General features: G+C 39.2%; 3 protein-coding genes across 7 annotated transcripts; all 3 read right to left on the reverse strand.

The window, feature by feature from the left end:
* Positions 1-1,900: 1,900 nt before the first annotated feature.
* Positions 1,901-24,476, reverse strand: LOC131240171 (flowering time control protein FPA-like). 3 transcript variants are annotated; one of them, XM_058238254.1, is made up of 6 exons: positions 24,005-24,476; positions 13,878-14,123; positions 13,558-13,692; positions 12,397-13,385; positions 10,889-12,301; positions 1,901-2,145 (listed from the first exon to the last, which is right to left on the reverse strand). In XM_058238254.1, the coding sequence occupies exons 1-5, from the start codon at positions 24,302-24,304 to the stop codon at positions 10,906-10,908; spliced, it is 3,066 nt and encodes a 1,021-aa protein (XP_058094237.1). In that variant the 5' UTR covers positions 24,305-24,476; the 3' UTR covers positions 1,901-2,145; positions 10,889-10,905. The 3 variants fall into 3 exon arrangements, with proteins under 3 accessions (XP_058094237.1, XP_058094235.1, XP_058094236.1); XM_058238252.1 differs by having other exon boundaries at positions 12,397-13,394; XM_058238253.1 differs by lacking the exon at positions 1,901-2,145 and adding an exon at positions 5,500-5,699 and having other exon boundaries at positions 12,397-13,394.
* A 19,487-nt stretch (positions 24,477-43,963) lies between these two features.
* On the reverse strand, positions 43,964-85,585 carry LOC131240172 (calreticulin-3-like). Of its 3 annotated transcripts, none has more exons than XM_058238256.1 (14): positions 85,428-85,585; positions 77,535-77,642; positions 75,195-75,387; positions 61,390-61,648; positions 61,203-61,259; positions 61,073-61,120; positions 60,265-60,351; positions 60,099-60,156; positions 50,088-50,155; positions 48,017-48,112; positions 47,870-47,926; positions 46,207-46,308; positions 44,391-44,417; positions 43,964-44,273 (listed from the first exon to the last, which is right to left on the reverse strand). In XM_058238256.1, the coding sequence occupies exons 1-14, from the start codon at positions 85,543-85,545 to the stop codon at positions 44,262-44,264; spliced, it is 1,290 nt and encodes a 429-aa protein (XP_058094239.1). In that variant the 5' UTR covers positions 85,546-85,585; the 3' UTR covers positions 43,964-44,261. The 3 variants fall into 3 exon arrangements, with proteins under 3 accessions (XP_058094239.1, XP_058094238.1, XP_058094240.1); XM_058238255.1 differs by having other exon boundaries at positions 75,195-75,414; XM_058238257.1 differs by lacking the exons at positions 43,964-44,273; positions 44,391-44,417 and having other exon boundaries at positions 46,251-46,308; positions 48,017-48,063; positions 75,195-75,414.
* An 11,441-nt stretch (positions 85,586-97,026) lies between these two features.
* On the reverse strand, positions 97,027-110,894 carry LOC131240174 (uncharacterized). Its single transcript, XM_058238258.1, has 4 exons — positions 108,947-110,894; positions 107,868-108,140; positions 107,470-107,561; positions 97,027-98,112 (listed from the first exon to the last, which is right to left on the reverse strand). The coding sequence occupies exons 1-4, from the start codon at positions 109,886-109,888 to the stop codon at positions 97,257-97,259; spliced, it is 2,163 nt and encodes a 720-aa protein (XP_058094241.1). The 5' UTR covers positions 109,889-110,894; the 3' UTR covers positions 97,027-97,256.
* Positions 110,895-144,179: the final 33,285 nt, after the last annotated feature.

The raw sequence follows: 144,179 nt of genomic DNA on the forward strand, positions 1-144,179 counted from the left end.
CCGGACTGGAACCGACCAAACGGTCCAGTTTGGTCCAATTCTAGAGTGCACCAGTTCCGATTCTGGTTTCAAAAATTAAAGAACCGTTTAGTTCGGTTCGGTTCTGGTTTGGGGGTATGTAGAACCGAACCGAACCGTGGATCCAAACTGTGGAACCGAACCGTGGAACCGAACTGTGGAATCGAACTTGGAACCAAACTTAGAACCTTGAGTTTACAATATATTTTAGTTATATATTTGACTCATGATTTATGGTTTACAATGCACCCTTTGATTATTTTCATAAATGTATTTTTTCACACCATATACAATATCTAAACCATTCATCAAATGGATCACAACATGAATGGACATGGGCTAAATTATAAAATAGAACATGCACTGGGGCTGGATTATAAAAAGCCCAGAACCGTGGAACTGATCTTGAACCAAACCGGTTTTCACGGTCTGATTCTGATTCGGTTCTAGGGTGTTAACGGTCCGGTTCCGGTTCCAAAAATCCTAAAATGGTAAAGAACGGTTCGGTTCCGATTTCACCTTAGAACTAGACCGAACTGAACTGTGTGCACCCCCAGGCAAAATCACATGGGGTACAAGTATGGATAAAGCTTCGAAATATAAGCTCCCAAATGGGACACAAGGGCATGTATGTCCCAGCCCATATATATATACATCTAAATTTCTATTTAGAGACATAAATTGGATTTATTATTATTATTATTATTTTTATATATTAATGTTCTGGACTCTACGCTAACCGCTACCCGGGCCATCATAAGAAGCATTTGTTGAACGAGTACTTGTGTATGAAGATAAATATCCATTAGCTCATATTCAAATCCAAGATTCAAAGGTGAGCATGACTATGAAACTATAGCTTTTATGAAAAGTTCAGATCATTCCAGGGATACAACCATCCAACGTTCAGATCATATGCTTGTCCGCCCATTTTCATAGAAACTATTTTCCCGTGGGGCAAATTTTCATATGCAAATGGCAATATTATTTTCACATATCCTCGCCTTGGAACTATTTGACAATGCAGAATGGTTCCCTCTGTTTTACTAGTAGAGGGATCCCTTACTTCATTTGGATTTGCATAACTTCCATCAAAGTGTTTTCAAAGGGATGTGCAATCAAAGGTGGGCCCCAAATGATGGACGAATCACATCGATGCTTGGATTTTTTCTGTTATGCTCAATGTGGAAAAAAATTAAATTGGCATTATTTTTTCCGATGTTTCCACTGAACAGAACGTTAGGCAACGCGTAACTCGACAAAAGATATGAAAATTCAGATAGCCTTAGATGCGTGCATGTATGCCTCAATGTCACGTTGTCCAGCCACCGAACCAATAGGACCATGGAAATTGAAAGGAGACCAATGGGTAGAGGCGCACACATGCATGCAAGCGCCAAAAAATAATAATTTCCCTTATCATGCAAGCCGTCCCTCGAGGTTACGGCCATGACTGTCAGCACATGAGCACAGCAACCATGGCCAACAATAGGACTGTCAACGGGCCAGGCCTGGGGTTGCCTTGAGTCCGGTTTTGAACTGTTCAGGCCAGGCCTATTCAAAAATTTTGATTTTTGCTTAGCCTAGCCCAGCCCATTGACAGACCTACCCAACAACATGCACCCCAAACACCCGCTGTGGTAGCCGGCGTCAAATGGCGACTCCTTTTTTTCCATGCCCTCATTAGTCGTCCATCGCAGACCAACAGAACCAACGGAATTAGCAATTATGGGCCAAGATTTCAACACTCTTTGCGGCAACATTTAACAGCCTGCCAATGACACCAAACTGGGTCCTAAGAAGCTGCTTCAGCATTCAACTTCCGCTATTAATATTTCATCAAGTGAACCTGATGAATGGTCCAAATCTCAAACGTCCAGCATGAGAAAATTGGATGGATAGGAACAAGGAACAAAAAATTCCATATCAAATGTGCACATGCGGCCCAACTAATAAATGGGCTTTCTGTTGTAAGAGGACATGTTCGCAGTGGGCCCCACCATGGCAAGAGTGAAAAACAAAGACACATATATATATATCTACACCAATTTAAAAAGGCTCCTCTCACTTGGCATTTCAACCTCGCAAGTTGACAAGGCTTCCATTGAAAAAGGGTCCCTCCACAACCTACATGAAGGACAATGCAATTAGCTTAGCACAACCGAGTACAAGTAGAGAACGCTCGTGGGACTTTTACCACACATGGGGCCACACGTGATCAGAACCATTCATCCTGTGGACTGGATGACCAACAGCACAATGGACAGCTGCTTATTTGATGTGGACCCTTGGGTATTTTTAGACCTGAAAACTGTTTGCAAGGCATGGGAAGGATCATGGCCCCTTTCCATGGAGAGGCCCACAAGATGAACAGTAATAATGAACAAAATGGGCCCCATCTTCCACAAGCAACAATTTGAGGTTAGTGTCCCCAGCACTTCTCCAATTACAACATGGTTTAGAATAACTTCCAAATGTAAGAGGGGATTTAGACGTCCACATTGCAATTTGCTTATAAAGGAAAGTTTTCTACATTGGAATTCAAATACAAAACAACATGTAGTCATTCACATGGCATGCACCTACGATGATCCGAACCATTCATTCACTGAGATGACCTCGGATGGGTCATAGAACAAAACATCACAATGACAACATGATCCTAACCATCTAAAAAATCGTATACAGAAATCAAATGCTAGTGGCAACTGATTCTTCTGTTTTTTTTTTTTTTTCCTTCAAATTTTTTGAAAAGTCTCAAAAGATTATCACATTCTGACCTAAACGTCGGGCTAGTTTTTGCAGCTAGGTCGGGTCACGAGTTTACTTCACTCAACTCGCAACTTAATAATTAAACTCAAAATATTAAATATTAAAATAGTTATGAATATGACTAGATAAAATAAATGGAATAAATAAGATAAACAAGGGCTGCATGCATGGTGCGTGGGTTACATCCATGGCCAAAGCCTATGGCAGACTCTTGACTGACCTGGCCCTGGTCACGAGGGGTCGAGTTGTTTCGAGTCAATCAAATCAATCGGCACACTCAAAGTGTCACGTTGACGTGCAAGTTTCCTAGAGACTCAGCTCCCTCACTCAGCCGAGTTTTCAAATTGAGTCACAGTTTTAGAACCATGATGTCGACTGATAGTTAGGCAGGTGGTCTAGAGAGTAATTTAGTAATGGGGAGCGACATTACAGTGCGATGGTTGGTACACGTAGCACAACTAAAACCGTCCAAACTGTGGGACCTACTTTGGACAAGTCATTACTGGATGTTGACTTTGTACCAATGGTTAGTACTCACTACAACCGTCCATTATATCCCCACCAATCGCCCAGTCAAAAAACCGCAAGAATTCAGTACTTTCTGGCTTACATTCCGTCTAAACCAGGGCCGACATTTTGGACGGTTTCGTACTGTCCATCGCACTCGGCAAGGGTATAAAGTTTCCTAATTGAGCATTGACGTGCAGCCGCAGGGATAGGATGCTAACCACAAACGACAAAACTGCCGCTCGAATGCTTTCCATGCCTTGATAGTACATGGCAATCCACGCACATGCACACCTATGTTGAGGCTGCCCGCACCATTGACTTGAAATCACCTTGATTTTGGATTAAAGTGAACGGCTAAAATAAAATTTCTACCACGGTCCGAATTAGACAAAAACAAGCAATTGACAAAACACGAGATTGGGAATACCCAACCCACTATGTTTCTGTATACATCCCCGTCTGCGTATGGGTCCATGCCTTTAAACCTCCCAACGATTCTAATCATCGATTTGGTGCGGTCCATCATGGATCTTACTGCAAAGTGGATGATCATCGATGCAGACCATCCATTAAGTGCGTCCCACCACCGATGGACCATCACTATAAAAAGCACTTGATGATCCTAAACACCCGTTAATTGATTAGGGGCATGGCCTATACATATTAATCATACCACAAATGATCCGATCATCAATCTAGATCAGACAACACGTGGGCCTCACCCTTGATTTGATTATCCCTCTCCCCAAATCACTTTGATCGAATGATCGCAATCTTCAATGAATAGGGAAATGGACAGTCCGTATCGGTCACACTATAAACAGCGAGATCATTGATCTAGATTGACCATCATGTGGGCCCCACCCCCGATAACCCATTCCTCCCCAGAAATCACATTGGTTGAACTATCCTAAATGTCAAATCAACACAAGAGGGAAATGGATCGTCCATATCAATCATACTAGTAAGGGTCCTATTATTATGTTAGACCATCCATCAGGTGAGTCCCACCTTACATTGTGCATCACCCGAAACTATTCTGATCGAGTGATAAAACCGTCCAATCTATGGCAAAAGAAATCAGTGGTCCCTATTGACCATACTACAAATGGAGCCACTATTGAATTAGATACTAACCATGTGTACACCAATTTTGGTTGCCCGTCCCTCCCAAAAAAATCAATTTGGTCAGATCATCCATGGCATCACGTGATTTTTACGCCTTGTGTGCATGTGGGGGGTGTGGTGTTAAGACAGCCATCCAGCATCCGAATATCTGAGCATCAGAGTATTCTAGTCCAGGTTGGGCAGCTCCAAATGGCACTCCCAAGTGGAGATTGGGATTCCCCTCCCCCAATGCATACTAGAAAATACTAGAGGGCGTTTGTTGAATGCAACTCCCTCTTCGCAGAACCATATGGCACACATGTAAGGTGATAGGAACTGATATCTGATGGGCCAGCATATTCCTCAAAATGAGGGAACTTATTTTTCATAGATGTCCGAATTTAGTGGCCCACGAAGGTACAGTTAGAGCAGGGGTCCACATTCAACCATAAAAATCTTATAACTGATTGATGGCCAGGGTTCTCCAACCGATCAAAAATCTGCCCTGTAACCTAGCCATTGTGGCCCACCAGATGATCCTGCGTCGAAATCACCAGACAAGTTGATCTGGTGATCTATCATTAAGCCTATGGGAAATTTGAGAAGGCTCGCAGCACTGAACAGCTGTCACTCTCCTCACCACCCACGGGACAGATAGACAATTCCCCTTTTCACCCATCATTTTCTGCAGGATACCGGGGGTTTTAATTTCCTGCAAGCATCCCCACCTTTCTTGTCTAATTCCAAAATGATAACTTACAGTGTTTGGATACAGCTTGGCAATGATTGATTGCATTGGAGCACTGAAGTGGTGTAAGATTTCTCACCTTGTTCCCGAAGGCAGAGCGACGGATCAAAAAATCGGTTGAAGGAGATAACCATTTTGACAGTGAAGCGAACAGACAACCTATTCTTTAGGCATCCAGTCAAACAACGTTATTCATTTGGGTGCAGAACATGAACACAGTATTTAGTCCTCAATTTGAATCCTTCCATAGCATGTGTAGAGCCATCCCCGACCAAATAGGGCAAGGGAAAAATACAAAAAAGAAGGTTTTTTTTTTTTTTTTCAAAAACAAATCTTTTATGATTTTTTTGAAAAAATTCTTTTATTATTATTATTATTATTCATGTCGATTCTGATAGCGGCTCGGATGCTATCCATGCATGACAACAGAAGAAATGCCATGGGAAGTTACAAGTTGACTAGAACTTCATCCATTTCATTGCCCTTCAATCAGAAGGATATAGCCGACTTTTAAACCATTAAGATGATGCAAACCCCTACATCTCTGCACATAGCATATCAAGTCAAACTGCAAATCGGTGTCCAAGGCGTCTGAATGGGATTTTATGGTTAGTAACACAGCTGGATTTTAACAATAATAAGTAATACTTTAATCATGTCCTTATTATAAGTGCATTGATTACTTTTCATCATCTAACCTAGTGAGCCCATTGGATGGGTTGACTGGTCCAAAAAAAGCTCATAGTTGAACTTTAGGATGTGTCAACCAGTACGCCTCTTGGTTTACATTGCTCATATTAACCTTTCTACAGGCCATGGGCTTTAGTTTGAAGAAATTCGCTGAAAGCCAGCCCAAGCTCTAAATACAATAGCCTGGGATCACATCACATAGTTTGGCCTTCAGGATAGGAGTGATGATTAAGAGAGGATGGCTGGACGCATTCGTATTTCATAGTCAGGTGCCAAATTCTTGGATGTATTGGAGAGGTTCCTGCTATTCCCTACAGTCAACTTGAGCATGCCTTTTCTGATTAGTCCAATGGTGGAGCATCTGTGAGCAGCATGGGACATGACAGTGTTGGCATGGAAGTGGTGCTGGTGATCATGCATTTGGTGGGTTCCCAGTAATGCAACCATCCCACCGTGACCCCTACTCCAGATGCTTGACCTCTAGGGCGTGCGTGTAGTTGGGCCGGGGTTAATAACGGGAGGGACCATGTTGGCATGATTGATGTTCATGTGAGTAGTGAGCCTCTGCCATGGCTAATTCCATGAGCCCGAGCAAAAGAGGTGGGTTGATGCCAGGTTGTAGGGGTGCAACTTGGGTGGTTTGGGTTGGGTTGAGGGTCAACCTACCAACCCCACCTGAATTCCAACCCGAGGTGCTCAACCAAATCCAACTCAAAGTACTCTTTACTTGACCCAACCCAACTGGAACCAACCCAAATACATGTGATTGTTCCCAACCCGACCCAGCCCGAATTCAAATCAGGTTGGCATTTTCCCACCTGAACATAACCCAAGGACCTTGACCAACTCACCCGAACTCGCATTGGGTCAACCAGGTTCGGTTTAAGCAGAACCCAAGTTGCAGCCCTACCTGGTGGGCAGCCCAAAAAAAAGAGAAAACGATCCATGAGTCGAAAGCCATATCCCAAACTCCCGGGAGAAAGACTAAGATGATGGTAATGATCTAGCCAAATTGACGAAGAGATTTGGCAATGATGACCATGTGTTTGCCAAAGTGTATCATGCAAGTACTGATAACCAGAAGAGTGTATCCCAACGAAACATAGACGAAGGTCACTAGATGGACAGTGGGACATGGATGTTGCTCAAATGATACCAACAAGGATATAGAGCGCCATATTTAGTCCCGAATGTGTTGGACAGGCATGAGTTGTGCAGGTCCCATTGAATTAGAGATATCTTTATGCTGTCCTCGCATGTTGCTAGTAAGACGTCTCATGGGATGATTTCATTGAAGTCTTTATGGTTTCACTGATGTGTACTTTTCACTATAGACTGCAAAGTTCAGTGAATATTGCATGTCCATACTTTCGGGTTGCAATTTCTTAGAGAATTGCCAAAGGTCAAAATCCAACATAATTTTATTTTTTTGAAGGGCAACCCGTGAATATAATCATTTCAATCCTTTTTTTCTTTTCAGCGTATGGTGAAACCTACAACTTCTCCAATATTTACTCCAAAGAATTTCCAGAAAAGACAATAAATTATTGGTGACCAGCCATAAAATTACATCAGGTTGGTGATGCCTCAATAGAAGGACTGTTTCATCATTTAGGCAGCATATAACAGGAGATACATGATAAAAAAAGAATCCTCTATAAAGCCAAGATAAGCTATATAATGCAAAAGTATTGAGAAATGCAAAGTTCCAATCAATCTACACTGTAAATTGCTAATATGAAGCAAGGATTAGAAGCAACAGAAACCAGTAACAGTGACGGAAAACAAGGTAAATGAACAAAATGATCCACAATCAACTAGTATGACATGCAATGATATCAACCAATATCCACCTAGTTGTATAGATTTGAAAATTTAAGTGGCTTCTTGAAAAAAAAGAAGAAAAAAGAGACAAGTCCCCATACTATGATACAAACTGCACATACCAGTAACTTATGTTTGGCTGATTTGAATAGTTCATACCAACTTGCAGTATTTCAACGCAAAAAGTTACTGGCCTGTTGGTCCAGTTTTGGCTACTTGGCCTAGTCAGAGCTTCAGACATGCCAGGTAAATCATATAAACAGAAAGGGAAATTTTATAGGATAGCTATAAGACCAGCCATGCTTTATGGGACAGAATGCCGGGCACTTAAAGAAGAACATGTTCATTGTATGAGTGTAGCGGAAATGAGGACATTGAGATGGATGAGTGGTAATACAAGGAATGATAAAATTAGAAATGAATGCATTCGAGGGAGCTTAGGAATAGTACCAAAGTTAATAAGATGAGGGAAAGTAGACTTAAATCGTTTGGCCATGTACAATGGAGAACAAAAACTAAGCTGTTTAGGAGTTGGTACAAGTTAAGGCTCTAAAAGGGCAAGCAAAACACCCAAAAGGAAGTGGATAGAGGTATAAGAAAAAACTTGATCAGCAATGGTCTAACTGAAGGTCTATCCCTTGAGAGTGGAACGGCAGAATAGGATTCATGTACCCAAGCCCCAATTAATTGGGATAAGTCAGAGATGATGATGATGATGCTCAGCTCAGCTTTATAAACACTAATTAGATTATTCTGATAACGCATGATTTTATAAATAAAATAAAACTATTTGCAGGTCAATCTCCCTGGTAAATAATGAATTCAAGATACCCTTCTCTACTAGAGCTGCCAGCCCCCTCATTGGCTCCATTGACAACACGAGGGGGCACCACTCAAGGGAGTTATATATCTCCAGGATTTCATTGACAACAGAAGCTATTTCCTCCATGGTCAAGATGACATTTGATTGAACTCTCTCTGTCATGAGATGATCCAACAAAGATCTAAAAAGTCTAAACCTAGAAGAGGAGCAGATGGAGGAAATGCCCAAGCTACCATACTTATCTCACTCTGTCCCTCATTGGGACAACCCCCATCCAATTTACTTCTATGTCTTGCAAGGTCGTGCCTGAGAATTCTTTCACCAAAGATTGGATTTTATCAATCAATTCCTCTGACAATAGGATTTCATCATTGAAAATTCACTATATGATATCAGCAACTAAGATGGCAAGCATCTAAGATGACTTAGGCAGCCATAAAATTCAATGCCTCCAATAATTTCCTTGGGAAGTGACCACTCTTGACCTAAAAATTCCCAAATCCCCATCTACTCTATGTGGCTCATGAATTATTCAAATCTATTGGTTTTTTTTTTTTTTTTTCATGAATGATGAGGAGTACTCACCTCTTTTTAAGGGTTGGTTTCCCTCTTGTGCTGCTAAACAGTGCTTTACCGTACCATTCTCCAAACACAGTAAAGCAGGAGCCACCCCATGTATGATGGCATTTGTTGAAACAGCATAACATGACTTCCATGTGTAGCTATGCTTCCCCCTGTCTGAGCATGTTGAAGGGTGAATGTCACTCCAGTCCTGGTAACCTACACCAGAGAATGAATTGCAATGCTGCTTTCACTAATGTTGTTATTGTTTGTTCTCTATGGCTCGGCATTTGGTTTAACCATTCTGCTCTTCTACATATACATCTCCGGACATGACTAATATAGTGCTGAGAATTTAAACCACTCAGAGAGAATAGAGGGAGCTCGACACCATAACATCATGGTTTAACATGCAGATTAAAATTAAGTTCCTCCAATCCAGTTGTTCTCTAGTTTATACAAAGAACCATAGAAATTTCAAGTCCCAAGTCTATAAAGTTTCACGTCCCATCCAAGATACTATGAAACATGAAGAAATCACCAGATATCATTTACCAATCATGATTGTTCCCAGAAATTCTCGCCTCATTTTCTCTTGTTCCCTACGAGAAATCCAACAAGTCAGAGTAGATGCTGCAACTAAATGCAGCAATTCACCATCCAAATTGTCAGTGCAAGCAGGACCTCAGTAGCAAGAACATCGCACTCAATGAATCTCAATTCTTGCTCCTACGCCAACTCCAAAAGCTCCACTTGCTTCCACCAACATTTCTTGATTCAGAACCATGTTTGCAAAACTAGAGCTGAACCCAAAACAAGCTAGCTCGGTTTGGCGCGATTTAGCTCGGCTTGGTTTGGCTCGAACAGCCTGTTCGGGCAGGGCCAAGCTAAAAATCCCAGCTCGTTTCAAAATCGGGCTGAGCCAAAGCTGCATGCCAGCCCGGTTTGGTTCGTCTCGAACCTTGGCTCGGTTCGGCTCAGCTGAGTACAAATGTAGTATAAATACACACACAGAAAAAAAAAAAAAAAAAAAAAAACCCTAACTAGCCTCAGAAAGCTAAGACAACTTTAACAATATTTTTATCTGATTCTATGATGAACCTTTACTCAAGCTGACAAATAGAGTTGATGCTTATTTGGGAATCAGTGAAGTTAATAGTTTCACACTAAACATTCTAAGGCATAAAAGCTAGATTTCCTGTCTATGGGTGGGTGCACATATCAAATACCGAAAGCATCAAGTCTGGAAGATCTTCTAACCACACAATTTCAACATATAAGAATGGTAAAGATTGGTCACTACTCCTAGCATAATCACGTTTAAATACTTCCCCAAGAATTACATTCACAGTTCATCTCATTACGCAGCCAGAACAATTCACTCTAAATTCTAAGCAACTAGTGGGAATAGCGTTAAAATCCAAGTAGATCTAGAGCTCAGGTCCTGAGGTAGATCCCTTGTTCTTATTCAAGTATCCTACAATGGCAGTCAGGTATTCCAGTATTTTGATTGCTAAGCATCATAAAGTTCTATCCTTCAATGAACTCTGTTACAACTTACTGGTGCATAGGGCGACTTTGGCAGCATAAACTTAAAGAAATTGAATCAGAAGCATGGTTTGAAACCTATCAGGCATGGGAGGTAAAGCAACAGAAAAACAGAGCCAAGTAACACATCACCATATCTACAATCATCTAAACCAAACAGAAACCTCCTACATCACAAGTCATGCTAGAAAGTATAACAATTTTAAGCAGGCACGCGTAGTTCTGAATAAAAAGAATTTGCTTCATCAATTAATGAAATGAAAAAGAAATTGCGTGAAGATGAATACCTGATAACTAATGCATCTCATGGATGACTGCCAGAGCCTTGCAAAGCTTGTGCATTTCCTTGCTGCTGTTGCTGCTGTAACTGGAGTAGAAGATTGGCAGCAAATTGCAAGGTTGATTGGTACCGCTGGCTTTTGTCTGTATCGGCCTCTGATGAGCCCTGGATAGGTGCTGCAATAGTAGGTAGCTGTGGAACCTGATTTGGGAACTCGGGATTTACCTTCTCAGCTACTAATGTCATGCTTGTTTGTGGTTGAGAAATGCTCTCAACCTGAGTAGATACTGTGGTTTTGGGTTGCTGAAGGACTGGTGGATGAAATATTCCTGCAGCAACTGCTGTATGCACCATACCATAGTTCTGAGAATTTTGAGAAGCATCAAACTGATGCTGTTGATTAGCATGGGAGACTGAATGCGGCCCTGCTTGGGATGGGATCACGAAGTTATTCATTGGTCTGGTAGGAATAACAATTTGTTGTGAGTCCAGAGCAGCAGTTTCCTGAGCTTGTGTGCCACCTGGAATTATTTGCGTTGAGTGCTCTGGCCCATTTGCAACATTCACAAATGTTGAATATTGAGATAAAGCCAGATCCTGACTGTTAAGTTGATTCTGTACATGGCTTGTCTTCTCTTGTCCTAAATTGTAGAGGCTACCAGATGCTATTGCTTGATGTTCTTGTTTCCACCCTTGTGATGACATCTCTTCATATGTTGTTACAGAAGATGGAAACAAAGACGGGCGTGTAGAAGAGCTAACAGGTAATTGAGAACTGGCTAATGCAGCAGATTGCGTTCTGGCAGGGATTAGAGCAGCTAAAGTAGCAATAAGCTCTGGTGTCAATGAAACTGCAGCCTGAGGAGGTGCTGCAGGATTACCAACGTGATCCAAGGAACCAGGCTGTATTGAATGTGATTCTTCTGGATGGGCTAGCAGTGGTTTTGGACCTCCTGCTTTAGGCATCGAATCCTCATGTACAATCCTCCTATAGTCCACTTGCAAGACCTGATCGTCCTTTTGAGGAGGTAAAATATAATTGGTTTGTGGAGGAGGCAACTGTTGTCCATCAACATATTGTGATGGCAGGGCATGAGGCTGTTGTGGTTGTTGTATGGTTATGCTTGTTGATTTATGGGGCAACTTAAGAACCAGCCCATAAAGACGTTCAGAACAAGATGTATTCAAAACCTGGGTTAGAAAATCTGATGGTGGCACCAAAAATAATGTAGTCCCATCATCCAATTTCACAACACCAGCACGATTCTTAGTCCCCAGGTAATGCAGAAATTCTGTGTAGGAAGCAAAATCCTCTTCACTGTCTGGTAAGAAGTAAACAATGTCAAAACCACTGGCCTCTGCATAGTGTTTTGTGAGCATATCCAATCCTGTTCTTGCTGAGCAGTTCACAACTTCAGGGCTGAAAAACAGCAAATTTAAAAACCACATTAAAATAAGAGAATGCTGATAAAAAGAACCATGAATGGACTAGAGTGAAGGTAAAATTGATCTTACAGTTGAGAGTCTATCCCCTTTCCAATGGGTACACATCGTGCATGACAAACAGGAGTTCCACCTTTAGCAATAATACCATGCCAACAGTTATCATTATTGGGAAGGCCCTGATGCACAGCATGGCTGGGATGGTCTACACTCGGACCCCTTACACCTACAGGGCAGTGATTAATTTCAACTTGCCCGTTTGTGAGAATGCTTGAAGCATCTCTATTGAGTTGTGGTCTGAACCCAAATTGGACTCCACCTCCCTCACTATCCATATTTCTTGCATGAAATGGAGTATCATCAATGAATGACGGGTCACCCATCCTTGGCCTCTTTGGCCCGTATTGTGAAGGATCTGTTTCCAATCTATCCCACGTACCAGGCATGAGCCTGGAGGGAGGCCACATGCCTTGTGGAGGGGGAGAATGCCTTCTCCAATTTGCAGCCATCGGGATATTAGGATTCAAGTCTGGAAAATTATGAAATATGTGAGCCGTATCACTAAATGGGCCTTGTAGGTGTGGATCAAAACCTTGTGGCCCAAAAGGTCTCCTGGGGATATTTGGTCCAGGCATACCATTAGGCATTGTAGGTCCATGAAAATTGCTTGGATGCATTGGACGAGCAGGACCACTTAACTCCACCGGCCAAGGTCCGTATGGAGGTTCATTAAAGAACATATCTGGTCCAGGTTCTCCAACTCCTGGGGGAAATGCTGAATTATCCTTGCTAGGTGCAAGTTCACTGCTCGAAAACAATATCTTTATCCTGGGATCATTAAAAAGACGACCTTGCAGACCTTCTTTAGCACGCCGAGCTTCATCAATGCTTCTGAATTCTACAAATGAATAATGCCTCGACGGAAAACTTTTGATCCTTTCAATTTCACCAAATAGAATCATAGAATTATAAAGCATCTGTTCATCGATTTGAACCGATGGAGGATATCCTATCCACAAGATTTTGGTTGGTTGGCCTTTTCCTCTTCGCCCTTCCACCATCTGAGATGGCTTCATGAAACATGACAGAACAGAAAGACAGTTGGAAGCACAGTTAAACACAGACTCTAGACGGAACTGAATCGGTTCCAAATATGTTTACAGTACAAAGGCAAAGACAAGTAGATGAAAACATTAATATTCGGAAAGAACCAGGATGGCACTTCGGAAATACCGGATGCCTTTTTGGTCCAAACTGGGAAGATGCGTGAAAATTTCTTGTCACATCTGGCGGCATCCGCTCAGCACGTCCTGTCCTTTTTCTTTTGTTGAAGTGTCCATTCCTCGGATCGTGAGAATCAGGCTTTTCCTATTGACACAAGGAGAGTATGATGAACGTTCAATTTAAATATTGAAGTGTCTATACAGTTCTAATATATGCTTTGGAAGTAAAACTAGGATGGCCTGTACAAATAGGATCAGCATAATACCTGAAAACCAAAATGATAAAAATAATAATGATAATAACAATAAAATAAAAATAAGGATACATACTCTTCTTGAATGTTGCGACCTCAGAAAATCAACTCGTATTTGCTCCCCACCTAAATGCTTTCCATTCATATTTTTCAAGGCTGCAACAGCATCTTCCAAATTATAATAATCAACAAGCGCAGAGTTTCGATCCCTGAAGAATTTGAATTCCTCAAATTTTCCAAACTTCGAAAACTCATCTTCTAGCTGTTCCTTTGTAACAGAGGAACTAATTGCTCCTACCCAAAGAAGTCTGCCAGGTTTGTCCTGTAAAACAGCAGCAAATAAGGACTCCCAATGCATATTCATCCTTGATATATATATATATATATATATATATATATATATATAGTGTGCCCAGAGAGCATTAGCCTATGTTGTCACATTGGAGTAAGGAAACATGCTTATTATACAGTACTAAACGAAGTAGTAACTTGTGACGACAAAATTTCATAGTAACAACTCTCCTGCAAATTTAAGTACATGAATGTGAAAGATTTTTCCTTAGAAATTTTTTGTGCAAGAATAATAGTAGATTGGTTTCAAGTAAAACAAAATAAAATATAAAAGGAACAATTTGATATGTATACATCAACATCTCTATCCACCTTGATGCATCTCCCCTCTATTCCTCTTTATCTATCTCATGTTTAAGTTGTGAACATAAACAATTTTGTTTTTTTAATAACTGATGAACATAAACATCTTAAACCTTCTAACACATAATTTGGTGCTCAAAATTGAAAAATTAGAAAACATACAAATTTGGTACTCACATTACCTGTAGGAATGTGTATGGGACATGACTATGGCGATGACTCACCACTCTTTTCCAAATGACAGTGACTCCACTGTCTACATGGCATACACCAATCCTAGCTGTCCAAATTGTGAAGTCCATTGTGGATGGAGCATAGTGCAATTAGGTTTTTGAATGATACTAAACATACAATGAGTGCTACTACCAAAGGAACTATATTAGAGGAGTGACACAAGGAAAACATTAGGTTTTGGGATGAGGGGATTCTTCCCCGACTTGGCAACAATGCGCCAAGAAAAACTGTCTTTATTAAGGGGATGGTTATGAAATGATTGGTGCCAATATATTTTGCAACATCATCTTTCAAAGAAACTTCTGGAATATCAAATCCAAATCTTTGAGGAGCTCATCCAAGTTTTAGAGGACATCTAGAATCTTGCATATGCAATTGATGAAAGATATGCATTCATTATATGCACAAGGACCTCTTTTCCAGATTGCCTTAAAAAAATGCTTTTCTTGAAGAAAAGAATGTAGAAACTAAAAACAAGAGAGATGATGAGAGATCATCCCACCAAAAGACAGAGCACAATCTCCCTTGCTAAAACCAGGAAAAACCAATCCCAATCCACATGGGCAGGCCCAAACAGAACACGTCCAGGCCTAAGACCCTCCTCAAATGACAGTCCTAGTAACTAATGATGTCGAAGATGAAAGGCCCCCTGAAATCAGCATAAACTGCATAGCCCCGGCCAAAGCTTCTCTATTTTCAAAATCCTATCTATTCCTCCTTCCATATTCCCCACAGGATAGCAATGCATAGTGCACCATCTTCTAGATGATATTCCAACAAGGAATAAACAGCCCTTTCGCCCATCCTGGGATCAGGTCCAAAACAGATTCATTGATTGTTCAGGATAATCCAAAAAGATTGAAACAGATTCCCTCCATCCCTCTTCGAACTCTGTCTTCGATATTTGTTCTACTGGTTGGGTAACGATCCCTAAAGCTTTCATGCTCAAGCACCTCTAATCTCCTATGGTCAAGGTATTTTGTTGGACAGCAATTGCCAAACTTTTAACTTTAGATCATCTACAAATGAATAGTAATTCGCACGACTAGCGCATCAAGACACCATAAGTTCATTGTGACAGGAACTGGAAGAATAGATTACGAGTTAGTGCAGTGATATCTTCTCCACAGGCATTCTAGAGGGTAAAGAATAGCAGATTCCTTCACAAAATTCATGGAAAAGTTTAAGTTGGCTATCTACTTCACCTGTCAAGTTATCATAGTGTTTATGGAACTTTGGTTCCCAAATTCAGTCCACCAATATGATTCCTAGAATGTTATTCATTATAATTTCATCACCACCTGATATGGAAACATGCCAAAAGGCAGCTACAAATGTTCCAAACCTAACTGATATACTGGATCAATTTGAAATGTTATAATTGAGTCTGAATTCACTTGGGGTTGATCATTATATGGGTTCAAAACCTACAACACCATTCTACAGACTGTGACCTTTATGCGTTGCTCGATTAGAAAGAGTCAAACCATAGGGATATGCTTCTTACTTATGCAACAGTTAATCACTTGTTCAAAAGATTCATTAGTCCCATTCGTGTACATGACAATGAATGTGCATATGCTACCTATGCGAGTTGTGAAGGTTATAGATCATTTTTGGTTTTAGAAGATTCTTATAGAAACCATTGTCAACTAGACATGTCCAAATAGGGTAAACCATGTTCTGTTCTCAACCATATAGATGCAGTAGCTAATCCTCTCTTTTGCAATAGCCAGTAGCTTTCATTTTACATACCTTGGGTTTTTTCTTCGCCCCCCCCCCCCCCCCCCCCCTTAATTCTTTCATTATCCCTAGAAATGAAAACCGACAGTTACACTATTCAAAAGACATGTTTACATGGATCTAGCTCTAACTGAATCAGATTCGATATTTAGATTAGCCCAATCCATTCTGTTTTGAGCAGGAGAGAGTACAGAAACAGATTGGAAGGGTGCCCGTTTTAAGGTATTTCTGCACAGGTGCTTTGAGTAAACTAAACATTTGATTTTTCTTAATTCTTGTATTTCTTGGTAGAAATCCAGAAGTCAGGAACTCCCTCCCTTCCAAACACGCCCTTAATGTTTAAAGTTCAGAGAGTTCTAATAACTCAATCTTATATTTGGCTTCTATGGGTACAGGAAATGATCTCTAACTCTAAGCCTATCGTCGATGCTGTTAGAATCTCTCACATTCACACATGCTAATGTTTAAAGTTTACAAACGGATGGATTATTTAAACTCAGAATCAGAATGTATCAGCACACAAGATTCTCTTTTTGCACAAGATGGACAACAAGCTACGCCTCTCCATGTGCGCCATCCACATGGGCAAAGTGCAGGTATCCAGACCAGCTAAGCACCGCCATGATACCCAAACAATTCAAGGATACAGCCAGGATGAACATGAGTACAGATTTTCTGCAAAAACTTGCAAGTACTCGGCACGATTTGAATATGATTTTTTTTTTTTCCTTTTGATGACGATAGGGTGTCCCCGCCCCCTTTTGAGGCGAGACTAATCCCTGCAGATGTATGCAATCACCTACAAACCATGTGCATCACGTAAAGCACGGGGAGGGGAATCAAACTCGTGTTTGTGGGGAGCAAACCCACGACGGTAGTGACACAGGGATGAACGTGATGAGGTCGAGCACCGTCTTCCTCGGGGGGGATAACTACTCCAAATCCATGGAGCTTCTCTGGACTCCTCACAGAGATGCCTCGAATCCATGAGGAAAATAAGAAAATATAAATAATTTCTAAAAATTCGTAAATTGATTGATTGATAATAAAAACGAATTTACAACCCTTTAAATAGTTATACCAAGCCTTGGTAGAAGTTTCAGCATCAAACTCCCTAAAATTCGTAACTTATTATAAAGAGTAAATTTACTATTTATAATAAGTGACCTATTTAGCTTAACCACGTTATTCTCTTAATTTTTCTAAGCACTTTTCATGTTGGACACAACTCCTAAAGCTCAAAGGATGAAGAGTTATAATCAAACTAAAACTTACTATAAATAGTCAAAACGGAAATAAAATGGATTTTCGACTGTCGATCTGATGGAATCTCGGAAATTCGGAGTGGGCAACCTGACATAGCTGGGTTGGTTGGCTAAAGTAGATTCTTCTACCCCAAAATCATATATGGTACATTGAGTAACTCATTCAGGTTTGTGAGATATGCCTGTTGTAAGGTTCTGACAGTCCGGATCACCTCCACTTCTGATCAGGCCTTCTTTGGTCCATTCTGGTCATGAAAGTGTCCACAACCTGCTCTACATCAGCTAGCCATTCGCCAAAACCTGGGGCAGGTACAATTTGAATATGATACAACTGCTTAGTTTATATTTTAACATGTGGGTATCATAGCTAAGCAGTAGGCCCCACGGTCAATGGCTATGACTGACAAATTGCGCAAATGGGCAAAAAACCAATCAAACCTGTCAGCAGATAATTTAGAGAAAATCCACATTCAATAGGCAAGAGGCTATTGACCAAATAGTTTAGGACAACTCGTCAATGCAACTTTTGGGATGCAGGTGTGGGTCATCTGCAATTGTGGCTACTGGTTGTATGACCTAGATTACTGTATAAATGGATATTATCTATGATGAATATGGGAATGGCACAGTCAACAAAAAAATATTCAAAATGAGGGAGAAAAACCTTTGATGGCTTCTCCACATGTTATTAAGGTTGTATGTTATCACACAAACACATCCACTAATTCACCAATAGCTGCATTTCACATTAGTAGTGATCTCCTTTATTCACTTCAGACCAATCTACCTTGTCTCATAATAGCTTGATAATGAATCATTAATTAACCATGGTCCCAAGGTTACTCTTTGATGCAGGACAATTAACCACTTGCTTTAAAAGCTCGAACTAATAGAGCATGGTGAATCAATCCCTTTATCTCATAGCCCAGGCCTTAAATCCATAGGTTAGGTCTTCGGCCCTACACGAGCCACCCGCCTCACACAGGCCCCAAATCCATGGGTTCCGCCCTACACTAGTCACCCGCCTCACACGGGCCCCAAATCCATGAGTTATGCGGGCCACCCACCCCAAGTGTGCCCCCGCATCCCACAGGCCACTCCACTCGAGCGGCCAAGCCCGGTGTGAAAATGCCCCCACATTACTCTTGATAATAACTTTAGGCAAGCACAAGAACAATTTTATCAAGCATGTTTGCTTGTAAAACAACCAGCCTCAAGTTTCACACATCTAAACATATCAAATATTTAGAAAAATCAAACACACGTCCTGCTTCATATGCAACATATATAGAACTACATAATTGTTCCGAAGAAGCATAGTTCTATCGTCTTCTTCCTATATGATTAAAAAAAAATTATTAAAAAGAACTAAAGAGGGGAACCAAAGTCCCAATTCAAAGAAATCATGCATAACACATCCCTTGCAAGAGTGTCCTCATTGGAATTAGTGTCTGCCAACATGGGTAAATGAAATGTTTAGCATAGAGGCAAGATGAAGAATTCATTGTAGACAAAATAAAATTCTCAGCCTCTGAAAACAATGAGGCAGCCCATGAAATAACATTCCTAGAATCAGTTTCAAAGCAAACAGGGCAAGAAATTTTCAGGAGACGATTCTTGGCTTCTCATAGGACACAAGACCAGTGAAAGACATCCATTATTCCCACACATCATCCTTAAGGACCCACCAATACTGTTACCCAGTGTTTTAAATATCTACACTATGTAGTGAGTAGCTTACGCTACAAAGTCTAGCTCAGCCTTAATATTCTGTTGCTCATGAAAATAGCTTAAGTTGTATGTCACCTACGCTACATGATAATTTGCATACGCTGCATGCTACATAGACTATGCTACATGCTATGTAGCTCATATTACAAGTTATTTTCACTACAACATAAAAACCAATTAATGTTTTCAATGATTTGTTACACTTTTCAATTTTCGATTTTCAATAAAACTTTGTTAATGTTTTCAATGATTTTAGTAAAAATAATATAAGTAACAACATTAAATCAGTTTTTGTTCTTTCTTTACTTTTATACTCTTGGAAAGGTAATCTTCTTTCACTGGGAGGCAGATTTACCATGATCAAAACCTCTGTCCAACCTGCCAGTTTATTTCATGTCTTTATTTCGTTGCCCTAACTTTGTGTTGCTGCAGATTGATAAACTCAGGAGGTATTTCTTGTGGCAAGGTGGTTCCCTCTCTACGAAATCCCCCCTTCTTAGGTGGGATGAAGTTTGCAAACCAATCATTGAGGGAGGGGCAGGTATTAAGCGATTAGATACAGTTAATTCAGCTCTGTTAGGTAAGTGGATCTGACGTTTTGTTTATGAGGACAATTTTCTGTGGAAAAAGGTGATTGTGGCCAAGTATTGTGCAGGGTTGGGTGGGTGGTGGACTAAGAAATCTTCTCTGTATAGAACTTCTTCCCTTTGAAAGGAAGTGGATAAGTTAGCTGCCTTGATTTCTAGTAATCTCTCCTCTGTTGTAGGGAATGAAAAAAGGGTCAGATTTTGGTCTTACCCTTGGTGCAGATCTTCTCTCCTCAAAGATTCCTTCCCAACTCGAGCTAGACTTTGCCCTAATCTTAAAATTTTTGTCTAAGACTGTTTCTCCTTTTTTAGAGTTGGTGTGAACTCCCCCCTTTCGGAGAGATCTTAGAGATGACAAATTTGCATATTTACATTCACTTCTTTCTCGCTTGTCCTTGATTCCCCTGATTCGGCTTCAAGGAAGCTGGGAAGAGGTAGTGTTTTCTATGTGAAGTCTTTCTACGAATTCATCTCATCCCCTTTAGAGCCTTCCCCCCCTACACACACACACACACACACACACACACACACACACACACACACACAAGGTTTGTCGCTTGGTCTTCATCATAAAAAATGATCTCCTCATAAGAGAACCCACAAGAAATCGACTCTCCAAAATGCCTTAGCTGGCTTGCAATTATAGAGGATATACGTTGCTCGATTGATTTAACCGAATTTGATTCACTTTTGAATATTCTCATCTTCCTCTCCTACCACAAGCCTCACAACATGCCATGGGTAAGCATTCCACAAAATTCAGCTCTGCTGAAAAGGACCAGCATTCCAGCCACTTAGATGGTTTTAAGTTTCCCTGATATTGGCTGATACATCAGGAATCACACAGTAGCTAAACAGAACCCCACTGCATTACAAGGTTTCAATGAAAAAATCATTGACATTTGCTGATATATAGTGATATTCTCAATATCACGAAATATCAACATGCGTCTGGTTATAAAAATGCAGTCTTGATCAAAACTTGCAAAATTTTGCAAGCTCCAATGGAAACCTATGTATAATTCATAGAAAATGTTTTTACCCAATTTTTTTTGTGCAATCCCTTTGTAGTTTTCTTTATTTTTTTTTTTTAAAAAGAAAAAAAGAAAAGAAAAAGAAGAAGAAGCTCCAATTGAGTTGTTGCATCAAACCATGAAGTTGTTGGAGAAATTACGATCAGACACAGCAAATAAGGTGAAATCCATGTCCATGCATGGGCATGATTTCGATACATTGAAATGGATTTCAACCAAGGAATTTGGATTTTTCCAAGTTAAAGAACTTAAGAAATTGGAGAAATCTCAATTTCTTTTGTTTTTATCCTTTAAACTTTTAAATAAGAGGATAATCCAGGAAGTCCTAAGGTTTTGCTGAAGTTTACCTTACATTGCAAAACTTTATGACACATTGAAACATTTTTTCAAATTTTCCACAATTTCTCATCCTCAAAGGTGCAAAACCGATATTTAGAAGTTGGCCACTAATTAGATCAGAAGCTGAGCAATTGAGCACCCATTCCACACCAATCAGGAGAAAAAATAACCCACAGATCCCTGGCCACATCACAGTCGAGAAACAAGTGACTCACGCTTTCTTCTTTTTCCCAGCACATGAGAAAGCCTTAATTTTCTCTTACGCAGCAAATGAAATCAGAGGCCGCTCTTAACTTCCCCATTAATAAGCACAATAGTAATTGCAGTATCTACTGGATTTGCTCAATTTCTTTTTGCAAGAAAAAGATGTTCTTGGTTTCTCACAGACTTAATGACACGTATGAAGGGCATGCACACATGCATCATGGTGCTGCTAGCCCATACGCAAGGCACAGTGACTCCCACTTAATTATGATAATGTGTCATTTTTTCAAGGATTTTTTTGGCACGTAGGTTCCCCTGCTCTCTAAAAACTCCTAATTATTATGCCAGTCTCAAATGATACTGTGTTCCTTGGGCAACTTCGGATTTTTTTTTTAACAGCCAACTTCAGATAATAATAGCTAATAGTTTAAATCTCATCTAGCTCGCATTTCATGCACTCTTCCTCGCTCATTTAATCATAACGCAGTCCATACTTCCGGTCCCGTAGGAACAAGTTGAGGGCATAAAGAGGAAATGAAAGATAGTGCTGACATGGCTGTATGGGTCCTAAGGATATGCGACTAGGAGGGAGTATGTCATGGTATCTATTTCACCATCCAATATTATGAACCTGGTTCTAGGGCTGGCAAACAATGCTGTAGCGAACATGAAAATGGCCCCCCTTTCAAAGCTTGTTGAGTTACCCTTCCAACAAGAGCATGATCATGCTACCCCTTCACATGTCTTTTATGGGAAACTGAGGTCTGGTTGTACCAGATCACCTCTTAATGGTACTCAGTGAAATTCAGCAGAATTAGCCACAATTTACTAATAGGCTCCCTTATACTGCTTTTTTTTTTTTTTAATTACCGGTGTAACATCTCAAAACGGGTACACACATTTAATCTATGGAAGCCTTATCTTTTTTCTTTTTTATCTTTCATCATTTTTTTAACAGGAAAGCCTCCTAAAAATCATTAGAAGTTTGCAATAAAATATTTTCAAAAATTCAAAACCGAGGCTGAAAACATCCAGTTTAACACTGCATTAATGAGCTTCGCCAGGAATACATCCCTGCTGAATTGCTCACCATCTGATTTCAGAAGATAGAACACAACAATGAGCGCATCAGGTGAAGTTAAAACCTAAGTGGCCTGGTTACTAACAATTTTAATGTTGCCATTGACCGAGTCCCACTATGCAAAAAATATTTGATAGTACAACATCATTAGTGATTGGAATTTGGCCAACTCTTTTCCCATCTTTATTCCTGCTACGGATAAAAAAAAGAGGCAAAAGTGGTGGAATGTTATGACATAATGGGTGGCTCCATTGTCTAGCATGTGATCCTTCAAAGAAAATTGGGCGACGATGAATTGAAGGATTTTGCCATTCTCATGTCTACCCATTTTGAGACGCATTGCTATTTTGAGTGATGACAGGAAGATTTGGAAGTGGTCAGCAAATTGTGGGATTTCATCCAAGCCTCTGTTTCCAAGGGAAATGTGATGCCAGTCATTTGCATCACCCATGTGCACAAATGTGGAAAGTTCCACTCCCTCCCAGGTTCAAGCATTTAGTTGGATTGCCTGAACGCTTCACAGTCAACAATTTGAAGAAAAGAAAAACGGTAATGCAGAATATTTGTTTTATGTATAGAAGTGAACAGTCCGTTGACCACTCGTTTCTTCACTGCAAGGCGGTGTGAGAGATTTGGATCAATTCTTCAATATGTTTGCAATTAAGCAGGTGATTGGGAGATCGCTACGCTTTATGATATTATTGCTGGGTGATCGGCTGGCCCTTTCTCTTTGCGTGGAAAGTTATTATGGAAGACATTCCCCTTTGCTATTTTGTGGGGATTTAGTACTGAGAGGAATGCTGGAATTTTGAAGATAGAGCGGCTCCTCTCTGCCCTCAAGCAGAGCATCATTTTGTTGGTCATTCAATGGGTTCTTTCCTACCAAGATTTCAGAGGCTTGCAAATGCATTCAATGAGGGGATAATGGGTTTCAATTATATTTGGCTAGCTAATTGCGTTTTGGCCTGACTAGCCTCATTTGGTTTCCTTTTAGTTGCAGTTGATTTTTTTTTTTTACTTTGGCTGTAGGGAGCATAGCAGGGTGATGAGTGGTTCACCCGTGCATCTAACGCCTTCCTTTTCTGGAGGAGCAATAGCACGAATCCAAAGAAAGGATCAGATTTTGCATTTGACTGGATATGGTTGTAAATGGAAAAACGGATGATTGTATCGGAACCCTAACCCTAAAAAAAAAGGAAAAAAGAAAACATACAATTCCATGATGAGGCAAACAGTGATCTTGAGACGCTCATTACAGAGACAACGTTCCATAACAGATTACATCCATCAAGAAAACCTAACGAAACACGTGAGAGTGGTAGAGAACGAACCGGCCGAGCGAACTTGATCCTCATTGGGCTGCCGCATACCAAGACACCCTGGAGAGCATCCTTGGCAGCGCGGGCGTCATCGACGTTCTTGAAGAAGACGATTGCATGGCTCCTTGCGGCGTAGGTGGTGACAGCATCAAGAGCACCGTGCTTAGCAAAGACCTCCATGAGATCAGTGTCGGTGGCGATGGCTGAAATGTTTCCGACAAAGAGATTGTCGTAGGGGCCGTTGCCAGCAGCACCGTCGTCTTCGATTTCCTTTGATTCTCCGGCGGGCATGTTCTGCTTCTTTGGAGACATTGAAGTAGGAGAAACCCTAGAAATCTATGGAACGAAAGGGGATTTGAGGAGTAAGAGAAGGGGATTTCGAGGTTTGGATGAATGAAATTGGGGAAAAAGATTTCGACTTTCAGCGAAAGAAAGCCCTAGAAAACGTACGCGAAGAAACGGTGAATAGACGGTTCCGGGTTGGAAAAGGAATCGAGGTATTTATAGTCTTCGTTAGAAGTGGGTCCCTCAGCGACGGAGTGCGGGGATGCGGCTTCGGGGGACCCTTTATTGTGGGAAACGGATTGGCCACTCCGCTGGCCGGTGGTCGGTGCTATATGGAACCCACCATGATGTATGTGTTTCATCCGTTGCGTTCATCCATTTTTACATATCATTATATCATTTTAGGGCTTGATCCAAAAAATTAGAGAGATATAATCTTAAGTGGACCACACCACAGGAAACAATAGTGATTGGATATCCACCATTAAAATCCTTCTAAGGTCCAGTGTACTTTTTATTTGACATCCAATCTGTTGATCAGGTCATACAGACGCATATAAAAGTAAAAAATCAAAGATAAACTTAATTCAAAACTTTTATAGCCCTCGCGAAGTTTTTAATAGTTTACATTCATTTAAAATTGTTTCCTACAACGTGGTTCACTCAAATTTAAATATACCTTATTTTTTATCTCGAACCATAAATTTGAGCTATAAAAATTGATAGACCACTTAATGAAACACATAAATCATGAGCCACGGAGGACCGACCACGCCATTGGCAGGTGGAGTGGGAGTAGCCATTCGGTTTCCCTAATTGTGGGTCTCACCGTGATGTACGTGGCTTACATCCACCCCGCCCATCCATTTTGAAAGCCCAATCTGAATCTCAGGTGGACCGCACCACAAGAAACAGTCGTGATTGAATAGCCACCGTTCAAAATTTCATAGAGGCCACCGGTATGTTTATTTTCCCTCGAACCTGTTGGTAAGGTTACAAGAAACTGGAGGAAGGGACCACACAAATATCATATCAATCCAAAACTTTTGAGGTCCACATGAAGTTTTTAATAGTCAATCACTGCTATTTCTTAAGATATGAACCACATGAGATTTGGATATGCTTCATTTATGGGATCATGCCTTAAATTTAGTTGTCGAACGAATGTAAAGTGTGGATGTAAGTCACGTCCACCACAATAGGCCTCGCAGGGATTTACCGAGGCCTCGTTCGCAGTGCGAGCGTGCGCCTGAAAAATTCATGGAAATTGGAAAGTTGTGATGGTGGATTCGGCGAGGTCGGGGTAACACCGTGGGCAGTCAGGCCGTTATGCCGGGCCCCCTTGGATGTATGTCCTGTATATCCACACCGTCCATCCATTTTTCTAGCTTATTTTAGGACACGAGCACAAAAATGAAGCATATCAAAATCTTAGTTCGACCACACAATAGAAAATAGTAGTGATTAAATGCCCACCATTAAAAACTTCCTAGGACCCACCATAATATTTATTTGCCATCAAACATTGTGATAAAGTCACACAGATGTGGATGAAGGGAAAACGATGAATATCATATTAATCCAAAACTTTGGTTGCCCGCAATGCTTTATTTTTGAGTCCGTGCCTAAAATCAGCTCTTAAATAAGATGGACGGCTTGGATATACAACATAAACATCCAGATGGCCCCACGATCACCGAACTCCTTGTGTGGGGGCACAACACGTGTCAAAGATCTAGCCGCACACGCGTCCGTGGCCAGGCAAATATCAGGTACTACTAGAGCTAGGCATTTCATACCCGAACCAGTGGATCCGGCCCGATCAAACCCGATCCAACCTGATTCGAACATAACCGATGGTCAGGATCGAGTAGCGTAATCCAGATCCGAATTATTTTCGGGTCGAATTCGGATAGTCCCTATTCCGAACCGACCCGATCCGATTGGATCCGATTCGGATCGACCCGATCCGGACCGCATATATTAGTGTGTGTGTGTGTGTGTGTTTCGTTTTTACTTTTATCGCCTAAGCTTTCGCCTTGGCGCCAAAAAATCCCGCCCATTGTACACTTGAGCTCGTCCCTATCACTCTATCTCTCTCCATCTTTCTATATCATAGATTCTCTCTCTATATTTGCTTCTTTATTTCGGTTGAAGAAGAAGGCAAGAAGGAGGTTTCGGAGCTTGGACTTTGCTGCTGGAGAGAGATATACTGAGAACGTTAGCAAGAAGAAGGCGAGAAGCGGACGGACTCAGGTAACGTTAGCAAGTTTTGTGGATTTGATTACGAGGTATGTGTTATATCCAAACCGTCCATCCAGTTGGCGAGCTCATTTTAATGCTTGAGACAAAAAATAAGGTAGATCTAACCATCAACTAGACCACCCTGCAAAAACTAGAGGGAGATTGAACGTCTACCATTGAAACCCTTTTTAGGGTCATAGGATATATGAAATTTGTTTTTTCTCTTCAATCATGTACTTGTGGCCTTATGAAATATGTTTTTTCAGGTACTTGCGACCTTGTGAACAGATTGGATGTAAAATAAACGTTATGGCGGGCCTTAAAAAAATTTTAACGGTGAAAATCATGATATTTACTGCTATATTTATAGTGTGGTCCAGGTGATCTTTGGATATAATTCATTTTTTGGATAATGCTCCGAAATGATCTCTAAAAATAGATGAACGGTGTAGATATAGTAAACACGTCACTGTGGGGCCATGTAACGTGGATCTCCTTTGAACCATTCGTACAACTCGGAGCTCGAGGCACGTCAGTGCTCGTCTTTGCACGACACGTGCCTAGATCAATTAGGTAGGCTAGCTGGTGCTAGCTACAGAGCAAGTACATGGTACACCCGCCTGTGGCTGATTGTTGGTGCTCTGTGGGCCCCACCATGATGTATGTGTTTCATCCATTTTGTTCATCCATTTTTACAGATCATTTCAGGGCTTGATAAAAAAAGTATAGGGATATAAATCTTATGTGGGCCACACCATAGCAAAACAATAATGAATGGATATTCACCATTAAAATCCTCCGAAGGCCCACTGTACTGTTTATTTGCTGTACTGTTTTTTTGAAATCCAATCGGTTGATTTGGTCATAAAGACCCAGATGAAGGGAAACAATAAATATAAGCTTGATCCAAAACTTTTATTGCCCCTAAAAAGTTTTTAATGGTCAAAATTCATTCAACACTGTTTTCGTGTAATGTGATCCGCTTAAGATTGAGATATAGTTCATTTTTTTTTTCTCATATCATAAAATGATATATAAAAATAGATAGACGGCATGGATGACACACATACATCATGTTGGGCCCCACAGAACACCGAACACTAGGGAATTACGAAACTTCTCCAAGAAGCCTCTGTGGCGTAAAGCTTCTTCAAGAAGCTATCTAGTGTAAAGCTTCTTCAAGAAGCTAAGCGTCTATTTTTTCCTACTGAGTTAATTATGTGGGGCCCATTTTGAGCTTTTTTTGGTTTATCCACACCATCCATCATTTTTTTATCCAAACGTTACTCAGTCCGATCCGACTCGGTTTTCCTGACTAAGTCGGAGTCGGATCGATTCAGGCCAGCAATAATTAGGATCTATTCGAGTTAAATGACTCGGATCCGGTCCCGAATCTGATCGGGTTGGGGTCAAGAGCTACAAATTTCGAACCTGATCGGGTTGGACCAAATCCGATCTGACTCGGTTCGATGCCCAGCTCTAGGTACTACGCGCTGCCGTCTGCCAAAAAATAGGACACTCATCAGATAGCCGCACATTTGCGTTGAATATGGACCGTTGAAACTTTTCTTCTACCGCCATTTTTTCTCATGCAAGTTTGCCCTGCTTATCACTAGATCAATGCTACTTTTTTTTTTTTTTTGTCTCATGGCATGTTCACGGTCCGGATTTCTGACACGTGCCATCCCACCGTTGAAACCTTTCCGAGGTCCACTGTAATATTCATATGCCATCCAAACCGTTCGTAAGGTCATTCCTACTGGGATGAACTGAAAACCAAAAAAAAATAAAAAAATCATGTTCTAAAAACCTTCCTGGTCCACAAATATTTCAACGATGGGCGTTCAATCCTACTATTTCTTGTTGTGTGGCCCACTAAAGTTTTGTATCAGTCATTTTTGGGCTCATGTATTAACATGAGCTTGCAAAAAGGATGGACGACGTGGATTTCTCACAAACATCTCAGTGAGCCCCACGTAGCTTCTGACCTTCCTACCGTCAGGTTGCAGCCTGCAGGCAATCCATGTCCCCGGAATTGGCAACAACAACCGCTTTCCGTAGCGCATAAAACAACCAAGATCTTTGGCCCCACCATATTGTATATGTGAAATCCAATCCGTCCATCAGGTGTTAACGCTTATGTTCATTGCAAATGTTACAGATCAGCCAGAAATATACTTAGATGGGGCACACCATGCGAAAAATATAAAATTTCGCCTAAAAGCTAAGGTTCCCGCATTTTGGACCGCCTTAGTTTTGAAACCGCCAATTCCATCTAAACCTTTATTCTTTTGATTTATAATTGATTAACAGTTTTGATGAAAGATACACACCAGGTAGCCCCACACAAAAACCTACAGACTGTAGGTATTCCATTTATACTGTGTTGTAGAGCGGGTTGCAGACAGTTTCATGGCCAAGATGAATCAGAAAAGGCCCAATTGACGACAGAAGTGATTTAGGCCATTGGACCTTAGATCGGGCATATCTCGTAATCCGGAATGAGTTACCTAACATAAAATATATAATTTTAGGGTAGAATGAGCTACTTTAGCCAACCAACCCTGTTATGCCGGATTGCGCAGCCCGGAATTGCGAAAAACCCCTATATCGACGGTTGTTTCCTGTTTTAATTTCGTTTTTATTATAAATAGTAAGTTTATGTTTGATTATAACTCTTAGAATAATTAGGAGAACAGTTTGGTGGAGCCAAATAGGACACTTAGTATTTTTGGCTGAAAACCTTGTGCACTAGTAGACATCACGACCGTCTATAAATAGTAAGCTTACTATATATAGTAAGTCGCGGATTCTAAGAGTTTGAGTTGTAGTTTGATTCTGATTTCTTTCTCATTGCTTGGTACCCTTATTTAAAGGGGTGTGAACTCGTTTTTATTCATCAATCAATCAATTTCAAATTTATTAAAATTTATTTCTATTTTTTACTTTCTTTCCTTATAGATTTGAGAAGTCTTTGCGAGGAATTCAGAGAAGCTCCGTAGATTCAGAGTAGTGATCCTCATCACATTCATCCCTGCATCACACTGTTCCCTACGGTGGGGTCCACTTGAGTCATGGATCTGGCTGACTTTTGCCCAGAAGGCTATCATTGGGGATTGGAGGAGTGGATTTCACATATACGCATTGTGGGCCCAGATAGTCCGCGCTGGTTGGGTATCCATACAAGAGGTTGTAGTTACAATTCCTTTGGGTTTTTCAAATGTACAAGTGGGCCCTGCCCTTCAGGTATCTGAACCGTTCATACAACAGGCCTCGTGGTGCATGGTATCTGTACAATATTTGGCCTCTTGTATTTTCTTTTTTAACCGTATATTTCTTGGCTACCCATTGAAGGGTTAGGATTCTTCCAATCTGTACAACCTTGACTCGAGCATGATACTTACGGCCAAGTGTACAATACTCGGGAGTGCAGTACCACTTGGACTTCATAAAATGGGACCCATGATTTGAAAAGCTGAAAAGTCTGATATTATGGGCCCACAATGGATGGCCCAAGCTCCTAAATCCTGATAAAGCAAGATAAAATAAACGGTTGTGAAAGAAAATGCAGCAAAAGTTCACATTCAACCAAAAAAGGCCACATGTAATAGGAGAGGATTTTCTGATATGGGGAATTTCGTTGCATGGACCATACCCGGTGGGGGCCCTTGTACGAACAGAAAAACCTATGTTGCAAATTCGCAACATAGGTCAATTATCGTGTTCCGACCATTGATCTTGGACCACCATATGGATAGGCCATAACAAAATAATAATAATAATAATAAAATCATGGACAATGGTCAGATCAACGGCTCACATTCAACCAACAACACAATGAATGGGTGGTAAGAATCATCCCATGATTGTGACTTCTTAGCTCGCCCACACCACTGGCCATATGATATGACCAACTATTCACGTGTTTCCCTATTGTACCATCCAAACACGTGAACCGTGTGAAGATAGAGCTGCATAAATATTGTATGATCAGGGATGCAATTCTGCACCACTTTTGGGGACAACATGATGCACGGTTCATCTCAATGGGCACTTGCAAAGTGGACAGCTATACTGTCGTTGTGGGAGGCAGTCCAAAAGAGGTGCATATTTGAGACCTGAGTGGCCCACCTATGAGAGAAGTGCCCTTATTTTAGGGCCAAATCAAGGAGGTCGGGCCCACCTAATGAATGACAAACTGCAAGCATCGATGGACCAATCTGGTCCTCTCATCAAGCAGAGTCGGCTTGTATAACTAAAAAAGATTCAATCATCATCTAAGCCGTATCCCAACCAATAGGTGTCAGCAACAGGGAACATGGCGTGTTTGGGCAGTGGGATTTAAAAGGGATTAGGTGGGATGGAATTGCATATGGTCCGTGCCAATTCCGCTCCATGTTTGGGAAGAATGGAAAAGCTTGGAATTAGATTAGATGGAATTGCATTGGTCCTGCGCCAATTTTACTCAATGTTAGCAAGTTGTGTAGGTCCCACCATTATGTGTGGGCTATATCCACACCATCCACCCAATTTTGAGATTATTTTAGAGCATGGCCCAAAAAGTCAGGTAATTCTAAAGCTCAAGTGGACCCCACCATAGAAAGCAATGGGGATTGAATACTTACCGTTGAAAACTTCTTTGGGGCCACATAAGTTTTGGATCTGCCTCATTTTTAGGCCCATGCCATAAAATGAGGTTTGAAATGGCCAAGCTATATGTCATAGAAGGGGGGTGAATAGGACTATGCCAAATTTAAAACTTAATACTGTGGAATATGAAACAAATAATAAATAGCACCACACACCAATCACAGTATTGGAATGAAAAGCAATCTAAAATACAGAAATTGAAACAAAATTGTTCTAAGGATAACCTTACACCAAAAACCAAAGTTTATGGTAGGACAACTTTATTTCCAGAACAAATAGAGAAACAGAAGCTCAACGTAATAAAGATATAGCAAAAATATAATGTTGAAATGTAAATCTAAATTATTACAGCATTTCCCATTGTGCTTGAAATGAAATGATTACAACATTCACGTTTACACGTACATTCCACAATTCTGAATGATAAAAGATAGGAAATATAAATCACACATCTACAACACAAAGAATTATAGTGGTTTGCTTGTGTGTTCACCAACTGTTAAACAACAGCCATACAGAATGCTACTTCACTCCTAATATCCTTACACGGGGATATTAACGTTCACTATCAAATAGGTTTTCACAAGTTCACCTAAAACCTTCACAATTGTGTCTTTTTCAAATGACTTATAGAATTCAAAAACCCTCACTTCTGAGTTTTCTGACTCTCCTCAGATAACCAACAATTTTGAGATTTTTCTAGCTTAATCTCAAATAAAACCAAACGATGTAAATTACACAAATTGTAAAATACCTGATTTTCTCCTTCGTTGTAGCGGCCCAGAAGAACCAAGTTGGAGTAGAGATTTGAATGTCAAAGTTCAATGTCCAATACTCACTTTATAATGTTTTTAGGTTCTAATAGATTTTAAATTAAAACAAAAGGGCTAGCTCTAATTGATTTTGATTTAAGAAAAAGGAAAACAACAATTCCTCTTTTCAGGTTAAATTGGAATACAAGAAACAAAATCAATTAACAAAGCTAAAGAAAGAGAATATTAAATATGCACACTTAGCTTAAATGGAGCACCGACTTATCTCTCAGAAGACCTAATTAAATTAACTTTTTTTGATAATTCTGAGATTCATGCTCTATTTATAGGTTAGCAAATCACGCCTTCGACTGGTCTAAGGACCTCTACGACTGGTCGTAGAACCAACAGATATTTGAAAACTTCGGGCGCGATAAGATTTGACAGTTTTACGACTGGTTGTAGGTGGTGTACGACTGGTCGTGGGTCTCCTACGACTGGTCGTAGGTTTCACACGACTGGTCGAAGCTAGTTGAATTTCAACGCTGTACATTGAGTCGTAGCTCTACGATAAGTTGAAGATACAGTCGACACTGTACCTACGACTGGTCGAACAGTCCCCAGGATTAGTCGAAGCCTAACAGAAAATTTTTGATTTTTGTAACAAACTTACGACTGATCCAGGAAATATTTAGACAGGTCGAAGCAGTGCTAGGACTAGTCGAACAAAGTCCAGGACTAGTGTTAGAACAAAGCAAACTCACTTATAGAAAACATATGAATTATGTATCCAGAATGACTTACTTTAAAGGTCAACCTAAGGTCAATCATACCTCAGGAGTGAAGTAAGGACATTGAACATAGGAGACAAGTGACCTTTGAAAATAGTGAAGCTTGAAGTCTTGCTGGAGCTCAAACTTGAAAGCTTCTTGAGATCTTGAGGTAGAACTTGAAAGCTTCTTGAGATTTTTGACTTGTGAACAGTGCTTGTCAACCTAAGTTGATCTTGAGTAGAGCATTGTTTTTCACAGATGCAAGCTTCATAACAGTGTCTTTGGCACCACAAATTTGACAACACAAAGGGCTATAAACTATGACACTTACAATCTCCCCCTTTGTCAAATTAGTGACAAAACATACTTTCAAAATATGTTTCATAACATAGAATATCTGATTAAAGAATCATGCACCAGTTGTTATCAACCAGAATCCTGCAGACTTGTAAATCAATATTCAGTCCACCTCTGCACACTTCTGCTCACACCTCTGCACATACTCTCCCTGAGTAACATACTCATAAAACTCATAAAACACCATACAATACAATGCTACTCCCTCCTCATGACAACATCCATATCCATATATATATATATATCCATAATATCCATAACATATAACATATCCATAACATATCCATACTCCCCCTTTTTGTCACAATAGGACAAAGGAAGCACAAAACAAATGGTTGAGGAGAAATAATTAATAAGAAATATGAGAGGAAACCAGTCAAGATATGAGAACACACATAGTTAATTGACTAAGCTAAGTTAAAGAGAGTGACAAACTCAAAAACAAGTTAGGAGTAATAAAGTTAATACAAACCAGTAATTTTAAAAAAAAATATTAATCTGACTCATATGAAGGAGCAGGAATGGAAGGATCAAGTTGATGCATGCCTTTGTTCAAGCACCTAATATATTTGCGCATATATTTGAACTATAAATCATGGGCAACAGACATGTTTTCCATTTTAGCATTTAGACCCTCAACTTTATCTTCTAATACACTCGGACGTGCATCAAATGAAGAAGGCTCATAATCTGGATCATTTGTCGAATCGGACTCAAGTTCTTCAAAAATATCATTCATGTTAATATCATCAGGAGGAAGATCACCAGCTTATTCCTCATGTTTAGCTTCAGCACTGCTAACACCATCACCTTGGCCAGGAAGGAAATCCAGCTTCATCTTATTGATATTGGAATTGTTAAATATCAGATGATGGATAGAGGCCTCTCCAACTGGCATGTCGACTGACATATGTGTAGCCAACATAGTCATCAAATATTCAAAAGGAATATCACTATGACCAAGATGGAGATGAAACTGAATGATGAAGTGACAAATCAAGGATGGTAAACAAATGTTAACACTTCTAACAACAGAAAAAAGAATACGAACCATGAAGGACGTCAATTCAGATTTGTTACCCGACTGAGGATACAAATTAGACACAAAGATTTTGTGAAGAATTCTGTATTTGGGTAACAAATACCTTGAGGGAAACGCATTCCCTTTATGCATCCATTGTACATCCAAATTGCATAAGTCAGTAGTCAGCATATGTTTTTCAGCGACAGAGGGTTTATCATATAAAGTATGGATAGGAATACCCTCATCATTCACTGGAATATCCATAAGGGCTGAAATCAAATGTCGATCAACTTCAAATGACCCTTCTCTTATGGAGATAAAAAAAGTTAAATTTTTCAGTGAGAAAGCACATATGCATGCAAACATGGATTGGGCAATGGACCGGTATGCTGGCCCACCCCAAAGCAATAAATTATTCCAACCTACAGATTGAAGCATGGAAAAAATAACAAAAGGAGCAACATGATTAATATCAACTGGATGCTCAACAATAACATTACGCAATCAGATGTCCCGAACATAAGATGAATCGTCCTCAGGAGCCCTAAGATGACGCTTAGTGATAGGGGCTGATCTAGAAGAAGAAGACGGACCACGGGACGTTGATTTTCTTCCTCTGGAAGCCATATGCAACAATGATTTCAAGTATATAAAGACTTGCAATGGATTGAGAAATGGGTTTTCTCAAATCAGATTTTTCAAAAGAAAATCCTCAAATCTCAACTAAATTCAAAATAGACAATTCCAAGAGAGAAATAGAAGCAATCTATACACAAATCTACAAGCAAAATGTAAATGAAACACTAACCTTGAAGATTTTGGAAGATGGGTTCGACAAGTCGTGTGTCGGCTCGTTGGAAAGTGAAGTTGAAATGAAGAAGAAGATGATTTCTCCCAAATTTTAAGTGAATCCACGCGATTCACGACTGGTCGTGGATACTCACGATTGGTTGAGTACAGGCCAAAAAAAATCTGATTTTTGCATATTTTTCAAAATTTGAAGACTAAACTAGCAAATATATACAATATAATACAAATAGGCATAATTAATCATTTTAAAATGCACATGCTGAGATCAAATTTCATTTTGTTAAACCTGCTTTTGTCGAGCGGTTTAGTGAAAATATTAACACGTTGATTCTCGGTAGGAATATATTCCAGAGATATAACCTTTTCTTCAACTAATTTTCGAATTTAATGAAATATAATATCAATGTGCTTAGTACAAGAATGCTGAATTGGATTTTTTGAAATATTTATGGTACTAAAATTATCACAATATAATAACATAGAATCCTGTTTAATTCCATAATTACTTAGCATACACTTTATTCAAATAAGCTGTGTACACGCATTACCAGCTGCAATATATTCAGCTTCAGTTGTTGAAAGTGATATAGAACTTTGTTTCTTGCCAAACCAAGAAACTAAACAGTTTCCGATATAAAAATAACCACCACTGGTTGATTTTCGATCATCAAGATTACCAGCTCAGTCAACATCCAAGTACCCAGCTAACTGAACACTAGTCTCATGTGGATACCAGAGACCGAGATTAACAGTACTTGCGACATATCTTATAATCTGCTTGACAGCAGTCAAGTGTGACTCTTTAGGATCAGACTGATATTTAGTGCAAATACCAACACTTAGAGCGATATCAGGTCTACTAGCAGTTAAATATAATAGACTACCAATCATACTCCGATATAATTTCGGATCTACATTTTTACCTACAGAATCTTTTGAGAGTTTCAAGGTTATACTCATAAGAGTATCAAAGTTTTTACAATTCTCAAATCCAAATCTCTTAATCAAGTTCATTGCATATTTAGATTGAGAAATGAACATTCCATCAGGTTTTTGTTTTACTTGTAACCCGAGAAAATAATTCAATTCCCTAACCAAGTTCATTTCAAACTGAGATTTCATCAAATCTGCAAACTCAATAGTCATGCCAGTACAGGTAGATCCATAAATGATATCATCAACATAGATTTATACTAATAAGATGTGATTATTATGTTTTTTAATAAATAGAGTTTTATCAACATATCTCATTTGAAAATTATGGCTTAATAAAAACTTTGTTAGTTTCTCGTACCATGTCCTAGGAGCTTGTTTTAAACCGTAAAGTGTCTTTTTAAGACGATACACATGATTAGCATTTTTGGGGTCTTCAAAACCCATTGGTTGTTCAACATAAACTTCCTCATGCAGATCGTCATTTAAAAATGCACTTTTCACATCCATTTAGTAAATTTTAAACTTTCTAAAACACGCAATGGATATAAAAAGTCTGATTGATTCAAGACGTGCTACTGGTGCAAAGGTTTCATCATAGTCAATACCTTCAATTTGAGTGTAACCTTGTACCACTAGTCTGGCCTTATTTCTAATTATATTGCCAAGTTCGTCAGACTTATTTTTGAAAATCCATTTGGTTCCAATGATGTGTTTATCTTTAGGTCTAGGTATGAGATACCAAACATCATTTCTCACAAATTGGTTAAGTTCTTCTTGCATCGCAACAATCCAATTTTCATCAGTAAGAGCTTCTTTTACGTTTGATGGTTCTATCTGGGATGTAAAACATACATAATTGCATATATCCTCGAGTTGTCTATGGGTACGAACACCAATGAGAGGGTTTCCAAGAATCTGTGTGGTTGGATGATCTTTAACAGTCCTTAGTTCAGAATCAATCTGATTAGATGAAGTATTAGATTTATCAATTACAAGAACTTCATCATTATCTGAACTTGAGACAGGTGTGTTTAAGTGATCATCAATGACCACATTGATGGACTCTTGAATCACATCGGTCCTTTTGTTCAGAATCTTGTAAGCTCGACTGTTTAAAGAGTATCCTAAAAAGATCTCTCCATCACTCTTCGTATCAAACTTTCCCATATGTTCACGATCTCGTAAAATATAGCATTTGCTGCCAAAAACTCGAAAGTATTTGACAGTAGGCTTTTTATTGAACCACATTTCGTAAGCCATTTTATTATTACCTTTACTAGTGTAAACTCGGTTAATAATATAGCAAGCTGTATTGACTGCTTCAGCCCAAAGATTCTTAGAGAGCTTCATACTATTCAACATGACATTAGCCATTTCTTGAAGCACTCTATTTTTCCTTTCAACTATACCATTTTGTTGTGGAGTTTTGGGCACTGAGAATTCATGTAATATTCCCTGGTCGCTATACAACTTCTCAAAACCGCTATTCGCAAATTCAGATCCATGATCACTACGAATCTTACTGACTTAAGAACCTTTTTCAGTTTGAATCCTTTTGAGAACATTTTTTACTTCTTCAAGGGTTTCTGATTTGTCTCTTAAGAAGACAACCCATGTATATCTCGTAAATTCATCTACTATTACCAAGATATATCTTTTGCTACCTCGACTCTCCGTCCTGGTAGGTCCTACTAGATCCATATGGAGAAGCTCGAGTGGTCTTAATGTGATATTGGAATTCACCTTTTTGTATGAGTTCCTTGTTTGTTTGCCAATCTAGCATTCACCACATATTTTATCTATTTTTTGTAATTTGGGTAGACCTCTTATAAGTTCTCATTTACTCAATCTATATAGATTTCGGTAGTGTACATGTCCAAGACGTTTGTGCCACAAATCAATCTCGTCTATTTGGACAATGTAACATGATTGATTAGATGAGCTGAATTCACTAACAATATAGCAGTTTTCAGACGTTCTACGTCCAGTTAGTATTACTAAACCCTTGTTGTTTAGAATCTCATAACTTTGATTAGAAAACCGTACACTATGGTTATTATCACAAATCTGAGATATGCTTAAAAGATTATGTTTCAGTCCTTCAACATACAATACATTTTTAATCAAAGGAAGATTATAAAGTTAAACCGTACCTTGGCCCATAATCTTGCAATTGCTGCCATCTCCAAATGTGACTGAACCGTCAGTCATGTCTTTGAGATCGGTGAATAAAGCATTGTCGCCTGTCATATGCCTGGAGCATCCACTATCTAGGCACCACTTAGAATGGCTTGTTGCTTTGAAAGCGGTGTGGGCAACCAAGCAAGTGACCTTTGGAACCCATTTCATAACCATTTTGGGTTTAAGAGGATGGTAGGTCTTCTTTCGATTGTAAGAGTTATAAGTATGACCTAGTGAGTTAGACTTTAGAAGCTCCTTAAGTAGATCAACTATTTTTTCTGCCAAAGGACTTTGGTTTTGCTTTTTATAGTTGATATGTCTTTTAGGTTTTTGAAAAGATTTAAAGTTTTTTAAAAATATTTGATCTTTCCCTTTTAAGTTTAAGATCTCTCCCTTTACAAACGTGGGAGAAGTATTTTTCGGTTTAGGAGGAACACTCTTGTCATAGCTCAGACTGGATCGATCGCCACATTTTCTTGATCCAGATAAGAGTTTTTCAAATTTAGGATCACCTTGGGCATATTTCCAGGTTTCCTTTTAACTCAAGAGAGAAGAGACTTCATATTTTAGTTGTTCGTTTTCAGATTTAAGATTTTCAACCTGGGAGGTTTTAAAATCTAAATCGCATTTTGTCTTTTCAAAACAGTCTGAAATATGAGACTTTTCTAAAACAAGAGATTCATAAATTTCTTTGAGTTTAGAAAATTTCTCTTTTTGAAGTTTTAATTTCACAGCAATTTTACAACTTTCCTTGTATAGGGCATTGTAAGCATCTTGAAGATCATCTTCATTTTCATATTCACTATTCAGATTTTCTTCATTAGTCGAGTCATCATTATCTGAAAAAGTGAATTTGGCTAGAGTCATAAGACCTTAACATCAAACCCTGACTCAGTTTCAGAATCTTCTGATTCAGAAGAGATTTCAGAATCAGAGGACTCATCCCAAGTAGCTATCATACTTTTCTTTTTTCGCTTGCCCTTATTAGGACATTTGTTAGCCAGATGCCCATACTCATGGCAGTTGTAACATTGACTGTCTTTTAAAGATTTTCTAATTTTAGATTTAGGTTTCTTTTTATCAAATGCTTTTTGAAAATCAACCCTCTTTTTACTTTTAAAATTTTTATAAAATCTCTTTGCCAAAAGAGCCATATCATCCTCAGAGTTTTTTAAATCTGAGTTTAAATCATTTTCAGAAGTTTTTAAAGCAATAGATTTACCTTTTGGAGCTTTAAATGTTAACTCATAAGTTTGTAATGAGCCAACTAATTCCTCAACCTTCATATTGTCCGTATCACGAAGTTCTTGGATTGCGGTTACTTTAGAATTGAACCGTTCAGGAAGTGAGCGGAATATTTTAGCACATATCTTGCTTTCAGGAATTTTATCGCCCAAATCCCACATAGAGTTTACAATGTCATTTAATCTGGTATAGAAGTCCATGAATATTTCATTTTCTTCCATACGTATTTCCTCAAATTTAGTTGTAAGGATTTGTATCTTAGATTTCTTGACAATTGAAGTACCTTCGTGTGTCATTTCCAATACATCTCAAGCATGTTTTGCAGAATTACAGGATATAATTCTTTTGAATTCATCCGGTGATAGTGCACAAGTAATTGCATTTAGTGCTTTAGCAGTGCACAAGTAATTGCATTTAGTGCTTTAGCATTTGCACTACTCTCAGTTTTCTGAAGTGTGGTCCAAGAGAAATACGGTGTAATTTTCATAGATTTTGGACCATCAATCCCGATTACTTCAGTGGTAGGAGGGGTCCATTCATTCACTGTGGATAGCCACACACTTTCATCCATGGATTTAAGGAAGATCCTCATCCTGGCTTTCCAATAGGCATAGTTGGAGCCATCAAAGGGTGGAGGCCTAGTGACTGATAGGCTATCAAAATTTGACATCTTATATATAGCTTAGATCGTTAGCTCAGGAATTAAATCCAAATAAAAAGCAATAAGAGCGAGCTATTAGGCTCTGATACCACTTGAAATGGCCAAGCTATATGTCCTAGAGGGGGGGTGAATAAGACTATGCCAAATTTAAAACTTAATACTGCGGAATATGAAACAAAGAATAGATAGGAATGAAAAGCAACCTAAAATAGAGAAATTGAAACAAAAATTGTTCTAAGGACAACCTTACACCAAAAATCAAAGTTTATGGTAGGACAACCTTATTTCTAGAACAAATAGAGAAACAGAAGCTCAACGTAATAAAGAGATAGCAAAAATATAATGCTGAAATGTAAATCTAAATTATTACAACATTCTCCACTGTGCTTGAAATGAAATGATTACAACATTCACATTCACACGTACATTCCGCAATTCTGAATGATAAAAGATAGGAAATATAAATCACACATCCACAATACAAAGAATTATAGTGGTTTGTCTGTGTGTTCACCAACTGTTAAACAACAGCCACACAGAATGCTACTCCACTCCTAGTATCCTCACACAGGGGATATTAACGTTCACTATCAAATAGGTTTTCATAGGTTTACTCAAAACCTTCACAATTGTATCTTTTTCAAAGGGCTTACACAATTCAAAAACCCTCACTTCTGAGTTTTCTGGCTCTCCTCAGATAACCAACAACTTTGAGATTTTTCTGGCTTAACCTCAAACAAAACCAAACAATGTAAATTACACAAATTGTAAAATACCTGATTTTCTCCTTTGTTGTAGCAGCCCAGAAGAACCAAGTCGGAGTAGAGATTTGAATGTTAAAGTTCAATGTCCAATACTCACTTTATAATGGTTCTAGATTCTAATAGATTTTAAATTAAAATAAAAGGGCTAACTCTAATGATTTTGATTCCAGAAAAAGGAAAACAACAATTCCTCTTTTCAGATTAGATTGGAATACAAAAAACAAAATAAATTAACAAAGCTAAAGAAAGAGAATATTAAATATGCACACTTAGCTTAAATGGAACACTGACTTATCTCTCAGAAGACCTAATTAAATTAACTTTTTTTGATAATTCTGAGATTCATGCTCTATTTATAGGTGAGCAAATCACGCCTTCGACTGGTCTAAGGACCTCTACGACTGGTCATAAAACCAACAGATATTTGAAAAATTCGAGCGCGATAAGATTTGATAGTTTTACGACTGGTCGTAAGTGGTCTACGACTGGTCATGGGTCTCCTACGACTGGTCGTAGGTTTCACACGACTAGTCGAAGCTAGTCGAATTTCAACGCTGTATATTGAGTCATAGCTCTACGACAGGTTGAAGATGCAGTCGACACTGTACCTACGGCTGGTCGAACAGTCCCCAGGACTAGTCGAAGCCTAACATAAAATTTTCGATTTTTGTAACAAACTTACGACTGATCCAGAAAATGTTTAGACAGGTTGAAGCAGTGCTAGCACTAGTCGAACAAAGTCCAGGACTAGTCTTAGAACAGACCGAACTCACTTATAGAAAACATATGAATTATGTATCCAGAATGACCTACTCTAAAGGTTAACCTAAGGTCAGTCATACTTCAGGAGTGAAGTAAGGACATTGAACATAGGAGACAAGTGACCTTTGAAAGTAGTGAAGCTTGAAGTCTTACTGGAGCTCAAACTTGAAAGCTTCTTGAGATCTTGAGGTAGAACTTAAAAGCTTCTTGAGATTATGGACTTGTGAACAGTGCTTGTCAACCTAAGTTGATCTTGGGTAGAGCATTGTTCTTCACAGATGCAAGCTTCATAACAGTGTCTTTGGCACCACAAATTTGACAACACAAAGGGCTATAAAATAGGGCACTTACAATGTTACAAAACAAATGAACAGTTTAGATATAACACGTGTGTTATTCTCGGTAATTTCAAATGATGGTGGGTATATCCATTCAATGTACCACCATATTATCAACAAAGCATGGAATTAATCTTATCCTATGGCCACAAGGGGACAATCCCTGCCTCGGGTAATAGTTATGTTTTTTGAATCCCATCCCACCTAATCCCTTCTAATCCCACCGCCCCACACGTTTGGGCAACCGTATCAGGTGGGATTAAGGTGGATGGAATTGTAAAAGTTGGAATAAATGCAAGAATATGGTATTGTATGCGGATTGGGTTTATCCTGTATTTTCTAATAACATGTTTGGAAAGAAAAAAAGAAAAAAGAAAAAAAGAGAGGGAGTAAAAGCTAGGATTTACTATCAAATTGCGTTTGGATTAAATGTGAATGCAGCCAAATCCAGCATCGATGTAAACATGTTTGGAAATATCACAACCTATCGACCTGACCTTCCTCTGCACCGCCCATCCTTTTTGTGAGATCGTTTTATGGCAAGGGCCAAAAATGAGGAAGATCCAGAGATTAAGTGGACCACACCAGTGTGAACAGTGACACTCACCATTGAAACCTTCATAGGTTCTACCGTGATGTTTATTTGCCATCCAACCTATTCATGAGGTCACACATAACTGGATGAAGGGGAAACATTAATATCAGATTGATCCAAAACTTCTGTGGTCCCCAGGAAGTTTTAATGGTATGCGTTCAATCCCCATTGCTTTCTACGGTGTGGTTCATTTCAGCTTTGGAACTACCTGATTTTTAGGCCCATGCCCTAAAATGACCTCGAAAAATGGATGGATGGTCTGGATATATCCCATACATCATGGTGGGACCCATAAAACTTGCTGATGTGGATCCCACACGGATTCGTACGTGCAGAGCCGAATGGACTTGGTATGTTTTGAATTTCAGATGAATTTGGAAAGCAGCCTTCAGTTTTGAGAGGCATTCCCCCACGCCTTTCAAATACAAGGCTCATTTTCCAAAGCCTATAAAACTAATTTTGATCATTTCACACCCCTTCTAAACATTTCATCCCGAATTTCAAAGTGGGATTGGTAATACAATCTCATCTAATAAGGCTGAATACCTTTGCCCAAACAGGCCCTTAACATAGGGCCCACCTTAATGTATTATATATCCATGCCATCCATCCATTTTGCCAGTCATTTTACGATATGAAACCAAAAATGAAGCAGACCCAAATCGCAGGTGGACCACACTACATGAAATATCAGTGATTGACCATTAAAAACTTCTTGTGGGCCACAAAAGTTTTGGATGAAGCTGATATTTGTTTTTCCCTTCATCCAGATCTGTGTGACCTTATCAACAGGTTGGATGGCAAATTAACATTACGATTGGGCATTAATTTGGGCCCTAGGAAGTTTTAATGGCAGGTGTTCAATCAGCACTGTTTCCTGTGTAGTCCACCTCAGAGTTGGACCTTTTTAATGTTTGGGCTCGTGCCCTAAAAAATGAGCTGTCAAAACTGATCAACGGCATGGATGTACAGTATATACATCTCCACTTTCAACAATAAGATAGTAAGTTGTACCATCGTCTTACCTAGAGTTGGGAGCAAAGCCTGTTTTATCCATCAGGCTATAGACCTGAAACTAGGGGCGTGTTTGGATACCACCAAATAAGTTACTTTTTTCTACTCACAGCAGTAGATAAGTGACTTATTTCAGATAAGTTAGGTTTATGATTAGTTATAAGTAAATTTTTTACTTAAAATTACTTAATCACTTCAGTTAAATTTTTTAAAAGCTTTTCTACTTTTCATAAGTTGCTGAAGAGAAGCATAATCAGAGACGAAGGAGAGGAAAAGCTGATAAGTATGTTGTTTACGCAACACACTTATCTTCTTAATAAGTAAAAACTAAGATAAGCTACTTGTGGCATGAGTAGCTTATCTTAAGCAACTTACAATCCAATTTTTATTTTATCTTAGATAAATACATGAAAACTTGTAAAAATCATAACATTGATTATTAGATTTCGAGTCAAGTCGTCCAAGCTTTCAACTCAACCTGACCCAGTTGAACATCAAGCTGAGTCAAAATTTGAGTTTTTGAACCATGTATCTGGGTGGGTGCCAAAATCAATTCACAATGGATTTTGGAAAAAAGTAATGAAAATGTCAAGAAAAGGGACTTCTCCATCACTAATCCCCAACACGAGGCTTACTCAACATTGTTATGGGTTAGGTGAGTCAAATCCAGACAGGCATGGAATGGGTCTTAAAGGTCTATTATGTGGCAGCTCATTCATTCGAGTCCTCTGACTATGATAGGATACAACAACATCATGGAACAGTCTAATAGTGGCAGAGTTCTATTTCATCAGAGCAAAATGCTGATTATTCATTGGAGCTAGAAAATTCTGCAAATCAAACAAAACAGAATACAACTACTGTAGCTGCACAGCTCCTCAGAGTTCATCCTGAAAGACCCAAAAATGAAAGGTGGAAAACAGTTTATTATATAAACCAAGAAACTACTCTGAAGGAGTATGTTAATACTCAATTTTAATTAGTAAGAGTAAGTTTGATGGGCTTACATGGTAATCGTCAAGGTAGCGATCGTGCTGCAAAAACAAGCCTTTTGAGTTAGCAAAGCATTTCAATGTGCCGAACAATCAATCATGAAAGCATTTCATTCTGCTTTTTTTTTTTAAAATTTTCCAAGCAAAACCAATACAAGGAATTTTTGGCGGGCTTGGGGAAAAGAAACCACATTGGCAAGTTCCCGTCCTGTCCTTTGAGATAACAAAAGCAGAAACTGCCAAAAGCATCTGATGTAATTCCTGAAAATACAGACCATACAATTGGCAAAACGCCAATAGCCTGGCCAATGCTGCATTTAAATGCTCAAATGAATTAAATTGCAATAATTAAATCAATAAAGTAGATATGACCAAAATGGGGCTCGTCCAACGACATCCATGACAAAAGGAATACATGACAACTTGAAACATGAGGAATTAAATTACAGTTCGATTGTCATTTTAATTAAACTGATCCCGCCTCCATTTTGGTCATTTCCCTTCGCTCTGTTTGGATGTGGCCAAGCCACAATAGAGGAATATTTTGGTGGAACAGACGATTATTCATTCCACTACATTTGGGGCAGCAAGAAAGTTGGAAATCACATATGCATGGATTCTTTTCCGTCACAAGTGGCTTCTCAATAAAATAGTTACCTTTCAACCAAAAAAGAAAAAAATAAATAAATAAATAAATAAATTCTACGCTGAGTCAATACCACCCATAGATGCTGATATCAATTTGGGGTTGGAAAGTTGAAGAAGGAAAAGTAGCCCACACATGGAGTTTCTAATTTCCATAATGCACAAATGCATAGCAAAAAGGATAACCATCAATTCTGCCAAAACAGGTTCTGGTTTGAATTACAATCAAACACAATTTGCTTGAGTTGTTGAAATTCAGTTTAACTGAGCATCCAAATGCACCCTACATACTTTTCTATACTGCCGAACGCTTCCAGGTGATATAGTTTTTGGGCACTGTGCATTTGAGGAAGAATCTTGTGGATGCAGTATACACTGAGTTGGTGTATAGCCTCTGCAGTGTAATTGGCCATTTGCCTATCGGTCCAAAAAGTCCAACCAATGGGCCACCTCTTCGATGGGCCATTGCCAAAAACAGTAGCACTAATGTGATTTTATCAATCTTGTCACCACAAATCAAGCTGCAACAGTGAAAATGCATGTGGCCCAAATGTGAACATTTAGGAGCGATCATAATTCGTAACAAGTGGATCCCACTTATCATGTCACATCATGTTGTACCAAAAGAAAATTTCCACTAGTGGTGCCACGGCCCATGATGGTTATGTTACATGTAACTGGATGAGTAGAATCGAAACTTAACCAAGTCAGCTTGAGACAGTCAAAACTAGAGTCAAACTTTCCTAAGTCAATATTCAGAAACTTTAATAACTCAGTCAAAAACTTGTTTTGAAAATTAGACCCTGGAAGTCTTGCCGGAGACTAGTGATTCATGATTCAACGAAGTCAAATATAGTTCAACACAAACAGAGAGAGTTTGGATCCAGATCAAATCTCAATTTAAAATCTAAGGGCCTGCTTGAGTGTGAATTAAAAATGAGTTAATCTCATCTTAGTTGATCATGATTATATATCAGAGAGCATGATCGTGGGTTATCAAGAATGTGTTTAACCATTACCAAAAAGAAATATGATCTCTGATACATAATTATGATCAACTAAAATGAGATGAACTCATTTTAGTGGCACCCAAACAGGTCCTATATATGTTTAGAAGGGGCTCCATAAATTAGCAAGGGCCCCTGTAGCCTAAGCAATCAACGAGAGTTGAGACTAGGAGACACACCCTTTGGTATTTCTTCTTGTAGCGTTCCCTATCTTGGTACCGCCGGTCATGGCCCCTCTCCTTTCTCCTTTGTTCCCCTTCTTCTCTTGCCTGACGAGCTTCCTGCACAAATAGCAGCTCGATATATAAATAAAAAGTTTCTTCAGGCGACACTCAAGAGCTTCCTGAGCCCAACCAATGAATTCGAAACATTGAGAAAACGAATGGAAACACAAACACAAATACGAAGAAGAACAAATATGTAGAAGGGTACTATAGAAAACAGTGAAAAATATCTGATAAGTCAATGGCTGCTCTCAGGCATAAACGGATCAAGCAAATTACCCAGTCTGCCAAAATTTACAAAGACCTGAGCCTATTGCCCCAAAATATACTGAAGCCAGGATTAAGCCCACCTTTTATTCTATTGCCAAAGTTACAGAAATAAAAAGGAGGTTATTTTATCGAAAATAATGCCCCTTGTTGCCAATATTATGAAACTATCAGCACATAAATACCATTCTCCTGTAAGTCTGCCGTAAAAACTGCATCCAGATTTTGGCAGAGAAGTATGTTTCTTACGATATGGATTTGTCATACATCAATATAATACAGCCCTCAGCAGGTTCATAAAACCAAATCATTTGGCTTGTGTCTATCAAGTCACAGACCTAAGACAGGCCCAACCACTGTTCAAAGTATCGGTGTCATCACATGTATCAATGACCGGGGATATAGAAACATGTATGGGCATCGCCAATACTAAGAAAAATATCGCTGTTTGAGGGAAACATTGGGAAAAAGGTGGAATTTTTCAGTGAAACTTCAAGAGATGTTAAAAGACGCATGCCTACACATGTAGGAATCAAAATATTGCTAAAAACAACCATGCATAATAAGTCTCCATTCTATAGAGGCCTAACTATGTGTGTCAAAAAAATTAGCATAAAATTTGTAGCCAATTAACAGATTGGCCAATGCTCAATAATTACTGAACAGCAAAAATACATATTTTACTATATATATATTAAAAAGGATTTCTCCAATTTCCCCACTTTTCATACAAATGATTTTTGTTTTTATTTTTATATTTTTATTTTTATTTTTATTACACAAATTCATGTCAATGCATGAGAATCATGCATAGACATGGATTTCCACTGCAATCCATGCTAGCATTTGAAAATAATAATAATGAATGAAGTTTCTATAGATTTTTCGTCATCTTTGTGTTTTGTCCTGTGACTCTGTCTTCACTTTGAGCCAAGATTTCTTTCCAAATATGAACTTTGATTTAATAAAAACCAAGAGTGATTGAAAGGAAGTTCCAAATAAATAAATAAATAAATAAAATAGAGATTTTTTGGGTTTCTATTTTTTTTTTCTTCCAATTTTCTGTTTTTGCCTATTTACGGATGTTTCCCTGGTATCGGGAATATTATTGATGGTATGGCCGATAATTGATGTCAATATTATCGCCAAATATCACCAAAATTATTGAAAGCATCAGTGATATTTGGAAATTTTTAGACTGCAAGCAGTTTGGGTATCGCTGACTTGGCGACAGCGATAGTATTGGTAATATCGCCGATGTTTGTAACTCTACGAGGGTGGTCCTTAGAAAACCCAGTGAGCTGCCAAGATACAACCCATCGACAACCCTAACAAGTAGACATTCTGTTACCTCGTCTTCTTTAGCTCGCCTTACTTTCTCTGCTTCCTCAAAGGCTTCTTTCTCAGCCTGAAATTCCAGTTAGGAAAGAGACAATGCACAATTTAGAAGTCAGCACAGCATTTTTAAAGCAATAAAGACCAAAGGCATAAGGCCCACCTCTTTATTTTTGGCCCATGTATCCTCCACAACCTGTTTTGCATACTCTGGATCATCACAAATCAGAATGTTGTCAAAAACTGACCCAGCCTTCACCTGCATTACTTCAATTATTAGATTTCCCATTCCATGGACTGCCAAATACATCACCTACACCAGTATCTAACAAATTGCATCAGATTACCTGGCATGACTGGGCTTAACCCCAACCAGTAGCGGTGGCTTGCCCTGTCCAGCTTTGGACCAGGTTTATATTAGCTATACTAGTGGGTCGAGATTAAGCCCATTATGTATGGGCCAATCAATTTACATTTCAGGCTTTGGCTTCAGTCATTTTAGCCCAACCCTACCTGGCCCAGCCCAATTTCATGTGCACATATGTTCCTTCTATGTGTGTGTGTGTGCGTGTGTGTGTGTGTGTGTGTCATTCCAATCATTGGTAGGCAACACATACATCTTACATGTAGACTTAGGTCTTGACTTTTCTATTTTTTCATGCATGTGCAGCCCAGATAATCAAGGGATGGATTAAGAATTTTCCCCGTAGGAAATAGGGATTTAATAAATTTTCAGGTGGGGCAGAGCCCAACCAAATCTTTTTAGGCTCAGGCTTGGGCCTGTTGTGCTAGGCCCATGCTAGGCTTGGGCTTTGGGTTAGGTCATTTTAGCCCAACCCCGCCTGGCCAATTTCATGTTGTACATATGTTCCATTCTATATATACATGTCGTTCCAGTCATTGGTAAGGCAACACATGCATCTGACATGTAGACCTCAGTTTTGAGTTTTCTATGTCCATTTCTTCGCACATGTGCAGCCCACCTAATAAGGGGATGAGTTCGGAATTTTCACCGTAGGAGATACAGGATTTGATCAATTTTCGGGTGTCTGAATTATGGAAGCTACCATCTTGCTCCAGGAAAGAAATTAACTTCTCTTTAATAGACTCTGCAATAATTCCTCTAAAGCAGGGGGTAGAACCCAACCAATTCTTTCTGGGCTCAGGCCTTGGGCCTTTTAGTGTCAAGCAGTGGGTCTAGCTTGGCCCAGCTCAAACCCTGCCTATTGAGACCCCTACTGACTAGCAGTTGGTTTTTTCCTGAGAATCAGTTCAATGGAGCAATTCTGACCTGAATCGCCCATTTCATCCATCTTAAAGAGACTGAAAGTAAAAAATCTTACATGTCTCTTGGTGTTTGAAGCCAGCCTAGTTTACTATATAGAACTTCTCATAAACTGAACACTGGAAAAACCAAAATGAAATTGGGAGGATGCTAATCATCTTAAGGTAAGCTAGTTTTTACTGGGATTCTTTTCTATTTCACATTTTCACTTCCTGTCTTTTTCCCCCATGGTGAGTATTCCTAATCCACTATGGTTTCAACAGTACGCGTCCCCATCCTGACTTTTCCCTGTAGTGTGGCCCACTTGAATGTTGGATCGACCTTATTTTTGGGCTCATATCCTAAATATGAGCTGGTGCAAACAAGGGACAGAGTGGATGTCACATGGACATCATGGTGGGCCCCAGAGAGTGCTTTTTGTTGCACGGACCTCCTACAACAGAAATTGAAACCTGCTTCATTCAGGCAAGTCGAACTAGACCAGGGTCACCTCACCATTGTTTGTTGCTGTTCGGTTCTTAGAACATTGCATTATTCTGACAAACCTCTATAAGAAAAGAGAAGTCTGCTAGTCCTACACACACCTGTATATGCAGAATATGTGCTACCTTAGCAACTGAATGGAGCATCTGAGAGGAGCAAAGGTGGTTCCCACTGCCATGATTACCTCATGAAAAGTCAAGCCAGTGCAGTTGACAGGTAGACCGCACGTGTATGTAGAAAGTGGAGCATAGGAAAACTTTCTAAACCATCCATTCTTTTTCTATAGGATAGGCCCACTTGATGAATTGACCAGCTTGATCTTTTAGTATGGTCAAACTGGGGCCAACTTATGTTCCGCTTGGATGCCTAAGCACTTGCCAGGTTGCCACTTCTGCACACATATGGTGAGAGGGTGCATGTGGGGCTTACAAACCTCAGAAAGGGATACAGGAATCCATCTTCTTACCTGCCAAACTTCAATGCCTACATATTTCAGTGGCTTCAGCACGTAAAGGTCAGGGTCATCTTCAAACTCTGCAAAGAAACATATCAACCCGTTAAGACTAAGTACGGAAACCGGTAACCCTATTCTGTTTGGGCAGAAAACAAAATACACTGCAAAGAAATCCAAGATCTACAATTACGAAAATTTACAGATTAGTTTTTAAGAACAATCAATCGCTCAAGAAAAAAAATCATCCAGTAAACTCAGTCAAAAACAAAAGACTTGAAGGGGAAGCTCATTTATTTAAACTTACAAATTTTTTTACTATTTTTTAATTTTATTTTATTTTTATAAATGAAATGAACTTTATTAAGGCCAAAGCCATAAGAAAACAAAACAGAAAAGAAAAGGAACTATACAGACCACCCAGGCCAACCCAAAAGAAACAAAAAGGAAAGAAAGGCATACAACCCACCCACACCAAAGCACCAAAGGGTACAGAGGATCTCCACATAGAAACCTCAACCACCCTCTCAGAATCAGACCTGAACTGGATTCAGAGAAATCCAATCAGAAATACTCGAAAGGGCACACCTAATAACAGACCCACAGCTCCTTAACCTTTGTTCTTAAAAGTCTGATTGTTTCCTTCAAGCCAAATTGACCAAAGAACTACCAAGAGAGACATCCTCTCACTGTGACCCCTGCCTCGATCATTCCCGGCATAACCCAAGAGATCTCTGCCTTCTTAAAAATACCCGACCAGATGATCTTAGCGAACACACAGTGCATAATCGAATAGAATACTCACAAACTCAATGGGTTTTAGACTACAGAACAGAAATTTTAAATTTGAAAAACTCAATTGAGTTTCTAGTAAACTAAGATTGGGATCTCACACACATCAAGTTTTTAAGCCTCAGTGCAAGCATATAGTGAATTCAATTGAGAGAATTTCATCTCATGTGTGGGCACTCCAACTAGAGAGCTACTTGCAGCTAGCTGGTTTTTTCTTCCTACAGGAAAAAAAGCTAAGTATACAGTACTTCTTAACAGTTCAAAACAAACTGTGAAGAATAATGTATCATGTCCAAGGTGTTCCAAAACAGTAACGGTGGCCGTAACAGCCACCACTATTACCGTTATGATACGGGCTGTAACGGCCATTATGGCCCCCATATCGGCCATTATGTCCTTTTTTATTTTTTGAAAAAACTGTTACACGGCCATTACGGGCCGTTACAGCTGTTTCAACCCTGTAACGTGTAACAGTTATGACCATCATTTTGATTTTGGGAAAGCAACTGTTTGGACAACCTGGTTCAATTGGTCCAAGCATCCGGGCCAGGTATTGGATCAGGTGGGTCAACTGGTTGACTGCTTTCTTTTAAAAATTACAAAGATAAATTTTGTTCAGAGATAGGAATCAAACCAATGGCCTGCTCAAGAAACCAGGATCCTAACTACTGTGTAGAGGTGTACACGAACTGAGCTAGCTCAGTTAGCTCGCTTGACTCGACTCGAAAAAGCTCGATTCCACTCGGTTCGAAGCCGAGTTCGAGCCGAGTCGAGCTGATTTTTTTAGCTCGAAAATGAGTTCAAGCTGGCCCCAGCCTGACTCGACTCAGATCAAACCCAGCTCAAATCGAACTCGGATCGAACCAGTTCGGTGACTCGGTTACTTTGATATTGATGTTGCTCACCAAGTGTTTGATGAAATGACTCAAAGGAGTGTGGCTGGTGGCAAGGAAGGTATGTATATGAAACCAACATCCTTTTTTTTCTTGATTGTTATGTTGTTTAGAAGGTGTTTGATAAAACCATTGCTGCTGTCTCAAATACAGTGAGATTTTGAAGGTGTAGTCCAGGTGTTTGTGAAAATGCTGCAATGGCGAACTTGGCTCGAACTCAGCTCGAACTGGCCCAAGCTGCTGACCGAACTGAGCCGAGCTGGCCAGTCAGGCTCGAGGACCGAGCCGAGCCGAGTTGAGCTGAGGCCAGCTCGACTCAGTTCAACTCGATGTACACCCCTAACTATGTGGCAGCTGATTTGGTTATATGATAATTACCACTTTCTTTCTTAACTAGAAGTCCCCCATCAGAGTAGTCGGACCAATGGTTGGACTGTTTTGGACTGGACCACTGACAGAAATAGGTCTGGGCCAGTTTTAAAACATTGCTTTTTAACATTGTGAAAACCTCAATGCAGGAGTTCACCAAAAAAAACAGTAGATACATTGAAGAGAATAAGTTGTGTAGCCCTCATAAGACTACCTTGTTCTCAAGTACGGCCTATTAATGGAGTTTCGAAGCAGGAGCCTGCTCATGAAACTCTGATTCTGAAGCAGGAGCCGATCAACTGGAATTGAAAACCTTCCCCATCTCATTTTGTTTCAAGATAAACTATTCACTGTTGCATTTAATGTTGGTAGCTCTGAGAATATATGCACCCTGATCTTATTTGGAGGAATCACCTACAACTGGCTGTAGGTTAGCCTACAATCGATTTTTCAACCATTCCGATGTCTTGTCGAGGGCAAAATAGGAAAGAGAGATTCTGAAGGAATAAGTAGACCACAACCTCGAACAGTGTAGATTGGACTCATCTTGTTCCAGGGTATAGTTAAAGCGAAGCTGGAGGTCAATATGGCGTTTGGAGTTGCTTCCATCTCAGCACCTCACATGGCTCCTAAAGTGGCGAGTGATATTGTTGAACTGGTGGTTGCAGATCTGGTTCCTGTCGATGATTCTTCTGGTGGAGAAGAGCCACGGACCGAAGTCAGGAGGAAGAGCATGGCTGGCACAAGCACCAATCAACGGCGGAGAGTCTGGAACACATTATTTGTTTCCAAATTTGCCTCGAAACCCATCCAAATAGAGTTTGGAAGACGTCTTCAAGATCATTCGTTCGGCGGGGGAGATGATCTTACCTTGAGACAGCCTCTGGAAAGTGTTGTGGTTATGCATTTGTCCAGATGGCTTCAGAAGAGGATGCAATCAGAGCGACTGAGGAAGACAATGATGCTGAGTGGGGAGCTAATAATAGGCTTCGAGTTCAGCAAGCAGTGAACATGCTACGGAGGCACTCTTCAAGCGCACGAGTATCAAGGCTAGTTCATGGAGGGTTTCCTTCTCCTCCATAATGACACAACCCCAAAGCAGAGAAGCAAATTGTTTCCCATAGGAGTGTTGAGTCTTCAACCCTGTTGGCTAGGATTTCTTGCCAGAATTTGGATTCAGAACCCTTTTCCAATGCAGTAAATCTCAGGTGCTGCTAAGCAGGAGACGGTGTGAATTGTGAAGGCAGGTGGTGCTATGGTTAGTAGAATTGAACCGAGTATCGTCAAGGAGGGCAAAAGACGGTTGGTATCTAGCACGGTTGGTTTGCTCATGCACAATGACATCTCAGTGCAATATGTGGAAAGCTGGATTGGCAAAATGTGGGGATGAAGAAACCCTAAAGCTAGAAGACTGGGTAATTGGAAGGTTTGGATCCAACTTGCAAGCACCATAGAGGTGGATCTAATGGCTGGAGGAGGAAGGCTTATAGTGAATCATCCTCTAAGCCATGTCCATAGGTGACTGGAGATGGAGGAATGGGGAGAGGATCAATCAAGGTGGTTTCAATTATTACAATATCCTCCCCATCGTTTGGACAACAGAAGCAATTGTAGCTCTCGTTGGGTGTTTTGGGAGGGTTGAGGAGTTCAAGGAATCGATGGAAGAGGTGAAATTCATAGATTGAAGGTTTCAAATATCTTGCCCATGGGAAGCAGAAAGAAGTTGAAGCATTGGATCGACAATAGATGCCTCTTTGTTGAAGTGGTAGTAGAAGAAGGGCCTGATCAAGATTGATCTCCTTTGCGGCTAATTCAATTGCTGAGATTCCTGATGATGGAATGGAAGATGAAGGGGGTTTTGCGAGTAAAAGTTCCTAATGAAGTCCTGACCAAGGTATTTCATAACGATAATGGTAGCCGTAACTGACATCATTGTTACCTTTATGATATGGGCCATAACGACTATTACGGCCCCCATAATAGCCGTCACAGTCTCTTTTTTATTTTAAAAAATAAAACTGAAAACCTATATCTACCCCATAACAGACCGTTACAGAGGCCGTTACAACCTTTATGGAGGGCATAATGGGCCGTTACGAAGGCCGTAACAGCGGTTACAGGTCATTTTTTCACAACGTCGTTACTGGTATTACTACCCCGGCACATGTAACGGTTGCCACCATTACCCTTACGCAGTGTTCGAAATATCAGTATCGCGTTATGTATCGCACCTTTGGGATATAGATATGTATCGGTCATTGCATGGGATATATCGGTTGTATCGCGTAATGTATTGTTGTTGTTGGAAACATGAGGAAATTGGTCGATTTTTTCAATTAAACTTTAGTGATTGTTAAAAAAACACATCAACACACACTTATAAATCAAAACATTACAAAAAATATGTGCACATAATAGGTTTTCTTTGTATGGGGTACTAATCTATGCGTTGTCTAACTGAATTGATACAAGTATATTCAAAGTTCATTCATATAATTTATAAATATAAGAAGACGTGTGGAAATGTAACCAATACATTCAAAAGCAAAAGAAGAATAACTAGATTAGGTTACATACATGTTTGATTTTATGTTTGGACACAAGGATTGTAAACGATTTGCGACCAAGTAGGAAATTTTGATTTTTCAACTTTCCAGAACTCAGCCCATCTCCTCCAAATCTCAAAATTGAAGCTTCTAATCCATGTATTTGTAACAATTTGATACTAATTTAACATGATTTACTTGGGGGGGGGGGGGGGAAAGATTGAAAATTTAAAATGCTCAACGACTCGAACATGTGAGATGTATTGCACTACTTGTGAGTTTCGTATCGCACATGTGGGATACAAGATATATCGTGGGATATCGTCGATATTTAAAACATTGCCCTTACGTAACGGCTGTTACGGCACACCATCGTCCCAACATTTTGGGAAAACTGACAATCGTAGTTTCATCATCTTCCTTAGGTTCCATGGATTCTCCAGCGAGGTTGTTCCTATTGGAGGAAGATGGACCACAGAAAACCGTCGTCTGCAATGCACCAGAAAGTGATGCTACTGCCTAGTGCACCCCCGTCAAATTCTACAAAAAATTGTAGTCTCCCAATGATGTCAAACACATCAAATTTCAAATTTTAAATGCATGATAGCAGGTCAAAGCAAGGAGTTCCTCGAAGTTGCCAATTTAAGCATGAAGCAAACAAAGAAGTCACTTGATGGGGTTGATAATGGAGTACTTTTCCACTCCAGTCGATTCAATCTAAGTTTTGGACGTTGATGGCTATCTCAATTGTCTTCCCCTCATCCTGTCTATGCAAGGATTTTTTATTTTTCTTTTGGAAAGACGATACAACTTTATTAGAGCTAGAGGCCAAAGAAAGAAAAACTACACAAACAGAAAGAAAGGAAAAGAAAAACAACAACACGGAAAAGGAAATACACACACACACACACACACACACACACACACAAAACCCAAAAACCCCAGCTTAGAACATCTCAGGGCAACCACTCAAATAACAACAAGAACGCCCAATTCATCACCCCATTCAAAGAGCTATTAAAGATCCAAAAGACGCGATTGCTTCTTTCTAGCCAAATCGACCATAATGTGGCTAGAAGGGCAAGCTTCCATCTACAAATACTCAAGTGACCCAAGCCGCCATGCCAATATCGAAATAGAGCATCTATTGAAACAAGCATAACCCAAGAAATGCTTAAAGATCAAAAGATGCTAGACCACACAACCCTGGAAAAGGAACAGTGAACGAAGAGGTAATCCACAAACTCCTCTGTACTGAAGCAAAGCAAGCATTAGGAAGCACCATGTCTCTTTTTTGAAGGTTATCGATTGTTAGGATCCTTTTTCACCTAGCGAACCAAGTGAACGCAACAATTTTTAGACGAGCCCCATAAGTTGTGCAGTGGCAATCACCCCTAGATTTAGATTGAGATAATTTCAGCTAAAGAGAATGAATTGAGAACCTCCCAGATTTCCCCAACCGCCACACTAGAGAATCCTTCACTTATGACGAGATTAAAAAACCTAGTAAATGAGACAAAAGATGGAGCAAGTCATCGAATTCAAAGTCATGAAGATCCCTATGACAAGGGGTGCCTAGTCACCCTGCCGTCCAACGAAGAGACACAATTGGTGACAAAAATATTTGCCACTGGGTAGGGGATAGCCAACTTCAAGAAAGACAATTAGAGCGAGGAATCCTCGCAACAAATATCCTCCCAAAACTTAACCCCGGACTCCTCCCCTATGGCAAAGCTGAACCTTTCTATCACCCTAGGGACCACCCGAGTAATAAATTTCCAAAGAAAGGAAGCTCTATAAAAAGAGAAATCTTTAATCCACCAGCCCATGGAGGTAGAGCCATACTTGGCAGTAACAATTTTTCACGGCAGACTAAACTCTTTAACACCAAAATGCCAAACTACTTACCCAAAAGAGCGGAGTTAACAAGATCAAGCCGCCTAATCCTAGCTCCCCCTTCATTGTAGGGGCAACAAGCCTCTTTCCAATTCAAGAAGTGAAATTGGCCTTTGGACTTGCCAAAGAAAATTCTATCTGAGCTTATCAATATGCTCGAGCACTGCCATAGGGCACCTACTTAAGGTCATAAAGTAAAGAGGAAATCTATGCCAGGGATTTAAGTGGGGCTATGCTGATATTAGTCATTGCTCAGCTTCAAGTGTTCAGTGATGTGCAAGAGGTTGGTGATCAGTTCTAGGGTGTTTGGTATCGGTTACGTATCGGCCGATACATAACGGTAATGGCCGACACCATTACACCATCCAGGGTCGAAACGAGCACCCCCCCCCCCCGGCCGATTCTGTGACCGTAATGGCCATTATTGGCCTAAAGAAAAAATGAAAAAAAAAAGAAAAAAAAAGAGTACATTTCTTACCTCCTCCTTCTTCTTCTCGGGCTGCGGCCCCTCTCATTTTCTCCTTCTTCTTCTTCTTCTTCTTCTCGGGCTGCGGCTGTGGCCCTGCTGCAACTGCAGCTCTCGTTTTCTCCTTCTCTCTCGTTTTCTCTTTCTTTCCCTCTCGTTTTCTTCTTCTCTCTCATTTTCCCTTTCTTTCCCTCTCATTTTTTTTCTTTTTCCCTCTCATTTCTCTCTCCCTCTCTCTCGGTCTAGAAAAAAAATGAATGGGCGCGTGGCTGTCACCTTATTTGTTTAAGTGGTCTGCGGCGCACACCGCTTAGTGCACTTGCATTGTTTTAATGCATGCAGCCCACCTTGATTTATGTATTGTATTATATACCCATGCCACCCATCAGTTTTTCCTGATCATTTCGAGGTATGGTCCCTAAAATGAAGCAGATCCAGATCTCCAGTGGACCGCATGGTAGGATTGAATGCCCACTGTGCACATGCATTGTTTTAGTGCATGTGGCCCACCTTGATTTATGTGTTGTATTATATATCCATGCCATCCATTAGTTTTTCCTGATCATTTCAAGGCATGGTCCCTAAAATGAAGCAGATCCAGATCTCAAGTGGACCGCACAATAGGATTGAATGCCCACTGTGCACTTGCATTGTTTTAGTGCATGCGGACCACCTTGATTTATTTGTTGCATTATGTATCCATGCTACCCATCAGTTTCTCCTGATCATTTCAAGGCATGGTCCCCACAATGATGCAGATCCAGATCTCAAGTGGACCGCACAATAGGATTGAATGTCCACTGTTAAAAACTTATTACGGCCCACTGTAATGTTTATTTACCATCGAAACTACTGATAAGGTTGCATGGACCTGGATCAAGGAAAACAAAAGTCGCAGCTTAAAAATAATAAAATAAAATAATAATAATAATAAAAGTTTTAATTGTGGGAATTCAATCCCTACTGTGTGGTCCACCAAAGATTTGGATTTGCCTCATTTTTTCGACCATGCCCTAAAATGAGTTGGCAAAAAGGATGGACAGCATGGATATACAACAAATGCACCAAGAATTCAAGGTGGGTCCTATGTTCAGGGCGTCATTCACTAACGGTCCACCTAAGGTTTAAATTTGCCTGTTTTTTAGGATCATGCTTTAAAGTGAGCTGGCAAAATAGATTGACGACACGGATATACAAATACATGAAGGGGGACCCCAATTTCAAGGCCTCACCCACTAGTGGTCCACCTTAGATATGGATCTACCTCATTTTTGGACCATGCCTTAAAATGATTTGATAAAATGGATGGATGTCATTGATATACAATACATACATCGTGGTGGGCCCTATGTACGTGGCCATAAAAATTGTCCATGAGTCATACATTAACTCAAAATTAAAAAATTAAATTATGGCACTATTGTTGCCATGTCACAATTCCAAAATTAAATTATTTAAATGATTTTCACTGTTAATTTGCAAACACTTGTTTTTCTGAAATAGGATTATTTGATATTTTTCATTCATCATTGTTCAATAAATATCCACCAATCCATTACTGAGATAAGTGCCAATAGATTGCATGAATTTAACGTTGATTTGGGGCATCAAATGGTCCACCAAATTAGCTCTAAATCGACAACACTATTTACTTGAATATAATTTCAAATTTTTTCTTAAGATTTATTGGGAAAAATTATATTAATTTGTTAGATATATGAATTATATAATTGGACATAAAAGTCCCTAGATTGTATGTTGAAATAAAATGTACACAAGTCACAAGGTATGCAATACACCAATACTAACAAATATGAGATATTTTGGTATTAGATTCATTCTAATTAATTCGTATTGATATTATATAGTTAGATAATTAAATATAAAATATCTATAGCTAATACCAGGTTGTCTGGTTCATAAATTCATCAGATAGTCCGATACAGCTTCTCACCAAAGAGTGGACCGTTACACCACCATAAACATGTTCCAATTTATAAATGAATGCATATTTGGAATGCTTAGAATATTTCAGATTTAATCCATATTTTTTCATATTTTTTTGGCAAAATAAAAAATAAAAAATTGCACCGTTACGGGCTGTTACATCCCCGTATCGCCAATACACCCCCATATCCGTATCAGTATCAGTGGGCACCGTTATGCCAACCGATATCGATACGGAATACCCACTACTGCCTATTTGGGTTGGGTCAATTCTTGGAATCTGTCACAATGGAGGAAATGATGATCTGAGGCTGCAAAATCCTCATTCAGGTTAGGAAAGCTGTAGGGGCTCCTTCTAGGGAGAAAGAGAACATCCATGCAATTATGCAGTCCTTGGAAGAGAGCCACAAAAATCAGCAGTGCTCAAGGCAGGTTCCCAGTAAAAGGGAATAAAAAGGTATGCCGGGATTGCCAAACCTATCTTCTTCAATTAACTATGTCAAAGGAGGAGGGGGGCATCAGGATTTTGATGACAACAGAAATAGGAAGATTGAGAGCATCAAGGGCAGGGCCTTAGCATCTCCTATAAATGAACATGATTCTAAGGCTTGGGCACCCAGAGAAGAGGGCTCAGTTTAAGGAGCTTTGCCCATCTCAGAAGGCTCACCCAGTTGCCTTCCAGGAGGCTAACATTTAGAAACACGAAAAATTGTTTAAATCTATCTGGGGTGGAAGATCTTCATATTGGGCTGTGTTGGAACTTGGAATGAAAGCGAGGTACTGATGGAATTGCAGTTAGATGGACCACAAACTTTCTCCAGAAATTGGATCTTCTATTAGGTTAGTTGTTTATTTCAGCTCTATTTCTGGATCCAGCAGATAGATTTAAGTGGGTTTTTATTGCAGCTCATGGCCCCTGAAACAAACTGAGAAGGGTCTACATTTTGGGAAGAACTTAATTCTTTAAGATTGAGCAACCTCAAAATGGTTTTATTAAAACATTAATAAAGTTTTCCAGTTTCAGAGAAGCTCATCCTCTTTAGAGTCAATGCATATTTCATTTTATACATAATCCTTCACTATTTAGACACTCAAATTTGCTTAACGTGTAACATACCTGGGTTATCAATCCATGGAATCTTCCATTTACCCTTATAGTTTGGATTCTTGATCCTCTGTGATGCCACAAAATATTTAAAAAACGAGAAACAAATTATCAAACTACAGCACCTTCTCAAGTTCCAAATTACTGAAATTAGTTGGAACAGCTCAAGAAATCAAACCTTGGGCTTCCATGGTCCCTTGTACTTTGGATTTGGTATCTTTGGCGGTTTCCATATTCCGTCTTCATCTTCATCCCATGAGTCAGGCTGATTAAGAGGAGTGAGACTTTATTTTGTCATATCATTAGAGAATACAGACTTTTCTATAGAACATACCATTTTGATAGCAAGAACAGTGATTCCAAAAGTGTTACATTGTGTGTGCGCGCTTCATTTTGTGTGTGTGTGTGTGTGTGTGTGTGTTTATCTATTTATTATTTGTGTAATGTGTGTCTGAGAGAGAGAGAGAGAGAGAGAGAGAGAGAGAGAGAGAGAGAGAGAGAGAGAGAGGAAATCAATCTATTATACTCTGGTTCAACCACAGAGATGTACAGATTGAAAAATAAAAAGATGAAACCAGTTCGGGCTTCTTAGATAATGGCTTTTTAAGAGGATCACAAATTTAACTGTAATTGTCAATAGTCCGAAATTTTTAAGTCAGCACTAAGCAGGGGCCTATTATGCTTATGATTTTATTTTTTATTTTTTATTTAATGACATCAGGGTGTCCCCACCCCAATTTGAGGCGAGACTATACTATTCCCTGCGGATGCATGCAATCACCCACAAACCTCGTACATCGGGTAACCCCAGGGATGGGAATCGAACTCGCATCTCTGGGGAGCACACCCACGACACTTGCCATTCGCCCAAACCCCGTGCAGGTCTAATATGCATATGATCAACTACTGGAACATCATATTCATTCGACTGCCCAAGGTTATTGACCAATTTTTTTTAGAAAAAGCTTTTGGTAGCAATAACAGACCTCTTTAGCCTTTGGATCAGGAATTTCAGCTGGAATTGAGTCATGTCCCTGCAGTGACCAAAAAGTTGTAAGACAAAATTCGAAAGTATTTAGTTGGAATGAAACCCAAACAGTGAGTGCAATTGAATACCTCTGGCTTGACATCATTAGGGTCATCAATATACTCCCTATCATCCCAGTCTTTGGGCTGTCAATAGAAAAGGGTACATGCATTGGAAAACAAGCTACAATAAAAACACCGAACTGCAGAAAATCCATAAATCATAAAACATTAAAAAAAAAAGGTAGAACAGCAGGATGTTAGATCCAAGCAAAACCTTTTTCGCATGGATATCTTTGATTTTACGAGGAGGAAGAATATCCCAATCGGTGTACATGCTTCCTGATTCTCTCTCTCGATTGTCAACCAAAACACTATAACTAGCATCAGGCCTAAGAACAAATGTGTATACGTGTGTTAGCTTGTCTGTTTCGCATTGCAAATCCTTCTTGATAGGATAGTTCTGCCCCTGGTAGGAAAGTATGACATGGAGCTTCTTTGTCTGTGTTCCGCATATATCCGGACCGAACATTAAACTGCATAAAGGAAATTGCAGATCATGAGAGGCAGAATATATCAGAACTAAATATAAGGAAACCAATCAAGGAGATACTCCATTTCCTTTCATAAGTGCTGGGATACGGGTTCAATGCATGGCTCATATATAAGGAAAAGAACCTTAGGGTGTGTTTGGGTGCTAATACTCCGTTTCCTTTTTTTAGTGTTGGGATATGGGTTCAACGCACGGCCCATATACAAGGAAAAGAACCTTAGGGTGGGTGCTAATAATTTTCCATTTCCTTTTATAAGTGTTGGGATACATGTTCAACACATGGCTCATATATAAGGAAAAGAACCTTAGGGTGTGTTTGGCTGCTACTGCTTTTAGCAATGAATAGTAAGTGCACCACAGAATTGGCAGTGAGAGGAGAACAGATTGCAGCTGTTCTCTTGCTAGATTCGGAGCTATAAAAAAAAAAAAAGAAGCAGCAGAAAGATGGAATCTTGCTTAACACAGTTTTCCATTTTCCGCACTGCTCCAAGCACACAAAAGAATAATTCTACCAAGAAACTAAAATAATGTCGATGTGGAGTACATCCAAACAGGTTAGAGTACAAATTTACCATCCAGCCCGCGGAAAATGTCCATACTATCATGTGTGTACGACATAGAACTCATCCAAAAGCTTGCCCCACTATGAGGATCTCCTAATGTGAAAATCAGCCCAATCCCAAGCTAGTGGATGGGTTGGACCTTGCATGTCTCTCCCACCCTTTGTAATCACAGAGGCGACGCTACCATAACTTAAAGAGGTGCCAACCTGTATGGGGCCCACCATGATGTGTGACATCCTTTCAGTCCATCAAGCAAGATGATTTCATTGCCTCAAGTTCGCCTTGAAGCACAAAAATCAAGCCAACCAGACTCCTGGGTGGGCCACACCGACGGGAAAACATAAAATCGTGACTAGAACCTTTAAATTCGCTTGGTGTCGCCCACCTGAGTTTTGGAATGGACTGATTTTCAATGTTCCTGCATACTAGTCGGGTGCATCTGATGAATGGATTGGATGGCATATATGCAACTCAATGGGCCTAAAAAAAGGGACTGGGAAGGTTTATTGGTTGGGCATCATCTCGCAACTACCCCTTGTGGTGTGGCCCACCTGAGTTTCAATGAAGTTGAAGTGCACACCTTATGGACAAGGTGTGTTAGAGTTTTTGGAAACACAACAAAAAATTAAAGCTTTTGAAAATACAAATTAGTTGACTAAGAGGATCACCATTTAAACATCATCGAGTTTTCTATTGGAAACAAAAAAACAGAGATTCTAGGTTCAAAGTTGCCTCTCAATCGTCGATGTTGAAATCCATTCAAATGTCGATGTCATACCACAAAAGTACAAGGTTCTCTCCCAGATGAGATGAGAAGGAAAGCCAACACACAAACCTTGGAATGGGGCTAGGGCAGCTCAAAAGAGATGCTCACTCAATAGACCCACACATGTGGACGTGTGGATGCATGAGGAAAGAGAAGCAATTTCTCCTCTTCTCTATCTCAATTATCTCTCTCTACGCTGTGACGCCCTAGGGTGTATGGGTGTCCAAGGCTCTCTCTCTCTTTCTCTGTACTCTCCCTTTGGGATGAGATCTAATTTATAAGGAGTAAGGATTTTAGGGAGAAGTGCTCCACAACCCAATAGACTTTGGCATACCCCACTACATCTAATGTTTGTAATCCCGGCTAACCATGTAAGGAAATGGACTCTATCCCTCCACTAAACATGACCATCCATCCTTGATCCAATTCCCATGCAAATCAAGTGGACTACAACATTTCAACCGTTAGAATTATCATCAAGCACGATGAAAATATTTTAACAATTAAAACAAAAGATCAACAATGGAAAACATTTTTAAAACCATTTGAAACCTTTGGGGTCTGGTACCAATAAAAAACCACTTGATGGATGGTCCGATCTTCCAAATCTTAGTCATATGAGTGCCTTTACGAGACCAATGGATCCCTTGTTGGATCATATAAACCTCAACCATATCCTAATGCATGAACCCAACAACACTCACATATGAGCCACGCCAATTGACTTTTATGAGGCAAGCCAAAGCGCATTACATCAGGAACTTGAACCCTCCTTTCATCCTTAGGTCTAGGGATTAGTAAAAGCTAGTACATAAACAAATCGATTATCGTCCAGGCATGATGGGTCTCCCGGTTAAGAGACTTGAATTGATCATCCCATGTAAGTATTCAACGAGTCTAATACCAAGATCTCATTTACATCTGATTTAGCCCTCCCAAAAAACTTTGAAACCGACCCACTGTGGTTTTGGAAGCATCGGTTATTTCTCTCCCAATAAAGTCCAAATCATTGTAAAAAAAAGGACATCTTCCAAAGCAACCGCCCCTTCTTCCCGATCCCTCCCCCAGGCCAGGCTAGGAACATGCCCCAATGGATCCCAACATCACTCACAACTTGCCAAACTCCGCCAAGAACCACTCAGAAAGCACAATAGCAAAAAGGGCAATGCATAAAGAGATGATCAACCAATTCCTCGTTTTGCATATACATCACGAAAATATTGATGATCAACATCTTCCTCTTATGAAGATTGTCGACCGTAAGCACATTATTCTTGCCCACCATTCATTTGACAAAGCCGCTTGGGGGGCCTCTTACGATAAATTCCGCCTACAAGGAGTAGACCACACCACCACATTACTTGAAAGTAAATAGCACTAAGCAATGGGTTTTGTTCAATTTCAGGGCTAATCTTGTTGACCTTGAAAACACACCGCACATTGACCTCTCACCCATCCAAGTGTCCTCCCAAAACTGAATCCTCTCACCCATCCACACATAGGACCCATGGTCATCAAGATCTATGGATAAGATCATCAATCAACGGTTAAGAATAACAAATCAGCTTTGCAAGGCACAAAACACTAACGAGGTGAATCTGATGGACACATAACAATGGGCCCCATATAGGACAACACCAACGGTAAGTTACGTAATGTTTACATTGTGATCATTCTTCTATAAGCATACATACGTCTACAGGAAATGCTAATGTCCCAGCTTTATGAGATGCTTGCAAAGTTCCAAAGCTTTTTGAGTGACACGTAAAGCGAGTCATAGATGCAGATGGTCCACTCATACAACCATATTGGTATATCCAAAGATCATGAGTTTGTTAGAGTCACTGCCTAAGACATTTGTAGTAGCATAAATGCGGTAAATCCAGCAGTCCATTCAATCGTACCAATCGGGGCAAGACATTGTGCAAAAATTAAGCTGAGAAGATTATCCTAACCCTTTGAACCCGGGCCATTTTGTTATAACCGTTCATTTTTTATGAGCCTTAGATATGATGGTTAGCATCATCAAATCAAAGTGCTTGTTGGGAATCATAAGCAATCAATGGTAGGACCAGTGTTTTGAATAGTGCCCCTAGTGCAGCAGTAGTGTCTGTAGCATAGCGTAGCTACAACGCTACATGGCGTAAATCCCCTATAACGTACTACAGGGGTTGAAGTGTATGTAGTGTACACGTGGCATACGTAGCGCACACTATGTTTTTCATATAAATGATAACAATATTTTGTTTGTACTTGATACTCTTAACTTGTGGGATTTTAATTTCTTTTCATACTTGTGACTTGTGGTTTCAATTAGACATTATCAATTAAAGTGATTTGCTTCGAAAGTTGTTGATGTGCTAATGATTTCATTTGGTTTATAACTTATATATGTGAATTGGTTTTTGATAAATGATAATTAATAACTTGTTTGAATTAAATTGGTTTATAACTTTATATATGTGAATTGGTTTTTGATAAATGATAATCAATAACTTGTTTGCATTGAAAAGATGAATCATCTTTTAGGCATTTAAATTTATTTTTTTTTACCATTTACCATAGTTTTCCGATTTTAAAATTTAAAAATATAAGTATCTTGTAGGTGTAGCTTGCGTTACTTACGCTACACGCTACAGAGGGCTAAACACTAAGCAACACGCTCCACTATTTAAAACATTGGGTAGGACCTACTGAATAAATGTTTCAAGATGATAATTGGAACTATTTTCTTCCTCTGCTAGATCTTAACTGCCTATTTTCATGCAATTGATCAAATGGTTAGGTTCTTCCAACCAACGTGATTTTTGCACCATGGCTTGCCCCATTGGTATGATTGAATGAGCTAACAATAAGAATAAATGCTTGCTAGGATGACTTCATTACTTCTATCATTCACATCCACAACTTTAGTCATTTATATCTTGTGTCTAAATCGATATAGTTTGTAGTTAATTTGCATAAAAACCTATCGTTTTCATTGAGCAAAACAAATCTCAATTAAATGATAAGGGTAATTTTGAAGGTCACTCTATTTAAATTGAGCAATATGATTACCTGCCAAAATGGTTATTTTTCTCAATTCAATGTAGGAAATTGTCATTGAAGGAAACGAATGAATAAATATATCAGTTCTCAGAAAAGAGGAATGATGCACATGAATCACCTATTTGGAAGAGTGTACCCAAGAATACAGTGACAACATGAGTTCCTGCCAAGCTGAGGAGCAAACTAAGTTGCTTTTGAGATAATTTGCGCCCCTCGGTAGATTTTACGGGTGCAGTAAGTTCTCAGCATACTAACATCAAGATACAGTTTCCTAGCATAAAAACATCAACAACATGCACAAATTGCATAGTGCACAACACCAATTCCCACGAGACACTTCTCTAGATGCCCGAAGCATTAAAAAGCATAAAGGGAGGTAAAGCATTTTTCAAGAAGACGGAATGAGAAAGAGGATTTTTCTAAGTAGAGAACCTAAAAAGAGCCCTCTCTAAATAAGTGTTATCCCACTTTCCTTTACTGAACAGTCACATACCCAATTGGGATGCATCCTTGTACTAAAAAAATGCGTCTCACACATGGAACCAGTCTTAAAATGAGAAATGGACCACATCCAATGGATAAATAATGTTCCAAAATATTTAATTAGTAATGATTAATTAAAAATAATTAAGCAAAATAAATTTTGCAAAAATGAAGCTTCATACATGCAAAGTACCCAATTAAGCCTACCGGGCCAGGATTTGCACCCCCTTACATGCAAGTATTTTGTAAATGTGCCTAGTTAATAGATTTTCCCACTAGCATGGGCATCGAGATCTCCCAAAAGCAAATATATGCAAAATAATTTACAAGCATTCTCCACTTTTCATAAAATTTCCATGAGGGACTAAACTTCCCCATAAGGAAAAGCATAAATAAGGCTTTTATAGTTGTTTGTTCAAATCACATGAAAATTCACAACTACTTGTATTATTTTGAAATACAACAACAATCCCTCACCTTCAAAATAATACCAAAAGGAATATTATGGGAATATCGAAGAGCTGATCATAGAGATGAATTATCTTTAGCATCATGTTATGAAACTTTCTTGATGTAGAAGAAAGTGAACTAAGTCTTCAACTAATTTTTATTTTATTTTTATTTTTTTTGAAGACACAGGGTGTCCCCACCTCTTTTTTGAAGTGAGACTAATCCCTACGGATACACGCAATCACCCACAACCAAGTCTTCAACTAATTTTATTTAGCATAAACCACAAACGAGACAGTAGAAAGTCTTCAAGGTGTCCAGTGCTGCACATGTTGACCATGTTCAATATTATGGTTCATGAGCACACTAGGGAATTAGTCCAATTCTCATACAAATCAACCCATTCAACACTCATATAAGTGAGTTCAAGGGCGCCTCTATAATATTACTGCCTCAGATTAAATATTAAAAACTCAGTAAGGGATTACACAACCTTGATCAGTTATAAAGAGTTGCATTATACACCATAAAGAGGGACTCATACAATAATTTCTCCTATATATCAGTTATAAAGAGTTACATTATACACTATAAAGAGAGACTCGGACAATAATTTCTCCTAGATACAAGTGCGTTTCAACCAGGAATTACATAAAAACATATTTTACCCATCGAACCTGGTTATTGAGATCTCCAATTCCTATGGCTTAATTTTTCTACCTTTTCCCTAGCTAGTCCTTTGGTTAAAAGGTCCATTGTGTTCTCATTGGACCTTATAAAGGATAGAGGCATTACACCACTTTTCAGAAGTTATCTCACACAACCATGCTTCAAACAGATTTATCTGGATTTTTCGTGATCACCATCACCACCTAAGCCTTATCCCAAGTAGTTGAGGGTTGGCTGCATGAATCCTTTTCCGCCATTCCACTCTAACCATAACTTCAGTTAGACCATAGGTCATCAAGCATTTACTTACTACCTCCACTCACGTCCTTTTCGGCCTTCCCCTTGCCCTTTTAGAGCCTTTAACTTGTATAAACTCACTCCTTCTGACTAGCACAGTTCTTGATCTCCGTTGCACATGACTAAACAATCTAAGTCTACTTCCCCTCATCTTGTTACATATCTAGTGTTTTCATAATAATATTTGTTATTAGCTCTTCCTATGGCAACCAAACCATTATAGTGAATGGATATATATAGGTGTTATTGGTTGCACCCAAAAGGGTATGTCCATTAATAGAGTTTTTTAATCCACTCGACATCCTCATCTATTGTTCTTAAAGTAATCAATTCTAAATCCATAGTGGAATGAGATATACAAGTTTTTTGAACATGTTTCACTAATAGCTCATTTGTATTGGGGGTATATGGATGACCTCAATATCTCAATAAAAACATCATAGAATACTAGAATATTGTACTCATATAGCCAAATATTGGTATCGTATTGGCCGATACGGATGTATCATATCTGTATTCGCTTGATACGATACGCGATACGGGCCTGTATCGGCCATATCGGTATCGGTTGGCCTGTACCGTATCCCCTTTTTCCCCCTTTTCGATCTCTCCCTCATTTCTCCTCCAAGCTTTCAAATACATCAACCTATAGGAATTTTCAGCGCCATAAACAGCTACTTGGAGGATCAAAACATTGAATTTAAGCCAATTTGAAGGATCGAAACAGTATGGGGCCGGTTTTGAAAAAATTGGAAAAAACGTATTTTTGAAAAAAAAAATCTATTTTTTCTATTGATCCTTGTTGAAATCCATATTAATGTTTATTATATGCCTAGATCTACCAAAATACCAAAAACTACCAGATTTGAAGATCTTTTGATCATTTATTGGGTTTTTTTTTAGCATTTACACCCGATTTTTTTGAAAATTTCGAAAATCGCATTTAAAAAAAAAAAAAAAATCCAATCTCAGATTTGGAGAGGGGAAACATTTCCGATCAGATCTACAGAAGATCTAATCAGAATATATATATATATATATATATATATATATATATATATATATATAAGTTATAAAATCCGTTGAAATTTCTGGAAATTCCAGTTTTTTTTTTTTAATCTGATCTCAGATCTGGAGAGGGGAACCATTTTCGATCAGATCTGCAACTGATTGGAAAAAAAATAAAATTTATTAAATATAATGAAAATTACGAAAATTCCATATATATATTTTTTAATCTGATCACAAATCTATATACAGGCCGATATAGGCTGATACGGCCCCGATTCCAATACACGACGCCATATCGTATCATTTTTCCATGGGGCCGATACGGCAGCCGATACCATCATTCAGAACTATGACTGTACTTAAAGGGAATTATCATCCTTGTGTTTGGATAGACTTGACTGTCTGCAATTGTGATTCCCATAACTTTAAATACTTGCATTTAGAGCAATTATAAGTCACAAAATTGCAGGTGGTTTTAATTACACTACAAAATCGTCCAATCCTTGATCTTGACCATCCATCATGTGAGTCCCACCCTCAATCGCCCATCACTATATGAATCACTTTCATTGATGCTCCTAGTTGTCCAACAGTTAAAGGGACAATCCATATTGATCATACTATAAATGGTATGATCATTGATCTAGACCATCTACCATGTGGACCCCACCCTTGATTGCACATCACTATAGAAAATTCACTGGTTGGATGATCCTAACCATCTGTCCTATGGTATGGAAATGGACGGTCCATATTGATCATCCTAAAAACGATCCAATCATTGATCTAGAACATCCATTATGTGGATCCCACCCTTGATTGCCCATCCCTCTAAAAACTCACACATGTCGAGTAATCATAATCGTCCATTCAATGCTTAGGGAAATGTAGGGTCCATATTAATCATACAACAAATGGTTCAATCATTGAACTAGACCACCCATCATGTGTTCCATTCTTGATTGCCCATCACTATAAAATAATCACTTTCTCATATGACAGTAACGGTCCATTCATGGTTAGGCAAATGGACAACTTTTAGGGTGTGTTTGATTTCCCAAACCTTTGGTAAATACACTACAAATGGGTAATAATTATTTCACTGGGTAATCACAGCATTTTTATCGATGCTTGATTTGATACTAACCTTTTTAATATCTAAAACCGAGGACACTACCAAATATATGTGGGGCCCACCGTGATGTCTGTGTCTTATCCACACCTTCCATCTGTTGTGCCAGCCGAATTTAGAGCTTGACCAAAAAAATGAGGCTGATAGAAAGCTCAAGTGGACCACACCACAAGATTTAGGGAATCGAACATCTACCATTAAAAATGTATTGGTGCCACAGTTTCCTTTAGTGTGGGCCACTTGAGTGTTGGATCAGCCTAATTTTTTGGCTCATGCCTCAAAATGTTACGATAAAACAGATGGACGGCGCAGATATATCATATATATCATGGTGGGGCCCAAAAATTTTAACCAGACTTTTTTACTCGGTTTTCGAAACAGAAATGCAAGTGCATTTTCAAACAGGTGGAGTAATAATTACTAATTCCCAAGGCATTTACATGCGATTTGGAAAATCAAACAGGCCCTTATTAATCATAATATAAACAGTTGACCATTGATCTAGACCATCTAGCATGGTCCCCCCCCCCCCCCCCCATCTTGAGAGGTAACTGAAAATTTATTTAAAAAGCCCGAAGAAGTTGGGAAAAGAATAGCTTGAAGGCTAGAACAAGAAAAAAAGATCAACAAACTGAGCTGTCTTTACATAAGGAGCCCACACCAAAACAGCGCATTTGACAGAGTTAATGACCCTCTCAACTGAAGAGTTCCTGCTTTGGAAATGCAGACTGCTGCAGTCATTCCATATGAATGAGAAAATCCCCATAATAACAAGCCGCCAAACTGTTTTCCAAGACTTGCCAACAACCCCTCCACGGGTAGCAGTTCGGCATTACCCAAAAAAAAAAAAAAAAAAAAAAAGGAAGCAGAGAAGGAAATAATCCCAAACTTTGCCGGTGAAGGAATATGGATGGAAGGATGGTCAATAGATTCTGCGTCCACCATACACATTAAGCATATGGTCAAGTGAAAATCCTTTTTCTTTTTGCATTGTGATTCCCTAATTTTGGAGTATAAAGATGCCCATTAGGCATTTGAATATCCTGGTATTCTAATGTCCAGCAAACCCAAATGCAAAAAAAAAAAAAATCACACATCCAAATGCCCCCAATCCAAACATGCCCCTAAGTGAGGTTTAAGATGATTCATCACCGCCATCAATGCTAGTTTGCTCAAAATATAAATTAGTCACAGATTGTTGGTGTATTTCAAAACAATACAAGCGTTGGTAAGTTTTCACATGGTTTGGAAAAAAAAAAACTTAAAAAGCCTTATTTGTTGTTTGTGCCTTGTGGGAAAATTGTCTCACATGGGAAGTTTACAAGAAAACTATTATACACCATTCCACCTCCTTTTGTTTTTGAGAAGTACCAAAACTAGCATCTTATTTGTGGTTTGAACCTTGGGGAAAATTGTCTCACATGGAAAGTTTACAAAAAGTAAAGAAATCTAATACACCATTCCACCTCCTTTTGTTTTTGAAAAGTACCAAAACTAGTATCTTAACCCTACATGCACATGAGCCCAGTTTGGGAGCCGAGCCAATGGAAAAATCAGTTAACCAAGCGCATGTGCACAATGCTACAATGTAGATGGGTGCAAATCCTAGCCCGATAGGCTTGGAAGGTCCACTCCTTCACATGTGCAATGCTTGGTTTTGCCAAAAGTAATTTCACTTAATCATTGATTTATTAGGTATTTTGGAATGTTATATATATGTTGGACATGGCTAACCTCTCGAGATCATTTCCATTGAGCAAGAAGTCTCTTGGTTTATGGGTGCTCCCAATGGATGACTATTCAGTAACAAACAGAAAGTGGGAGAACACTTATACGAGGCTTCATGTTGGGGTTTTCTCCATCGAAAGAAAAAAAAAAACCCTCTCCTTTTGTCTTCTTAAACTGGTTTTTTACATTCTGGGCATACAAAAAGTATGTTTGTTGGAGATTGGTGTTGGCCAATCTGCAGATTATGCATGCTTTACACGAATGTATCGTAGGGATAACACATTGGGAATTTCTGCATTGGAAGAATCTACACAAGTGCACGAACTATATCAAAGCAAGCAACCTGCTTCTCACCTCAATCTAACAAAAAATCATATCATCTTGAACTGGTTTTTTGTATTTTGGCATATAGAAAATAGTGTTTGATGGAGATTAGTGTTGGGCGGATGTAGATTATGCATGCTCTACGCAACTATATCCTCGGGATAACACACTAAAAACCTACTGCACTGGAAGAATCTACCCAGAAGCATGAGCTATATCAAAGAAAAAAATCAAGTTCGCACCTCAACACAACAAAAAATCTATCATCACTTAGTTCTCAGATACACTCTTCCAAATAGGTGATTCAGGTGCAGCGTTCCTCCTTTCCGAGAATTGATTCATTAAGTTCATTTGTTTTTCAAAATTACAAATTCTAACATTCAGCCACTTGTACATTTGAATCCTCTTGCCACTTCATGTCGTGTGACAGACTTCTTCTTCTTCTTCTTCTTTTGATAAGACCCCACCAAAATGCAGGTCAATGTGACGGACTTTCTCCACTCCACTCAATGCATAATGGGGTTTCCACACTTTTTAAACAAAATGCTGCTTCAAAACCTAAGGGGTCATTAGGATACTTCTAAATTTTCAAGTTGTAATGATGCAGGATGGATGGCCTAAACTAGGATGATGCAGGATGGATGGCCTAAACTAGGATGATGCAAATAAATTAATTAACAGATTACTAGAGTAAATCAAAGCATAAAATAAAACCAATCTACATCAAATTTAGATAAATCAAATATTCAATTAAGCTAAAGCTCGATACCACATCACAATCACGCAAAATAGATCCTTAAGGCTATTGATCGGACATGGCCCAATAGAAGGTAGAACTTCCATCTAGCATAGTATTCATTATAGATTCAAGGATTCACTTGCGCTTTGCTAGGGTTTGAATGGATTTGGTTTTGGGTTTGAAAATCAAGAAATTAGAAATTTTGGGTTTTATAAAAGGCTAGGATTTTATAAAATAGAGAAGAAGAGAAATGATCACTAAGGGAGAGGCCGTTCGGCTATACGAACAGGTCCGTGCAGTGTACAGGCATGTCCGCATAGTCGGACGGGCAGTGTGGTTGGGTTGGGTCGGTTTGGTCAGTGATGAGTTGGGTTGACAATGGAGTTAGGGTTCGAAAGAGAAGAAGAAAAATATTCAATGGAAAAAAAGAGGGTTTGAGAGAGAGAATAAAGAAATACATTAATAGGAATAAGAAAGATAACTTGGAATCACTCCAATGGCTTCATACCAAATTCCATTCACAGAAAGTTTTCTTGCTCAAAAGATGCAATGTAGAGAAATTTCATTCAATATGTCCATCATCTCTAGTCTCAAGTCTCGAACAAGTATATATAAGAAAACTTAAGCAAACTCTAAGTCTAGAACTATTCTTCACCATCCGAATCTATTAACGGTCAATATCAGAACATAAATCTCTAATAACCTAAAATAAAACTGAAAAATAAAGCAGAAATAAAGACGTGCCACATGGCACAAGGATGATCTCCAACGTGCAACAAGTACGTCCACACGTGATCACCAAACTGATGTGTCCAAGATATCCAACAGCATGGTCTAACATTTGTAATGTCCAGATGTGGTCCAAGTCAGGCTGAGAGGCGTCCAAACAGTCCAAAGATGTATTAATCGGTTCCAAATAAGCAGCCCACATGCATCTTCCCAGTGTAGGGTCTTCAAAGATGCACAAACATGCATATGGGGTCTTTAACATGGCTAGGAACTTGAATTGGGTCCACTAGGCCCCATGTAATGATCATCTAACCATAATGAAATTGGGTTAGGGCCTCAGCTCACCTCCTCCGATAAACTTGTGTAGGTGCTCGGATGCCTTCGTCATGTAAAAACTTTATACTTACAAAGAGTTTCAAGTAAACTTTTTTACATTCTGTCATGTTTAAATGGTAAAGTGTTTATAGGTAAACAATTTTCTATATTTGGCTAACTTGGAGAGTGTTTACGAAGTAAAAGGTGGATATTCACACTAGGAATAGCATAGAGAGGTAAATCCCTCCAAAATCTTCAAATTACATAAAAGGGCTTGCTATTCGATGTGCCATTGGGTTGAGCTAGATTCAACGCACATGATGGACATATTGGATGTATTGCATTGCGCCCACCACAACAGGCCCCACAAAACATTTGGAAAGTTTTTATTATCGGGCATCCTAATCCAAATTGTTCCCCACGATGGGGGTCACCTGATTTTCAAACAGCCTGATTTTTTTGGGGAAAGAGGCTTACATCAGGGGACAGACACTGATGAAGGACGAATTGGATGTCATGCGCCCATCATAATGGGAACCACACGCAAGGGTGCATGTGTATTAAACATCATGCCCCGCCTAAGTATGTAAACTCTTTATTTGTAATCTGAATCTCTCCTTTTTCTATAGGAGCAAAAGCTTTAAACGCTTCACAAGTTGTAAACACTTTACAGCCTTTTTACCCCATCCAAACACTAATAAATGTAAAGAGTTTACCACTTAACAGTTTTACAGGCATCCAAACGACCCCTTAGTAAGCGCCATTTAGATAGTGTCAAATGTGAATTTCTGCTATATCTGGAACGAACTTGTTTATAACCAAAATTATGTTCTAAGCTAAAGCCAAAACAAGCTGGTCAAATGTTCTAACCTAACTAAAAGAAGTTGTTTCAATAGCTCATGCAACACAAGAAGAATACAAGGGGGTGTTTGGTTTTCCAATTTCTTGTGTACTGCGAAGTAAATGAGCCATCATTAACATTTCAAGGTGTTTGCTTAAACAAGAATTGTAGCTCATAAATTGAGATTCAAATACAATTGTGAAGGAAACAGATGAAGGAAATTGTAATCATTACTCTCTTTTTTTTGAGGTATAAAACTACCATTTTTACAGTGATTTCTGGACGAAACAAACAATGGTAGCAAACTCATCATTGCAATCAAATGTAGGTGATTTCACCATACAATTACAGAAGTATTACCCATTTTCAGCCATTTACCGTTGTAATTGGAAAACCAAACACGCCCTGACAAATTTGAAAATGACCTAACGAACCTGTAGGGAGTATCGCCGCCAAATTTCTTCTGATTAACATAACCAGACAGAAGCTTTATGTAACCACCTCCACATTCAATGTCCTGCTCGAATTTTATAGAATACTGGACTACCAGAGTTCTGTTCTTGTTACTGAACTCTGGTATCTTTGCAGTTATGGCAAAATGCCTGGCATCAGGATATGTTTGGATACCTGCACTCCCCCAGCAAGAAGCATGTTCTACAATCAGCTTAGTGACCAAATTCATTTTCGAGACAACCAATGGACCAACCAATCATTCATGAAACCAGTGTCTCATTCCTTAACACTAACACCAGCAAAAAAAAAACACAGCATTTACAAAACATATAAAATACTGAAACAGGTGTACTTCCCATGATGTGAACTATTAAACCAGTGCACCCTTTTTATTTATACGTATCAGGCGAAAAACAAGCTGTACTGAACAAACAACTTAGAGCTGTTGAATCAACAGCATTACGATTAATCACATAAAGTAAGCCACTATGTCCAGATACATATACTAATATCATAAGGAATGTGAAATGAGGATTCAACTTCCCGTTTTCAAAAGTTCAGGTCAAATAAAAGAAAAGGGTATCCAGTTCCAATGTGTAACATGCGAGTTTGATTTGCTTTCATGATTCTCGAAACATGTCACCATTTCCATTAGTTTAGTCTTATTAAAAGGATGGTGTTAGCAATTACCAAATGTCACCATTTGATGTTTCATTCATTCTAGCATGCAAAATTTAACAGAATAGATTTTGGGGGTTAGGGATTGCATAGCGATTAGCAAGACCATTTACAGTGTACCTTATGAAAGTATTTGTGTTTATATAACTCGATTGGGAACCTGTAAATGGAGGTAAATAGGAAATGGAATTGGAGGTGAAGGAATTGAGTGTAAATGGCTTACTCAGTTTTGTTTGGATCCAGTAAATGAAATGCATTTGAAATATGCGAGGAATTGGAATGCATTACAAATTTTCAATATATTCACAGGAATATATATCATACCCCAAATCAGCTTTAATATCTCAAATTAGTGTACATATATGATAGTTAACAAAATGATTGTATTATGCCCATTAAAATATATACTTCGCCAAAAATGAAAAAAAAATTAAAAAAAATTGAGCCTCAGGTGGGCCACAAACATAAGGATCACAAACAAGCAACTTGCCAAAACTTTTAACTAGCCATTTAGATGGTTAACATTTGGACGGTTTGGATCATTCTATTAGTGTGATTTTAGTGATGTGGGCAGTAATTGAATTGTTTCAAAGTATCATTAGCATGCCATGCGTATGGTGGACATGTGCATAACGCCACCTTTTTTTACTCGTGCAACTCTCCAAGGGAGCTCAAAAAGGCATATCACACCATTTACTTCCAAATCCTCTCTCGGAGAGAGGATTTCATTTACATGCCCATTTACTCCTATTCCATTTCATTTCCATGCATTTACTTCCATCCAAACACACCTTAAATACCATTTACGTCCATTTTTCTCCTAATTCCCCCTATTTACCTCCATTTACTCCCATCCAAACATCCCTTAAAGGAAAATGATCACATGGAGTCAACTCCACCAAAGTCTTTGTGGAGTCAAGCTCTATGGTGCCCAACCGATGTGAGCATGACCTACAATCTGCTAAAAGTTGTGGTCTACCACGTTGGCCCCTGAGACTGATAAATCAAGCCCATCCATGACTTGGGTGGCCGGCACACACCACAGGGAACAGTTGAGAGGGAAACCCACTTTCGACCATGTGGACTCCACCTTGTTGTTTATATGCCAGCCATTTCCCACACTCATGTGGGCGCCAGCCCAATCAAAGGCCTCCCTTGGAATCAGGGGCACATCTGATGAACGGGTTGGATGTCATAAAAACATCACATGGGCCACACATAGCTCCAATCCACCAGACACTCAAGTGAAGTCGACCCCATGTGATACATTTCATGTGTGTGCGCGCATTTGTATTGAGGCAATGGGCTCCAAATTGCAGTTATGCCACAATCAAGTTGGACTTGAAAGGAATAGAACTGGAATCTGAGGGGTATTTGCCTCATTATGAATAATAGGTAACATCAAATTTTGTAATTTCCTCTTGATTAAACTGATGGTTTGCAACACGAATAGACTTGTGCATGAGAAGACAACCCTAAGGTGGAGATTCTACTGTTGTCCAACTTTGAAGAGGGTATCCAGCCTCCTTGGCTTTGTATTTTGGAAATGGCGACATGCCTGTTTTAGGCTCCAATTCTGGCACAGAATAATTTATTTCTCAGCTTAATGTAAAAAGAAAACAAAACTTTCGTCATCTGATCACCTTTATCATCTGGAGCACCAGCCCATTTTCCTGCAGTGTGCTTAAATGATCCGGCTTTCCCTTCGCTCCTTTTCCAGTCTGACTTAACCCAACGGCTCTCCCAACCATCTTTAGCACAGGTACATTAAAACAAAAAAGAAAAATCAGATCTGTTCAAAGATAAAGTTTAACGGTGATTGAAAATCAGCATGGCAGAAAAAATAAAGGTAACAGATGCACCAGATTATTAGAGAGAAACAGCTACGAGATTAAGAAAGACAATGATTATGCACCGGATTATTACAGAGAAACAGCTATGAGATTAAGAAAGACGATTATTGAATAATATTGACAATCATTGATACAAGTGGCAGTTTTCAAAAAAAATCATGGTTACAAGTGGCAATGCAATGGAATGGAGTACAACCATCACTCATATATTCACTTGGGATCTATTTGGCATTGGAAGATCAAAATAACTTAGTATGTGAAATCTGTTTTTCAGGCTGTAACAATTACAGCAATAATAGACGATTGTTTGCCATCCCACATGTTAAAACAACAGTGCTAAAAATTCAGGAAAAAAGTTTTTTTTTTTCAAGTCACTGAAAGAAATGCAGTGTTTTAGAGCAAGACAACAGAGTTGCAACTAAAGTGGCTGTAAATCATTACAGCCCATTAGACAGTTATTGAATACTAAGATATATTTATCTTTGATTACCCAATAGACCCTTAGACCTTAGGTATTTATCTTGTTCTTAAATTTCCACATTCTTATTCATAGAATGGTAATCGAAGCTATTGTAACACAGAGAAATGCTAAAAGCCTATCTAGAATGTCCACCAAACGCGGTGGGAGCATTTGTACTCCACCCACACTGAGAACGGAAAGATAAAGAGTGAGACTCATTATCATTCCAGTCTTGTTTTGAGTTGCATCTTGCAGAGAGGAGAGATTACTGATCCTCCATGCACATTTTCTGGGACACGCCAACCCGCATCACTAAGATGTTGGAGCACATTTGACCCCTAACGATGACACATTTGATTCCATTCCCATTCCAGGTGAAAGCAAATGGACCTTATTCCCACAAGCATATAAGTACATGCAAGCAAATATCAACCTGGAGTGTGTGCGAGATCCAAGACATTCATCTGATGAGCACTCACTGGGAATGTGCCCTGGCACAAAATCAGGTCAGTCTGTCATCAGGTAGGCCACATGTTTATGGAAAAGAAATGAATGGTTAAAAATTTGGCCAATAGTCTAGAATCAATGCAATCTTTCAAAAAAAAACAAAAAAGAGAGTCTAGAATCAATGCACGCATTTGGCCCACCTAATGAGTTGGTTGTCTTAATTTTTGGGGCCTCGGCACATAAACAATTGGGGCTTGCAAGATAGATGGCTAGGATTGCGCATTCATGTTTGAAATTAGTATGTGTCACAGTAGAGGTGTGCACGTAGACGTGTGCTTAGGATAGCATTTCTTGTCTAGCATGTAAAGCATCTTCAGAAATTTGTTTTAGATAGACATGAGCTATGGTAATGCATTTAGAATAATAATAAAAAGTAGAGCTAATTGTCATGGACTTGCTAACTCCCCAGAACTCCCACTCGTGTGGCACTCATACAACAACCTAACACTACTAAAGTCAACCTATTGCACCACCAAATACTAGAACGCAAGTCCCAAGAACTTAGAATGCAAGAGAACACAAATGAGAATAGGAAAGCTTATATTGCATTAAGTAGAGACGATTACAACTCTGAGGAGTGGGTACCAGATGAAAGAGGCAGACTCCCCTTTATAAACTAGGAACTCTCTGCTAGACTCTTTAGTCTTTAAAGTTTATTTATTTATTTATTTATTGGTTGATGAATCCTTTAGTCTTCACATTAATGGCTTGGATGGGACCACATGGCATTCATCCAAATGCCAATAACACTAGACACTTTCTAGACTCTTCAACACAAGACTGGCTACCAAAACTGACCAGAGAACTTTGGTACCCTTCCAGAGATCTCTACCAAACTCTGCTATTGTAAAGTACTCTAGAATTCTCTACAACACTACATGACTTAGTATATTCTAGATTTCACTACACTCTTCTACCATGTACAAGCTTCTCATTAGTAAAATTAGAGCAAAAATGGTGTTGTTCCTCCATTAGCCCCTACACATGTGACATAATGCAAGGATTGCCAGGCTGGGAAAGGGTATTCTATTCATAGATGGAGACAAACTAGATGTGAGGGACAATGCCCAGCATGAGAGGGGACATGGAGGGAATGGGTTTCAAGAAAGAAAATAAGTCACCAGAGCAGCCAATGGCATATAACTTGGCAATAAAGAATGTTTTTTTTAAAAAAAAAGGAGAGATGGGCTCTTAGGAGTGGACCATATATTACAAATGGATTTTTTGTTGAATAGACGGACAATGTTGTCACAATGCGGACTGTTAAGTTATACGAGGTGAACCCTAGAGGCCTAGACTATGCAACATTGGTTGGTGATCTTAGATGTGTACATTAAGAGATGGAAAGGACGAGGCAAGTGTAAAAGTTGCCCAAGAATAAGGTGGTGAAATAATGTGGGGGAACTCAAAAGGGGAAAATGATGCAGGATATGAAAATTTAAACATGATATGCGAGATTCCAGGCTTTAGATCATACTAGTTCAGAAACAATCGCACAAAATTCCACATCCCACATAAGGTCAAGCACTCAACAAGGGGAATCTACGCGGGTCCAAGCCTACACATGCCAGGGCTGGATCAATTAAAATTATAGACCAACCATACTAGGGGATTTGCGTTTGTCGGAATGGAGCAGAATGAGGAAGTGGACAGGGTAGTGAAGATATTGAATGGAAAATTGTTCTCGAGATGGAAGATTGTAGTGCAGAGGGCTAAGTATGGCACAAAGGTTATGAATAACCTTAAGAAAATCAGGACAGCGGAGGAAGCAAGAAATAACAACATTGAGGGAATCAATGAGGAAACAATTCTTGAGACCCTCCAAACAACAAGAGGGAATTAAGTAAAAGGCTAAATTATATTTTCATGATGTAGTGGTGCAAAACAAAAAGGATCCCTCACCACCAACTATAGCAGTTCCCGGTGCTGAGTTTAGACACCATGAAAAATCAGGAGTAGGGTGGGCAAAGGCGATTAAGTCACATTTAGGGGATTCAATTAAGGGCGCATTCAAGCATGATATAAAACTCTTGGTTGGTGTTACAATGGAGCCTGGTGGGAATCACTAAGGAAGGGGTGATGATTACAGAGGTAGATGTTGGGCTTTTCCAAAGGTGTGGTCTCAAGTAAGAAGCAATTTTAAAAGCACTTGGAGTTAATGCCATCTAGATTTCTATGTGGCCTAATGAAGATCTGGACAGGATTGTCTTTGTGATTTGTCTCTGTCGATGGTCCGATCAAATTTTAAAAGCATAATTTTTTCCTCCCTTTATTTTTAATGTGGTGGGTGGGTCCCACTGAGATGTTGTTATAAATCCACGCCGTCCATCAGCTTGGCCTAGACATATAAGGACATGGGCCCAAAAATGAGGCCGATCAAAAACTTAGGTAGGCCACCCGAAAGAGAACGATGGGATTGGTTCCCACCGTAGAAAAAAAAAAAAAATTTGTTACATTCCAAGCACGTGAGCTAAAATTAATATATTATTATTAATGCACAAATAGATACTCAATTCCACAAGGCTATGTGACTTTTGGAAGAATAGAGTAAAGTTTTTGGGGAAAAATGAGTGCCGGTAGACCCATCGAGAATCGAGGCAGTGTCAAATTGGGAGCAGCCCACCAATGTGATAGAAGTGCGTAGTTTTCTCGAATTAGTTGGTTATTACAGAACATTCATTGAGAGATTATCTAAGATAGCAAGACCATTGACTAACTTGACCATGAAGGGCACCTCTCTTAAATGAAATGAATATTTTGAGCAAGCTTTCTCCAAATTGAAGAAGCGATTAATGGAAGCCCCAGTACTTTCATTACCGACCGAAGGGGAACGATTTCTGGTATATATTGATGCATCTTATCAAGGGTTAGAATGTGTGCTGATGCAAAGGGGTAAAGCAATAGCATTTGCATCAAGGCAGTTGAAACCTCATGAGCATAATTATCCCACTCACGATTTAGAGCTTACAGCTATAGTGTTTGCCTTAAAATTTTGGAGGCACTATCTTTATGGTGAGTTTAAAGTATCTTTTTTATCAAATGGACCTAAATATGAAACATGTAACATTCAATGAAACAACGGTCCAAATTCAGCAAATATATATATATATATATATATATATATATATATATATATATATATATATATATATATATATATATATATATATATATATATTCTGAAATATAATAAAACATTATCTAATAGTTGAATTCTTGCTAGAAATTCTAATAGAGCATCAACATTGGGCTAAGGGCCAAGGTTTTGTACATCAGTATCAGGGGACAAATCGACAAGGCCATAAACGAGACAATATACCAGACCCAGATTGAAAAATACACCACCCCCCCAATAAAAATAATAATAATAAAAAATAAAATAAAATAATAAATAATAAATAATAAATAATAAATTGAAAGTTACCAAGAAAATAGAACAAAAAAAATTTGTAAAACATCAAATCTATCATTTTTTGTAACATGTATTAAACAGTGTGTCAGTCGATGCATCTAGAAACGATAACATTAATAGTAATAGTGGCCACCATTGTGCCATTCTCAAAAAAAGAAGAAGAAGAAGAAGAGGAAGTGACCACCGTTACGCATCATGGGGCTGTTACAGAGCCAATCCGGTTTCTTTTTTCAAAAAAGAAGATGAAGAAGAAGAAAGAAAGAAAGAAAGGGCATTACGGCCTGTATTGTAATGGCAACGATGATGCCCGTTACAACCACCATTACCGTTATTGAATAGCTTATGTCAGTCTATTCTCTGAATTTTAAAGCTAGTATAAATATGAGTTTTTAAGCTTCCTCCATGATGGAAATGAAGAAACAAGTGAAAAAACTCATGAGAAGTTTTTTTTTTTTTTTTTGGGTGAAAGGTGGCCTTTATGGTCATATCAACTCAGCAACCGTATGTATCAGCCGAGATGGCCCCTTTAAAAAAATTAAAAAATTAAAAAAATTAAAAAAAGAAAAGAAAAAAAGAAGAGCAGTTCACCCCCTTATCACATTATGGGGGTGAATTATATGGTCATATCGTAACTGATTTTCAAAACCATAGCCCCACCGTTACAAAATACCTAGAGAAGGATACAATAGAGTGCTAAAGGATGCGCTAGGTGCTGAGGAGGATAGGAGTTCTATGGGGATATACCATCATCATTAAAGACATGTAAGAGGCTGCCAATTTAATGGAGGAGAGCTAACCAGGAAATCTGCTAGAACAACTTGATGTTGTTCATAAAATATTTGTCTTTGTTTTCACTTCCAAGGTAATGGACAACAAAACTTCCAATGAAACAGCAAAACAAAGTTTCAGCAACAATGAATAAATTCTAAAACGCCAAATGACATCATTCAATGCATGGACTGTTGTTAAAGGTTTCTAATAGAGGCATGAAATTAGGTTCGCACACTTCCCCAGAAGTCCTAGATTTAGTGACTGAGTAAAATTCTTTGGTAAAATGTCGTCTAAGTAAAAGTCTCTCGTAAAAAGTCAGACCTTTGAGTTCAAACAACTCAACTGAATGTTTTGGGTAAAATAAAAAAGGAATAGAAATGACCACTTCTCAAAGAAATAAATCAAATTTACTACAAGTAATCATCTAAGAACAGTCACTCACTGGAATGGGAGGGAAAATGCATTTATGCAGCTAAAATCCATCCTACCAAAAATGCCCACTAAAGTTGGAAAAATAACTAGAAAACATCATACAATGCAGAAGTTACTGCTTCCTAGATGGAATCTGCAGAGAACGAACAAATATATCAAGGAAAAGGGAGGCTCCATTTACACCTCCTCAGTTGATAATACACCCATTTTCCTTCCTTTTTAGGCTTCTATATACTGTATTGAGCCTTAGCAAATGTACATTTTGAATTGGGACTACCAATTCGGAACACATGTGGCCAATCGTTCAATGAGCCAGACCATTGGTCTATTGGGCCCCACCAATATGAAGATGCCCAAAAATCACTTAAAATAAAAGATCTTCAACCTTCAATGTTTGACCTTTTTCTATTGAATGTGGACCATCAATGATTTTTTTTTCTTTTCAGTCCATCAATCAAACGGTTAGGATCTTCCGTTCTCGGGGATGCATTGAGGCATCCCCATCCACAATAGCGTCTATGACCATCATATCGAATGTGCAGGATCACCAAACCATGGGTACCATATGTTCTAAATTAGAATCCTATGGTTCTTCTTTTCTCTTTTGATAATAAAGTGCAAAGAGATCATATATGCTTAGGGCTTGTTTGTTTCACCAATTACCCTAGTAATGCAAAGAAAATACATCATCATTACAATTTTACCACCGTCAAACCAAACACGGGAATTGTCAGTCAAATGCAAATGTATTTAGTAGACTAATAAAGGAATTTGTAATCATTGCACTTTTTCATAGGCATTACTTTCAAAATCTCAAATCCAAATTTCAACATTAATGTAAAAATGCCATCATTACGGTTTTACAGCCGATAAACCAAACACGGGAATCTGCTCTCAAATGCAAATGTTGTCATGAGAAAGTAATTTGTAATCATTGCCCATTTCTTTTATATCACCATGGTAAATGGTGAAACAAACAGGCCCATGGTTTGGTGATGCAAACCATTGATTTTTATTTTTATTTTCCGTAGTCCCTACAGCGGATGGACCATGACCAAAACATCTGTGATGGCGCAATCATAACCCTTTGACAGATGGGCTGCAAATCGATGGCTAATAAAGAAATTGAGCAAAGATCCAGGTTCAACTGCAAAACAATCAAAGAAGAGATGGCTAGGATCTTCCTAGTACTGGAGAGCTTTGAGACATGATCCATTTCCTATGCATCTCCCCCAATATCAACCAATTTAGATCACAGACCCATAGAACCCACCCACAAATACAAACTGAAAACCCAGAGGAGACTGCATTTCCTCAGTTGAAGATCATATAATTCCACTGTGCATGCCTCCTCTACCTCAAGTCAGTATACTCAGGTTTTCATTTTGTGCAAGTGGGGCCCATTGATTCAATGATCCAGACCGTTGGTTTGCTAGGATCTCCCCTGTATGGACCATTTTCCAAAAATCACCCAAACTGGAAGATCCTAGCCACCAATCTAGAGCCCCTTTTCAATCAAACGTGAACCATTGCTGTATATCCCTTCTCAGCCGTCTATTTGCAGCATACCAATTGAAAGGTTAGGATTGTCCCTGCTGAGAATCTTTGTCGCATGATCCATCCGCGTCAGGGCCCAACCGATGGTCAGGATCAATGAACAACGGGCCCACTTACACGAACTGAAAACTCTATAATAGGTCGCAAGTCAGCTTAAAACTAGTATCGCTCCCCTTGCTCCAGGTCCCATTGCACACGTGTCACACGTGTGCCCGCTCAGCCGTTCAGACCGCCCCACGGATGGCCCGTGGACCAATAATCATGCCGCGCGGATAATCTGAACCGCTGATATGATCAGTTAATGTGGACGACTGGTCAACGTTTCTTACGATTGCCTTTACTCAAATCCAGCTTGATTTTTGGCCAGGGCCGTCACTGGTGGGAGTGGCCCGCTTGATGAGCGTCCCAGATTCGCACACGTGTGCACCAACAAAGCCAAGGAGATAGAGAGTAGATGAAGAAGAAAACGCAGAAATTGATACGGGGGTAAAATCGTAATTAGAAAAAAGATAGAAATCTAAAGTAAGATGTGATGATTACTAACCGTCGAATCTCTCTTCGAAGATGATTTCCGATGCAGCGTACTCGATCGAGGATGAAAAATGGAAAGTTAGAAATAGCAGCAGCAGAAGGTGGAGAGGTGGGATCATCTCCGCCATCATCGGGCGCAAAACATACGGAAGTGGGAGAGTTTATAGAACACAAGTTTACGTAAATGCCCCCGGATATGCATCTAATTACAAAAGGACAGTACACAACACAAGGGACTCAAGCTACGCACGCGGATGGCCTGTGCCGGATACACATAGATTCCCGCGATAAATCCATTCCGTTCATCAGTTTTGCAATACCAGGATAGTGCGTGATTTTAAAAATCAAATAGATCCAAAACTCACGTGGGCCACAACCATAAGAAACAGAAGCAATTGAACGCCCATCGTCGGAAACTTTATAGGGCCATGGAAGATTTCTATCAGGATGATATTTTATTCCTACGGTTTGTCTGAGTGGTAGTAAACCGTTCATTCTATCAGGATGATATTTATTCCTACGGTTTGTCTGGGTGGTAGTAAACCTATGAACGGTTTGGATAACATATAAATATCATGGTTGGCTTAAGGAAGGTTTCTGCATTTGACATTTCCGTTCCCATTTTATGTGGTGTGGCCGACATGAGTTTTTGATCCTCCAGGTTTTTACAATCCTTTCCCGTTAGGGTCTTGCAAAACTGATGGACGGAGTGGATTTGTGACATTCATCTCCGTGGGCTCCACAAAGCTTCTGACAAAGCCTCCTCTTGCTCTGGTTGGGGTGGCTAACATGGAGTGTGTGTGCTAACATGAGTGTGTACTTACAAGCTAACTCAAAAATTTTAAAAATAAATAAATAAATAAAAGAGTGAAAGATACTTGAGGTCTTGGTATCGATCCCAGTGGGGGTGGCTAACATGGAGTGTGTGTACTGACATGGGTGTATGCTAACAAGAGCTAACTCCCCTAAAAAAAAAAAAATCCAGGAGTGAAAGATACTTCGTCCCAACGCTGAGGTCTTGGTATCGATCCCTAATGGGGTGGCTAATAGTAAAGTGTAAACCAACAATGGAGCGTACTAACAAGCTAAAATAAAAAATAATATACGCCGATTGCATACTAACAAGTTAACCCAAAAAATTAAAAATAAAAAAACAGTACGTGGATTGGCAACTACCCCTCCCTCGCCAGGAACGGACATGAGTTTAGGGCCACCGTGATCTGTGGCTTTTGTCCACACCGTCCATCTAATTCTACGTATCGTATTAGGTTGAAGTCTAAGTGGACCATACTGGAATCAGCGGTTGAAACCTTATTAGGTCCCACCATGATGGTTAGTTGTCATCCAACCTGTTCATAAGGTGACATAGACCCAAATTGGACTGCCTACTGAGTTACGCAGTTGCCGAATCGAGTCACATAGTAAGCTTTATATACTGAGTAAACTCTTTTAGGCCCACCGTGAATGTACGTAGTTTATCCACGCATTCCATCCGTTTTTCCAGCTTATTTATAGGGTTGAGCTCAAAATTAAAGTATAAACAAGCCGGCTACACCACATGGAAACAGTGGGAATAATGATTTTCACCGTTAAAACCTTTCTAGGGCCCACAATAATATTTATTTGTCAGCCAACCTGCTTATAAGATCAGATGAAGGAAAAAACAAATATAAGCCTCATCTAAAATTATGTGGCTCTCAAGTTTTTTCAACTGTTGGCATTCAATTCACATATGTTTCATGTGGTATGGTTCATTGGTTGGCTCAAGATCCAAAATTATCGGGTTAAATGGATAGACAGAGTGGATAAAATACACGTGGCCTTGCAAAGGTTTTCTAACTGTAAGTGTTTAATCCTTGATTTGTGATCCACTTGAGCATTAGATATGTTTCATTTTTGGGTTTGTACTATAAAATAATATAGAAAAATGGATGGATGGTGTGGATATAACCCACACCTTAGGACCGTTGCTAGCCAAGGACGAGATGGGGTAGTACCCAATCCGCATCCGTCGCGAGTACGCACTCGTTTGCTTTTTCCAATGCACCTGTGAGGACGCGGATCCGGGTGGAAAGTCGGGTTTTCTGTTCATACAGGTCGGTTTATCAGGCGTTGATGTGATGTGAACAACTGAGGATGAAACCTTTGATCTGAATGAATATACCGGCCTTCCCATCTGTGGCATGTTTTTGGCCGAATGTGTACATGTATTTCTCCTCCTGAACCGTCCATTTAAGAACAATTTTTGAAGAGTAGTTCCTCCCAGATTCACCCACATCCCTCTCTTCTGTATCCTCCACCCGCAGCATGCACGAAGTTTCCATTCTTTGCATGTATTATGGTCAAGAAACGAACCTTCATCTTCTTATCTGCTTTGTATGGTGTAGGAGCTTACAGCAACTGAACAAGGCTTTCAACGTTTATATATCCTCATCCATGGTTCATTTCCTAATACCATCGCAACAGTCTTCCAAGTAGCTCTGAACTTCCTATCTTCAATGAGAGCCCTTACATATTAAAAGATATTTCACAAATAATATTGAAAATTGAAAAATAAAAAATAAATTTAACACCAACCTGAATCATGTATGTAAATACACTATCCTTAAAGTTTAATTCACCCCCTTCTCGTATTTAATTGAGATCACTGGTAGCTAACGAGTAAATTGTTTTCAAGATAAGACAAGCCATTTTTAAGGTCTTGTGTGCAGTAATTACGAAGAGACCTAATCAGGAACTCAGGTTAACGCAGTTTGGAACTCTGTCATATTTGTTGAGTGATAGAACTCAGTGACTCCAACAAGGTTCGAGTCACTTGGTGAGTTCTTGAATAATCTTAAAGGGGAAAAAAACTTAGAGAGATCAGATCGGATTGAGTTTGAACTTGATAATTCCGGACCTTGATGGTCCCATTTATATAGCATCTAGGGTGTGGACCATTGTCAAGTGGTCATCAATGGTTTAGAACGTTTATGAAATGCTTCGGACAATTGTGACTAAATTCCGATGTTTTAGATCATTAGATCAACGATCTGACCATTCGATCATCAACAGCGGTACATTTTCGGACCCTTTTGGCTATTAAGGGTACTAGCCGGATACGTGCAAAGTGCGTCAACTAATGCCACTATATCCACCCATACGCGCATGCGTATACACTGGAACACGTAAACTAAGCATCTATCTCTTCGTTTTTCCAAATAAGAATACTCTGCACTCAAATACTTATAGACAAAAAAGTTTTCTCCCGCTCTACAACTAAACAAAAACATTTATTCTTTGTTTGTTTGTTCAAATTCATTTTTGGCGATAAATGAAATTTTTAAAAAATAAATCATAATTACATGTGTGAGTACACGCTGGTTTTACCAACATTCATTACTCCTAAATGGAGGGACTGTCTATAGATTTGTCTTTCTGGCAAGAGTGTATGCAAAACTCTTTTTTCAAGTCCCACGCATCCATTTGTCCAATATACTCTCATTTTATTTCTACCATCTATAAGATATATAAGATGGCCAACAACAATTTTCTTCAATGAAACTTTCGCCTGATGTATCCGTGATAGTTATCAGCCTTTCCTGTTGAGTCTATCAACCTTCGGGACAATCTTGTCAAAGATATGGGCTTCTCTCCCAAATGAGAAGAAAATGGTTGTGCATAGGAAATAGGTCAATTTCCCATGATATTTTTTCACTCCTTTTATATGCAAGATATCGGGGAGTGCATCATTGTCCTTAACTAATATCGATTTTAAATACCTCTCATAAGGCAATTTCTTAGAGAAGCTGTTGAAAAGTTTATTTAACTTTTTCCTCTATTTATTGCACCAGTGAGGTCGAACGTAAAAAATTAATAGAGCATATTTTCAAATATTTAAAGGCCTACAATGAGAATAAATTGGACATAACTCACATAATCACAACTACATAATTTATGTTAAAACTAATGCATAAGATCAATACATGATGAAACACATTTTCATCTCATGATTGTGATTGTTGAATGAACTTAGTAAAGATGTTATATTAAAATGGGCATTTACAAAGTATATTGGCAAGTATGTGCATTTCTCATGCCATATTTTTTGTTGACCATGAATAGTCTATATACTTGTGCTTACTTGAAAACTTAAATCTCGAATAGAATTATATTGACAAGAATTGTACCAACAAACGAACTAGGTTCGTAGTCTAAAAAAGATTATATTCCTTCATCACAGACGTGAGCTACCTTATGAGCCTATTTACTAAGCTAAAAATTTCTGATATAATATATGTAATGTGCCACATTGACATCTATACACGAAGATGCATGATGACACAAGTTTGTAGTCTACTTACTTTATGCCTTTACCTATGTGTAATATCTTCATGTGCATCTTACATATTCTGTCTTTTTTGTAGTATTATAATATTCTTCTTGTAGTGATGCAGTGGATAATATTACGATTCCTATGCGTGTTTTATAATACACTCTGCATTTGTACTATTCATACTGGAAGAACACTACTAATATCGATCGAGTCACTTTACTTTGAAATGCATTGATTGTATTAATATGCATTATTTAATATTCTATATAAATTTATAAACCTATTCAATTAAAAAGTCATACCTCACCATACAAGAAATTACGACCTACTTATAAATTAGAAAAATGAAATTGGATTAGAAAGGCCTTCATTACGTATTGGTTACTTATTTTCTATATATAATTTTTACTTATTAGCTTCTTCAAATGAATCGACTGGGATGAACAAAAGATGAGTTGTTAGTATTTAAAGTTATGCTTGATGTTACAACACCAACCATGATTGTTAAGTAACGTGGCACAAATTCATTTTACAATCCTCCAAGGCATGTAAATTACAAATTTGATCGGATTATTAACACGGGATAATTATGGATGGAAACACTAATTGCATATCCCAATTAAAAATTAGCAAAACAACATTCTCCAACCTTTACTCTCCAGGATAAAATTTTATTACTCGATGTAAAACATATAAATATTGGATGCGATATTGACTTTATACCAAAACACTGTAAAACAATCAAGATTAGAAAACCCCTAATAACATTATATCAAAATCTAATTGAAGCATGTACTTCCAGGTGAAATAACTTACAAGCTTAATTATTCTTACAATATGTCCATTGTGCTGCAATGTATACGTTTTCCTCTTACATATGTTAATTATCAATATAAGACTATATTGGCATAATAGATGGAACACATAGTGTAATATCTCAAAATTTTCCGCGCTCAAGTAGGTATACGAGTGCACATTCACGTATGTAGGCTTTTATTTTGTTGTGCATGCACGTACACATGCTTATACACTCTTATATGCCTTAATAACTTTTAGGCCTCTGTAGATTTTAGTATGTTCAATTGTTCAATGATTCTACTATTGAAATGATGCAACATTGCTTGGTTAAGAGATATAATTGTCCACTTCAATTTTTGACCCCCTAATCATATTAAACTAACTATGAGACCATCATATCTATTCATACACCAATCCAATCAAGATTTTGATATGTTCATCTTATTCGTCGGCTGTGTATATGATGAACTTACCACTGAAGTTGTGAACTAAAGACTCTACACACGAGTACGAGTTACCTGAATATAGTAGTGTACAAACTGCCATGGATCACTTAAAAAATCTATTATATGCTTATCCGTTTATGAAACCGACTGTGCAATGATATATATACATGATTTGAGTCCTAACCATCCGGATTCCTCATCATTAGCATGTTATCTAACCATCCACCCGTTCTCACCCATCAATGGGGCTACCTAAACTTTGAAGTAAACCGTTCAATGCAGATCATGTGATGTACACTTCAAAAGTGAGGGATATGTATGATGCTAGATATCACAAAAAGATGTAAATAATTAAAAATGTATATTGATCACCATTGATATCATCATAGTTCAAATTTAGTATAATCATATGACGTACACTTCAAAAGTGACGCACACATATGATATTAGATATCACAAAAAGATGTAAACAATTAAAAATGTATATTGATCATCATTGATATCATCATGGTTCAAATTTAGTTTATAGATATAGCATGAAAAATGCCGGGTTATTATGAAGTTTTGTCCCGATCGGATGGTGCATTCAAACTCTAATGACATCGGAAGTTTCAACAAATAAAGGGAAACTGAAAGTAAGAAGTGCCAACAACAATAGATCATAACAAAAAAAAAAGTAAAATAAAGAAATGAAAATGAGAGAGAGAGAGAGAGAATAAGTTTTCAACAATGGATACTTCCCTACCTATGTTTTGCCCATTTAAGATTTATACCTGCCTCATATAAAAGCCCAAACATGGCATGACAAAATTGATAGTTGGAGTGGATTTTGGCCCATGTCTCGATGGGCTCCATTTAAAAAATAAAAAAACAGCAGCAACGTTCGATGGCACATTGCCAAAACAGCCGCCAGACCCTTCTTCCTAACCTCTTCTTCTCTGTTTCTTACACTCAAAGGATTGCTCCAATGATGCATGAGGTTTCGATCTCAACCATTTGTGCACATAAATCCCAACCATCCAAAGCATTTTCACATGGATGATCTTAATAAAAAATAAATCACAAAGATTTCTTTTCTCGTTGATTGTTTATGGACAAAATTTTAAAAAATACTAAACAAAATCAACTCCAGACCATTTGTGAAAGTCCTAGCCAATCTATGAATTCATATCTTCTCAAGATGAGTGTCATAGCTCTCCCTTCCTCCGCTCATATGTACACATGTAGAAGCGGTCATCTGAATGCTCATTTCATTTTTTTTAAAAAAAAATTTGCATTTGTTTATCCTCCCTCTCATATACCCCTAGCTTATATTTTAAGTAACTCTTAGTTGTATGCTCTATACCTTGTTGAATCCTCATATCCTAGTGTATCAGAAGTCAAGTGTTCCTTGAATATTCTTATTTACTTCTCAATGCATTATATTTATCATTTCTCATTTGCAACTATCATCTTCTTGAAATCTAACATAGATCAGATATCATGATCTCCTTACTATAAGTTTGGATTGAGAAGTGGTTTATTAATCAATTTATGCCATTATTAGTAATCGTCTAGTCAATTAGTATAATCCCATATGGAACCTTGAAAATCTCAAAAAATTCTAAAATTTCATAAAGTAACGACCACGCACAAGTACAAGCAAAGAATGGTACTTGTTATAGGGAAAATAGGCTGACCAATGATGAAAAGTCAGGTCGGAACCTTGCACACTTCCCAAGTCGAACACAATAGCAGGTTCAATCTCATACTTCAAACCTGAGTAAAAAGTAAGATCAAGCTCGGCATCCCATCACCAGATCGAAACACTTACCAACCTGCCCAAACACTTAAAAGAGCACCTTCGTCAACTCCAAGATTCCCAGAGTTCATCAGGAACATCTTGTCCCACTGGTCAACTAAGGAGACAAGTCAACATAGCCCAGGTTGGTATGACCTAGGTCGACATAGCTTAAAGTGACACACCACTCCCAGGTCAAGTCATACTTCCATTGCACATCTCCGATGGTCTCAAATAATTAGATCTCACCCAAGAAAGATCCGTCCAAGGTCTTCTCCAAGGAACTCGAAGGATATCTATGACACGCTCGGATCCCCGAGATCTTCACCAAGGATCTCGGAAGATGCTCCTACGAACCTGAGATCTGAATCCACCTCCAATATGCACCTACTAAATAGAGAGATTCCCTCTAGCCATCGCATTTCTTAAAGCTATAAATAAGGTACCTCTAATTAGGGGTGCACACGGTTCGGTTTGGTCCGGTTTTGGGGTGAAACCGGAACCGAACCGTTCCTAACGGTTCTAGGAAATTTGGAACCGAAACCGAACCGTTGGCACCCTGGAACCGAACCGGAACCGAACCGTTAAAACCGGTTCGGTTCCGGATCGGTTCCACGGTTCTTGGCTTTTTATAATCCAACTCAATTGCAAGCCCATGTCCATCCATGTTGTGGTCCGTTTGAAGAATGGTTTAGATGTTATATAAGGTGTTCAAAAATACATTTACGAAAATAATTATTCTAGAGAAAATAATTATAAGGTATGTAAAAATACATCGGTTCGGTTCAAGGTTCGGTTCCACGGTTCAGTTCTACGGATCGGATCCACGGTTTGGTTCTACGGATCAGTTCACGGTTCGGTTCGGTTCTACATACCCCAAAACCCAGAACCGAACCGATGTCACCGGTTCTTTGATTTTTGGAACCGAAACCGGTGCACTCTAGAACCGGACCAAACCGGACCGTTTGGTCGGTTCCGGTTCGGTTCTACGGTTCTACCGGTTAAATGTGCACCCCTACCTCTAATGGTGAAAGGCGCGCACTATCTTTAGCCGTAAACCCTCAATACTCGACTAGACTCAAATCCATTTCCTGACTTAGGCATCGGAGGATCCCCTGCTCCAATCAAGGTCTTCCTTGTCAGTTCCATGTGTAAGTAAGCAGGTCCAGAAGAGGCTAACTAGATTTATGCATCAACAATACCTAACTCATTCCTTTTTCATCAACGAGGTCTTTATTGGAAACATTCGGTTATAAATTTTATGTAGGAGATATATTAGTTGGAGAATCTGCAATTTCCTAATCCAAGGCAATTATACGAGTGTAGATGACCATAGGTCTTAGGCCTATATCGGCTAGTGGCGACTCTTAACTCTTGCAAGCATATGTAAGTTACCTGTCTACACACCACACAATCACACCCTAATAATGCGTGCATACCTACCTCGTATGAAGAGTGTGAACACAAATGGGGCACTATACCGGGGACTGCTCATGTAAACACTAGTTAAAGCCTCACCTTGAAACACGGGGTTCATGAATTTTAAGAAATTTCAAGGTACCGGTTCATTTAGGTTTTAAGTTCTACACTTTTCCACACTCTCCATTTCTAGGTTTGTAATTTTCATTGTTTTACTTTCCATACATTACATTTTTACAGTTCTACGGCTCTCATTACTTCTGTTTTTTTTAATTTACTTTCCAATCATTTAATTTCTTATCATTCTTTTGTATTTTCTATTTCCTTGTACATTTCCCTTTCGAAACCAGAAGCATATGCACCACTTGTAAGCATGATGCCACATAAGTTGTCCTATTCAGGGTCGTAAGAAGCACTTTCCAGTGTCGTTGTTTAAAAGGTCATATGAAAAGTACACCTTAGCACATACAAAAGCAAAAAATCATACTGATCGAAGTGGCAAACAGTGAAGTGTGAGCTGCCAGTCGGGTGTACTATAAAAAAAAAAAGAAAAAAAAAGACCTAATCTATTCTTGATTTGGCATCATTTTCCACAGCCATTCCTACGAATGCCTAACAAAAATGATTCTTTAGAATAATATGCAACTCGTGATGGCCCTAACAATATCTGGATCAAATTGTTGATGGGACCTACTTTTGTGCAAACAATCTGGACCGCCCATAATAAAGGCCGTTGATCAATGGTTAATATTTGTTGAGTTGGTATAATGTTTTCATGGTAACCAATAAAACATGGATTGGACCTAATGGACAGTATGGATCAACGAATGGAACTGAATTGAATTGTCCACGTGGACCAATGGTCCAATGCTGCTTGGAGCACACTACACATTATAGCATTTCTCTTTGAAAAATGATACAATGTAGCATGCTATTCACCTTTCATGCCTCTTTTTTTTTTTCCTGCTCATAAAGTGCTTTTACATCTCATCTTGATTGGACACATGCCCTGTAATTCATGAGCAAGAGCATTTTCATGGTGGGCCTCACCTAATAATGGCCCAAATCTCTCCCATGCGTGCTACCTTGGCATGCGCGCAGCAATGCAATCATTTAGTTTCTCACTGTGCGAATCACCGTAGGTTAAACAAAAAAGGGACGGGATTAGGTACACGGAACAGGCTGGGCCTCTGAGGGTCCCACCGTGATGTATGGGTTTATCAACACCGTCCATCCATTTTTTTCATATCATTTTAGGTATGATCCAAAAAATTATGCATATCAAAGGGCTCAAATTGACCACACGGTGGGGATCAAACTCCCACCATTAAAAACTTATGGGGTGCCAAGCTGATTATTGTTATTAATGTTGTTGTTGTTGTTGTTTTTTTTTTTTTTTCATCCAGGTGTATGTGACTCCATGGATAGGTCAGATGGCAAATAAATATCACTATGGGCTCTAGAAAGGTTTGAATGGTGGATGCCATTATCAGTGTTGCTTCCTGTGGTGTGGTCCACTCGAGCGTTGAATCTACTTCATTTTCGGACTCCACCCTAAATTGATAGGAAAAAAAAGGATGGACGGTTTAGATAAACCCATACACTAGAATGGGCCCCTTGGAACCCCAGCCTGTCCCAACTTCGGGACAGGCGGGGTAGCATCCGCGTCCAGAAAAACAAAGAGGGGGATTTTAGGGGAGAAAAGGAGGACACGTGTGTAATCTCGTCCATGAACCAGGCAAGCTTTTCAGGAACATTCTCCCTTCCAGAATTCTGACAAATCAACAATTGCAATGTACGTGTGGCCCTCACGATGAGTGTTGGCGTCGACAATACATTGAGACATACCATCGGATGTCCATTTATTTCAAATGTGTGGCCCACCTGATGAATGGACCATTGTCGTTTCCATCTTAGTTGATATCTATGATCCAACGGACCCTCCGTACGGATCCGACGTCAGCAGCGTAAAATACCAAATCCAGAGACTTCTAATAGCCTCTGGCTTCTCTTTACTGAGCATGGACCATTCGTGTGCATTCGATATGGGAGAAGTTGGGCCCATGGTCCATTCACGGTGGAGCCCATCACATCAACAGTGAAGACTATCGAACCCTGCATCAGGTGGGCCCACGGTGTCAATGAGCTGATCGAAAGATCACGTCAGATCAATTCATTAAGTGGGCCTAAGAGTGGAATGGACCCACCTAGGACTGGGTTGGTCGGCCCTGTGAAGAAAAGATTCAACATTGAGGTCTACGTTCTTCTACTTTTCTTTTCTAATGATATCCTCTGTCTATAACAAGTCCCATCATATGAATGGTTTGGATCACTGAAAGTCCTACCATTCTTTTTATACAACGGTGGTCCACTTAATGATTGGGCTGGGCCATTCATCATTCACCCAGGCCCAAACCAATGCAAGCCCAGCCTAAATTTCAAGCAAGGACCTGCCCTATAGAGCCACGCCCCGGTCCATTGCCACTCCTAGGTGGTCCACATGTAGAAATAAATAAGGAGTTTCTACTTTCAACATACACAAAAACACTATGCTGTGGATGCACCGCCCCATGTTTGGGCTGGCCATGTACAAGATAGAGCCCACCTGATGTACAGCTTTGATGTCCCACACAAGTGCCAGGTTGGTACGTGTGACCACATGAAGATGTGCCTGTGGGCTCAGCAAAAATCAGAAATCCCCTCCATCTCATCTCTTGAAGATTGCAAGCACAAACACAAGCTGTTATTCAATGAACACAAAAATATTCTTGATTTTTCACACATATTCCTCTTTTGCATATGGATAATTAACAACAAAGACCTTAATCTCTTCTATAATTGCCCAAAAACCCCATTTGATTTTTTTTTTCTATGATCCCAAACACAACACCATTGATCGATATTCCCATTTCACTAAGGCTGTTAATCTCAACCTTAGATTCTATATACACAAATAAGAACAAACAATGATGGCCTCCTCAGGTGACTTCTCACATGGGTGTCCTAATCATCGGAATGAGCGTGTCCTGCGCCGCCACGACGTTCATGCACTTGCATGGGCATGCAACGTACAAAAACCCCATGTCATCTACTTACCTTTGGTTCTGTCGATCGGCCAGCTGGCGTCGCCTGGCCCCCGCCGAGTGCAACTGCGGCCGATTCAACGTGCGTGAGTAGATACTCGTAGATCTTCTTCCTCAGCTTCTCAACTGTCTCGGCTGGGACAGGGCATCCCTCGCCATTCTCCTTCCCGGCCCCGATATCATCTAACCAGTCATTCACCCTCTTGAGCTGCGACAGCATACCCGCGATCTGACCCTTATCCGACAGTGCCGATGCATCCACATCGGCTTCTAGGAACTTCTCAATGAACTCCAAGAACCAACCACGAGATTCCACCCTTAAGGATTTCGCCAGGTCTGATGCCTCATTGAGGCCGCCCCCTCGGACCCACTCAGGCGGAGGTGCCCGTGGCTTCTGACTCATGGCTAGTCCATCCCCAGCCCGGCGTGCAGTTGTAGTTGCAGTCAGTTTGGAGCTGATAGAGATCCGAGCCTTGCTTTGAGTCTTCAATGCCGAATTTCGAGTAGAATTCTCTAACACCACCATCTGTTGGCTGCTTGTAGTATTATGCGGCCCACGATTTGTAGCCGAGCTGGAGGTGGGTTGTTTGTTAAACACTGTAAAGGAAGATAGATCAGTGGCTAATGCGGCTTGAACCCATGAAGCAGCTTGTTTACGTCTCTCTGATGAGATCTTCAAAGCTTCTTCAGATGGTTCATCTTCATGATCTGGTGGTGATGATCCTGCAGGAAGAACCTTTGACAGGGACTCTGCGATCAGGCCCGCTTGGCACAAATTGGCATGGAGGGTTAGAAACTGTTCAACTGCAGGCTGTGGGTTATCTTCCTTGGCTGAGGAACTGAGATCAGTATATACACTGCAAAAGAAAAAAAGAAAGAAAAAAGAGTGAAAACGGAGGACTGAGTTATAGTAGATACATGGTCATCAAAAGCACAAGAGCTTCGATTTTCGCAGGTGGGTCATCCGACTTTGTGCGTTCGACTCAGCAAAGTCATTGAAAAACCTGACAATATCATAAAAAAATTATCTGGGTATTCAACTACTGGACCATTCTTCTATAATAACTCTTGAGTCATCAACACACCTGAGTTCTAGATCGGTCCACAGGCCTTGCAACATCGAGAAGGCAGATTACTGAAGCTTCAAGGAGTGAATTTCATTGCATTCCAAATTGCAGTTTACCAAAGATTGATACTTTTTCTTGTTTTGAATGTATTCAGGAGTTTCAAATGCATCAATTCATGTCTTGTCTATGAGAAATAAGGATTTCAAAGACCTTTGGCTGGGTTTGGCTGTTCAAATCAGCACATTTTCCCCACCAAATCTCTCCTCTTTTCTCTTTTTTTTTTTTTCTTTTTTCATTTTCCCCATTTTTGTTCTTTATTAAAGCCCTTGAGAGCAATAAACTTGCTGAAACTAGCAATGGACAGGCAATAGCATTCGATTCGCATGTAAGATTGGCATTCCTAGCTTCAACCAGGTTACAAATGTTCAAATAGAAGACAAGAAGATTCTGCAAGCTATATGGCATTACAATGCTGAGGAAAGCTATCACTGTAGTGTTCTAGTGTTTGCTAAAGGTTGCTTTGGGAAAGCACAATGCGGCATGGAATATGTGACGAGCAAAAGTTGGTTAATCGGTTGGCTTCAGGATGTAGATATTCTATAAAAAGGAATTATATGATCCCTACATGATGCTTTTGAGTATGCTAGGGCTTTTGGTCCTTTTTGCAAGTGAGGCCCATCATTCAGTGACCAAGCATTGGTTTATAGGGCTCCACCATGAACAGATTATACCATGAAAATTAGGACAACTCCCACCATTTGAATTGTGGCTTGTAGATAGATGGTCCACATTCTAGCTTAATCCGTTTATTTTCTTTCAATCGATGACTTTGTGCAAAGAGATTTGGGAATTGCTGAACTTTTCTTCAAGTTCAACATGGAAATTGGGCTGAGTATCAACACTTGGGATTGCCACACTCCCATAGCTTGCTTGATCTTTCCTCATATGTGCTTTCCTCCACTCCCCTACGAAGTCCCTACACATGACTATTTTGACTCGCCTTTCAAATGTTCTAATGTAATAAAATAGAAAACGCTTTTTTTTTTTTTTTTGGGATAAGTGTGGGCTCAAAACCAAGATAATGTTGAAACAAACCGTTTTTACACCTGAGGCACAGGCTCAAACCTAAGACCCTCGATGTTGAAACGCAGTGTGTCTGCGACTGAGGCACAGGCTCAAACCCAAGACCTCTGTTAAAACAAACTGTCTGCCACTGACGCACGGACTCGAACCCAGATGAATGAATTAGACATGGAAAGCTTGATTACATGGACTCCATAGAATGACAGTTCTAGATGGCATCTCCACCTTGAAAGATGGAATAAACATCAATGGATGGATTAGGACCAGCTGAAGAGACAATATAAGGCAAAATGCCTCTACTCATCGTCACCATCATCATACTTATGCTGTAGCTATTTTGGTCGGCTTGGCAAGTCCTATTTTGCCGATCATACCCAGAACAGGATTCTCATGATTGATGGCAAAGTTCTACGAAAGCCTGCCAAACTGACATCAACCTCTCCTTTACTCAGGCCTGTTTGGCACCCTGAAGGACAATATGGCACTGTCAGACAAGCACTTACTGACTGCAATTATTATGGCCATGTCAGCAGTTTGCCTGTCGTCTTGCCCAAATATCATGATGATAATTGCTTCATGAAAGAAGGTAAAAATACTAAGAGAATGGAGGCAAGATGCCAGACAAATACTGATGTGGTTGAAATAATTACAGTCGTCTGCAGTTGTCTAAGAGGCTGATAAAGCTTTTGTTTCTATGACCAAGCAAGCTGTTTATCCAGAGATTCTAACACTGGGGCAGTCACAATAATGGCTCCATGAGAGCTCTGCGTGGGTTAACCAGAGAACCTCAACTGAACTAGTAATTGCATTTTGTGCAACTGCCAATTGCAATACACCAAAAGAAAGCTGGCAACTTCGTTAACAAAGCCTTGTCCAAGATATTTGGGGCCATCTTTATGAATCCTGAATTTCATTTGCCAATCACTCCTATCTATAAGCCCTGTCCACAGTAAGTAAACAAGCCTTCATATCCCTTCTACATGGCATAATATGCTAACAGCATGTGGAAGAGCAAAACAGTTAATAAGAAAAAGAGAGTGCTGAGTGTGACCTTTTCTCTCAAATCCTATGTGTAAAGACAAAAAGCAAAGACACACCTCAAAAATCTTCAGAAACACATCATAAAGACTTGAGGCCCTGTTTGGCAGACACCTGAAAATGTGTTGCTTTGATTTTAGTTAACAGTAATTATATATAAGAGATCTTGATCTATAATAAGCATTAGAGATCAAGATCTCTAATACATATTTGCTGTAACTAAGATAAGATCAACTCATTTTTTGGTGTTTACCAAACAGGGCCTAAGGTTTCTCCATGATTGTGCGTGTCTACGTTCCTTGTCTCTTATTTTATTCACATGGGTTACATTTCTATTCACGTCTCCTACAGTCCATGCACATTACAGAACCATCCCAATCTGCTTTATTTCATCCTCCCTGGTCTTTCCACATGTTCATCTTCTCAACATTCCCATACTAATGTTAATCCTAGTTCGATAGTCAAGTTGGTTAGTATACATTGAGGGAGGGAGGGGGAGCCCACTCTACCCCTCTTATACAAATTAATAAAATCAGAAATGACAAAAGAATCCTTAATATTAAAAGCAAAAACACCCAACAAGTTCCAAACCAACATAAACAACCAATAACAAAAGAAAATGCCTAAGAACCAAAGCTAGGTGGGCTGTACAGTGGTACAATCCACATCCACATACTTTAAAACTTCCCCTCAAGTTGGAGCATAGATGTTGTCGACTCAAGCTTGGAGTATATGCATGTAGACTAACTATGACGAAGTGCCTTGCTGAACTCATCAACAAGTTAATTCTGAAACTGTCCATATGATGTAGAGATTTCACCATTAGAGACCTTCTCATGTATGAAGTGATGGTTGACTTCAATATATTTAGTTCTTTTATGATAGACCGGATTGTTTGCAATGTGGGATACTGCCTGGTTACCACACAACTGCATAGATAGATTCATTGCAAAACTCAATTCCTACAACAGTTTCTAAATCCAAATTAACTCACTAGTATGAGCCATTGCTTAATATTCTGCTTCAGTGCTTGATTGAGCCACAACAGTCTGCTTCATACTCTTTTATGTGACTTTCCTCTTACAAAAGTGCGGTACCTAGTAGTAGACCACTTATCTGCAAAAGAACTTGTCCAATCTGCATCAATGTACCATATGATCTGAAGATTCTGTTTGTTCAAAATTCCCTGACCTGGTGCTCCATTAAGAAACTGTAGAATTCGAACAACTTCATCCATGTGAGGTACCCTTGAAGAGCTTATAAACCACCTCATCATACTCACAACAAACAATATGTTTATCCAGATGATGGCTAACTAGATACATTTTCCAACCAATCTTCTATAAATCCTTGGGTCTTCAACTACATCTCCTTGATCATCAACAAATTTATGATTAGGATCCATAAGTGTATCAATTGGCTTAGTACCAAGAAAACCCATCTCCCGGAGCAAATCTGGAATGTATTTCCATTGAGACAAATTAATCCCTTCCTTGGATCTGGTAACTTTTATACCAAGAAAGTATTGAAGATGACTCAGATATTTTGTGAGAAAATGTCTTTGAAGATATTTCTTGAACTCCTCAATCCCCCTATTGTCACTTCTCGTAACAACAATCATCAACATATACCACTAACACAATAAGACCCGAGGTGCTTTCCGTAAAAAGATAGAATGATCAGCATAACTTCGAACAAAGCCATTGTTCAACATAAACTTTATTGAATTTGTCAACCATGCACATGATGATTGCTTCGGTCCATAAATCGCCCTACGCAGTTTACATACCTTGTTTGACCCCCATGAGCAACAAACCTAAGTGGGTTGCTCCATATCAACTTCCTTTGTGTGATCACCAAGGAGAAGCAAAATTTTTTTATAAACGTCAAGTTAGAAGAAGAGTCGGCCATGATTAACAACCACATAAAGTATAACATGAATGGAGCTAATGTTCACAGTATTGTTATCAATACATGTATCACTAGTTGAGGATACAGAAACATGTATCGATATCCCTAATACCTACAAATGCCTTGCTGATTGAGGGAAACATTGGCAAAACACAAGGAAATGGTAGAATTTCTCAATGAAACTCCAGGAGATGCTAAATAGACATATTTGCATATTTAGGAATCAAATCATTGCGACTCATAGCATACCATACCTGCTTCAACCATACCATCAAGGTCAACCTTAATGGTGTGCACTCATTAGCAACTACCATCACGTGTACTGGCAAGTAGACTGATTAGCTCCCAATATTATTCCAATAAAAGCCATTTCCTCTTCCTTTGCCTGCTTCCACCTCTTATGTAATAATGTGTCCCGGTATAACTTGTGAATGGAACAAGAGGGCAAGAATAGGGCAAACTTAAGAAAAGTGGGAGATAAATATTGAAAATAGACATATTTGGAGATATGATGATCAATACACACACGATACCTTTTCTTAAGGCAATAGGAACACCAGGAGAATTCACTGGATTGTTAGGCTCAAAAGAAGATATGGTGGATGACATATTATGATTGGCCGGAGTGGAAGTAGACCCCTCCTAAAATAGAGACCCCTCTATTTAAGATATCTAAAATACACATTTTTGCATATTTAAGAATCAAATAATAGCATACAAGATGCATATTTGCATATTTAGGGATCAAATAAAAAGTTTCCCTTTAATGGAGCCTAACAGCATGTATCGTTGACTGAGAGAAACATGGGGAAAATGGTGGGATCCATCCATCCATGAATGCACATACGTAAGTAGAAACACACATGCATGATCCATCCATTCATGCATGCGTGCATACACACACAGACACATATCTTCTTCTAAGCCTGATAATCCAATGAATTTCTCCAGATGGGTGGAAGTAGTTGAGGCCACAAATGTAGTCATAGGAGTGGAAGCAGCTGCAAAAGCAGGAAGAACAAGCTGATTCTACAGATTTTTCAGCAACTTAGAATACTCTTCTTTAGTGAGAGTAACTGTCTCTCCAGATATGCTTGGTTGTTGATTTGCAGATGTAGAACTAGCCGGATGAGACCCATTGCTCTCTCCAATGTGAGACGCCTAACTAGCCCATGTCAAATTTTCATGGAGATCCTAACAATTGTCAACAAAAAGATTTGTAAGCCCACAATGGGTGCACTACCTAGGTTCACGACCTCCTCCCACTTTACCGCAGCCAACTTGATTACCTTTGCCACCATGATCTCTAACTCAGCCTCAAATAGTAAAAGATGTTAAAGCAGAGTTGTTATTGGCTCCACTTATAAAGCCAAGAGATACATGTTGGAGGCGAGCATACACCTCATTCAAAGATGATATATCTACCATCTGTGCACGAACCGGTTCATATTAACATTTCAAACCGGAAAAAAACTTGGCCATGCAAAACTCCTCTTCTTGCCAATGTTGCTTCTCCAACTCTACAGTAACAAGTTGATACACATTCAGCTTCGTTAATGTTTCTTTATGTTTTGAATAATATTCATCTAGTGATTTATCTCCTTGTTGAAGCTTAAATATTTCTTCAAATAACTGATATGTACAAGAGATATTCTCTCCAGATCAATACCTCTCATAATACATAACACCTCCTTTGCAGCATCCAAAAACATTAAATTCGAACTAATGGATGGTTCCATGTTCTTCCACAACCATATTATAATTTGAGCATACTCCTGGTTCCATTGATCATACATACTACTGCTCTTATCAGGGTTCTCACTAGCCAAATATTTTAATTTTCCCTTGGCAGTTAAAAACACTTGAATGGATTTGGACCACTGAAGATAGTTCATTCCATTTAATTTAATAGAGGGTATTTGGACCCCTAAAATAAAATGGATTTACGAATCTAGTCTCAAATCACTTTACATCTCCATTGGAACAAGGGATTAGAATAAATGCCGTAAGAATATGTGAACACAGGCTGGCCTTTTGCAATAGATGAACATCCAACTTGCACACTTTACACGATATGCACACTACACTTGGGGCATGTTTGATTTTCCAAATATCTCGTAAATACCTTATAAATGGGTAATGATTATTTCCTTCAGTAATTACCACATGGTTCCCGATGCTTGATTTGACGGGCCTACTTTTTTAACACAAAAACCGAGGTGCGAAATATATGTGGGGCCCACTATGATGCATGTGGCTTATACACACCATCCATCCGTTATGCTAGCTGAATTTAGGGTATGAGCCAAAAATGAGGCAGATTTGAAACTTAGTGGACCACACCATAAGAAAAAGGGAACTAAACACTTACTGTTAAAAACTTCTTGGGGCCATTGTTTCCTTTGGTGTGGGCCACTTGAATGTTGTATATGCCTCATTTTTTGGCTCATGCCTCAAAATGTCCTGTTGCGAAGGATGGACGGCGTGGATATGTCATACATATCACGGTGGGGCCCACAAATTTAAACTAGACCTTTTGGACTAGTTTTCGATGCAGAAATACCAACGTATTTTCAAAAAGGGTGAAAATGTTATAATTCCTTATATACAAGGCATTCACTAAGGATTTAGAAAATCAAACAGGCCCTTGAAGAGAATAACCGGCCCACACGTTCCAACCAATCACGGGGGTTGATGGTCATGAATAGTATCCGAAGAAGGCAATCAGCCCACACATCCACATGTTCCAATGACACACACGAGAGACAATGAACACTAACACTTCTTTCACCTTCTCATGCATGGACCATCACAAAAGCTGGACACAATAAAAAAGGAAAAAGAAAACCACTTGGTTTCTTGAAAGATTTTTAGCATAAGAGGGATGATATGGACCAAAATGAAAGAAGGAAAAAGAATTATAAGATAGAAGAGAGGTGGATTAGGTTAGAAACAAGGATGCTCTGATACCATGTAGCTAGCTAGATATATATATATATATATATATATATATATATATAGAGAGAGAGAGAGAGAGAGAGAGAGAGAGAGAGTTGGGAGAAGAAAGAAAAGATAGTTAGGGTTGACGCCCCCCCACTCTTCCCCTTCTATATTAATTAATAACAAAGACAAAATTACCTAACAATTCCCAAACCAATATAAACAACTAATAACAAAAGAGAATGATTAAGAACTGTACGACCCACATCCACATCCGTTAACAGTTAGTTCACATATTCTCCATGGGGAAGAGCCCGTGCTTGAGTCCTGTGGATGATGGTTTTGGCGAGGCAATGGCCCTAAATGTACCAAAAAATCTATGTTAACAGTGCAATGGACAAATGTTCATTCATCTGACTACCCAAAAAACTATGTTGAGAGTTCAATGGATAAAGTGCTCATTCATCTGACCACGCAGTCACCAGAAATGGTGATACAATTCACATTGCTTGTATGCCCGCTAAGCTTTTGTTCAATGGATCTTGTAAGGACAAGGCCCATAGGTGATTGTTCAAACAATTCGATTATCTCAACCAGTGCCTTGATTCCATTCAGGAGGATCCTCTGCTCATATCGCCCTCTAACTGTCAAACACTGCCTCATAAAGCCTAGTCAGTCAGGTAGTTGACTCATAAAACTTCTCTCAAATTTCATAGGCATGCAGTGATCACATGGCACTCTAGAAGCATATATCCTCACGTCATCCTCAAGTCCGAATTTTAAATCTCTCCATTCTTTTGAACAATAGAACCATGGCCAAGAAATCATTTTGAGGAATTGCTGGCCATCAACATTAATTAAAGTTGCATTCTGAATACTCCAACTTGGTTCTGCTAATTTTTAAGCTTCTAGACTCTAAACCCTCCCTCCAAACCTCCAATTTAGCATTTGAACCCTCTCTAGTATCTTCCACAAACAACGTTCACCAAGGGGTCTCATCTTTGAACAATATGGTTAATTCATCTATAACAAATGCAAAGTTGTAAAGGGCTAAAGGCTTAATGTTGATGCCTGAAGAAGACTAATGCTACTGAGAAATCATCGGTCATGTCTCACACAAGTCATCATCTCTCAAGTAACAATACCCTCATACATGTGTTTAATGACGTCAGGGAAGCCTGAAAAATAAGGAACTTTATGGTTTCAACATTGATGGCTCCACGTTTTGCTTGTTTGCCTAGGATGGGGTTTTAGATGTGTGAACCGATTCCTGAATTTCATTGGTGAAAGATAACTGGACCATTTTCTAGTAGTCCATCATCTGAAACATACTATTCTCTGGTAGTAATATATTGCTGCTGAGATTTTGGTGAAAATACATGACAATTATTTTTCGTACTCAATGGAACCCTATTCAATAGGCATGGGCAGCATTACATATGCTTCATTTAAATGGATCAAAGATCCAAAAATGCCTGATCCTCTTGATTCAATTCCTTTGGATGATTAAATGTGGAATCCATATACAGATCCCGCATATCACCCTTTAGGGAGAAAGAGATAAAAATCATCCAGCCACTAGTAGAGTGATAAACAAATATTATGATTAGGGGATGGTAGCCTTAAATCAGAATGCATATATTTAACTGAGAAGAAATGGGCTATTGAAAAAGGTGATGAATCTTGAGATGAGAAGAATCCATATAGAAAAGTGAAAGAGAATCCAGCCGTATGAATAAGAAAACAAATGCAAAACACCAAAATCAGCATAAAAAATTATTCATGCACTGAATGATTCCATTTAAGCATGCAAAATTCATCCAGATGTGAAATCAAATAGCAACAATCTATTAATGGAGCATATCCATCGTGCACATATACTAAGCTAAAGAAAATCATAAAATACAGAAAGATTAAAAAAGTGAGATCTCGATCCCTAACACCTACAGTGTTCATGTTAACAGTAACTACGAATTAGAGATCCTGATCCCTGAGACATAATGTGTTCATGTTAACAGTAACTAAATATTAGAGATCAAGATCTCTGATACATAATTTGTGTAACTGAAGCCAGATGAACTCATTTTTATGCGTCTACCACATGGAGCCTATGCAAATTAGTACAGAAAGATTAACATAGCTAAGCAATTTACTAGATTTTCATCTAGCACTTACCTCAAGCAACGGATCAAACTCTCCGCAGCAGAAGCTTCTTGTATGGCCTCGACGGCAGCAAGCTGTGCTGCATCCCTGTGCCTCAAAACTTCCTGAAAATCAAAGCGCGTAATGGAAAACATCATTCAAATGCTCTGTCGTGGCCAAAAGCCAACCAAATCATTAGAATAGTTGAAGCTAAAATCAAGAGATCATTGTGCTATTGAGTGAAAGCTGCCAAACTCAAAATCTTATAAGAACCTCTAGCATTTGGGTTGAATGGCTACAGTTGTAGCTTATCCACACTAGAATAAAAACATGAAAGTATTTGCAGACAAATCAGGTAGCAAGAAACAGGCTCTGAAAAATTTTCTATGGAAATATGGGGTCATAATTAAGAAAACCTTATGAATTCATACTTTTCCAAGTTTTGCGAGAGAGGGAGGGAGAGCGGCCCACGAAATGCTACCATCTGTCAATCTTCTATTACTGGTAACAACCTTGACTAAGTTGCCAGGGATGCCATTATTAGCAACTTCTGATGTTTTCTTTATAACAGACGCCCGCAGCTTACTTGACCTATTCGGATCATCCAAAGATCCATTTGCATTTCCTTTCTTCCCAGGCATCTGGACCTTATTGTCCTCTTTAGATAAGGGCTTGTCATTTGCTTGCAGCTTCTTCCGAGGAGTCTGGTATACAGAAGAATTAGATAAAGTTATTGATTGACTAACAAAGGTAAAGCACCAAAAACATGTGGGCTGCCTTTAAGGGTAAATAGAAATTTTAAACTAAAATTAAATGCAACAGTTCATTGATAGGCAGTAATCATATACAGTCAGCCAATTGTAGTGTCCCTACCATCCCTTTTCATACATCTATTTAGGAAATGAAATCGAATGAAGTTATTCACATTTGTCAACGTGAAGACAGTGCACCTTGGCCACAGACGATCAATAGTTTAAACTCAAGTGTAATTAGTCTGATTATTCAAAGAACAGTTCTGCAGGCATGATTTGATTACAAACCCAATTGACAGCTTTCTATCCATAAAGATATTTTTCTTAGGAAAAAGGCGCTCGAAAAATCTGACAAGGACCCTTAACCACCGAATCTCATTTGTAATTTGACACCAAAAATAAGAACAAAGAAGAACCATGAAATATTTGGCTGATCCACAAGCTTACATTGTCCAATAAGAACCAAAATGAGTAATTCATGTTGACTTTGGGGTCAAGCCACAAGTCAACTGGATGGTGATTGATTTTGCAACCTTCATTCAGGGATTTGATCCCAGCTTATCCACCAAACAAATGTTGAAATTCTGGAAACCCCAATTGGGAAACAGATCGCCAAGCTCATCGAATACAAAAAGAGTGGAAATCATCAAAGGAAAACCATGACAAGAATTCCTATCTCCAAACAAGGATGTGGACGCATTTTTAGAAGAATTGTTTTCTTTTTCAAAAAAACAAAGAAGACTTGAAGAAAGACTTACAGAAGTGCTCCGAGCATCTTGTTTTGCATCCATATTGGCTGCCCTTGAAGTCAATTTTTCCCTCCCTTTCATCTCCACATTCCCTTCCCAGCTTTTTCTCAAAGCCTTCGGCCCCAATTCAATCCCTTGGACCCAATTCCCTATCGAATTCCCGATCGGTGACTGCTTTCCCACCGAACTTGCCCTGAAAACGGAGGTAGCTTTCTCCAGCAACCCCTGCCTTGTGGTAGGCTTCTCTGGCCCTTTGATCTTCGCTTGCTGCTTGACACCATTCGCAAACTTCTCAAACGATGTGGGCAATGAATAGCAACTCGTTGGAGATGACGGGATCGACCGTGAATTCACTGATTTTGACCTCGCCCCGACTTCCTTCTTCTCTACAACACTCAGTGCAGGCTTTGAAAGAGAAGATCTTGATCTGTTGAAAATGGCCTTCGTGTCTGACCCTTCGACCTTCATTCCATTTGATTTCAATAATTTCAATTTCTCTTTCTCCCCAGTTAGGCGGCCATTTGAGCCCTTGGGCGATGTTCTCTCCATGGGGTTGGATCCCGAAGGATTGAGGAAGCATAGGGAATGTTTGGCAACCAGATCTTCGGGGCTGCCAACGCACGGGTGGCGACCAGGCACCGGCCGCACTCCTCTGAGAATTGGGACGGGTGTTGCAGCCTCGAGCCGCTCAACATGGATGAACTGACCCAATTGCAGCTTATCGCTGAGGATGAGATCGTCATGCTCGTCGGGGAGGGAGGCATAAGTGGCATGTGAGGAATCTGAGACCTTGAGATAGAATCCCTTGTTCGGAAAGAGCTCGCCGCCTGCAAGCGCAGGGACGATGCTGACGACCTGCAGCAGTGACGAGCGGTGCTCACCAGCTACCTTCACATCGGTGTTCATGTGCTGTAGAAGCTTCAAGAGGACTCCTGGGACCAAAGATGCCATTACTGCAATCCCTAAAGCGCATTACTCTTCAAACCCAAATTGAAAAAAATATACAAGATACTCAGGATTGTGAGAGCTCTTCAGCAACACCCTAGATGATGGAAATTCAGGCTGTATACTTTCAATGGATAATTCACAGCATGTGAGCTATCATAGAGGGGAAATCTCTGTTCTCTCTGCAAACTCAGAAGGAAAAACTATAGCTTTGCTTTCTATTGGTCCTAGAGAGAAGAACTACCAAAATCTGCGAAGCAAGATGAAATCATTCAACCTTTCGAGTCTTTAACGGTTGGAGAGATGACAAAATGTAATATTCTCCAAAACCCAGATAGAAAACTCGAGCTTTCGTTGATGCCAGAGAGAAAAACCCAATAAAATCTACAATATCCAGTTGGAAGAGATTCGAGCATTTAAAATTTCAAGGATTGGAGAGATGAAAAAACGCATTAATCCCAAAAACCCAGATGGAAAACTCGAGTATTTGCCCACTGTTTGATCCTAGAAAAAAGAAGAAGAAGAAGAAGCAGAAATCTGCAATACCCAGGTAGAAAGATTCAAGCTTTTGAGTTTTCAAGGGTGGGAAAGATGAAAAAACACATCAATCTCCAAAACCCAGATAGAAAAACTGAGACTCTTTGCTTTCTATTGGATTGTTACAGAGAGGAAGAACATTGATAGGTGAGCAAAACCCAGATGGGAAAACGAATAAAAAAGATTCTAAAGGATGGATAAGACCTTCTGGGAGTTTAAGAACATGGAAACTGTAGTGTTGAAGATAGATAATAAAAAACAGAAAAAGGTGAGTATGATTGCAGGAAGAGCTCTTCTATGATTGAGTTACAGCACATCCAACCAGCATCTGACAACCACCTCTCTCTTTCTCTCTATCTTATTCTATTCTTTCTTCCTGAGTGGGTTTGTTGCAGAAATGAGGAAGAACATGGAAACCGAGCAAATTACAAAAGGCCTGCCAAATCCACCAAGGGAAGAACTGCGAGCGTTCCAGAGAATAATGCCCTTTCCCCCTTTTTATTTAAATATTTATTTGTTTATTTTTGTACAGTGTGTGCGTTTACCACCGCTTTAAAAGTACTCGACGACTCATCCATGTCAACGATGACGAGCCAGGGTCGGGTAGTGGTTAGCCCAAACCCAAAACAGGCCTGTTTTTTCGGTGCGGTGGCGTGGAGGAGGCGATTAGAGCTTGTGAACGATGGCAGGCCACGATCACAGTTCAAGCATTGCCGAAATGCCAAGTGGGCCTATACTCGATCTGGACCGTACAAGAGATGGGCTGGCCCAACTTGTTTATGCCCTTAGGTCTACCGATGTATCAGGCATGGAAACTGAATGGTTGAAAACGTTGGCTCCGTTGAACAACTTCAACCGTCGGATTTCGCCCACTGAACATTTTTTTCTAACCATCCATTTGATAACTGCAATTTGGATGGTTAGGATCGCTGGATCAGTGCCAATTTCAGGCTACGGTGAATGCGTCACCAGAGGTTAGCCGAAAAGGGTGAAACTAGCACAGTAACTACTAACTCTTTTCAGGAATGACTGCTATGTTAGTTCTACACCATTTAACAAGCTGACACGCACGATGCATGGCTCTCCATACCATCCAAATTGTGGGTCCCAGTTGTAGATGCAGCATATCTCTAAAATCACATTGATCAAGCGATCCTAACCATACAACTAATGGTTAATGAATGGTCGAAATCATAAGGAAATCAGAATGTAATATTACCTTCTCCTCACAAATGTTCCATCATGCTCTATCTACATCTGGGTCAGCAATTTGGACGGTCTAGATTGCTGTACGACTATCCCATGTGTGCTTCCTAAACAGTGGGAAACACACATGGAAGTGTGGAGGATTTTTTTATTAAGTTGTGTGTGAAGCAGAGCATGTGGTCGGTAGTGGCATGTCGGCCTGTTCATTAGGCCTTCTTAGATCCCGGCAACCACCGCCGGGAAGTAAGATCCCGGCTGCCGGGGTCAGATTCCGGCGGGTTGTGTCATGTGCGACATCAAGGGCCCGATATTCATGACAACGACTTTGAAGATATATAAATGCATGCCGCAGGAAACGCTACCCGCACATGGCTTTTACGCACCAGTGCTCATGCTGACAAGCGTACGAGATCTGGACCGCTAATTTGGTGGGCCAGAGCATAAATGGAAATTAGCAAAAAATCGGACGGTCCCAAGTGCTCGATTTATGGTAATTATGATCACTACCCATTGATTTTCTGGGCCGTCGCCCTTACGCGATTGGACGGCTGATTAGTGGTCTCACCTTATACACGTGTGCAACAAAATTCATGGGTGCTCGTGCTGTCGTGCTCCATTCGCCACCGTCTAATCAGATAGCGGGAGGAGCGGCAAGTGGACCTGGATTCCGTGGTGTAGCAGACAGCACCGACGTCCGTACTGTGTGCTACTGGAAAAGCTTTGTGGGCCCACCATGATGTAAGTGTTTTATCCACGCCGTCCATTCATTTTGGCAGCTAATTCTACTATGTGGCACTAAAAAATAGATGGATAAAAATATCAGGTGGACCACACTATAGGAAGCAGTTGTGATTGAATGTCTGCTATTAAAAACTTCCTAAGGGATAGAAATTTTTTGGACCAATCTGACCCGTGTTTTCCCTACATCCAGGTCTGTGTGACCTAATCAACAGGTTAGATAGAAAATAGACATTACATTGTGGGCCACGGATTTTTTTTTATACGGTGGGTGTTCAATTACCTTTATTTCCTGTTTTGTGGTCCACCTGAGATTTGAATCTGACTTATATTTGGGCTCATGCCCCATTTGAACTGGAAGAATGGATGGACGGGCGTGGATAAAACGCAAACATCATGCTGGGCCCACAGATCTTCTCCAGCAACTCACTGTACAACGTCGGTGTTGTGTGCTGCACTGGGCAATCCGAGTCCATGGCAAGTGTTCTCACTCGTATGAAATGTCACACGGTCTTCTCCACACACACGCCAATATTGGGTATATATGCGTGATCTGAGCTGTTCATCAGGTACCGTGCACCATGAGAATGCATTGGACTGACCCAAAAAAAGTCTGGCCAACAAATGAGAACACACGTGCAAGTTGAACAAGGGCCACTGATCGTATTTTCCTGACAGTTCATTTCTCTGATGCAAATGCGGTCCACCTGGTCAACGGATCACTCTAGTTACTGGCCAGGTCATGCTCATACTACGCCCTGCCTCATTGATTGGTCAGATTTCTCGTACATTACTAAAGTTAGCACGTGCGCTGTGATGTCCCATCCATCTCACGCGTGTACACAAAGCATTCCTCGTTAGGTAGACAGTTGGAGAAGCCAGCAAGCGGCCGGAGCAGAGCTGAACGTTGATCGTAGACGTATTTTGCCAACGTCTAATCGTAATTATGAGTGTGGGCCCCACTAGCTTAACGTACAGACACCGATTTATTGCTTGTGTTCAGAAATGATCAGACATGGTTGTCGGCCATCCAAACCGTGGAAACGGTGGGACACGTCCTGAAAATCACCTGCGATGAAAAGCAGGCTAATCCACTCATTAGGTTAATCACGGCCGTACATTGAGTCAGGCCTCAGCTGTTCATGGATTTTGGGAGCATCGGGCATGGTTCAGATGTCCTAACCGCATGACGCCAGGAGATACAGGCCTGTACCGTTACCGACACAGTTTTTGGTCGTAGGGCGGAGTATGTGTCCGCATCCCATTCTAAATCTGGCCCAAGTAGACGGCCGAGATTAGCCTACCCCGCTTGGAATCGATAATGTTGAAACGAAGTTATCTTCACTCGGTCTACCAAGCGAAATTAGCCACGTATCTTGCCCTGTACCAATCCATTGATGCAGTAGAGAGCTGGGCATTGGACCAAGTCGGATTGGATTGGGTCCAACTCGATCCGTTCTAACATCTGCATGAGCTGATCCAAACTTGATCCGATTCGGGACCGAGTCTGGGACACCTGGCTCGAACTGATCCGATGCACGGTTGGCCTGACCCGAACGGAGTCGGATTGGGTTGGGTATGATTTGGATAGGGTTAGATTTGTGGGTCAAACTATGAGATATGTGTTATATCCAAATCGTCCATCCATTTATAGAATTCATCTTAAGGCTTGAGCCGAAAAATAAGACAGATCTAAAGATTAGTTGGCCCACACTGCAAAAAAGCAGTGGGGATTGAACATTTACCATTGAAATCCTTTTAGAGATCATAAAAGTTTCGGATTAATATGAAATTTGTTTTTCCTCTTTATCTATGTATTTTTAACCTTAATAACAGATTAGATGGAAAATAAACATTATGGTGGGCCCTACAAATTTTTTAGCGGTGAAAATCTTTATTCTTGCTGCTCTTTGTGGTGTGGTCCAGTTGATCTTTGGAAATGATTTTTTTTTTTTTTTTTAATGCTTCGAAATGATCTCGAAATATGGATGAACGTTGTGGATATAATAAATACATAATTGTGGGGCCATGTAACTTTGATCTCATTTGAGCCATTTGTATAACTCGGAGCTTGAGGCCTGTCACTGCTCTTCTTTGCAAGACACGTATCTAAACCAGCCTATTGATGTGCTGGGCACGAAATGGATACATGCTACGGCCTGTGAACGCGGATTAGATACTGAGAGGTTGAGTTTGCGTCACCAAGTTCTGTAGACCCCACTATGATGTATGTGTTATATCCACACCGTTTATCTATTTTTAGATATCATTTTAGGGTATGAACTAAAGAATGAGGTAAATAAAAATCTGTAGTGGACCACACTAAAGAAACCAGTGGGGAGAGTGATTTCCACCGTTGAAACTATCCTAAGGTCCATCGTAATATTTATTTGAAATCCAACCTATCAAAAAGTTTTTTTTTTTTTTTTAAAGGAAAAAAAAAAACATAAAAAAAGGAAAACACAAATATCAGCTTGATCTAAAACTTTTGTGGCCCTTAGAAATTTTCAATGGTGGGCTACTGTCCCACTATTTTCTGTGCTGGGGTCCACTGGAGCTTTGGATTTAACTGGTTCTTTGCATATTGCCCTAAAATGATCTCTCCAAATGAATGGAAGGTGTGGATACAAAACATACAACATGGTGGCGCCCATGGAACTTGTTGACGTAACTTCAGTAGCTAGTCTCGCTACTCAACCTGTCACTGACGTGAGTGGTTAACGTGCACAGCACGTCTCTTAGTAAACTCTGTTGGGGCCCACCGTGAATGCATGTGGTTTTTCCACACCATCCATTCATTTTTTCAGACCATTTTAGTGGTTGAACCCAAAATTGATGCATATCCAAAGCTCAAGTGGACCATACCATAGGAAAAAAGTAGAAGTATTGATTTCCACCATTGAATCACTCCGGATCGGATTGGATCGGTCCAGATCGGATCCATTCGGTTCAGATCAGTCCGAATTCACCATGATCCGACCTCGATCCAATGAACGGTCGGATTTGACTAATCCAAGTCGAACCGCATCGATACAAGCCTTTGGTTTGGTTCGAATCGGGTAGGATTAGGTCGGATCAACCGGATCAGACCAGAAATGCCCAACTCTATGTAGGACACACCTGTAAGTAATCAAATTTGATGATGAACGGCTCTGATCATCACTTCATGCGTCCATGCACTGTAGATGTCTTTGGCTCAAGTGCATACCTAGAGATGTATAATCCTATATATTTTAGATTAGAGGGAGAGGGCTAATAGACCCTCTTATTCATAGACATGATCCTATGCATGTGAGTCTTGTTAGAGTGGCTTGCATGTGTTAAAAAGAAGTCTCCAGCTGAGAACAGGAAAGAGCTTTGAGTGGCCACCGTGATGTATGGGTCTTACCGATACTGTCCATTCAATTTTTCATATCATTTTAGGGTGTAAGGCCAAAATTTCATATCATTTTAGGGTATAAGGCCAAAAAATAAAAAGATTCTTCGCTTAAGTGGACTACATATGGGGATTAAACTCCTATCATTGAAAACTTTTTGAGCACTGTGAAAGTTTTGAATGGAACTAATATTTGTGTTTTATATTTGTACATGCTTACATAATTTTATAAATAGGTTGGATGGCAAATAAACATCAAAGTAAGCCCTGAAAAAATTTCAATGGTGTAAATCATTATCACCCCTATGGTGTAGTCCTCTTTAGCTATGGATCTACTTTATTTTTGGATTTGTATTCTAAAATGATATATAAAAAAATGGATGCATGGTGTGTATCAGACCCATGTATCATGGTGCCACTCAAAGCTATGCCCATTCCCAGCTCGAGACGGCGACTAATTAGCTGTTTAAAAAATAGAAAATATAGAAAGAATCGCTGGGAAGACTCAGGATCATTTGAGTCATTCAACTGAGATCACTTGAGGATAGAGATGAGTCACTCATTTGGACGGTGATGGAAAAACTCGATTTCAATTTTTAATGGGTTGGGTAGTTGGGCTCCTGTGTTGATTTTGCAGCATCTAAACAATAGTAGAGAATTATGGTTTTGTTGGATATTGAAAGTTAGAAAACTTATCAATTTGTATCAGTTGAGGCGTGACGTGAGTCACTCGGCTTGAAATCGAATTTGCTCCCCTTGGACAACGTCTCAAGTGTAAAGGGTTTCTAGAGCAATCGACCTCCAAGATACAACGACTATGACCCGGTCTCAGCAGTGCACTCACTGTATACGGGCTCGAACCATTTGTAGTCTCAACCCGAACTAGAAATACTTAAATACAATTTTTAAAACAAAACCTGACTTTTTAAATCCACTCCAAAATCCAAAACTTAAAAGCAGAAATTTATTTATAGACCTTGTGAAGACACCCTTAAGGGTATAGAGACACCCTTTCAAAAAGGTTGTGACTATTGAGTTTAAACCCAATTGGTGTGACCCTTAGGTTTCAAAAAACATAACTTTTCAAAATAAAAATTGAAAGGATACAATCTTTTAGACTTAAGTGAAAAAACACATCCGTAAGGGCCCGTCTCAATGGATATTTTGAAACACTAAATTATTTTAAAATAATTTAAAATACAACAATCTCTTACATATTTCAAAATTTTTAATATTTCGGGTTAAGATGGAAAAGTTGTGCAATGGTGCGGGTGTCATCATAGACTTGAACCGACATTAGAATAAGCATAACAGGTCTACAGGAATCAAGTGACACCATAGTCTTGAACCTGATTCCTTTTGATATAGATTGCAAGTACATGTCACTTACACAACTTTTTCGCTATAAGTGATTCTGCGGTTCAGTGCGTTTCAGTCATGCACCATTACCTGGATTTCATGAGTGCTTTAGAGAATTCGCCTAGATTCTTATAGAAAGCAGACTCCACCTCCACACTCATATAAGTGAATTCTATAAAGTGTATGTAACAATTGGGTACACCACCAAATATATGGTTATGAATTCATTAAGAGTTCAAAAACTTATTATTCTTCATTGTTGCTCGCACTATACATTATAAAAGGGGCTTATTTATATCAGTGCAATCGTCCACCTCATGCCTTATTGTTTACCCATTGAACTTATCTAATAGGATTTCTACTCATATAAGTTGGGTTGCCAATACTGGTATCTCATATTATTAGACTCAACCACATTCTCTTCGATGTATCATTGACTAATCTTTTAGACGGTCATTTAGTCAGAGGATTTATAACCCGTAGGCCTTTTACCCCCACCCGTCATTAATCTGTTAGGCTTTCGCCTATTACGAAAAATTAATCATTGTTACTTCCCATAAGAGTTTGGTCATGTCTTAGTCCCAATGTGGCTAATCATCTTTTCAGACTAGCTAAGGATCAGCATTTTAGCAAGCTATTACCTCACCAACTAGCTACTCAGAAACGAGTCTTTGTTTAGGTGGATTCCTTCTTTTGCTCATCAGTCAAGTCTTTAACAGTCAATTGCAACCTCTTTTACTATTCATATATCGAATCAAAGCATACTAAACTTATTTCTAACCTCATAGAGTCAATAATTATGACTCTATGTAACAGATACTGAGCATCACTTTTATTATGATAGTTGTTGTATCACCGGATCTGAATACAACCAACTTTCTTAGCCTTTCATGTACTCTTACCATTCAAGCAACTTTACTAACCCACCATTTAACTAACTAGTAGTAAAGTTAATCGAACTTATTGTATCTGCAGTACAAAGATGCTGGAGTAATCTGTTATGCATAGACATATGACAAATAAAATAAAGTATAACCTTCATGTAATCATATTGCAACATTATCATGTTATTACATATTAAAAGTTAGCCAAATTAACAATTAGTGATTAGAATTTAATACAATCAATGGATATTTGGTAACTGAATATGGAGGAGAAATGTCTAAGTTCATCATCAAGTATCTTGATTGACGGATTGAACAATGGGCTTCATAGATGCATAAATTTAGACATTAGATATATTTGTTTACGGAAAAACAATATATAAACTTATAGTCTCATATGAATACAAATCCCAAATGTCCAAATCTAGCCTCCAATGAAAATAAAATATACCTTAAAAATCTCATTGACCCAACAATCATCTTTTGAATTCAAACCACTCACAATTTTCTTTCCAACCATTTATTCGATGACTACCAATTAGATCATTAAAACATATAATCAGTTTGATTCCAGATATCTTATCTCTAAGACCTACATGATACAAATGTAACACATGTGCATATCGATCCATAACATTCATCATATACATTTCTTGGTACAAAACTTTCATATCAACACATTTATCAAATATTTATTGACTAAATTTATACTTCATGGGTTAAGTAGTTTATCTAAATGCAGTCAAATGTACCCCCACAATTTCAGATTTAGCCTAGATAGATATATTTATGGCTACCTGATAAGCCTGTTAACCAAATTTTGAGTTGAGGATTTTATATGAACTGTCATATGAATTGACTAAATATAACACATGTGTCCATGATTGGCATATAATCAAATGAAAATAATATTTCCTTAAAAAGTATTGGATCCTACCCTAACTGGCCCATGGTTTAATTGACTCAATTATCGATTTGATCTGATCCATTGAAGTCATTCCAATTCAGGCATGTGAGAACCATCATTCTATAGAATAACCAATGATGAGTCACATCTAAAATCAATTGTAACTACAATCCAATTATCATCTAGCAGTGAATCCAGACTATGCATTTAGTGAGTCTTTTCGATAATTCCCCTGGTTTTTTTTTTTTTTTATTATTTTTTATTTACTATTCACCTTTTGACCTTTTACCTTCACATGATGCTACTTCCATCAATGGCTAGCATTGATGCATCATATATATATATGTCATGTATCCGAGATGAATACCTCTCCATCTAAGCCATTAAAGGCAAAACCCACTAAATAATATTTTTACTCTCACATGTGCTATATGAAAAATGACATGATTAAGATTGATATTTTGGATCATGGATTCTATGCATGCAACATGCACCATAGATGATATAAAGATGATTTTAAGTTATAATTCCAAGTAAGTATGAAATCATGTGACAGAAAACTATTCTAGCAATGAGAAGTGTTATGCCTGCTGCACATGTGTGAGGGATCCGGTTTAAGCAATATATGCATTCGATTATATAGAATGCCCTGTCCCATTTGGTCAATCCACTTATCATATATACTTGTAAGAGAATGCCTTTCTTATCAGCGTCCATGTTTGGCTTTTAGACAGAGCCTATTTATCTATGGCCCTACTTGGTAGATGGTCGGGATCTCTCACACATGCACCGTACTAACATAAAAACTTTTAGAATATCTCCCTGTTTGAGAGTGTTGCATTTCTCAATTAATCCACAAAGAAAATTGATGAGTCATGAGTAACATCACCCAACTAATGCATGTTAACATCAACATAACTTAAATTATACTAAATTAAACAGGATGTGCACTACGCATGTAGTGGTTTATAACAACAATTGTGGAGATATTTCTTTTAAAGGGATTCACTCCTTCTGCCCACCAAGAGATGATCATGATCGCTTATTTGAAAATTCTTAGGATAAAGTTTTATAATACATTGAGTGGATTTGGACTATCTAATGGCCGATTTTGCAAAATTGTGCCAACGATCCTAGCCATCGGTGCGAATCGAGTAGGTTAGGCTAGATCCGAAAGCTTTTCGGGTTGAGTTCGGACCATGCCTACTCGGACTGATCCAACCCAAAATCCGATCTAATTCGATCTGAACCGACCCGATCCGGATGTATGTGTTTCGTTCATGCCGTTCATTCATTTTTAAAATTCATATTATGGCTTGGTACAAAAAATGAGAGGAATATGGATCTCAGGTGGACCACATCACATGAAAACAATAGCGGTTGGATATCCACCATTAAAATCCTCTTAAGGCCTACTATACTGTTTATTTGACATCCAATCCGTTGATTAGGTCATGTAGTCCCAGATGAAGAGAAAAAACAAAGATCACCTTAATCCAAAACTTTTATGGCCCGCAAAATGTTTTTAATGGTTGACTCTCATTCAACATTGTTTCCTGTAATGTGGTCCACTTGAGAATTGGATATACCTCATTTTAAACTCATATTGTAAAATGATCTATAAAAATACATGGATGGCATGGATGAAACACATGCATCATGGTGGGGCCCACATAGCACCGACTATGTTAGGGAGATTAGCCAGTCTGTTTCCCTCCCCGTACGCCCCGTGATGTCTATCTGACATCCACTCCCTGCTATATAGGTACGTGTCGTGAGAAGACGAGCACTGACGCTCCTCGAGCTCCGGGTTGTACGAACGGTTCAAAGGATGTCAAAGTTACATGGCCCACCGTGATGTATTTATTATATCTACACCGTTCATATATTTTTAGATATTATTATAGAGCATTATCTAAAAAATAAATAATATCTAAAGATCATGTAGACCACACCACAAATAATAGCGGAGAATGATTTTCACCCTTAAACAATTTGTGTGGTCCCCACGATAGTTAGATCTATCTTATTTTTTGTCTTAAGCCTTAAGACGAGCTCGCCAAATGGATGGACGGTTTGGATATAACACACACACCATTATCAACAAGTGACGTGCTTATATACAGCAAGTGACAAACTTATATTCAGCTGACGTGAAAAGGACGGCACTGCACTTGCGTGCAGTGCATGTCAACATTCTAATACATCTGGAAAGCATAAATACAATTCTTTCAAAGTTATGTGGGGCCCACCTTGCTGTATATGTTTTGTCTAAGCCGTTCATCCATTTTGACTTATCATTTTAGGCCTTGAGCAAAAAAATGTAGTATATTGAAGGTTGAAGTGGACCACACCACATGAAACAATTGAATTAAATTTAAACGATCCGAATCGTACCAAATCCGATCCGACTCGGTTTCACTGACGGAGTCAGACTCGGATCGAGGCAGGGCAACCATGCATCAGATCGGTCCGAGTCAGGTTACTCGGACTCGGTCCCGGATCGGACCGAGTTCAGATCAGGCCATATGGATTTCGGATCGGATTGGGTTATACCCAATCCGATCCAATCCGGACCAACGCCCAACTCTACTTGTAGCCATTAGATACGCCCACATCCACAACCATCATCCATTCTCGTAACATTTCAAATCCGGAATCTGGGTTGGGATTTACACATACAAACAACAACGACAACAACAACGAGCCCCTTGTCGTTGCCATTGGAACCATCACATAACCAGTCATTTCTTGTTATCAAGGCTTCGAATGGTTGACATAGAAAAATTTTTCCTCTTTCAACTAAGATTTGTAATCATTTAGGTTTTGCAAGAGATGAGAATTTATATGTTAGGACTGGAATACAACGGTTTTGGTTTTCAGGCAATTATCGTCAGGAATACAACAACGTTCTATAATTAATTTGGAAAAGTCCAAAGATTCTACGAATAAGATCATTTTGAATGGAAGATTTTTATGGTACTATCCATCCACGGTGTAGCCATCCAAACAATAGTCCAGATCACCGAACCACGAGCCATTTTGATCAAAATCAAAGGCCAAATGAACACTAGAGTAAGAGAAAATGACTGACCGTAAAAAACAAAAAATATAAACCTTTTGTATGAAAAGAATTAGAGAAAACGTGAATGTAATTTCCTCTATCTAACCATCATTTCTCTCCCCCTTTGATTATTATTTTTTAATTATCATTTATTATTATTAGTATTATTATTATTTTAATATCCATGGAAACGGACATTGATCTCCTTATCATGTGGATGTCCATTTCTCATCCCAACCTCCTATCCACTAAAAAGATGTTATATAATCATTCTAGAAGAAGCAACCGATGGTGGGTTTTCATATTATCATCTACCTTCTTCACATTAGTCAAGATTTATATTTACAAGGATGATTAATGAAATATAAGAAGTATTCCTTTTGAATTACCACTAAATAAGCATTTAATAACTTTGCCACAAATAGTTTTCCAATTTGATTTCAAATTTTTGATATAATAGGGTAATCGATAAAGTTGTTATAAAGCCTTTTCATTTGCCCATTATTCAAACTACATGTTATATGGGTTATGACTCACAAATTAGGTTGGTGGGCGGTTTGAATTTATATAACTCAAAATGTAAGTATATTTAAGTAGTTTTCCAAAACAAATTTGATTTCAAGATTGTTGGATATTAAAAGTTATAAAACTTATCAATTTGTATAAGTTGAGGCGTGACGTGAGTTTCTCGGCTTGAAATCGTATTTGCTCTCATTGGACAACGTCTCAAGTACAACAGGTTTCCAGAGCAATTGACCTTAATGATATAACGACTATGACCTGGTCCCAGTGGCGCACTCACTATACACATGCTCAAACCATTTGTAGTCTTAACCCGAACAAGAAATACTTAAATACAATTTTAAAAACAAAACCTGACTTTTTAAATACATTATAAAACTTAAAAGCAGACATCTATTTATAGACTTTGTGAAGACACTCGTAACGATGTAGAGACACCCTTTTAAAAAGGTTGTGACTATTGGGTTTAAACCCAATTGGTGTGACTTTAAATTGAAAGGAAGCAATCTTTCAAACTTAAGCGAAAAGACACATCCGTATGAGCGTCTCAAGGGATATTTTGAAACACTAAATTATTTTAAAATAATATATTTCTTATATCATACTGAACAAATTCTAAGCATTCAATTCATCGCTAAGAAATGAATGATGAAAAGTAGAAGTGTGTGGTCCAAATTTGGAAGGAGAAAAAAAATAAAATGGTTAATGTGGATCAGGTAAGTCTAACTGCACACCCAAAAAAATCATCGTGATCCACTCACCATGTGGGCACACGTCGATGAGAAAATGTTTGGTAAACGAAAGGATGTCTAACGTTCTGTGTTCAATGTACACACGTGTGTACGTATCCATCAGATTCTGTCAAGTATCCAACTGTCTATTTGATTATCTCGCAGGAGACAATGTGGGGCCCACCGTGATGTATCAGTTTAATAGGACGCGGATTGCGTCCTACCCCATCTCCAGCTGGGAACGGGCAGCAGCTTTGAGTAGCCACCATAATGTATGGGTCTCATCCACACCGTCCATCTATTTTTCCCTATCATTTTAAGGTATAGGCTCAAAAACGAGGCAAATCCAAGGCTCAAGTGGACTATACAATGGGGCTTAAACTCTTACCGTTGAAAACTTTTTTGGGCCGTATAAGAGCTGATATTTTTTCTGTGTTCTTTTCATACCATATAACCGTATAGAAGTTCCATTTTCCAACTCATTTAGCGATTGAGTATAAAGAATAAAACAGATCCAAAGCATAAGTTGAAAACTTCCTAGCACCAAAATATCAGCATCATCTGAAACTTACCTGGCACCCAAGAAGTTTTTATTGGTAAGCATTTAATCGCCACTCTTTTATGTGGTGTGGTCTACTTAAGCTTTAGATTTACTTTATTTTTGGGCTCGTGCCCTAAAATGAGCTGAAAAATAAAATGGTCCGTGTGGATTAAAAAATGCATCACGGTGGGGCCCACATTGCCTGTAATCAGGGATATAGTGTGTTCGTTTCCCACCGTAGGCACCGACGATGATCGAGCTGAGGATTTTCTTTGGAGGGATCAACGCATTCCGACGATTGATGTTTTTCATCCTATGATGTCTGTGCGACGTCCAACTGTTCATCGTATGATGTTTGTGCCACATCCAACCGTTCAAAAGGTCAGTGAGAAACACTTTATGCAAAAACCAGGCCTATCCATACATTTGGTGAGCCACACCTCTATGGTGTGGCCCACCTAATGAGTGAAATGAGTTGATTTTTGCGTCAGAGGACTCTTATAGTTGGGCCATCCTATTGGAGGGGTTGGATTGTACACCAAAAAAGAAACGTTGGAACTTCTCCACTGTAGGACGTAACTTATCGTCCAAACAATTGGAAGTTGGCATTTCTCCTTCGTTTTTTTTTTTTAGGATTTTTTTTTTGAGGATTATGAAAGGCATCTCACTTTTGTCTAGACCTTACACGTCTCAGAGGTGAAGATTCCCAGCCATTCCTCCTCCGGAGTGGGAGTGGATTAGGTGTTGCTCGGGTAAGGTGTTGACCGTGTGGGGCCCACTTTGATGAATTAATTGTATATCCACGCCGTCCATACGTTTTTCCAGATTATTTTAGTATGTAAATAGAAAAATTAATCAGATTAAACTCTCATGTGGACCACACCACTGGAAATAGTGGTGAATGACTATTAAAAACTTCCTGTGGGCCACAATATATTTGGATCAAGCTGATATTTATATTTTCCCTTCATCCAGGTCTTCTTGGCTTTATCACAGGTTGGATGGAAAATAAATTACAGAATCATTACTGCAGAGCTTAGGAAGTTTTTAATTGTAGAACATTCAATCATCACTGTTTCCTGTGGTGTGGTCCATCTGAGATTTTAGTTTCTTAAATTTTGGTCTCACCTACTAAAATAATCTTTAAAAAATGATGGACGGCGTGGATATACAACTAATTTATAAAAGTAGGCCCCACAGTAAGTGTAACACCCGCTGAGGTGTTACCTGGGTAACACCTAATCCACTTCCCCCCTCCAGAGTCCGGCTATGGTACCACAGAATAGTCCAATACAAGTCTCCGAGTTCACACTGCATCCTGGCTGGTAAAAGGATATTCTTTCTCGGCATTTAATAATGGGAAGAGGAGTACCACTTCTGTCCACCTCATCGTGTAACTTACACGTGGCATATTCGTATGATGATCAGAGCTATACATCCTGAAGCCTTCAATATGGATTGGCCTATGAACGAATGGATCAGATCGAATTGGAAGATGAAAAGATTAACCATAAATGGTCTTGATCAGTTTATCCTAATAATCTAAAAAGTCAACCGCGTTTTCTCAAGGAATCTTAGCAGTTGATTTTATTCTTTTAACACCCATTTGCACAACGCTGGTTAACGGTTAGGATGTTCTTAGCTGGCTTGCTATTGAACTTAGTGAATCAACGGTTCAGATCTCGTCCATGCATGATACGTGTAACGCACGGACTCTGAGTGATCCCATTTTGTTGCTTGTAGAATTTTATGTCCGGAGTAAAAAATAGGATTCTATTTCATGTGATTGCGCACATTGTCCATATATCAACGAATCCAAACCATTCATTTGGTAGGTGTAACAACGATGAATGGGCCATGGTCCTAATCTCGCAATGTTTGGGCCATCCTAATCCTTTGAGTGGTTGGTAGAAATGGAAAGTAAAATATTAAAATCAGCAACATTTCACGCTTGTTGATTGTGAGAAATTCATTTGTGAGAAGGCAGTACGGCAAGAGAAGACTTTGATAATAGTATAATTTAGATTTGAGTCTACATCGTGTGGAGGCTGATGTCCTAAAAATAGTAGATGTAATTGATAGATGGTGTGAATGTTACAAAGTTATTATAGTGACCTCACCAATTTTATTTTTATTTTTATTTTTAAATGCTCAATAACTCGTCATCTTCTTTAATATATGAATGGATTGAAATTAAAAAGAAAGAAAAAAAAATCTTAGTTGAATAGTGAACGCATTATATATATTTTTTAAATAAAAAGTTAGTTTGATAATTGGGGTATATTATTGTTACCTTTTGTTGTTATTCAATTCAAACATATAACTATGTGTAGTTAATGGCCTAATTTCTGTGTGTGAAAATGTATATGTTGAGAGTGTCAAAGTTTTATTTGACTTTAATTGAACTGAACACAAGACCTTGTGAACCGAAGCATCGAAATAACTGAATTAAAATCAGATTTGTGAAAAGTAGCCTAACTATTCAATAACTAATTAAAGAAAATCATACAGGTTGTAAAAGAAAGAATTGGTCCTTTGGATGCATTCATTTTGTCTTGAAAATAAAAGAATTTATCACAACAATATTAGCTAAATCATTTGTCCATAAAAATAATGTAAAGAAATAAAACAGGAATTTAAAGGTTAAATATTATTTTATTAATAAAATGTAGATTCAATACAATCGATGTATACAAGTAAATAAAGTAGAAAATTTTCTTGATGATGGTTTAAGCGAACGAGACAACTATTGAATAAATTATCTTTCGAACCTATACAATCTTAAGAAAAACCCTAACAATTTAATCACTAAGTAATGACTTACGAATTTGGAGGGGATCCAATTACAATGTCATTGATATTTAATTAAATCAAATTGATCTGTTGCAGCGATGCACCGGACATAAGTAAAAACTAAACTAAGCTACGGTCATTAATTCAGAATTACTACAAAAGTGGAGAAGCCAAATTAGGCTAAGTTGATATAAGATACGTGTCAATGAAAAATGAAAGATGGATGGACAATGTTGAATTGGAAAAAGTTGTGTTTGATAGGATTAGTGCCCAAATCTCTTCATTTTGTACTATTTTTATTGATTTAAAGAGGTGGTTGCCTTACGTACCTTGGATTTTAGGATCGGTGTTCAATAAGTTAGTGGCATTGACTTAATACATTTTTTTTTTAAAAAAAATATTGAGACGTTTAATAAGTTAGTGGCATTGACTTAATACATTTAAAAAAAAAAAATATTGAGACGAGACCATCTACACAATACATTCCAGTATACTGGTCATATTTCTACCTATCCATGATTTCCTTCTCTTGCTATACCATTTTGTGATCTTCACATGTGCATGGTTAACTAAATCCAGCATATGTCATTAGATATCATCATTTTTATTTTGCGATGCTAAATACAATTTCTAAAGTATTTCACGTATGCATAACTTATGCTTACTTGCCATGTGTTGACAGCGGAATGATAGTATTTAGGGTTTCGGTCATATGTACGTATCTTAGTGTCTTTTCTTTCCTGGCACAACATGCATCTCCTGATAAAAGATTTTTATGATTTTTCTTTTGTATTTTTTGAATACCTTTTTATATTTTTGTATGAGTGTGTAAACACGTAGCATCATAGCTTATTTGATTTCAAATCGAAACTCTCTTTTCTTTTCACCGGGGCTCTCTGTCTCTGTTGTCGTTTGCAGGATGAGCCAGGTATAATCATGTAAATAAGCTCTTTTGCCTTTCCAACCTTTGCCTTTAGCGTGGAAAACTAGATTTCGAATCAATTTTGGGATGCAACCTTTCCTGTCTCGATGCTAAAAATGCATAGTATCCTGGTAATTCCAAGGGTAAAAATAAAATCAGCCAAACACTACTGCTGCAAACACTATTGATTTAACCACTGGATTAGGAAGCATTTATTGGACGGTTAAAAATGAAAATATCAAATGGTCCTGTTTCAACAAAAAGGTGTCCACAATGCAGTTAGTTTGATATGAGTTAATGTATGCCACTAGGAGAATTTCCAAATGCGGCCTGAGTATCAAGCTTCATACTCTGGCAGAGTATCATATAACTTTTCTTGCCATGCTCCTATCATTTCACACGTGACACGTGTATGGTACATCGGGAAGCACTAAAGTTGAAACTTTACACGCAGCAGATGGGAAGATGGCCGTATTAAAAATCAGCCCCAACCACTCATCAGGTGGGCCACCTCAAAATTTTGAAAGATACACATTCGAGATGCACGTGCCTCGGGTGATGATAGACGGTGGGGGCCCACCTATGCAATGCTTAGGTATCCCAGGCACCTGTGCTACGTGTAAAGTTAGCTACCTGCCTCTCAATCCAGGCCATCCAAAATGCCACTGATTGAATAATCCCAACCGTCCGATTTTTAATTACTGAAATGGACAGCAAAACTAGATTACCAGGCCGTCCAAATTCAACAGCAGATATCAAAATAATCAATCTGCACGCCACATGCAAGATCGCTTGAAAAGGTCGGTGAGAGATACTGTTCTCATTGTTCTCTCACCAACTAGAAAGGCAGGTTGATATGGTACATCCCTATTTCCACAGTACACTTGGGAGGGCGATGTATCCATCAGAACCGTCCATCTAGTGGACCCAACCATGGATGTCCCATATTTACAAAAATACCCCTTTCCAGACACTTCTATTCACGATTTCTTCACCAATGAATGCCTAACACAAATCATATCTGTTCTCTGCCGTCGATTCAAAGGCCACCAATCGGATGGCTAGTATTATCGAATCTCCGTGTATTTTAAAGGGTTTAGCATCCAGCTCAGGGGCAACTACATGAACGGTCCCAAATCAAAAGTCATTGAGCCACGTGTACGGCAGAAAGATGGCCCGGTCTACCTAGAAATATGTGAAATGGGACAAGAAGCTAACCGACAGTTGGTTTAGTGACTGATTACCTAATGATATTATATCTAACAAGATATAAGATATAGAAGAGAGTATTTGTCTTTATAAAAATATGGAGTGATTTAGAAGAAAGAGAAAGGGTGGCCCTCTCTCATTTCTAACCAATTCCCCGCCGAACGTTAAGGAAAGAAAATGAAGGTGTGTTCCCGTCAGTACATACAGGAAAGTGTGTAACAAGCGTTCCCAGCCGTCCATTCATGGTGGGCCAGGTTAGTGTGATTGGATTGGAATCCCGATTTGAATCTGCATACTGTGTACTAGGAGCGGATTAGGTGTGGCCCTTACCGTGGGGCCCACCTTGATGTATGTAATCTATATCCAGGCCTTTTCATCGCTCTTGTCATATCATTTTTGGGCATGAACCTGGAAATGAAGAAGATCTAAATCTTGGGTGAACCATACTATAGGAAACATGACAATGGCCTTAGTAAGTTTTTAATTGTAAACGTCCAATCACTATCGTTTCCTATAGTATTGTCCACTTGAGATTTGGATTTTCTTCATTTATTGGGTTATGTCCTAAAATAATATAGCAAAATGGATGGAAGACATGGATACAGAATAAATACATCACCGTATAGGCCTTACAATTAGGGTTGCATGTCTTGGGTGAGGCCGGGCCTTACCTTATCCAATGCCGTTTGGTTAGAGCTAGGTGGCTGGTGCTCTTAGAGCCTCGCCATGATGTATGTGTTTTATCTACATCATTTATTTGTTTTTATGAATCATTTTAGGGCTTGATTTAAAAAGACGAGGTAGATCAAAATGGACCACACCAAATGGTAATGATTGAATGTCCACCATAAAAAGCTACTTGGACTCGCTCAAATGTTTATTTGACAAATTTCATACGGACTGAATGAATGGAAAAACAAATATCAGCCTGATTCAAAACTTTTGTGACCCAAAGAAGTTTTTAACGATGGTAGTTTATTCAACACTATTTTCTGTGATGTAGTTCACTTTAGATTTGAATTCATCTTATTTCTAGGTTCATATCATAAAATGATCTTAAAAAATGAATGGATGGCGTGGATGAAACACATGCATTATGGCGGGGCCCAAATAGCACTGACCACTAGCCATTGTGCAGTGGCAAGGCTATTAGCCAATCTACGTCCCACTTAATCCGCTCCCGTGTACCGTTATGTCGTATGGTATCCATTTTTGGGTTAGCTGGGTTCTGACCTTACAGGGTTCGAGTGCTTTCTTGAAGATCCGCCTTGAAAACAGTCCGGTTCGAACACTCAAGAAACCATCGGTTCTTTAGATGAACATTTTGAATTGACATCAGATGATAAGAGTATTATTTTCATTCATTTTCACTAACCCAATAAACAAAAATAAAAGTTATTAAGATTGTCAAACTTTCGCATTATGCTCCAACTTTGGAGCTAACAAACAGTCTAAAAAGGTGTGAGCATGAAGGCTCGTAGGGTCACATAATTCTCAATTAAAAATTCAATGATAACATCAGGCATAACTCAATATAATAAACGTGGTCAATTACAAAAAATAAATTGTCATTCTCACCTTCGACGTGACAATTGAAATTTATGATTATGATAGCAAAATAGAATAAAATAATTCTTACTGACCCTATTTAGACTATTTCAAAGCAGAGCACTCGTGTAACGTAATGATAATTTTAAGCAAAACACTTGCAATATAATAATTCTTTCAAGGCAAAACACCTGTAATATATTGTGATTATTTTAAGGTAGAATATCCGTAACTTATCTTTATAGGACAAAGCACCCAAACCTAAATTCATCCTATAACACATAACAACAATCAAATGTACAATAAATAGCATCTCCACAAATTTAGTAACACATAACAATAATCAAATGTACAATAAATAACATCTCCGCAAATTTAGTACATAAATGAACTACACCTTACAATGATATCCAATCCATATAATGATACATTTCAAACAAGAATTAAATTACATGCTAAGCATTACTAGAATTTAAGACATTTAAAAACGTAAAGTAGAAAGACAACATCGCATGCTAACAAAATTTAGAAATCATACATCCACAACTTTAAATGAAAAAGCAATATCTCATGTTACAAAATTGAAGCTAATTCATCTACTAACAATAAGTATGAAGGCGATAATGTTTGAACTTAGTGAACTGTACAAATGTAAGATTTTTAATCGAAGAAGATTATTGTAACGTCCTGAATTTTCGCTATTTTGATTGCCAAAAATCCTTAAAATTTTTATATATATATAAATTAGCCTACTTCATCACTTACTGACATTTGATGCTCGAAGTAAACCTATACGTGGGTGATACCGATAAAGAACCACACAAATAAGATTAATCAATAATAGAAAGCCAACGAATTCAACCGATCACTTAAATATCAAGTTTAGCCCCATGATTTGTTAACATAGGGCCTAAATTTAGCCAACCATCATTGACCAATTGAGATAACCATAAACAAATAAAGACCTGTCTGAAGCCGAGACAACTATGAGTCAGATCTTGATTAATAAACCAAATCAATCCGGTCACTCATTTAGCTTAAGAACTAGCGATCTAGAGTGATCATGACCAAATCACCATTTGTGCTAATTTTGAATAAGTCACACTATGAACTTAGTTAATCTAGACCATAACAACTGTGCCCAAGAAATCTCCCTACTCAGTTCATTCAAAAAATGTCCTGATTATTCGAACAAGCTCTATACCGCTTGTTAATGGGCCATTAGTTCCGAAATTATAAAATAATGTCCATCCACTAGGCTTGATGTCCATCATATGTGGCGAATCAAGATAGTACCCATAACTGCACAACTTGGACCAGAGGTTGAGTGCTTGAAATGCACAAATACCCAAAGCTGAGACCTGAAACTAAAGTGAAATAAACCTCTCACTATTTCGTGAAGATGTAGCTTTTCGACCGTTAGATTGTGACCAAACTCGAGGTATGAGTTAAAGATATTTATCTGCTCATATCCGTATAACCGCGGACCGTCAATCGTAAGTAGGGTCCTCGCGGTCGATTAAGGCATTCGATCTCCACCAAAATTAGTCCATTCACTCATCCTATGATGGGACACCTGCCCCATGGCGTGGATGGGCCAGCAGGCTCCTGAAATAGCCCCTTGGGCCAAATTTCAGCCCATTAAGGGCATGCATACTAGAAAAAGGGCCACAAGGGCCATTTAAACATAAAATATGGGCTATATAAGGCCTGAAAATTCACTCCCTCAATCCCATATGAATTTTCAGTTGCAAGGGAGAGAGGGAGTGAGGAGGAGTGGAAGAGAGAGCTCCTTGGGGGAGTTGATTTGGGAAAAATTTCCATTGCCACTGCCCACAACGGACCCTGCAACCGCGCCCTGCCATAAAGAGCGGCGCACCGGCGATAGAAAGGTAACCTTCCAGCCTTCTCCAAATTTCAGCATCATAGAACTATTTGCATGCGCCCTTACGAGCTAATTCCGTCAAGGCAAGGTGTAACACCTCGTACTTTCAGTACTGGGGTGCTACCGAGTAACCCTACTCAGTATAGTACAAACCTAACTTAAGCGAACGTTCACGTGCATTCCAGTTAAAATCTGACTGTTGAAAGTGGTTCTCATCCATATATCAGGCTATCCATCTATTATTCTTTAAGATGGACCGTCACATCATTAGAAAGACCTATTCTTAGGATTTTAATTCCATTGATACACAAATCTAACCGACCATCAGGGTTACTATTGTAAGGCCCATCATTCAAAAATGTAATCAGATTATTCTAGTCCATATTCAATCCCCATATCATACCTAAACACCCGTTAAGATCCTAGGACCATTGATAGTCAAATATTAGTCGATCTAACCATCGGATCATTTGAGTAAAAGATTGAGAATTATTAAGATGACATTCGTGTGGGATGACCCACATAATAGTCAACCAATGAGTGTCCCAATCATCTAAACAAACCCCTAGTGCCCTTTTGGCCATTGATATTCGAACCGGGATCAATCCAACTAATGGATTTATATGGGTCAACAATTTGAAACCAATAAGACCGTAGGATTTCAAAGACTTGTAATTAACTACTAGGGATTATAATTAAATCATTTATGGCTCACCTAAGTTATGGATCTACCTCATAGTCAGATTAGTGGCCCATCTTAAGCTATTTGGGGTGATGGACATGCTAGATTTCACATAAACATCTTGATGGACCACTAACAATTTGTGTGGAGGCAATCCATCTTCGATTAACACTTGAAGTCTAATCTATAAGGTTTTAATGGAGGTTCATGGACTAAGTACCTTTACAGCCGTTGATATCAAACTAGGAGGCCATTTGATCGTCAGATCAATGAAAACCCACAATTTAGGGATGAAATTTGCATATATAGCCCACCTAAACCTTGGATCTGCATCACCTTCAACTAATTGTCCTAACGGGACCCATGAAACTCGATGAATGGAGTAGATTTCACTGGAATATCACGGTGGACCCCACACAGGTGTTGCATGTGCACCAAGAGTGGTGCATTCGCTGTGCACCAGACCTCCAACGCGGTTAGACGAGCGCTGACCCACACTCGTCCGAAAAAGGAGATTTTCTCCTTCCTTTTCTGCCTGCAGCTGTTTGAAATGGCTTATTTTTCTTCCTTCTTGTTTGATCGAGATGTGGCCCACCATCTCATCCCAGTTGGAGGATCCAAACTAGCCATCTGATAGAGCATCCACGGCTGACCAAAACCATGGTTGGTCCACCTGATGAATCGCGCACATGTACTCACAAATATTAGCACAAGAGGGTTGTTTGCGTTGCCACTTTTTCAAAAACAGAAAGTTTTGTTTTTCTTCCACATTGGCGATCCGCGTGATGTTAAATCCACGCATCTTAGCCGTTCACCCCAATGCTATCCCAAACCTTTGTGTGATGGCGGTTTAGGGTTTTCTTCCACAACAAAACCGGAACGGCCGCTGGTTTCAAGCTGCCGACTGTGTTTAGAGTCGTTGCACAACAACGTGATGCAAGCCTTTTGTTTATAATCCAACGGTTTAGGATGGTTAGAGGGACCCTATAAAAGAGCTAGGGATCGAGTTCAGTAGGGCTCCTCATCAGTTCTTGCGAGTTTGCATGAAAACTAGCCATTTTCTTCTTCCTTCAAACCCACCAACCAAACGACATCCGAGCTCCATTCCATCCATCTACCTAGCTCCATTACACCCCTAGAAACCCTCCCATGCCGACGGAATAAAGAAAGAAGCAATGAGAGAGAGTCTGTAATTAACGACACTCTTCTTCTTTATTGCGAGGAGTCTACCGGGTCGAGTCTGTTCGGGCGCGGATGGTTTGGATTTGTGTCTGGCCTCGCCCAGACCTTGCTAGACATGCTCATGAGGAGAAGGAATGAGGAGATGTGGAGGATGGGTTGCACTCATGTTGAGTGCAATGAGGTGCTACACTAAGTCGTGGCCTGACTCACCGTTGAGTCCAGGTCATGGGTTGAGTTTGCTCGGGCTAGAGGGGCTATTGCAATAGCTGCTAGAAAGAGAATGTGGAGGAAGAAAAAAATGGAAGATGAAGCAAGTGGAAGGAGAGAGAGTCCGAAAGAGGAGCAGTTAGCTGCCGTTGTGCTGCACTGGCTTGGCCCGACCGAGTCACTAGACCCATGCATGGGTTACTGCCAAGTCCGTCCCAACTAAGAAAGAGTCGGGCATCCATTGCTGGACTTATAGCAGAAGAATGAATGAGAAGAGATACAAGAAGAGAAGAAGAAGAAGAAAGAAACAAAGATAATCGAGAGAGAAGGAGAGGTGTTAATGGCTGTTGGGCTGACTCAGCTGAAATCGAGTTTGACTCGGTCAAGTCAGGTTTGGGCCTGGTCCAGACGTTGCTGGATTTCCAGCATATGGAAAACAGAGAGAAGGAGAAGAAGAGAAATGAGAGAGAGAGAGAGAGAGAGAGAGAGAGAGAGAGAGAGAGAGGTGGGTGGTTGTGTTGAGCCGAGTCAACTCGAGTGTTGAACTGAGTCGATTCAACTCGAATCGACTAGGTGTGTTTTTCCCTCAACCTCTCATTTGAAATTCTAGTTAGCAGTTTGGTCAGTTAGTAGATTTCCTAATCTCAGTTAAGATGTAGCCTAATATTACATTTTTTTGTTTTATTTTATTCGAATTGGGAGTGAGTCGACGTAGGTGAGTCAACATTTTTTTCTCAAGTTAGACTTGTTTTGATGTGTTAATAATTGTTACCACTTTTATTATTGGGATTGTTAATATTATATATGATTAGACATTAGTAGATAATTTATGCTATAACTAGTTATTATACACAAATTTCAATTATTAAATAATGGTATTTTATTTATCATTCTTAAATATTTATTATGGATTGTGGATTATACTAATTGGTATCATCATAATGATTATTATTGCTACATTACCTAATATTAACACTAATGTTAATAAATACTTCATAATTATTAAATTAACATTAAGAATTAATTACACACCAACTAGGGTTCAAACCTTAAAAACCTAGCCTAGACCTAAACTGTAGGAAAAAATCTTGGACCTAAGAAATTTAAACCCTAGGTCAATACCTTAAATATAAATAGTGAGTTAAGTTTAGATCTAATGGTATAATTTTACAAATCATGGTAGGATTCAAATCTAAGGGCACACGCAGTTTCTAGGAACATTCGGCGCAATTCGACTTGTAAGGTGATGATTTCTCCCCTTGGGCTTCCCATCTCCAAATTAGATTAAGGATAACTTTTACATTGACTATAAATAATGTCTTAGAGTTTGATTAATTATTTGATTAGCTTATCCGAATATATGTTTGAGAATTGATAATCTATGATCATGAATATCAAATGCAAACGCAAGACCTTAATTCGTTAAGTGACTCTTGAATTATATTTGCATGTGTACTTAAGTTTTACTTTAATTATTAGAATGATACCTTAGTCACTTAAGATGGTTCGTTACTTGATCTCTATGTCATTCTCACATGCTGTTAGATTGTTTGCAAGACACATATGGAATCAAAATCTCTCTAGGCAAAGGGGGGAACCTCTATCTATGAAAGAGAGTCCGTACTTTGGGTGTAATAAGATTAGTTGTGCTGAGAATAGACCCTCAACATGGAGGTTAAATTAGTGATAAATTATTCATGGGATTTACCATCTATGGGGTAATTCCACCTACCTGACTATGCGATGAACCATTTAACATTTTTATCACCGTTACTTATTCGTATTTGTAGTATACATAGCAACTCATTTTATTCGTGTAATTTAGTATCTTCGACATTTCATTCCTACTCAATATATGATGGTAGCTACCCCATATATAGAGAATTGATTGGCCACATGTTGACGGGTTCTATCAACACCCTGAGGCGGAAGACTCATGGGTTATGGATGGTAGTATGGGACACTATACCCGAGCTGTCGGCCTACGCTGGGTGATGAGCCCCCTGTAGTGACCTTGAGCTTTATTAAACCGGCTGATTGTAATTAGACTAATAATGACCTGGCTAATCATGCATACATGACATATTTGCAATGACGGGTGACTATTTCTAGATGCTGTAGCACGTACTCTTAGGTTTATTAGGGTATCGTTTCGCTAGCTGCCAGACTACCGACTATCGACCTATGTACGTGATGTACAATGACTTGGTCATTATGCGGTACATGATGTACGCATGTGATGTGCTGCGCTGATGACCAACCTTTTTGTATAGGTGACGAGCCCAAGTCTGACTGGATGATCATCCCCAGGTTGATGATGCATTCACGCATCTATGCATATAATAAGAATGCATCTTGTTATGTTTTGTATGCCTTGTTACTTTTCATGCTATACTTGTCTAAGGCGGCAGTGTGTAATCTTGAGGGAAATTCACACTGAGTTAGCCACTCATCCATCAAATATATAACCGTACATGTAGTACAGGTGGCTTAAAAGACACTCATATCCAAAGTGATGAAGTACAGGGTATAATCATTAGGAATGTATGACAGTATCTGTCAGGAAGAGCTGTGCGGTCTTATGGCTTAAGTTGATATGCATTTTATCATTTTTCTTTAGTAAATTATGTAATTCTTGTATTTGTTAATACAGAGACATTAGTTTGTATACGTCATTATGGGCAGCCGCTTGTATATTCTGAATGTAATGCAAATTTTTCTTTATGTTCGATTTGTCCATCTTTTGCTAAACTGCTACCTCAAAAGAAAAGAAAAAAAAATCTAAATTTGACTATTTTTAAAGGTTAACACTCAGGTTTTTGGAGAACGAGTCATATACTCGGGTTCCGAAAACTCGGGGTGTTACATAAGGCCTCGATATGCTAATCTAGGGACCCGAAACCTTAAGAGCAGCACCACGAATCGATAGACTACTCCTAGGTGTGTACAAGTACCCTTAGGTTGCCAATTATTGAACATATATCACAATTAGTGATTGTGTAGTGAAATTTAGAATTTGCATGCTAAACATTGAGTAATTCTTGGGCGTAATACCCTTCATAAATTGTGAATTTTACCTAGAATAATTTATCCTTGATTGCATGCTAGAATAGACTGTTTTGCTGAAATTTTCATGCCCATATGCTCCACATTCTTCCCTTGATACTTGTGTGTAATTATCTAATTGTTGTAAATTGTGCGGTGATTGAAAAATGCACTTGTATGCCTTTTGTTTGCCCACATTAGCTAGAATATCCTGAGGTACTGATGAATTTGGTTGCTTATTCTTGAGTAGAAATGGTTGTGGCATGCTATAGAATTTTAGTCTATTGGTAATTGGGCAGTAAAATCATAGATATTTATAAGGGCAGCCCTACTGGATCGGCTGCCTTGGGCCAATCTAACCGATTCAGGCCGAAGATGGACAACCGACAATAGTTATACTATGAGTAATGCTTGCACCCTGTGTCGGTTGTGCCATATTTCACCTGAGTCAGCCGAATTAATCCACCAGTTGGTCAACTAGTTCACTATGTATGATTACATCTGTTTGAACTTGAGACATCCCGTGCCCCTGAAACGCCCACTTACAACTGTTAGTGACACGATCCACAAGTCTCGAGAGTTGGGCATGGTGGTATGAGACACTATGCTTGAGTTGTAAGCCTACACTGGGGTGACCAGCCTCCCTATAGTGACTGCGAGCAATCTAGGGTACAAACCTACCTCATGAGCTAGGCATGGTGGTATGAGACAATATGCTCAAGCTCTCAGCCTACGCTAGGGTAACAAGCCTCCCCGTAGTGACCGCGAGTAATCCAGTTTACAAACACGCCTTTTTTATGAGTGTAACTAGGAGTGATAAACCCAAACAGATCAAAGATCGTATGCATAAGGCCGCTACGGCCGCCGTGGGCCTCATGATCGGATTAAGGTCTTGATTTCCCCAATTCTGCTGGACGAACGGATATTACAAAATATCCGGCTAACATGATCATTCGCATTGCATTAATTAGTTTGGTGACTCGGCAGTCGAGGCGCATTGAGGGAGTGTTGGTCATATGTGAACGTATATATGGAGTCGCTTGAGGGAGTGTTGGATGGCGAGAGTATACATCATATCCTAATACCATGCATATGCATTAATAAGTGTACCTAGGGGTTGTATGCTTGAATTGCTTTTCATTAATTGTGCTTGTAGATTTGATAACTTGTGTAACTTGATGTTAATGGAACCACTGAGTTGATCATTCACTTTCACTCTGGGACGATGTTTTAAAACACCAACCAGACCCTACTTTGTAAATGGAGGCACTAAAGTCCGTGATGCGTTGGGGGAGGCTCACACAGATTCGAAGGAGTCCTCATACTTTCAGTTGTTGGATGGGCCGATGTAGGAAACTTTCAGGATATCAATAAGATTTTAGAATCAATACATTTTGTATTTTTGAAGCTGTATATTTTGCTTAATTGTAGTCCTGTACTCTGGATAAACATATTTTACTTGTTAGTTGATTTACTTGCGTTAAAATTTACATTTATTCTAAAGTATATCGCATGGTCTAATTTAATTACATGAATTGCTCAAATGTCAGGTAAAATGAACTATAGAACCCCGCTTCTGCAAAGCATATGTGACACCTGGGATATCGGGAGTCAAGTATCTACTTGTCCCTCGAAATCTGGGGCGTTATAATCACCTACCTATAATGTAACGAGTAATGACCCATATTTTGGACTAGGATATAAATCTGTTAACATAGCCCACCTAGGATTTGCATCCGCCTCCCGATCTGATATGGGCCCTAATGAGAGCTAACAAAACGAATGAATGGGGTGGATTTACCCTGGACCACACGTGGGTCCCACATATAGACAATGCGCGTGCACAGGGAGTGCACACACGCCCCACACCAAAACCTAATGACCTGTCAAAGGAAGTTTGACCCGACCCTTTTAAAAGAAAGCATCTCCCGCCCGCGTCTGGGCAAACACTATCTGTTGGGATGTGTTGTGGCCCACCATAACCATCCATCAGGGTAATTTGGACCGTTCATCACATGCAGACCCCACCTCCGACCAAGGCTCAGCGAATGACAGAGCATGATACACGTCGTTAGAAATTTGGAGCCGTTAACCGAAACCTCTCTACCAAACTGATGAATGCAATAGATCTTCCAAAGGAGTAGTAGGGATGGGCCCCATGAACTCCAGCAAGAAACGAACCAAAACCTTCTGCACTCGTCCCATTTTTCTTTCTACAAACGGCGCCAGAAACCAAACGTAATTCAAATGCTCTTGCGTAGCGAACCCAAAGAGAACTCCCCAGCTCCGATCTGAACCGTCCAAAGCTAAGAGGGAGAATTTCTGACCGCATCCATGTCGACAATGAAGGAAGAAAGGAGTCCGTAGGGATTGACATTCCTCGGTTTCTAAGCAAGGGAACAACAAAACTAAAAATTTCGTCTAAGTAAACCTTGCTGCAGGGCATTGATTGGTCAATTGGACGTTCTTACACCCAAGAATGTAGCCACAGCCTCCCTCCTGTGGGCCCCATCCAAAGAATGCTCCAGATATGTTAGAAAAGAGCGGAGGAGAGAAGAAGAAATGCTTTAAAACGGACGCTTGCACACAGTTACGCAGTCAGATTACACAGGGCATGTTCTGCGTACGCAGAAAACTCTAGAAGTCCATATTATTATAAATACCACACGTTCCCACGCTGGAAATCACGCCAGCAAGAAAGGAAGAAAGAATGAGAAGAAACGAGAGAGAGAAGGAGAGAGAAGGAACAAGAAAGAGAGAGAGAGAGAGAGAGAGAGAGAGAGAGGAAGAAGGAAAGGGACGTCAGAAGAAAGGGGACAAGACGTAAGGACTGGACGCACGCTAAAAATCTAGCAACAAGGTGCGGCCGAATTCAGCAGGTTGAGTTTCTACCTGTTTATCTTTTCTTTTGAGCCTTTTCTCTTTTTCTTTCCTAACAACAAATATGACGAATTCACCGTAACAAAATAAGTCACCTCGGTTGAATAATTTGCCAAGAAATGTTAGAAAATTCTAAGGTAGAAATGAATGAAATCAAGATCTCCTTTAAGATTACCAAACTTAGTTAACCTGGATAAAATTATTGACCAAGCCATGAACTTAATAATTCGATATGTGCAAAATAGTATAAAACTAAATCTTGAGGCGTAACTCTCAACATTCGAGTTGATAAAGACCGCCAGACACCTAGAGGTGAGGGATTCCTTTAAGCTTACAATAATTTAATTTGATATGCTTTGCCTGCCTTCTTCATGTTATACTTTTATGTCTCTATGATTCTTTCCCTACAATTGTTTAATTTTCCATCAATAATTGTTTACCCTTTGAGAATTAAGGTACGATGTTTATGAGTGATCTATATTATTTTTATGTGGGGTAATGGAAACAAGCCTTGCCCTTGCCTTTACCAATTTTGTTAAGTTAGCCCTTGCTACTCTCTTCTTTGTTGAGTTGGTCATTGCCACTCTCCTCTTTGTTGAGTTAGTCATTGCTACTCTCTTCTTTGTTGAGTTAGCCATTGTCACTCTTCTCTTTGTTGAATTAAGCATTGCTACCCTCCTCCTTATTTTACTAGCCATGTGCTATCTAACCTTATGACTTGGGCATGTGCCTTGGAATTTCAAAACTCCTATGACTTGAATTACTTCTTTATCAATGCAAGTGATATGGAGGTATCACAACTAGTGATTCAAATATTTATCATGGACATAATGCGTTACGGGTTGTGGCCCTCTTGGTCAGCACGTAATCTCGTGGGTTGGTTGGCGTGGTGCATAATCGATGTAAGTGTTACATCACTTTTCGGGATTAGATGTCGTAAATAGTAGCTCCATGAACACATCGTGTTGTGTAAATCCCCCAACCACGTTGTTGTGTCACCTTGAGATGTTCGTATAAATCCACGTTAACGTTGGACGCGCCAGCGAATTTTCATAGTTATGGGAGTGGGGCGAGTTTGGTTTTCAATGAATTATATTCCACATTGTGGTAATCACTATGTATGATGAGACGCATACACTTTATTAGGCATGCATTCATATACATATTGGTTGCGCATACTGATACATCTCGTAGTAGTGGAGTATGAGATGTATCAGAAACCTTACATTACTTTTATGAATCTCTTGAATTATTGCTAATCTTAAAGGATAACCATTACTATGAGTAAGGCATTGACCCTCTCCAACCATACAGATGATGCAGGTGACGTACAAATAGAAGACCTAGAGGACCATCTCCCTATGAAGGATTATACTGAATAAATAGGAAGATAGATTTATGATTCAGTTTTTATTAATTTCCTTTGCATACTTTGATAATGTAATAAGCTCCAATTGAGAGGGCATTTGACAAATTTATATACATATTGGTCGCGCATACTGATACCTTCATGAATGTAATCGGATGTGATCTAGATGAAAAGAAAATCAATGTGAGACTTTGAGACATCCAAATATTTACATTATTAACTCCCGGTTTCCTCGGCACGAGTATAAACTCTAGTCGTGAAAATTCAGGATGTTACATATAATGATTGAAACTATCCGTAGAGGGTCTAACCTATACATGACTATTATGCAAATAGGCCAACACTATTCATCTGACTCGATAAATCGACACATGTAATTAAGTGCCACAAGCTAACTCTATTTTAGATGGATTGGATTTCGTTAGAAATTTGAATGTAGGAATTATTTATTAGAAGCAATGGGTCTTACCTTATCTAAACCTAAATCAGAATTTAAGAAAACACGATGACTCATTGAGTTAACTCAATGAGTGATAGTGTGGCAAAGGGATTGGTGGAACAATGAAGCAAGTGTTTGAAACACCTTCATGAAGGAGCTTGAGGGGCCTTATAGTTTTGTAAAATATAGTTCCAATCCATCTGACCATGGTGTGACCATACGTGAACTAGGGTTTCGCCGAGGGTTCAATCCATAGGTATAAAATGATGTGATTACGAGAGATCTAACCATGGTGTTGGTTAGGGGTCTAAAACATGGGATGGGTTGGCTTGACTAAGATCTAAGTAGCAGTTCATGTCTTATCATGTTGTAACGTCATGGATATTCATTATTTTATATTTTCTAAAAAAATCCTCAAAATTTTTTGATATGACTAGCCTACATTGTCACTTACTAACCCTGGACGTTCGAAGTGAACGTATACGTGGGTGGTATTGGTAAAGAACCACACAATTTCAATTAATCAACCATAGGAAGCCAACGAATCCACCTGATCACATAAACCTTAAGTTTAGCCTCGTGATTTGATCATCTAGGGCCCAAATCTAGCAGACCTATCACTGACTAATGAAGATAACCGTAACTAAATAAAAATCTACATAAAGTTGAGACAACTATGGGTCGGATCTTAATTAACAAACTAAGTCAACCATGTTACTAATTTAGCCTAAGAACCAACAGTTTAAAGTGATTATGATGGAATCGCCATTTTTGCCAATTTTGAATAGGCCAAACTATAAACATAATTAATTCAGACCCTAATCATTGTGTACCAAAAAATCTCCCTACCTAATTCATTCCAGAAATGTCCCGATTATCCAAATAATCTCAATACTGCTCATCAGTGGGCCAATAAACTTGAGGCTAAAGAAAGATATTCATCTTAATAGGCTTGACGTCCATTGCGAGTGGTGAAACAAGAAAGTGTCCATAACTGCTTAACTTGGGGTAGAGGCCCAGTGCTTGAAATATGCGAATGCCCTAAACTGAAATTTGAAACTTACGTGAAATACATCTCTCTTTCGCGAAGTTATGACTTTTCGACCGTTAGATCGCAACCAAACTCGAGGTACGAGTTAAATATATTTTCATGCTCATATTCATATAGTCGTGGCCCCGATCGAGCACCAACGACTGCCAATCATAAGTGGGCCCCCCACCGCTAATCGAAGTGTCAAATTATCACCCAGTTGTGATAAAACATAGATCCCATAGCGTGATACCTGCCCCTTGGCGTAAATAAGCCAATAAGCTCCTGGAAAGACCTTATAAGTCGAAAACAACCTCCCTTAGGGTAAGTTTAATGGAAAAAGGGGCATCAGCGCCATTTGTGCACATTCTAGCACTATAAATAGCTCATATTTCCCACTCTCTCATTCCCATATGAATTTTCACTTACAATAAGAAAAAGAGAGAGGGAGGGGAGGGAAGAAGTGTAGGAGGGGGCTGATTGGAGGTTTCGTGTCATGCCCCAAACTCGGAAACCGGGTTCACAAAATTTTCGATCGCCGAATCCAGCACCGACAGCCTCCGTAGTACCCCATTCTCGGCTCCCAGTGCTTATTCGCCAGGTTCCGATCCTGAGATGCTACAAGGAGGATTTTTAACATCAGTTTGATTCGTAATAAGCATAACCAAAAGGCATAACCCACAAACAATAACCAAAAACTTCATTACATTTCTACTATGATCAGAAACTTTACAAGTACAATATGCATAAAAGGAAATACAATGATAATGGATAAAAAGCTCCAAGATGATCTGCTATGCGCTCCTGCCTCAGCGTTGCTGCGATCTAACGTCACCTGTACCCAACAGTCGTGTATAAGCTTATGAAAAGCTTAGAGAGTGGTGTAAGTGTGTGCATAAGGTAGTAATATAATTATGCAGTATCAGAGTAATGGGGAACATGCTAATGAATCCATGAATGCTATTAGCCGTACCAAGGCCATGCGGTGCAAGACATGAATGATGACGGCCATACCAAGGCCATGTGGTGTGAAATGTAACTCAAGCATGCGAATCCTTATCTAAGTCCACATATCAATATAGCTCAACTCTGGAATATCACCGGGGTCTAGTACACTCCAAACCAGATTGTCGCCCCATCGCGCGTAATAAAGCGAGTGGAAGAGACCTCACTATCCACCTGCCAATATCGGGCTCAGCTCATCGATAGCGGACCATTCCTCGAGCTGGTCAAACTCAGCC

The sequence above is a fragment of the Magnolia sinica genome, chromosome 3 (assembly GCF_029962835.1).
Source record: "Magnolia sinica isolate HGM2019 chromosome 3, MsV1, whole genome shotgun sequence".
NCBI lineage: Eukaryota > Viridiplantae > Streptophyta > Magnoliopsida > Magnoliales > Magnoliaceae > Magnolia > Magnolia sinica.

Coding starts and splice junctions, on each gene's coding strand:
- LOC131240171 (XM_058238252.1), bottom strand. CDS start 24,304: ATGTCTCCAAAGAAGCAGAACATGCCCGCCGGAGAATCAAAGGAAATC. Junction 14,124..24,004: donor GGATCAAGTTCGCTCGGCCG/GTTCGTTCTCTA, acceptor GCTGTTTTACAG/GACAAACCTGGCAGACTTCT. Junction 13,693..13,877: donor GGTCGCAACATTCAAGAAGA/GTATGTATCCTT, acceptor TTGTGTCAATAG/GAAAAGCCTGATTCTCACGA.
- LOC131240172 (XM_058238255.1), bottom strand. CDS start 85,545: ATGATGGCGGAGATGATCCCACCTCTCCACCTTCTGCTGCTGCTATTT. Junction 61,649..75,194: donor GGCGGCGATACTCCCTACAG/GTTCGTTAGGTC, acceptor TCCTTTATGCAG/TTTAATGTTCGGTCCGGATA. Junction 60,157..60,264: donor AGGGACCATGGAAGCCCAAG/GTTTGATTTCTT, acceptor GTGGCATCACAG/AGGATCAAGAATCCAAACTA.
- LOC131240174 (XM_058238258.1), bottom strand. CDS start 109,888: ATGGCATCTTTGGTCCCAGGAGTCCTCTTGAAGCTTCTACAGCACATG. Junction 107,562..107,867: donor CTCTCGCAAAACTTGGAAAA/GTATGAATTCAT, acceptor TTTGATTTTCAG/GAAGTTTTGAGGCACAGGGA. Junction 98,113..107,469: donor AGTTTGATCCGTTGCTTGAG/GTAAGTGCTAGA, acceptor TTTCTTTTGCAG/TGTATATACTGATCTCAGTT.